Genomic DNA, 138,712 nt, shown 5'->3' on the forward strand with positions numbered 1-138,712 from the left:
TTGGTTTTAACCTAAGACAGCTTCCTGGCTATCAACATTGAACTTAAACTAGTTATTCAGCAGCAAAATCTATGATTTTTACATGGGACAACCCCTTAGGTCCACTAAAAGTTAACAATCATTGGGGCAGATGTATCAAACATTTACTTGCCTTCAATAAAAATAATGTCATCACGATTAGGACGCTACCCTAGCTTTTTATGGTTAACTTGTTTTGAAGAATATTGAACTCATTGGGGCACATTTATTTACCAGGTTCTGCGTAATCCCCGCTGTGCGTTGTCCGATGAGAATGAACTCTGCCGCGAGTCACAAAGATCATGTGCCCGATTTACTGCATCTGTCGCTTCCCCGCTCAGGTCAGCCAGAGTTCGCCATCTTCTTCCTGGTGTATGTAGGTGCATTGGTTGCGATGAGCGAGCACTAAAATGCTCGAGTGCTCGTTACTCGAGTCAAACTTTTGCCGATGCTCAAGTGCTCAATTTGAACCCCATTGAAGTCAATTGTAGACTCAATTGTAGCAAATTTCAACGGGACCAAGGCTCTGAACAGGAAAGCTTGGCCAAACACCTGGAAACCTCAGAAAATGATGGAAACACCATGAAAATGGACAGGAAACAGCAGGGGCAGCATGCATGGATGCCTCTGAGGCTGCTTAATCGCAACATTATAGGGCAACAGAATGGTGATGACAGAGTGACCGAGAGAGGCGAGATAGCATCTAAAACACCCAATAATTGACCCTGACACTATAGGGGATGGCATGCAGAGGCAGCGGCAGCAGCGGCAGGCTAGAGATTGGCATGGCAACATACCCCAAATAGACTCAGGATTCAAACCAATTAAAAAAATTCCTTTTGGCGAGGATAACGTGTAGCACTGTACGTATCAGTATTTGGCCTGGTTATGGCAGCAGAGAGGAACCAAAGGAGATGAGCAAGAAGCGCTGAAATGTGAACAAAAGGTTGCCAGTATATTTAGGCGATAACACAGCATGGCAGCGACAGAGTGACAAAGTTCCATAGCGTATCTGGCGAAACACCCGAAAAATGAGCCTGACACAGCTCGTTTGCTAAGGGGAGGACATGTGGAGGCAGCTATGGAGACAACTTTTGGAGGCAGCTATGGAGACGACGTCTGGAGGCTGCTATGGAGAGAACGTGTGGAGGCAGCTATGGAGAAGGCGTGTGGAGGCAGCTGTAGAGGCGGCATCTGGAGGCTGCTATGGAGACGACTTGTGGAGGCAATGGGGACGGTTATGGCACCCAAGGTGAACGTAAGGAGGTGAGAAAATAGGAGTGAAAAGATTTTAGAGGTAAAAGGTTATAGGTTGTGGGTTGAAGGTTGCTGCAGTTCAAACGATGTTAGTTGGATCTTGGGATGGAGCTGGCGGTCCGCTGCAAAGCTTTCGCCTGTCCAAACCCCTGCCTCTCGGCTCCTCTTCACCCAAAATGGGCCTGGGGGCCACAAGCGTTTACTTTGAAAAAATTATAATTTTCAAAGCAGGCGGGGTCGTTTGAATATTTCATCTAGGAATAGTGGAATAGCATAGCGGTTCTATTTTTTATTTTTTTTGGAAATGGTTCCATGATTAAGAGCGAAAGTATGAGGCATCCATATTGCGCTGCTATGATTGAAACTTCAGGTCTCCAACATGGCGGCGACAGATGGGCCGAGTTCAATTATGTATCTGGTGAAACACCCGAAAATGTAGCTTGACACAGCTCGTTGCTAAGGGGATGATGTGCTGCATTTTCCTCTTGCGCTCCAGCGTCTGGGATATAGACAATTGAATGCTGCGCATGGAGACAATGGTGGACACTGTGGAGGATCATGGAGGCAAAATGGACAGGAAACAGCAGGTGCAGCATGCATGGATGCCTCTGAGGCTGCCTAATCTTGGGATGGAGCTGGCGGTCCCAATATCGGTCAATGATAAAAGTTTGGTGGTATATTTTGTGGATAACACAGCAGGGCGGCGACAAAGTTAACAAGTTTGATGTGGAAGCCGTTCAAACAACCCAAAATTCTGCCTGACACAGCTTGTTTGATAAGGGGACGTTGTATGGAGGCAGTAAGGCAGTAGTAGATTAAAGGAGCAGCAGTTAAAACAATGTTAGTTGGATTTTGGGATGGAGCTGGCGGTCTGCTGCCAGGCGAACTTTCACCTGGCCAAGCCCCTGCCTCTCGGCTCCTCCCCACCCAAAATGGACCTGGGGGCCAGAAGCGTTTACTTTGAAAAAATTATAATTTCCAAAGCAGGCAGGGGTTGCAAACAGCACTTTTAAGAATCTTTTGTATAAGATAAAGTATAGTACTGTTCTTATAAGTATTTGGCCTGGTTATGGTGGGGGAGGGGGACGTAAACAGATGCGCAAGTAGCGCTGAAATAATATCGGTAAGTGATAAAAGTTTGGCGGTATATTTTGTGGATAACACAGCAGGGTGGCAACAAAGTTAACAAGTTTGATGTGGAAGCCGTTAAAACAACCCAAAATTCTGTCTGACACAGCTCATTTGCTAAGGGGACGATGTATGGAGGCAGCTATATAGACTACTTTTGTAGGCAGCTATGGAGATGACATGTGGAGGTAGCAATGGAGACAATGTGTGGAGGCTGCTATGGAGACAATTAAATTTGGATAGTGCCTGTATGTGGCAGTCCAAAAAAGTTTTCAAAAAAGAGGAGCGGGTAGGTGGCCCTCCAGAAAAATTAAATAGATTGAGTGCCTGTATGTAGCAGTCCAAAAAAGTTTTCAAACCAGAGGAGCGGGTAGGTGGCCCTCCAGAAAAATTAAATATATAGAGTGCTATAGCTAGAGCCAGTTGGCCCTGGCAAAAAATAGCCAGTTTCCTCTACTTTAGTGTACAAAGAGGAGGAGAAGGAGGAGAATGAGGAGGAGGAGTGCATACATTATTCAGGTTGAGCTGCTTTCACCTGGTGGAGAATGGAAATCATGAGAAATCCAGGCATTATTCATCTTGATAAGTGTCAGCCTGTCAGCGCTGTCAGTCAACAGGTATGTACGCTTATTGGTAATGATGCCACCAGCTACACTGAAAACCCGCTCTGACAACACGCTAGTGGCAGGGCAGGCAAGAACCTCCAAGGCGTACAGCGCCAGTTCGGGCCACATGTCCAGCTTTGAAACCCAGTAGTTGTAGGGAGCTGTGTGATCATTTAGGACGATGGTATGGTCAGCTATGTACTCCCTCACCATCTTTCTGTAAAGATCAGCCCTACGCTGCTGTGACTGGGGACAGGTGACAGTGTCTTGCTGGGGAGACATAAAACTGGCAAAGACCTTGTAAAGTGTACCCCTGCCAGTGCTAGACAAGCTGCCTGCTTGCCTACTCTCCCTCCTCCAAATCCTCTTCTTCTGCCCATACACACTGAACAGTTAAGGACTGAGCAATGCTCCCTTCTGTCTTGCCAACATTCTCCTCCCCTTCCTCATAATCCTCCTCTACCTCCTCTGATACGCGCTGAGAAACAGACCGGAGGGTGCTTTGGCTATCAACAAGGGAATCTTCTTCCCCCGTCTCTTGTGACAAGCGCAAAGCTTCCGACTTCAAGCTGATCAGAGAGTTTTTCAAGAGGCCAAGCAGCGGGATGGTGAGGCTGATGATGGCGGCATCGCCACTGACCATCTGTGTTGACTCCTCAAAGTTTCTCAGCACCTGACAGATATCAGACATCCACGTCCAATCCTCATTGTAGATGTGAGGAAGCTGACTGACCCGACTACCAGTTCTGGTGGAAGTTGACATCTGGCGGTCTACAACCGCTCTGCGCTGTTGGTAAACTGTAGATAACATGGTTAACGTTGAATTCCACCTCGTGGGCACGTCGCACAACAGTCGGTGAGCGGGCAGTTGGAGGCAGTGCTGCGCTGCCCTGAGAGTGGCAGCATCTGTGCTGGACTTTCTGAAATGCGCACAGATGCAACGCACCTTCGTGAGCAAATCAGATAGACTGGGGTTTGTCTTGAGGAACCGCTGAACTAGCAGATTTAACAAATGGGCCAGTCATGGCACATGTATCAGTCTGCCGAGTTGCAGAGCCGCCACCAGGTTACGGCCGTTGTCACACACAACCATGCCTGGCTTCAGGTTCAGTGGTGCCAGCCACAGATCGGTCTGCGCCATGATGCCCTGTAATAAATCTTGGGCGGTGTGCCTTTTATCGCCTAGGCTCAGCAGTTTGAGCAACGGCTGCTCTCGCTTAGCGACGGCACTGCTGCTGTGTCTAGAGCTACCGACTGATGGCGCCATGCCCACGGATGGTAATTCGGAGGAGGAGGTGGAGGAGGGGTGGGAGGAGGAGGAGGCGTAGTAGGCCTGAGACACCTAGACCGAGGTAGGCGCCGCAATCCTCGGCGTCGGCAGTATATGAGCGGCCCCAGGGTCAGACTTAGTCCCAGCCTCCACCAAGTTAACCCAATGTGCTGTCAGCTATATATAGTGGCCCTGCCCGGCAGCACTCATCCACGTGTCCGTGGTTAGGTGGACCTTGTCAGAAACGGCGTTGGTCAGGGCACGGATGATGTTGTCTGACACGTGCTGGTGCAGAGCTGGGACGGCACATCGGGAAAAGTAGTGGCGGCAGGGGACCGGATACCGAGGGGAGGCCGCCGCCATGAGGTTGCGAAAAGCCTCGGTCTCTACCAGCCTATAGGGCAGCATCTCCAGGCTGAGTAATTTGGAGATGTGGACGTTGAGGGCTTGGGCATGTGGGTGGGTGCAACTGTATTTCCTCTTGCACTCCAGCGTCTGGGGTATGGAGAGCTGGATGCATGGAGACATTGGTTGACACTGTGGAGGATCGTGGAGGCGAAGGTGTGGTTTTTGCCCGGGAGGTGTTTGTGCCGGGGTCCTGGGCAGGGGGCTGACTAGCAGAGGCAGCAAATGACACAGGGGAAGGAGCAGTGGTAGACTCGGCCGGAGGTGAACGGCCTTGGTTCCATTGAGTGGGGTGTTTAGCATTCATATGCCTGCGCATACTGGTGGTGGTTAAGCTAGCCCCTGCTGATCCTGGTGTGGCACAGGTTGCACACCACAGTCCGTCGGTCATCCGGTGTTTCTTTAAAGAGCCTCCAGACTTCAGAAAATTTAGCCCTTGACACGGGAGCTTCACTACGTGAAACATTTGGCGCTGATGCACCAGCTCTAGCCCTGCCTCTCCGTCTGGCCCCACCACTGCTTCTTCCAACATGTTTTCATATAGGACTCGCCTCCGTCTCACAAGCACTGTGTTCACCCGGCCTATCAACCCAGCTTGGGTCTGTCACCTCATCATTCTCCGATCCCTCAGTCTGCTCCCCCCTCAAACTTCCTGCCCTGACAACAACTTCACCACTGTCTGACAACCATGTCTTCTCATCGTCCGACACCTCTTTAAACACTTCTACCACTACGTCAAGCAGGTCATCATGACCCACAGACTACGACCGGTGGAAAACCTGGCTATCGGGAAAGAGCTCAGCAGCAACCGGACAAGTGGTTTGTGACTCTGGGAAGGGTCCAGAAAACAGTTCCTCAGAGTTTGCCGCCTCAAATGGCAAATTTTCCTGGGAGGGGGCAGACTGGAAGGAGGTTGAGGAGCTGGAGGAGTGCTCACTTGGGTAACATGGGTGGACTGCGTGGAAACTGACTGGTGGACAAATGGCTAGAAGCATTGTCTGCAATCCACGACATCACCTGTTCGCACTGTTCTGGCCTCAGCAGTGCTCTACCACGAGTCCCAGTACCTTGAGACATGAAGCTAGGTAGTATAGCTCTGCGACGTTCCCCTGCTCCCTCATCAGCAGGTGGAGTCTCACCCCCCCGGGACTACGGCCTCTGACGCCTGCAGTAATTGGACACCCAAGCCCACGCCCTCGTCCTCTACCCCTAACCCTCGGGTTCAACATTTTCAAAATTAAAGTCTATTATATAGACAAAACAGAAAAATAAACTGTAAATTTTTTTTGTGTGTTTTTTTTTTTGTTTTTTTAATTTTATTTTTTTTGTGTTTTTTTTTATAGAACAAAACGTGCAGAAGAAATCAGACAGAAATCCCAGAAGATGATTGCTATGGCTAGTTTCTAACCTACACTGACAGCACATAATTTTGTGCTGTGACTGAGTGTGTCACTTTAACTTTTGAAAAACGCTAATGTAGCCTTAGCAAGGGCTTTTGGGTTCTTGGAGAATCACTCCTGCCTAACAGTAAGGTTCTTGGAGAATCACTCCTGCCTAACAGTAAGGTTCTTGGAGAATCACTCCTGCCTAACAGTAATCTACTGGCACCCTAATGCTATCCCTGACCAGCAGCAGCTCTCTTTTCCTAACGGCATCCAGACAGAGAATGACAGCGCGGTCAGGGGCTAGTCTATTCCAGGGTCATCTGATCAGGCCAGCCAACCACTGCTATCGACATGTAAGTGCATCACGTGATGCTGGGTGTACTGTAGACTCTCCTGGCTTGTGATTGGCTCTGTTTCTGCCCGCCAAAAATCTAAACACCGCGAGATGACATTTTCTCGAGCGGGCGAAATACTCATCCGAGCACCAAGCAGTTGCGAGTACAAGCAGTTGCTTGAACAAGCATCAAGCTCGGACGAGTATGTTCACTCATCTCTAGTTGCGACACAATTTAAATATTAAAGGGAACCTTTCACCAGGGACCTCATTTTTCACTAAACACAGATTCTAAAAGCCCATGACACCTGCAGTGCAAACATGCCTCTCTGCCTTTTCTAAGCATTTGTATTACAATATAATTGTGTATTATAACTTACTCTTGCATGCTGACAAAATCCTGGGGTAGTCACAGGGGCTGGACTTTGGTTTGGATCCATTTCAAAAAACAACATGTGTTCTGTCTGAGCTGCAGGCTGTCTCCATGTTTGTGCACTTATACAGCTTGTCCCTCCCCCACTGATGTCAGACTGACCAGGCTGTGACCTCTGAGAAGAAGCAGGAGGAGGAGCTAGACAGGAGCACAAAGGTGGGGGCCAAGCTCTGAGGAGTGAGTAACACAGACAAGTCACATGTTGTTTTTTGAAATGCATCTAAACCAAAGTCCAGCCCCTGTGACTACCCCAGGATTTTGTCATGGAGCAAGAGTAAGTTACAACACACAATTATATTGTAATGCAAATGCATAGAAAAGGCAGAAAAGCAGATTTGCACTGCACATGTAATAAGCTTCTGCAACCTGTCTAGTGAAAAATGAGGTCCCTGGTGACAGGTTCCCTTTAAATCCTGTGCTCAGTCTGAATCAGTCAAATTGTCTGACGGCCCAACCCCCGATTTCTGTAGCATGCGACACAATTCCCAGTTAAATACCTGTCACAACGCTGCAAATCCCGAAAATTTCTAAAATCCGACGAAAATTTGCTTGTTTTTGTACCTCCATTTAACAATTTTGCTTACAGAGCTATTTTAGAGCTTATTTTATGCTGCACAAGCTGTACTTTTTCTTGGTATCTTGTCGGGGTAAATGTTACTTTATGAACACTTTTTATGAGCTTTGCATGAGGTCAAATGTGAAAATTTCATAATTCTTGTGAAGTTTTTTTGGTGTTTACAGCGTTCACCATACAGGTTCAGCGATAATTTTACTTGATTGTACAGGTTGTTACAGACGTAGTGATACCCAATATGTTGTGTTTTTTTTGGGTGATTTTCACTTTTTATGTCTTATTTGATTATTACATGGGATGGGACTTCAGGAGACTTTTATTCTTTTTTAATAATTTTTTTTATTGCACTTTTTTTAACTTCTTTTTTTACTGTTTTATTTTGTCCCAGGATGGGACATGAACAAGTGATCATTTGATCACTTATTCATTATAATATGCTGCAATACTGATGTAAATATAAATTACATAGTCAGCCAATGCATTCTGCGTGCGGGAAGGGGTTAATATTAAGCTGCTAAAAAAAAAAAATGAATCCATGAATTTGCTGTTTACCTACTGTAACTTTTTCATTCTCTTGTTTAGAGATGTGCAACTTCACATTAAGGGCATTTGACAAAGCAGCCAGTACGCCATAATGTGTTAAGGATGTATGAAGAAGGCTGAGCCCCCTTCATGCATGGTGGGTGTTGGCTGCATTATGCTTGCACTGATCAAGGGTGCATAGGCACTGCATCTTCGATTGGGTCCAATACTCTAGTATTAGGAATGATCAGACCCCTAAGGCCCCTTCTACACTAGCGAGTGTGATGCGATGAACTCGCATCACACTCGCAACGCAAGCTGCCGGGAACGCACGGCCCGAACGCTGCACCGCGGGAGTGAACTCAGCATGTCAGTTCACTCCCGCGGTGCAGCGTTCGGGCCGTGCGTTCCCGGCAGCTTGCGTTGCGAGTGTGATGCGAGTTCATCGCATCACACTCGCTAGTGTAGAAGGGGCCTAAGGGTTATAGTAGCAATGAGGGTTTTAAAAGTAGTAAAAAAAACAAGAAAAAAAGGATCAAAATAAAAAAAATCTAAATAAAAGTTCAAACTCCCCTCGTTCCCTATAACTGATATAAAAATAAATTTTAAAAAATCATAAACATGTTATATATCGCCAAATCCCAAAATGCCCAATCTATTAAAACATAAAAAGATTTAATCCAGGTGGTAAAGCCTGTAATAGAAAATAGAAAATAACTTTTTTGCCAATTTGCAACACATAAAAAAATTCTGAAAAAAGTGATCAAAAGGCCATACAGTCCCCAATGTAAACAAATTTAGCAATGTAAACAAAATTGCATCTAACAAAAATGAAACCTAATAAAGATCTGTGTGGTGAATTATGTAAAAGCTGTTAGCATCAGAATAATGCAAAATGAAGAAAAAAATATTGTACTGAAGGTTTTAATTATTTTAAACTCTATTGACCATCCCAAGGAATAAAGTAGATGTACAATTTGGAGAGCACAGTAAAAGACGTAAAACCTGTGTCCACAAGAAAGAGGCGCAAATTTCATCACATTTGGAATTTTTTTCCAGCTTCCCTGACAATGCAATATGAAATGCTGTAACTAGGAAGCGCGGTTTGTTGCAAAGAAAACAAGCCCTACTACAGCTCTGTAAACGGAAAAATAAAGTATAAGACATTTATTTCAATAGAGCATGCAGATTGTTGAGACTATCTTCAGTACCGGATAATATCATGTTACACATCACTGTATTTCATAGTTTCATAGTTTATACGGTTGAAAAAAGACACTTGTCCATCAAGTTCAACCAAGGAAGGGTAGGGATTGGATGAGGAAGGGATTTAGGGGAAACAATCCTATATAGCATAACATGTCATTTCATGTCAAACCAACTAAAGCATCAGAACCACAAACCAAATGCCCTTGCATGCAGGGCTTAATGAGATCACAATACAAGACAGGTAAAAATGTTTATAACCAATGCCTTGGGGACAAACAAGTACAAAACTACGTTAGATGATTGCTAATATTATCTGAATGGCTTTATAAAGTACAGTATGTATCTTTAATTGTTCACACTAAGTAAATATTCAACACTGTGGAATGAAGCAATTAAGTCACATGGTGACCACATCTGTATTAGAGAATCTTATTTTAAATAATCACATGAGGCGGCTCTGTTCCCTCAAGTTCTGCATTGCTGTTAGTAAGTTAAATGGGCCTGTGACAAAACCAGCCAGACACGGTCTGCTTGACAAAGGAGGACAAGGACAGTAAGGTGGCCTAGGGGTATAGAGCCTAGTTGGGCAGGAAGGGAGACAATCCTTAGATGAAGAGGAATTTCCCACAGTATAAGATAAATATTAATACAATGCATAGTTGTCAGCTGATAAGATCACTACCCAGCCCTCTAAAATTAAAGCTGCAACACAAGGAGTCACTAATTTTCCACCAAATATGTAGCATAAGTAACAGGGAAAACAAAGGGATCTCGACCCGAACCTCTGATTACAGGGAGGCACTCAGCCGGTCAGCTCATACCAGTATTCAGAGGTTCAGGTTGGGAGATCCTATCAACGCACTGAGCGATTTTTATTGACTGCACTCACTCATTGCCAAGAGGTCTCATACAAATGCTAGTAAAAAAAAAAGAACATTTTTAAGTTTTCTCAAACTCATGTGAAGCCATTAGTTAGATAACTTGACTATAAACCCAACCTAGCCAATAAAAGCTTCACTGAAGAGAACACGTTAGGTAGTAATTAAATCCAAAAAATGTAGGTTTATTTGATCTAAGGTTTTTAATAAGTAAATTGAGGCTGCAACTACAAAAAAAAATCTCTTTAAAGTGACTCTCAAAGAGTAAATTTCTGGGGGAATAGGAGAGATATATGTAAAAACAAAGGCCAATACATTCTATATCTTGTAACTACTACACTTGCTGAAGACAGTAATAAATGGCAGATGATTTTCCCAGAAGTGCAGCTGGAGGGTGGCTGGGTCAGTGTATGCAGCTATGTTAAGTTTAATTTTTTTGTGGGATGAGGTGACATTTTCAATAATACCTACCATGTTAACATTTTTACAACTGATTCATCACTTAAAAACTTTATGAGTGGACTATTCTCCATTTCTACTCCATCTTCCAGTTTTTTCAACCTTTGACTGTGCCAGGTTGCTTTGCATCCCCCAACCCGGGAGAAACTCAGCAATATATAACATTTTTAATCTTTATTTTTTATTTCATTATCTATGTGATGAGTTTGTGTCCTCTAATTTATTGGTAGTCCTCTAAGCTGGCATTTTGTATTGGCAGTCACTGTATTGCTTGCAAATGTAGAGTTAATGTGCTAACATAACACATAACACATGTAATCTGCAGTTACAATTATAAAATATACCAGTTCTGAATTACATAAAAATTCACTTAAAGGGAACCTGTCACAAGGAGACCCATTTTTAGCACTCCCCCCCCCCCACACAGAGCATAGTACATACACTGCCAAAGTGTTTTTGTATAATAAATAGGTTTTACAGAAAAAAAGATGTTATATTGTACCTTTCATTAGCATCTGCTGTGTGACTAGGCAGTTGCCAATTGGGAGGGGCTGGAAAGGAGCAGTTCCCCCCGTGACACGAAACTGGCGCAGACACTTTATAAATAAATGTGCAAGCAGTTTTAACATTCTTTTCAGTGCAAAGTCAGACAAATAAATGAAGACCGATATGTATAGTCTTGGGCAAATAGGAAAATATTGTGATGTTTTTCATAGAGCCCCTAGTACAGGGGAAAGAACCATCTGTGGTGGCAATATCTTGATCAGAGCCGGACTAGGTCTGATAAGACCCAGCAGCTCTGGGTAAGGCACTCAGATTCGGGAGCCATGTGACCGCTGGGCCTATAAAGGAAACACCACTGCAATATAGACTAAATAGCATTACCACAGTGATATGTAGTGAGAAAAGGAGAAGGCAGAAGTGGTAACCATCTTTCTTGGTTACAATAAGAATGATAAACAAATAAATGGTGATGATCCTGGTATTAAAACTTAACTTTTATTATATCTACATTATAAGCAGTACCAATGTAAAGTACACACATGAAAACAACAACCGCCGCTTGGCCAGGTCTATTCGTAACATTTCAGAAGGAAGGACCAGGCTTACACATAAGTAGGACACAGAACACTTTGAAGATGTATAGAAAATGGTTGGATCTCATTCCCCTTGATGATGCAGAATCCAGATTGGAGATGGAGTCTGAAGAAGGGCAGTACCAGACATTTTCCCTTCTGTGGCTAATCTGTCCAGCTCAATCCATAATTTCATGTCAACGCATTTCCAGAGTTGAATAAATCCACTAAAGTCATATGAATAAAGTGTGAGATGGAAGGTAAATTACGCTCACCCCGCCAGGTTCGTCCTGGGAAGACTTCCAGCAAGGCAGCTTGGATCCCACGTGACCAGCGTGTGCAACAGCAAACAATCCAAAGAAATGATCCAGCGCATGAGTTAGGAAGAAATTCTCCAGACTTTTTATTTGGCTTCCATAAAAAATATTGACATCACATAAACCCTAGCGCTGCATCCATGTAGTGGACTCCAATATCCAGCCTACGCGTTTCGAGCGCATACACACGCTCTTTGTCAAGGCACAAATAATCCACATCTTTAATCAGGGGAAAGCAGGGAAAGTCTGCAATTGACTAGCAGGAAATGGAGTGTTATCAACATTAATGGCATAGAGACACCATAACCGTGTGATATCTACAGTAAATACAAAAAGAATCATGTCTGCAGATATGGTTTAACACCTCAGTTTAGGAAACACTCTCCCTTTTTTCTATATATTTGCTGATCACTTGTCTCTTACCCCTCCTTAGTAGAGTAAACGCTTTTCTCTATAATCTCTCAATCTTTTTCTTACATCCTTAGTATTTGCATATATGAAACCATACATGAGGGCAATGAGCAAAATTAGATAGGTCTCGCCTATCTCGTCTAACTCTGGCTGACTGGGCTGTTTTTTGTGTATTCACTGACCTCTCCTTAGTTAAATCGAGAGATATGCCAGAACTCACAGTATTTGATAATATTGACTTAAACTGCAGAGCAGGTCAGATAACAAAATTGGATTATTTTACCAATCTCCTCCAGCTCTGTTTGTCTGTTTTGGACTGTTTTTTATGTATTCAATCTTTGAAGTAGTTTATAATCCTTACTTTATGCTGCACCTAAAACTCTAGCATATCGTATTTGCATATTTACCAGAATCAACCATTTAAGCGTCAATGGCTTTAAGTCTCCACACGTCTGCAAGGTGGCCTTAATTGGCAAAGTCTCCATAAGGAGGCAAAATCCCAGATATTCAATGTTCGACACTTCCCATTTTTCAATGGCAACTCCTCTGTCCTCACACAGCTACACAATTACTTCCATAGACCAGCGCTTGTCAGGTAAGATGGAGAGACCGGATGCATGCTATGTACGTCCAATCAAATGTGTGGATGAACTCTCAATGAACCTAAGATAAATTAGTAGGAGGTATCAACTTTGCCAATATTCTAAATTTTATAAAAAATTTAAATTAACATAAATTTGATTTGACATGCTATTTTACAATAAGCAGCCTTCGTCACAGCACACATATTCAACCTCATGCATATACAGTATTTATATAACTGTTGTATATGAGTTTTCTCTAGTACAGGGACATAATACAATTATAACCCTGTATGGTTTTTCTTTGCTAATACATATAGAATACAACAGAGAAAAAAATTGAATGCTGTATTAGGAGGCATTCTTTCCTATTAAGCATAATAAAGGAGATACTACCTATAATATGAAGTGATATGGTCTCCATGTTATGCAGTATTGACTGTCTATCTGTGATGTCCCTGATGTTAGTTTGCATAACAGAATTCCATTACATATGGTTGATCAGTTTAGTATACTTAATTGCTTTAGAGGCTTTTGTTTATAGCAGATGATGCAATACATATTGGGTGGTTGTAACAAAGGTATTACTTATCCTCATAACACCCTTCTAATCCTCCAATAATAACATGTCAACCACATGATTGTCACCACTATCAGATTTCGATCATGCAGGTGTAGATTACATCCTGTTGTTTCTGGCTCAAACTAGCCTCAGTTGTATTTTATTATTAGGGATGGTTTAGTAATTTGCTAATTATTCTATTAATATTTACCCAGCTTTTCTTATGTTGAGCTAACACCTCTATGTATGGTTGATATAAAGATTTGAAATTGGAAAACAACAATAGTTCTTCAGGAGACCATACAAGAGACCATGTAGTAAACATACATGCACACAAAAGAAGTTCTTAAAAAATAAAGGAACAACATGAAGTGCTTCATGCCTTCAACAATTTTGAAAATTGAATAAAAAAGGTGTAGAGCTCAAATAAGCTTTAAGATTTATACCAAATTAAAGAACAACAAATGAAGTTTAATTTTTGACAATGAATACAATTACAAATTATAACCATAAAAGATAGCAACAAGGATGAATATACAACTAACATAATTTATTTGGACAAAAAGCTAAAGTGCAAATCACATGACATGTGGCAGCTTAAGGAGTCTTTCACATTGGCATTGGTGCTCAGCTTCAGTTGCGCATCTGTTGTGTTTTGCCTCCGTTGTGTCTTAGTTTTTCTTCAGTTTTGCTTCCCTGATGCATCAGTTTTGTCTTTGTAAAAAAACTAAAGGTTAAACACTGCTTTGAAAGCATAACACGTGGTATTTATCAGTGAAAAAAATATGTTTCATAGGTTTTTTTTAGGGGACCCATAGACTTCTATTGCCTTCCTTGATCCGCATCAGTTAGAAAAAGTAGGACATGTTGTTTCATCTTTTTTCCACAGACAATGGATAAATGATAATACAAGCCAATGTGAACCAATTGAAATCAATGACTTTGTGCATCAAGTCAAACCATGAAGTGCAACATGGAACACACCTACAATCGTAATTTATGCCCCTTGTAGGTAAATCCCATGTTGCATTTTATGGTTTGACTTGTAGCACTTGCATTTTATTATTGGAGCATAGTATATATTAACCAGTTCGCGACCGCCCGCCGTGTATTCACGGGCTGAGCCCTCTCCATAGCCGGTAAGTCATTGCTGCATATTGCAGCAAAGGCTTACCAGTAACACCCACGATCGGTGCTAGCACCGATCACGGGTGTTTTCACAGCGATGTCTGCCGTCAAAGCTGACGACATCGGGGGGTGGCGATCCGTCCTAATGGTAGCCTCGGGTCTTCCGAAGACCTGAGGCTTTTTTGTTTTAACCCCTTCATTACAATGTGCTGATAGCACATTGTAATGAATGAGGAGGAAAATCCCCATATACTGCCATACTGTAGTATGGAAGTATATGATAGGATCGATCAGACAACCTAGGGTTAAAGTACCCTAGGGAGTCTGAAAAATAGTAAAAGTTTAATAAAAAAATTATAATAAAAAAACCTAAAATTTCAAATCACCCCCCTTTCCCTAGAACTGACATAAATATAAATAAACAGTAAAAATCATAAACACATTAGGTATCGACGCGTCCGCAAATGCCCGATCTATCAAAATATGATAACGGTTTTTCAATGCGTTTAACCCCGTAACGGAAAATAGCGCCCAAAGTCGAAAATGGCACTTTTTTGCCATTTTGAAAAATATATAAAAATCTAATTTCGCAAAAAAATATGACACCACCCACAGCTCCGTACACCAAAGTATAAAAAAGTTATTAGCGCCAGAAGTTAGCAAAATCAAAAAAATAATTTTTGTACAAGAGGTTTTAATTGTTGTAAATGTATGAAAACATTATAAAACCTATACAAATTTGGTATCCCCTTAATCGTACCGACCCAAAGAATAAAGTAGACTTGTCATTTGGGGCGCTCACGGAAAGACGTAATATCCAAGCCCACAAGAAAATAGCGCAAATGCGTTTTTTAAACCATTTTCACTGCATTTGGAATTTTTTTCCCCGCTTCCGAGTACACGGCATGAAATATTTAATACCATCACCATGAAGTGCAATTTGTTACGCAGAAAACAAGCTGTGACACAGCTCTTTACGTGTAAAAATAAAAAGGTTATAGATTTTTGAAGGTGGGGAGTGAAAAATGGACATGAAAAAACAGGAAAGGGCCCGGTCCTTAACCGGTTAAGCTGCCACATCTCATGTGTCAGCTTTCTGACAAAATGAATTTTGTTTTCTGCCCAGTACCATGTGCTGTGTATTTGTCTGTGTTGCTACATTTTATGGTTATCATGAATTTGTAATTTTATTCATTTTCAATAATAAAACTTCATTTTTAATGTGTAAATTGTCAATACTCCTGTTCTTTAATTCAGCATTGGCCATTTTTTTTGAGAGGCCACTAAGATTGTGTGTCACAGAGCCTTCCATTTCTATGTGGTGTAGCATATAGCACTATTATTTATTTTCACCTCTTTCTTTTTTTGGTTTACTTATAAACTTAAAAATATGACATGTGCATTAGTTTTGCTTTAAATATTTCTGTTAGTTAATATGTAACTTCATTTGTACCTAGTGTACCACTTTAAATATTTGCAATCAGTGCAGCTCCATACAATTGTGTAAGAAGGAACAATACAGAATCTCCCTCATTACATTTTAGCTTTAAGTGTTTCTTTGATGTGTTTGATCTCTTCTTTTCAAAAAATCTACACATAAAAGTCCACAGTGTTTATCTGCATTTTATATTGGCAGGTAAAAAGGCAGCGGGACAAACACAAAGCACTGGTACACAAATAACGACCTATAGTAAAAATCATGTCAGCAAGCGAAAAAGAAAAATTCTCATAGAGGTTTCTGGCCGTCTTGGGAAACAATCACAAAAAAAAAATTATAAAAGAAGTCGCAAAAAACATACCCAGTACCCACCAAGTGTAATAAAAAGAAGCTTAACTTCTCAAATACCAGATTCAACAAACAGCAAGTTAAGCAGAAACACAGGCCAGATCAGGGCCATATATAGGGGCCATATGAGGGCCATACATAGAAATTAAGGGGTCCCAAAGAAAACCCAGGTCAAAACATATATAAAATAAAACAAATAAAAACAGCTGCAACATAGATGCCAAAAAGGGATTCTTAATTAAACCCCTAGTGATGTTAACACAATAAATATCATTTTTAACTCTTTATTCACAATTTTACTCAGTTTTATTGCTGTTTTAGCTCCTATCACTCAGTGATGGTCAGTGCAAAACTCCAAGGTGTGGGCGGGGACTCTCTAAGCAGACACATTATGATCCATCTAGTTCTGTGTGGTGATAGTGTGGCTAGATTATCAGGGTACAGGTTTATATACCCTTTCATTAACCATCTTAACATTGTACTAGTATCTGACACATAGAAAGAGAGACAGATCAGATCCATTAGATGCCTATTGTACACAATGACAGTCAGTTCTCCTTCATCTCTGCTATTCCACAACACCAGATCTGCTGTGCCTTTCTGCTGTGCCTCCCCAGATAAATAACTTATCTGTCTGTAGCTTGTAGCTCTCCTCATGCTGCTACTGGCAAGAACTCAGTGTATGTGTCAGCGTGAGCTTCGTCCTGGAATGCAAGGGGCGGGGCTAGAGTGCAGGGAGCAGATAGAGAGAAACTCAGCTCCACGGCCATCACACAGAAATCCAAGATGGCTTCCCGGACCCTAAGTCCGAAGTTACAGGGTCGTGTCTTGTGGCAGCTGAAATTGCGTACACCAGGACTGATAGAGACAGGTTGGACTTATATCTGTGAAATGCTGCATTTTTGTTAATAATAGTGAATTAGAGAATGTGTTATTTTGTTATACTGAGTACATTTAAGAAACTTGTCTTCGTGGGAATGCTCTTGTGTAATTTTTTTTTTCTCCTGGTATGACTACCTAAAACCACCAAACTTCTTCAGTACAACGCTGCCATATCATAACCACTACTGTTACCCCTACTTAATGACTGCATACTCTCTCCACACTGTGGGGGTCATTTATATTATCTCTGTTATGGCTAGTTTTTTGCCATCTGCTTCCTTTCATATCTTTTTTTGAGACATTTGTTACAAATGTCGCACAAATGTCTCAAGTCACTTCTTTCCATTTTCTAAGTTTTCCTTAAGTATGCTTTTGTCTGGAGTTTATTGTGCCAAAAAAAATAGCAAATTTTAGATAATTTGAAATGATAAATGTCATTTGCGACATTTAGCACATCTGGAATAGAGGCTAAATGTGTCTTGCTGACAAAAAATAAATTTTCGGCGGACATTTCAAAATGTCCCCAAAAAGGTGCAAGAATTGCACTGCGCCAATAAATGTCTCAAAAAAGACAGAAAAAACAGGAAGCAACGACGTAGTTACTAAATAATACCACCATACTGTAATAATACCACCAAACAATATTCATACAAATTTTAAAAAATTGATAAAAAACAACCAATGTACAGAATTACGGAAGAATTATATTTGATTAATTACAGTTGAAGTTTTGCATCAATTTGTATAGTATTTTTTTTAAAACAAAGGCTATTATAGTATTTATAGTGCTGTCTGTAATGTGGCACCTCTTGAGGTATGGTGACAATTTTGCAACTCCTCCTCAGGAGTTTACATGCACTATTCATGTGTTTCTCACTATTTGACATGAAATCAGAATAAATCTTTCCCTTCTTAGGTTAATATTGATATCTGCCAAATGCCAGAGAGAGAACATTTTTGAGGCAATTTTATTACTTTCTGCAAAGTCAAAGGTTTACTTACATTTCATGATTGTTTGGTACAATACGACTTGGGTCAAGCGTTTTATATATTGTTCCACAAGCTTCTCACAGTTGTTGGAAGTTCCTGCTGATAGAACTGGTGTAACTGAGCCATGTTTGTAGCTGACCTGCTTGCACTGCCTTTTCAGTTTTGCCCATACATTTTCAATAGGATTGAGATCAGAGCTTTGTGATGGCCACTACAAAACATTGTTATCCTTGAGCGACATTATAACCATTTTGGCAGAATGGAAGATCCATTTGCATCCAAACTTTAACTTTATGGCTGATGTCTTAAGATTTTGCTTCAGTACCTCCACAACATAATACTGCCAAACCCATGTTTCATGTATGGACAAAGAGTTTAATTTTAGTTTTGTCAGACCATAGGACATGTCTCCAAAAATAAAGGTCTTTGTTCCATTGTGCAGTTGCAAACATCTTGTTTTACTGTGGATTTACCTTTACAAGGTGTTTTGCTTTATTACTTGGGTTGGTATGCACATTTCAGACCAAAGTATGTTCATTTCTGGGACACAGAACCAATCTACCCGAGCAACATCATGGTTGGAAATTGCCATCTTGTTTGTACCTGCATATAATTGATTGTATAGATGAACAAAACCTTCAGGTTTCTGGAAATTGCACCTAAGGATGAACCACAATTCAGATATTGAGATTTCTTTAGACTTTACCATAATGTGACACACAGAAGTTGTGTGTTTCTGATTTGCCTTAATATACGTCCACAAATGTGTCTCTAATTAACTCAAATGTTGCCAGTAAACCCAGAAGCTTCAAAAGATAAAAATCCCTAAAAAAATTCACTCTCTCATTATTCTGGCATCGCACTTTACACTAATTTATGTATATGAATATGAGCAACTTATTGTTATTCATGAATTGTATATTTGTGATGGAAATATGAATTATTACTGACACAATATCCTATGTATTTTTGAGATGATGTCACTTCCTTTGTATTCAATATAAAATGCTTCACATTTGTGTGTATACCTTGCGTGAGGAAGGTTCCAGGCCATAGGAGCAGAAACTTAGCTGTTTGGCACATGTTGGAATAAAAGAGTACCCTTTTTTTCACATATCTCTCGGAGTGCTGCCATTTTTTCCATTTTTATATTTTGGAGGGACCTACTGTCCGTGTTCTGGGACGTGCACCCGACCTTCCTCATTCATAGTCATAAGAGTGCTGCCACTATTCTTTGATACATATGCAACACCCTCGCCGATGCAATGGCGAAGGAGTGCTTGCGAATAAGCCCCATAGCATGTCACCACATCACACTGGGGACATTGCAGTGGTTAATCCTGCCTGGCAAGGCAGAAGTTAAATCTGTGTATGATGTAAAAGTCCAGTATCCAATGATCTGTGTTACATCCTGTCTCTGTGAACTGAGAGGTAATTGGAGGAGCAGCCACCACCTGACCAAGGGGAGATAATAAAACCCCCTGGCCAAGAATATTCTAGAGAAGAGAGCAGTTAGCTGAGCAGTAGCTCAGAGGCAGAGACTGGAGTCTCTCCAGTACAGACTCTTCGGAGTCTGTACAGCTAGCACACCAGACCAGAGCAGGAAGAGCCTAGCCCCTGCCTGAAGTGGAGATAGTAGCTAGGTAGTGAGGAAAGGGGTATCATCCTACCTTTAAGGGTGATACCTGAAGATATCCAGGATCAAGCTGAAGCCTCCTATTAGGACACAGCTGCCTCCCAGCCTGCCCTCTGCATCCAGGCTGGTGATCTACATCCTGTGGCTCCCTCCAAATACCTCTCCAGTACTCCACCATCTCGTTAAAGGCACGTTGCTGATGTTCCTGTCGGTTCCAATAAAGAACTGTAAGTGTTTCTGTTCAACCTCTGCCTCCGTCTGGTCCCTGCTACTGCAACTACCTTCATCACCGGCACCCTGTCCATCACCCAGAGACTCACACTCGGGACATTAAGGGGTTGCCCCAGGGAGATCCGCTATAGCAGCCTCTCCCTCATCATTTCTTGCCAACACCACCCTGCTGGAGACCTGCCAGGCTGTAGGACAGCCCTCCGGTTCCCCCGTACCAAGCACCGTGACAATAGCATGCTTAGGCCGCAACCGCCAGCCACTCCGGTACCGCGGGCCCCGGCTGTCTCCAGGCCTCACCTCAAGGGCTAGGCCCCGGTGGGGGGAGTTGCAAGTGGCGTCACGAACAGGATTGATACTTCTGTGCCTTATTACGGCATTAAAGACTTTCCTTTATTAAAAAGACTGTGCTGCCTAACCCTGCTGCCATCCGGGTTTAGGCCCAAGTATTTGTGTGCTTCTGGATTGAACTGTGTTAATGCTGCCACGTGCTGTCGAGCGCCGCTCCAGCACTCAAGAGGTTAATCCTTGCAAGAACTGTACCAGCTCTGCTACATCCGGCGCTGCCGCACCTGAAGATTTTACCTCAGAAACTGTGGCGCAGCAACTAATTCAAGCCCGCCAAAACCTTCACTGGCGGGAAACCCAGATGACTCACCAAACTCCGCCCACGCGCGAATGGCGCGAACCCCGCCTCCTGTGGCGCAGGAAAAATTAGAGCCCGCCACGGCTCTTGGCGGGAAGGACTTGGACTCCACCCACTGGCTCGAGGCGGACTTCCTGCCCCGCCTCAGAGAAACGCCAGAACTCGAGTGGATTTTGGACAGTGAGGACAGCATCATGTGGGGTCCTCCGCCCTTCCCTCCTGTGGAGCGTCCTGAGTTCTTTGAAGTGCTGGAGACCATGGTGGTGGTCTCTGCGCAGCCGGTCCGTAGGCCCTTTGCTGGGCACCGGCTGCACCGAGGACTGACCTGAGCATTCGTCACCCGGAGGTATGTCCAGACGGTGACGGAGTATCAAGTACCACCCGGGCGGTTCCTCGTACCTATCCCGGTTACCATACCGGTACCGCAGGCCCACGTGGAGGCGCCACGTGGGGAGGCCCCGACTCCTGTTGAGCCAGCGCCTGGGCCTACTGCTGCTGTGCCACCTGCTCCGAGGCCTACTGTCCCTGCTGTTCGGCCTGCTAGCCCTGCTGTGACGGTTCCTGATCCTCCCGCTGCTCCCGCTCCTGTTCCGGCACCTGCCCGACCATCACGGAGATCCGAGCCTGCACCGGAGCCACGAGCCCCAGCACCGGCACCTCCGCAGCCTCGAGGCCGAGGTGAGGCCGCCCGCCAGCGACTCCGGGACGCTGTCTCGGAGCAGCGACGCCGCGAGAAGGAGGCCCAATGCTACATGGCCGGCCGGTCTACAGCTGGAGCCTGGGTGGAAAAGAACCGCACCACCGGCATGGTCCGGTTCTTCGATAAGCAGCGTGGCTATGGCTTCGCCACCCAGGACTACACCGGACGGGAAGTATTTATACCCCGCCGGTCTGTCAAAAGGCCTGATCTGCCGGAGAGCCAGCACAACCTGAAGCCAGGCGAGTGCATTGAATTCTCCCTGCAGGAGGGGCCCCGAGGACCTTGGGCGGCTGGTGTGATCCGGATCCCCGACTCCGATGAGGACCGCTACCCACAGTATGACGACTGGTATGAGGACGACGAGTGGCCGGAATCCCCGAACACCTCTTCTTCCTCGGCTGCGAGTCCCCGGGCGGTGACCCACGTGAATGCCCCATCCACGGTAATCGTGAGTACGGGTCCCATTGCCATCCATGGGCCGGGCATGATCCAGGGCGCCACCCCCACCGTCTCCCCTGCCGGGAGCATTGCCAGGTCCCGCGGCTCTTCTGTGGGAGAAGACATCCCGGCTAGTGAGCCTTGTCCAGAGGTTCCGTCTAGGCCCACATCTCCCCTTGCTGGTTACCAATGGGGTGATGACCCGGCCCCGGAAGAATCGGAGCTGGAAGGAGCCGCGGCGCTGCCGCAGGTTCCTATTTATGTCTTTCTGGACCCCTCCGTGGTCCCTGGCTCAGTTGAGCCCCCGGCTGGAACAGCCGACACCCCGGGCGACAGCGCTCCTCCCCCTGAAGGTCCGGAGGATGTTGCTGCACCTGCAGTACCCGCTACTGCCACCGGGTGTCCCCAGCCGGCACCTACTCCCGCTGAGGATGCACAGGATTCCCTGCTGACTTTGGATCCTGTCCCTGCTGAACCCAGCGAAGATGCAGAGTAACCCCTGAAGGGCTGTAGCCCACTTCAGGTACTGTGTACATATTGTGTATTTATTTCTGTCCTTTCCCTAAAGAGCCAGAGACTTTCCTGAGACTCTCATCCCTATTTATCTCAGTCAAGAGACATACCTTGAACTGATTATTGTCCTGTGCTATGATAGCACCCCTTCCTCTGCCACAGCAGAGAATTTCTTCAAAGGACTCTGTCCCTCTACACTAGAGGAGACCCTTTGCTTCTTAGTGCACTTTTCCCCACATCAAGGGCTGTACCCAGAAGATGGACTTTGTCATTAAAGACCTTCTGTGAGACTTTTGCCGGATACTACCAAGGAAAAGTTGCCATGTAAATTATTATCATTTTGCACTTAATGCCTTCCTTTTTAGGTATGGACATTCTGCTTGCACTCTTTATGCCTTTTCTTTGCAGGAAAAGAGACATTTATTATCTTACTACCCTGAGTAGCCTATCTACCTCTGTAACGTTTGTAACATTCAAGATGTGTACCCATTGGGCTCCTAAGCCAATGTGAACTTACCAAATGTTTGCACACTGTCATTTATGTCAGCAGTTTGCACTAACCCTTTCATAGGCTTTTCAGGTTGTAGTGTGGCTGTGTCGGACCGTCTTTTTTGTAAAACACTGACCGCTACCTGATCCCTCAAACCGAGGTTTGCACATGGGGGTAGTCCGTAAACTGCGGGTCCTTAGGGGACCGGGGGTGTTACAGAGTTAGCACCTGGATGCCACCCATACTATGGGTGAGGATGTCAGTCAGGAGGTACTCGTGTCGCATATGCTAACGCAATATATTATATAATTGCCGCCAGGGAAGAAGCGTTGATATAACAAATATACAGGCCTTGGTGCAAGGAGTGGATTACAGGACATGACACCACACCTTTCCTACTGTACAGTTCGGTTTAATGGCGTCAGCGACCAACTGTCATACTTACACGTTTTCGTCTTTAGTCCGACACCAACCCAGGTGCCTGTCTCCAGGACCATGGGCGGTTTGTCCCTACACCTCACATAGCCTGCACTTCCTAGAAGTGCCCTTAGCCCCCTCTGTGCCCCAAAACATCTGTAGTCGAGCCGAGGGCGGCTCTTTCAATTGCCCCCGGGGTATGCAACACCCTCGCCGATGCAATGGCGAAGGAGTGCTTGCGAATAAGCCCCATAGCATGTCACCACATCACACAGGGGACATTGCAGTGGTTAATCCTGCCTGGCAAGGCAGAAGTTAAATCTGTGTATGATGTAAAAGTCCAGTATCCAATGATCTGTGTTACATCCTGTCTCTGTGAACTGAGAGGTAATTGGAGGAGCAGCCACCACCTGACCAAGGGGAGATAATAAAACCCCCTGGCCAAGAATATTCTAGAGAAGAGAGCAGTTAGCTGAGCAGTAGTTCAGAGGCAGAGACTGGAGTCTCTCCAGTACAGACTCTTCGGAGTCTGTACAGCTAGCACACCAGACCAGAGCAGGAAGAGCCTAGCCCCTGCCTGAAGTGGAGATAGTAGCTAGGTAGTGAGGAAAGGGGTATCATCCTACCTTTAAGGGTGATACCTGAAGATATCCAGGATCAAGCTGAAGCATCCTATTAGGACACAGCTGCCTCCCAGCCTGCCCTCTGCATCCAGGCTGGTGATCTACATCCTGTGGCTCCCTCCAAATACCTCTCCAGTACTCCACCATCTCGTTAAAGGCACGTTGCTGATGTTCCTGTCGGTTCCAATAAAGAACTGTAAGTGTTTCTGTTCAACCTCTGCCTCCGTCTGGTCCCTGCTACTGCAACTACCTTCATCACCGGCACCCTGTCCATCACCCAGAGACTCACACTCGGGACATTAAGGGGTTGCCCCAGGGAGATCCGCTATAGCAGCCTCTCCCTCATCATTTCTTGCCAACACCACCCTGCTGGAGACCTGCCAGGCTGTAGGACAGCCCTCCGGTTCCCCCGTACCAAGCACCGTGACAATAGCGTGCTTAGGCCGCAACCGCCAGCCACTCCGGTACCGCGGGCCCCGGCTGTCTCCAGGCCTCACCTCAAGGGCTAGGCCCCGGTGGGGGGAGTTGCACATATATGATACATATATAGCACAGCCCTATTCTATAGTATACCCTGGCAGCTGGAAGCGCAATGAAGAAATTACATGATGGGGTCTGCCTGTGTCAGTGAGAGAGCACAGACAGAGGTTTCTCTGGAAATCAATGGTTTTAAAGATGCAGATACCATTGCTTCTATATGGCAATACTTGTAGGTCTGCATAAAACAGGAAATCTTAATAAATATTGTAACTCCATGATAATACTGCCACAGAGAATAAAATACATGCTTCACTTGAAATGCACATTGAAAATCATAAAAACAAAGCCTGTAAGAGAATGATGCAAATGATGCATCCGCATTATATGCAATTTCCATAGCATTTAGAAATGTTCCCAGCTTCTTAGTACATTGTAGAGAAATACAATTTGGTCTCATATGGCTCTCATTGGAAAAATAAAAAGATATCACATTTGAAATGCGAGTAGTGAAAATAGGAACATAAAAATGGAAGAGGAACTGGAGTTACTTCTTCATTTTGCTAGCAGCAGCAGAATTGTCAAATGCATTTCCATTCCAGGATTGCAGCTGGACTTGCACCAGATTTATCAGAGCACCAGGGGAGTGTGCTCATACTTCTGTGGTCTTTAAACTGCATCACACTCCCTTTTCTCTGCTGTGATATCTAAACAGAAGTCTGATACTACTCTTACTCTACTGTACAATCAGGATGGCAACAATCCTGAAATACTGTGATATAAATGCTGCTGCTAAAAACATGCACACAAAGCAAAGCGATAATTAAACATATCACCAGTACTGCTGCAAAACACTGTCTGCAGTTTTGCATAATAAGAACTACTTAATTCATATGATAGCATTAAATACGCCCTACTTGACTTCTCTTCACTGTTTTTATGACTTTCATATGTAATTAAATTATAAGAGCATCATTACTTTTAGTCAATTGATCCCTAATCCATGATCTCTCAAAAGACGGATCATAGTAAATTGCCCTTTAATGACTCCTACTGCCAAACTTTGGGCTGTAAACAATGTAGTTGAATTCTGTTGAGAAAGAGTAAGAGCGACCCCTACTGATGAAATATGGCTACCTCTGGTTGATGGATACGTAACTGACCCAAGAAGTCTTCTTATATATATTTTTACTGTGATTCTAAACACTTTTGGACACAAAACGGTCTTTAATGGCAAATGCCACAATTTCAGCCATTCATTATTAATCACTATCTGTTTCATATCTTGCATTTGATCTCAAATCAGGTTGAATAATAATAAAATCTTGTATATTTTATCATTTAAAATTATAGATATAAATATTATGTTAACTAGGGCTGTTTTTGCTGTAAAAAGAAAGTTTTGCATACACTGTACAATGCCAATACAAATACAAAATACACAAATTGCTGTTTTTCTTCCCTTATTTCAATAGTGGAATAACACAATATAAAGTAGTGCTAATAAAAAAAGCCATCATGCACATCAGAGGCATTTCAAAAAATAAAAAATCATTCAAATCAATGTCCCGCCCCATTTTGATTTCTAAGTAACATACCAGAATCACACATAAGTATATATTTCATACTATCAGTATAAAGTGTGATGTAGAAAGTATAAAAGTACAACACCAAAGCTCACATGTTACTACAGTATCAGGAAAAAATAACTTACGGGTCACTGGTGACTTATATTATTATTAATTCCGTTACTGAAGATAAAACATCCATAAAAAGATCTACAGGCAGTCCCCGGGTTACATACAAGATAGGGTCTGGAGGTTTGTTCTTAAGTTGAGTTTGTATGTAAGTCGGGACTGTATATTTTATCATTGTAATCCCAGCCAGAACTTTTTTGGTCTCTGTGACAATTGGATTTTAAAAATGTTGGATTGTCATAATAATCAGAATCAGGATAATCATAATCAGAATAATCAGGATTAACAATACAGGTGATAACTGTTACAGCTGATCATAGTAGCCTAGGACTAATGCACAATAAATTACCAATATCCAGAGGTCCGTTTGTAACTAGGAGTCGTATGTAAGTCGAGTGTTCTTAAGTAGGGGACCACCTGTATTGTTACACCATCCAATGCCCTTATAGGGCAGTAATCCTAACAGGGAATCTAGTTATATGACTGTCGGCAATATGCATAAAGCCATGATACAATGTCATACAATATTATTGTAGTATAATTTATCAGTCATCTGATAAAAGGATAACAAAGTGAAGAGACTAGTAGTGGTTGTATTGCACAAATATATAAACAGGTACAATATATAGACAGGTGTATATATATATATATATCAGTAGGGAATAAATCGCACACCAGCATATGGCGCTAGTTGTAAATTACCACGCTTCTCTACTTGCAGCAAACACTGAAGTATCTACAATCAGAGCCTGCTTCCTTATCTCTCTGCAAACTCTGTCTGAAGAAGGTCAGCTTTTGACCGAAACGTCACTGAAAAGTTTTCTGTATTATTAACAATCAATCTAATTTAAAGTGTTACTCTTTACAGAGCATCTGCAATTACTAATAAAGACTGCACTGGAATTTCTACTCTAAGGCTGAAGAGAATATATATATATATAAATGATAAGCAAACTTTGTCTATGGAGAGATTTATCAGAAGTGTCTAAGAGCTGAACTGTTGTAGTTGCCCATGGCAACTAATTAGAGCTCAAGTTTCATTTTCCCACAGCTGTTTATAAAATTACAGCGGATCTCTGATTGGTTCCCATGGGCATCTAGAACAGTACTACCTGTTCTGATAAATCTCCCCTCTATCTCTCATTGCCTACAGTAAACAATCAAAGCTCAGACCTCATGATTGGTTGATGTGGAAAAATAGCAACCATTCACGGCTCAACTTCCAACTTCAACAGCAGCAGCAGACAATATGGTGGTTAATAAGTATATTTTGGAAAGTGCAGGGTTGAAATTCCTAAAAACCTAGTCCTTGACATTCCCTGAGTCACATAGAGCGGCTGTGCGACAGTACAGATTCCTTTAGCAGACATACGTACACACAGACTCTCTCTGTTTCTGACTGACTAACTCTTTGAGTCATTGTCACTGACCATCTCTTTGAGCGACTGTCTCTGACAGTCTCTTTCAGTAACTGTATATATGAAGGGGGGTTTTTGGGGAAGAGGGAAAAGTTGTGAGTGTATCACTTTAAAATGTAACTTTTATTTGTTCTTATAATAAAATAACCAAGACTCTTGTGCGTCTACATACACCATGAGGTTCTAGTGTGGCAATACAAACCACACTTAATCAATGTCACCGTGGCTATACACTGTAAGCCTGGGACAGTAATACAGGAGGAGGTCCTCTAAGTTTGATTAGTCCTCCTGTAATCCAATGTCACATCCTCTTAATAATTATTCTAAGAGGACAAGAGGAGACAGTGGTATATCGTTTGCATCATCCAGCGGCAGGTGCCAATATTCTGCACGCCGCCTGAGAGCACAATGCTCCTATGTGTGAATCAAGACACAGTGGCGCGCTGTGTCAGATTCCTTGCTTGTATCGATGCGCTGCACCGCATGTGTCTAGACACAGTGCGGCAGCAGCTTGCTGTAGCTAGTCTCCGCGCGCTCACACGTGGTATGAATTGTATCAGCGGCAGGAATCCAGGGCTGCACTGGCTCACTATTGGTATGTATGCTAGCACTGACCCTCAGTTAATTGTCCCTATTCTGTGAACATTGATTAGTGATGAGAGTCCCATACGTGTTTTGCCGGGTCACCCCGGCTTCTTCTAGGGGCTGGGACGGCCGGGTTCGGCCATCTTTTATGATGTCATTTTTGATTGATAGGTTAATTGTCCAATCGGAAGTCACCATTGATATGGTAATAGTAAACAATGTAACCCGAGTTTAAGGAGCTTTGTAAATGTTGGAATGTTGTTATATATGTCATGCGAGAGATTAATGATTTGCATCGAGCCTGCTGGCTGTTCTGGTTTTATTTCTTCCACCCTCGTGCATTCCAGTCCTTGATGCAAATTCTGATTGAAGACGAGACGCAAAAACTGACTAAACCTCTCTAAACTCTCCCTGATAGATGAGATTGAAAATAAGATCAAGGAGAAAAAGAGACAAAACCAAACGTAGTGAGGAGGAGATTTAGAAGATCACAAGGGGGAGCAAGGGATACCGGCTCAGATTTGAGCAACTTCTCCGCTTGTGACACTGAAACAGAAGTGGATTTGTCACAAACAAACGCAAATCAAGTCAATCCGAACACCATATAAGGGCCAACACCCAATAATCAGCCCAATTCTCTTTTTTTTTTACGGGACTGACAGAGATGGGGATACGGAACCAGTGGAGGAAAAACCCAACCTGGAATGCACGAGGGAGAAAGAAATAAAACCAGAACAGCCAGCAGGCTCGATGCAAATCATTAATCTCTTGCATCATGCATTGACAGGAGCCCAGACCTCAATTTTAAAAAAGGGCTTCAATTTATGTATCACTAAACCTGTGAGGAAATTTGAAATCATTAAGGATCTGCATCTTTTTGGGAGAAAACTGATATACAGAAAAATGTTTCTCAAAAAAGAAACAAATCCCAATAGAGAGGATATAGTGGGATCCACTGGAGGTACACAGGATGCAGAAGCCTTATGCATCCTTGAAGAACTAGAAGCCAAAAATCAAACAAACCCCACACGGGATCTGTCAGAAACCTCACTACCTGTTAATACCACTAACCGTAAATTAAGACCTAAGTCAAAAACCATGCCTTCTTTTGATTCCTGCACTCTAGTGAAGATTTTTATTGATTTGGTATCTCGTGATATTGAAAAATTAGAAAAGCAGTATCATCCAACCAACATAACGAAGGAGGAACAACATGCTTTAGAAGAACTTAAAAAATGGGAGGATGTAGTCTTTAAGCAATCTGAAAAAGGGAGGAATATTGTTATCTGGCCACAAGACGCATGTCAGGGAAGCCAAGAGACAGCTCTTTGACAAACAATGCTATAGACTATGGAATGATCCGACTGGAGAATTCCTGGCAGAATACCGACAGAGCCATTTCCTCTCAGGAAAGGGATTTTCTCTCGGTCAGGCATCCAAAAACCGCAACATCCTATATGTTGCCTAAGGTACACAAGGAACTGCTAAATCCACCAGGCAGGCCCATTGTGTCTGGTTTTGGATGCCTGACCGAGAAACTCAGCCAAACGATGGACAATGAACTCAGACGTTATGTCCTGGACCTGTCCTCATTCACGAGGGACACAATGCAAATCTTGAAGGATCTGGAGGGGATACACTCAGAACAGGACGAAATTTTAGTTACAGTCGATGTAGAAAGTCTCTATACCAGCATCGCACACCAAATAGGATGTAATGCAGTCAAATATTTTTTAGAACAGTATGGAGACAAAAGTGACATGAGACAAGAGTTCATATTGGAGGCGCTATTCTTTGTCCTCCGGTGCAATTATTTCATTTTTTATGCCCGCTTCTTCCTCCAGACCCAGGGAATGGCGATGGGCGTGGCTTGTGCGTCCATGTTCCCCAATCTTTTCCTTGGGTGGTGAGAGGAAGAGCGTGTTTTTTGTGACGAACTTGATGAGTATACACAATGCATCATGCTATGGAAAAGATACATAGATGATGTAGTTTGGTCATTTGGAAGGGTCCGGAAGAACTACTCACAGAATTAATTTCCCGTCTTAATACTAATGACTATAACATTAGACTTACTCTTACATATGGCAGGACATCAATTCCTTTCCTGGATATCAACATTGAGGTAGAGAAAGATGGTTCAGTCCAAACCAACATTTATCAGAAGGAAACGGCAACCGTTAGCCTTCTCCATGCCACCAGCGTGCATCTCTCACGTACTATTAATGGAATACCTAAGGGAGAGTTCCTAAGGTTGCAGAGGAACTGCTCCACTTTAGTAAGATTTAAGGAGGGAGCGATTCTACTTAACCGGTTCGCGACCGCCCGCCGTGTATTCACGGCGGCAGTCGCGTTGCGCTGCATGGAGAGGGCTCACGGGCTGAGCCCTCTCCATAGCCGGTAAGTCTTTGCTGCATATTGCAGCAAAGGCTTACCGGTAACATCCGCGATCGGTGTTAGCACCGATCGCGGGTGTTTTTGCAGCGTGGGCTACCGGCAAAGCTGCCGGCAGCCTCAAACAGATAGCGGCGCATGGGCGCCGCCATCTTACCTGGGATCGCCGCTCCCCGTGACGTCATCGGGGGGCGGCGATCCGTCTCCATGGTAGCCTCGGGTCTTCCGAAGACCCGAGGCTATTTCGTTTTAACCCCTTCATTACAATGTGCTGATAGCACATTGTAATGAATGAGGAAGAAAATCCCCATATACTGCCATACTGTAGTATGGCAGTATATGATAGGATCGATCAGACAACCTAGGGTTAAAGTACCCTAGGGAGTCTGAAAAATAGTATAAATAAAAATAAAAAAAAGTTAAAAAAAAAAAAATTATAATAAAAAAAACTAAAATTTCAAATCACCCCCCTTTCCCTAGAACTGACATAAATATAAATAAACAGTAAAAATCATAAACACATCAGGTATCAACGCGTCCGAAAATGCCCGATCTATCAAAATATGATAACGGTTTTTCAATGCGTTTAACCCCGTAACGGAAAATAGCGCCCAAAGTCGAAAATGGCACTTTTTTGCCATTTTTAAAAATATAAAAAAAATCTATAAAAAGTGATCAAAAGGTCGTACATTCCTAAAAATGATATCATTGAAAATATTATCAAATTTCGCAAAAAATGACACCACCCACAGCTCCATACACCAAAGTATAAAAAAGTTATTAGCGCCAGAAGTTGGCAAAATCAAAAAAATTATTTTTGTACAGGAGGTTTTAATTTTTGTAAATGTATGAAAACATTATAAAACCTATACAAATTTGGTATCCCCTTAATCGTACCGACCCAAAGAATAATGTAGACATGTCATTTGGGGCGCTCAGTAAAAGACGTAATATCCAAGCCCACAAGAAAATGGCGCAAATGCGTTTTTTCACCATTTTCATTGCATTTGGAATTTTTTTCCCGCTTCCGAGTACATGGCATGGAATATTTAATACCATCATTATGAAGTGCAATTTGTTACGCAGAAAACAAGCCATCACACAGCTCTTTACGTTTAAAAATAAAAAAGTTATAGATTTTTGAAGGTGGGGAATGAAAAATGGACATGAAAAAACAGGAAAGGGCCCGGTCCTTAACCGGTTAAAGAGCGTCTCCGCCAGAGACATTACTCAGGATGCTCAAAAAGAGCTTATAATGTCGCGCTCCATACTGATAGAACATCTCTTCTGCAGGTCAAAACGAAAACGTTGGATACTCAGATCAGATTCATCACAACCTTGCATGACAAATGGGAAGAGATGAACCGGATTTTGAACCACCATTGGGAGATTCTCTCCTTGGATCCAGATCTGGCTCAAATTGTGGGCAGTAGGGTCTCAAGCAGATATAGAAAGGGTCGCTCGATAGGCAATGCATTGGTAGTAAGCCACTTCACAAAGAGTAAGAGGAATATCCGTCACAAATTTGCAGGCTTCTACCCCTGCGGGGTATGTACAGCATGCCAAGTTCTTGTGAAAACCAAATCCTTTGAAGATAAGTATGGCCTCAAATATGAGATCAAGGAACACATTACCTGCTCTACGCCTGCAGTGGTCTATGGCCTTCAGTGGCCATGTGGCCTGAGATATGTAGGGAAAACCATTTGTGAGATGAGAATCAGAATAAGGGAACATCTTACTTCCATCAGAAATTATGATAAAACACAGGCAGAAGCCTTAAAGCAGAATAAATATTTTCAACCGACCCCGATCGCTGAGCACTTCAAGAAAGTCCATAACTGTAATCCCAGAGGTTTGAGAGGATGGGCCATCACCCATGTTACCCTAGGGATCAGAGGGGAGACCTGGACACTCAGCTCCTTCACAATGAGAGCCGTTATAGGATGGGGAGCCTTAAATCCAATGGCCTTAATGATAATTTTTGCTTTGGCTGTTTTTTGTAAAATGCCTCTCTTTATCCACTGATATTTGAACTGATCTACTTGTGGTACCCCACATTAAAAGTACCTTAAGTATCCAACTCAAGAATTATGGTCTGATTTTCCCTGGCTCTGTTCATGGGAATAATGCTTATAACAGGGCTACTACACTGTTAAATTCAGTACATTTGAACATGTCACTATAGTACACTAGAACAAGCCATGTGTGTTTTTTACTTTTAGCTTTTACATAATTGATGTGAGGATATATTACCTCGTATCCCGTATTTGTCACAATGTATGCATTTGTTACACAATCCACAACATAAATAACAACATTCCAACATTTACAAAGGTCCTTAAACTCTGGTTACATTGTTTACTATTACCATACCAATGGTGACTTCCGATTGGACAATCAACCTATCAATCAAAAATGACATCATAAAGGATGGCCGAACCCGGCCGTCCCAGCCCCTAGAAGGAGCCGGGGTGACCCAGCGAAACACGTGTCAGGACACTCATCACTAATCAATGTTCACAGAATAGGGACAATTAACTGAGGGACAGTGCTAGCATACATACCAATAGTGAGCCAGTGCAGCGCTGGGTTCCTGCGGCTGATACAATTCATACCGCGTGTGAGCGCGCGGAGACTAGCTACAGTAAGCTGCTTCCGCACTGTGTCTAGACACATGCGGCACAGCGCATCGATACCAGCAAGGAATCTGACATAGCGTGCCACTGTGTCTTGATTCACACATAGGAGCATTGTGCTCTCAGGCGGCGTGCAGAATATTGGCACCTGCCGCTGGATGATGCAAACAATATACCACTGTCTCCTCTTGTCCTCTTAGTAAAATTATTAAGAGGACGTGACATTGGATTACAGGAGGACTGATCAAACTTAGGGTACCTCCTCCTGTATTACTGTCCCAGGCTTACAGTATATAGCCATGGTGACATTGATTAAGTGTGGTTTGTATTGCCACAATAGAACCTCATGGTGTATGTAGATGCACACGAGTCTTGGTTATTTTATTATAATTTTATTATAAGAACAAAACCCCCCCTTCATATATACTTTAATCTTTTGATGGTGGACATTGTGGGTGTTTGCTCTGTATAGTGTGAACACGCTTCTACCCACTCTCTTTCAGTGACTGTCTCTGGCCGTCTCTTTCAGTGATTGTCTCTGAGTGCCTCTTTCAGTGACTGTCTCTGACTGTCTCGCTCTGTGACTTTCACTGACCATCTCTGTCTCTGATCTTCTCTGTTTCTTTGCATCTCTTTCAGTGACTGTCCCTGACTGTCTCTCTCAGTGACTTTCACGGACCATCTCTGACCTTCTCTGTCCCTAACTATGTTTTAGTGACTGTCTCTAAATGTCTCTCTCAGTGGCTTTTACTGACCATCTCTGTCTCTGACCTTCTCTGTCTCTAACTGTCTCTTTCAGTGACTGTCCCTGGCAGTCTCCTTCAGTGACTGTCTCTGACTGTTTCTTTCAGTGTCTGTCTGTCTCTGACTATGACTGTCTCTGTATTTGTCTCTGACTCTTACTTTGTCTATTAGGAAATTTATCAGAAGTGTCTGAGAGCAGAACTTCTCTACTTTTGCATGGCAACCCATTAGGGCTGAAGTCTCATTTTTGCACTGCTGTTTATAAAATTACAACTGATCTCTGATTAGTTTTCATGGGTAACTGGAAAAGTTTTACCTCAGGCACTTATCTCAACCAATCACGGCTCAGCTTCTAACTGCCACAGCAGCAGCAGACAATGGCTCTTAAATATGGTGGTTAATAAGTGTACTTTAGAAAGCCTGGGGTGAAAATTTCAGCTCAAAACCTAGTCTATGACTGTGACCTAGTCTAGTATAGACAATAACTGCAAGTCACAGCTCTGCCCAAACCCTACCAATCTCTGCATGGGATAATTGTCTGGCACCCAGTTTCAGGGTCAGGACATATAGGCGAGGGTAGGTCCTAACCTAGAGCTCCACCTTATTACCTAGCTTTGGGGTACCATTCCAGCTCTCAACAGTAAGCAACAGTATGTGTGCCTAAAAGGGGTTGTCCAGGTGTTTTAAAATATATATAGCTGGCCTGTGAGGGTTTGTAAAAAGCAATAAACTTACCTGTCTGTGCCAGGCTCTGACAATTTCAGCCTACCTGGTACGCCCACCCATCCTCTGTCCAAGCACCTGATACAACACTAGCTTCAATGTGCATCAGGCACGGTGGCAGGGCATGGGTGGGCGTGCCAGGAGGATGGAATTAGACGGAGCAGAGCCTGTTTGCCTCTGTAACTAAAGACAAGGATGTCACTTACAGGCAATGGCACCAGACAACGGGAGCATGGGAAAAGGTAATATTTATTATTACTATTATAAGGTAAGTATAAGTGCTGTTCTGCATTTATACTGGGTGTTGCTTTTCTACATTTTTAATGGGAGGTGCTGTTCTACATTTATACTGGGGGTTAGCGTTCCTTCTTTTATAATGGAAGGTGCTGTTCTACCTTTATACTGGGCAGTGCTGTGCCTTGTTGCTTGGTGCATGTGACTTGTTGCTTGCCGCCCACAGACATCAAAAAGCGGACCTGCGTGGGGCATCAGAAAGGTAAGTACAGAGTTAATTTTTTTATGTGCTGGGCAAACTGGGGGAAGGGGGCTGGCTATATACTGGGTGGCTTGGGCTGGCAGGCTATATACTGGTGGGCAGAGGGGCTGACTACTGCGGGCGTATGAGCTGGCTAGCTATATACTGGGGAGTATGGGCTGGCTATATACTAGGGGGCATGGGCTGCCTTTATACTGAGGGCCAGGGGGCTGACTATATACTTGGGACATGGGTGGGCTTCCTGGCTATATACTGGGGGTCATGGGCTGGCTATGTACTAGGGGCATGGGCTGGCTTGCTATATATTGGGGGACAGGGGGCTGACTAGCTATATATTGGGTGGAGAATGTGTCCATTGCTTTCCCACCCTAGGCTTATACAGGCGCTGCTTGATTCTGCACCTAAAAAGTCGCAAACTGTGAAAAGTTGCCCCAAAAAAAGTATGCACTGGAAGTGATACATATCCCCCGGTGAGTAAAAAAGTCTCCTTTATTTAGAATTAATAAATAGCTATGTAAAATGGGTAAAGCAATCCACATTGGAGTAAGTAAAAAACACCAAGGGCGAAATGTATCACTAGCAGCGGCTGACATCACACTTGTGAGTCGGCCGGGCTGTTCGCATGGAGCTGTCGCGGACATGGCACCGGCCTGAAGAAAGGAGAGGCGTTGCCCACTGAGCTGTTGCAGACCTGCTGTGCACTTGCAGATAGAAGAGGAGCTGCCCGGGCCGTTGGAATGGTGAGTACTCAGTTTATTTTTTTACAGGCAAGCTCTACGCTACTGGGGGCTGGCCGGCTATATACTTCAATGGGCTGTCAGGCTATATACTAGAGGGGCTGGCTATAACCTAGAGGGGCAGGCAGGCTACATACTTCAGGGAGCTGGCATGCTATATAATACAGGGGGCTGACTGGCTATATACTACAGGGGGCTGGCAGGCTATATACTACAGGGGCTGGCAGGCTATATACTACAGAGGCTGTCAGGCTATATACTATAGGGGACTGGCAGGCTATATACTACAGGGGGCTGGCTATATACTACAGGGGGCTGGCTGGTTGTATACTACAAGGGGCTGGCAGGCTATACACTACAGGGGGCTGGGGAGCTATATACTGGGAACGCTGTGACCAATGCATTTCCCACCCTCGGCTTATACTCGAGTCAGGTTTTCCTAGTTTGTGTTGCTAAAATTAGGTACCTCGGCTTATACTTGGGTCAGCTTTATACTCAAGTAAATATTTTTTGCCTGAGGTAGGTGAAAACTTGATGAAGACTTGAAAAGTGAGTTTTCTTCATTTTATTTTATTTATTTATTTTCATTTTCTGTGTATTGACTATTGAGAGCAACTGATTAGCCTAATTTGATAATGAAAAATTATTTCAAAAATTGGTGCTAATAATATTAGTCTTGGCCCCTTGTGATCATGACACCGTGCTGTATCTGCATGTTGTGTGTGTGCTTGTATGTATAGACTGTACTCTGGTACTTTGGTTTGAGAAAAGAAGCATTACCTATATACACTACACATTCATAAAGCTGATCCTCAGTTTCTCCAGTTCTGGAACTTTAGAGACTTTTAGGTAGATACCATCTACTCTCATCCATGGTCTAGTCTGGATACTTGTATAGCTATAATTGTTTGTAGTTTATATCTGTTTATTTCACATTTTGTTTTTATTTCCCAAAACACATAACATTGCAGAATCGTACTTTATCATCTTGTCTTTGAGATCCATATAGACTTTAATTTTATTCTCCCTATGTTTTCTAGTGTAAAGCATAGTTTAGGATATCCCAGAAATAATGATAAGTCATGAAAGTAAACTTAGTTTCTATATTAAACAGTTTTTAATGTTGGTCCATGTTACCATCTTCACAACAAGACAAAAGTATTAAACTATTAAAGCCTTTTTCACACGGCCGTGTGCTACCCTTGGGATCTGCGCCAGTCTGCACCATTACACGGGTGAAGAAGGGGGTCAGAGTGAGCGTTCCTCATCCCTCCCCTTTCCTTCAAAACCAAGCGGCCGGCTCAGTCACGGTGGGGGTAAAACACCATGTGCTCATCGTACCGTGGCAAGATCATGGCCACAATTACGGCCCTGTGAATTAAGGCCTAAGTTATATAACATTAAAATATACAATGGTTTACTATATTTACATCCATGCAACTACTCACAAAGATTCCAATGTTGAAAAATGTAGACACAAACTATCAGTATAAACTACTAAAGGAGTTTCCTTTGAAGAAGTACTAATACCATTTTAGCTATTCTTCTGCTAGTGATGAATTTATAATAAAAATGTCCTTCTTGGTTACTAAAATAGGATTTTCTTTTTGCACATCCACTCATTATTTTATTTCTAAACTTCATCATTTTGAAATGCAGGATTGGCATATTCTTTGCAATCTCCATTGGCAATCCCACTCTTTGCATAAACTGTGGTTTCAATGGGTGGCCACTGTGTGTCATCTTCTAGAATAATCCTCAATTTTTTATAGTTGCTGCCAGGTTTTAACTTGAGACATCTTTTCAAAGCCAACCAGAGAGGCCTGTTGTCCAGAATGAATTCCTAAAGATAACCCCCCAAAAATAAAGAAAAATAATTTACTATTTTATAGCAGTAGTCTATTTTAATGATTTAATATATAATTTATAATATTCAAGAAATTTGTCACAATTGTTTAGTGATATAGAATTTGGTAAATTAACATGAATATTCTGTTATTTGAATGTTATGTTATGTTATGATATTATTATTAATATTATCCCACACTAGAAATATTGTTGAACAAACGTTTCAACTGTACAGCTTGGATAATTCACATTACTTCCAACATACTAAAAAGTGAAAAAGCCTCACTACTTGTTTTCTTAGCCTATTTTTAAGGCTTTTTATTCTATCCATGTAGATTCACCAGTGTTGCTATAAGGGCAGTCATATTTGCAGCCAAGCCCATAGGTCGACGCAACCATATAAATAATTCCTATAACTCCTGAAACCATGAGACCATGAGCTGCCTTCAGTAGAAGGAGAATGAAGAGGAATCCGATTGAAGATGTATCAGCAGTAGCCCACAGTGGCCAAACTACATGTATAACAAAATCCTGAAGGTTACACTCAACTTATCTGCACTGTTTCATATGTGTTCAATGTCCTGAATGATTCATTGAATATGATGCCTTCCAAGCCATAATATGAGAAATGTCCATTTCTTTTCAATATATTTTAAATCATTTTATTACATCCTGGTTATTGTAACTGCATTATTAAAATAATTCGAATTGATAAATATTAATTTGAATCATACTGACCTCTATGAGAAATGAGACGACAAGGCAAATAATGAGCATTACTAACATATGAATCCTCCAGCTCTTAGGAGTGCAGACAAGCTATGAGACAAAACCACAGCAAAATTAATGTGCACATCGTGAAAATTCTTACAAATGGAAGCAATACGTTGTAGAGTTAAAAAATATAAGTTGTGTTGTTCTCAATGTGCTCACCTCCAAGACAACATACATCTGTTTGAAATCAGCGAAAATAAAGAACAAGGTCAATGTGAACTCTACCACAAGGGTGGCCACAAACAAATCTGAAACGAGATAGAGATTAACAGATGTAAATATTAAAGAAAGTTAATTCTCCTAATATTAATACTTGTATATCAACTCACAGTTTCTGTACAGAGGTTGTCGGAAGGGTTTTCCTTTGGAAAAGACAAAGGCCAGGATCACCAAATGTACAGCAGTTAGCAGCCAGAGGGTTGAGTTCTCAAAACTTTCATAGTTCTTCTTTGTCCTAAATTTGATGAGCTGCGTGGTAAGGTTCACATTTAAGCTTTCGTTTCCTGGATAACAGGCGCTGGTAACAGAAAAGTTATTACTTTACTACAGTGTTGTCTACTACAATACACATATCTAATATGCGTTTAGTTTTACAGCAGTAGACATCCAAATCTATTAGAACAAAAAACAGAAGGCCCCCATTGTTCATTTACTACATGTGCAGGCAAGGGGATTTTTTGTGCAATACTGGGAAACTTGGCTATGGCATGGGCTGGTGAAAAAGCAACAAAAAGGCACGAAAACAAGAGAAAAGGAGAAAGAATGTTCTAAATCCCTTCTTGTGTGTAGTAGAATGAGTCAGGCAGATGAATGAATATGCCTCTGTTTCTGTACCCCCTTAATCTGGTGAACGGGAAACTTTGGCTTTCATGTGTCCTTTTAATAGCCATTATAAGTGAGTACTCTGTAGTCAGTGGCGCTGGCCTGATTTTAACCCTTTAAAGACCTGGCCCTTTTTGTTTTATCATTTCCATTTCCATTTTTCACTCCCCACAATCAAAATTCTATAACTTTTTTTTTACACGTAAAGATCTCTGTGATGGTTTGTATTCTGCGTAACAAATTGCACTTCAATTTGATGGTATTTATTATTCCATGCCGTATACTGGGAAGCGGAAAAAAAATTCCAAATGCAGTGAAATTGGTGAAAAAACATATTTGCACCGTTTGTGCGCCAAAAATGACATGTCTACTTTATTCTTTAGGTTGGTATGATCATGGAGATACCCAATTGTATAGGTTTTATAATGTTTTCATACATCCACAAAAATCAAAACCTTGTGAGCCCTCTCCATGCACCCACAGCCGACCCGTGATGTGCTATTACATCACTGGTCGTTAAAGGGTTAAAGCAGACAGTAGTTTGTGTTTTACTGAATCTAGCTGAATTTGAGCTACAATATGTTTTTTTCTGGCTAAAAGATGCATTTTATAGTCCACAATCGTTAGAGCCTGTGCAGCGTCTATACGACTATGCACAGAACTCAAACAATGTCTCAACATTGTTCATGTTTTGACAAGTGTCATTATATTACTCTTAGAAGCAATCTTTCTGTAGGTGTGAAATATCATAAAGCTTGCAATAATATAGCGAGGGAATAAATGAAAGCACTCCTACTTTATAACAGCTAAGTAAAGAACCTTAACCCGTATAGATGAAAATGATTGGGCAATTCTTTCATAGTCACAATATTTCATTAAAGGGGCTTTTTAGCTTCTTGGTACTGATGTCTGCCCAACAAGCTGGTTTCCTTTATTCCTCTTTTAATGACAAGTTTCAAGTACAATACATAGGTTATCTAGGACAATCCTACTTAATTCCTAATATTTACCTGTAAATATCATCATCATGATACCATGGCTGCTGCTGGACTATGAGAAATCCATACGTCTGCATTGCTATTGTGAAGAGAACATTGTACACCACAGAAAAAAGCATAGATGGAGAAAGCAGCTGTCCCGGGGGTCTATATGGTGCTAGTTTATGATATGAAGGTGTGGAACTCACTGCAGAAAAAGTAATAGATGATGTAGAGGATGAATGTCTATTTATTAATACTCTTCTAAAATAGCTCATTGAATACAGTGATTAATCTATATTTTAGAAACCTAACAAACACCTAGCAGTAAAATATATTAATAATACACACCATTCTGCTAATTAATTAATTATACAAAAGCACAAAGGAAAGTTAAAGTCACAAAGCCGATTTGTTAAAGGTCATTGTCACTGACATGTGCTTGAAGAAATTGTATCAATCTAGAATTTCAATAGAATAAAAAATATACAAACATAGTCTACTTGGGGTTATTAACCTAGCACTAATTGCAGCCAATCTGAATGTACAGATCCTGTGCTATATTAAATGTGGTCGTTATGTCTCCAAGCTACGAAAAGGCATCTGGGTCAAGAATCCAACATTTTTATGCCTTCAGATATTTGAAAGGGTCGTCCAGGATTAAAAAAAATCCTCCTCTAGTGCTTTTGTTCACCTGCAGCACTTCCCTTCCCTGCCGAATCTCTGTCAGTATATAGAGGCCAGCAGTGATGGGCTGTGCGGCAGGTGAATGGGAGTGCAGACGAGGTGAGGATGAGAGGTTTACTATCTCCCTGGAAAGGCTATCGTACATGCCATTTATCACATATAGATAGTCCATATGGATTTTTACTTAGAAAATATACAAAACAGTACTGTACAATTCCTGTACACTTATATTATGAGATTTTCTAAATGTTAAATTAAAAGCTTTAAAAACAAATAAAAAGCACAAAAATATTTACTTACTTGTTAAAAAAATTACAAACATAATTGCAAAGTCATGAACAAGAAATTGATTATTTCCAAAGATGTTTCGTTGCTGGAAGAGATAAATGCACAGTATGTTGACTTTTTTTTAGTTATTTCTAATAATGGCCACCCCTCCTCAGTAGTCCCACCTCCTGTCTGAGGGGATGGGCAGTTTATTTTCATGGTCAGTGATGAATTTTTAGTATGTTACAGTATGTTACCACTGCAGTGTAATTATACTGTGATTGCACAGTTTAGAACCTCAAAAAGTATTTTTAGGAAGCAAAAAAGAATTTTAATGCAGTTTTTTTTTTAATTATTTGTTCCTCTGCCTGCAATGATACCAATAAAATTGCCTACATGAAAAATAGTTCTGATTAAAAAAAAAAAATCATTTTAATAATATATGTCGATGCAAAGACTAAAGAAGTATAAAAGTGGAACATCACCAAAAAAGTTGCTTTTGGGTCCGCTTGATTTAAAAAAATATGGTAATCATTGCCTACAATTTCAAGGTACCAATGATACCAATAAAAATGAATACTTGAAAACTATCACTTAAAGGACATCAGATTAAACTTACCTGCTCCTTCATTTTAAAAGTGTATGGCATAGTTTAGTAAAAAAGATTTTGGAAATGAGCCATAGGCCCCCCCAACCTAAACCACTGGAGTACCTCTTAGAAACACCATTAGATATATATGCACCTTGCCGCTCTTTGTATTTTAGTTTTGGCTCACCCGCCGATCCGCAGACAAATGGTGACATCACAATCGCCAAACGGGACCAGGCTAAAATACACAGAATGGGGGCATACATATAAAATCTAATAGTGGAGCAAAGAGATGTTCCTGTGGCTCATTTCCATATTTTACAAAGTATTTTTTGCAAAAATGGGGCTGCCCAATTACATAAGAAAAATGGTGCCATATATAACAAAGGAACATGGAAGTCTGGGCAGTCTACTATTAGTAAATCAATACAAAGACTAATAGAGTATATTAGTGGAACATAATTTTTTTTTTTTTAAACTTGGTATTGGGTCATCTTGATTAAAAAAATCATAATAGTATTTATGAATTTGCACATCTTACAAACAAAAAACCTTAACTTTGTGTATGGGAAAATGAAAGTTGTGGCTTTTAGAAGCTGGTGATAACAAAAGAAGTATCATCATAGTTGCACGCTGCAAACCAGCCAAATAAAGATATCTGGGTTATTTATCATTAGTTTTGCTGGGCTTTTTGGTGTTAAAACATTGGCAAAAAAGATCACATCTCAGTACTTGCAAAATTTCGAAATAAAATAGTTGCAAAGTGCAAAAAGCTGCAAGGGACTGTGGGACTGTAGTGTCAGTAAAGCAGAAGAACACAACAGACAGATTTATCAAAGGTCAAAACCACTTTAATAAATCTGAGAGCACCAAAGAGAATATATATATATGGTTATCATATATTGATGTTGTACTATAAATGACCCAAAATTTGAAATTGAAGAAACAATGCCAAATAGGTATCTAGCAAGAAACCACTGTTTAAACAGCTACATCTGAAGAAAATCTAAAAGCCTATATCCCTGAGGACACAGCAACTAAATAAAAGTACCTATTACTTGTTTATTTCTCACTTTTTGTAAAATATTTTTTTAAAAGATGTCTTTTTGAGACATTTTTTTATAAAGGTTGTAAAAAGTCATACAAATGTCTCAAGTCATTTTTTTTTTGAGTTTTCCTTAAAGGGGTTCTCCGGTGACAAAGATTGACCTCACTATACCTTATCTCCCCAAACTTATCACTTTACTAATTCAGTGTCATTAAATCTTCTGCCCCCTTTTCATGAAATCAAAGTCATTCCTGTGCACTGCCAGCTCCTGCTACACTTACAGTTTCCATAGAAATGACCTGTATACTGTCTCTGCTCTCCAGTCTGACATGTGCAGTCAGCTCCTTGTTCCCTGCTGGGGGGGGTGTGGCTGTGTCTCTGTATGAAGAAGCTGTGCTGACCAGGGGGATTGTGGGAGATGTAGTCTTTTAGGAGAATGGGGGCAGCCATCCAGCCATCTTAGAGTTATGCAGCTGCAGCAGTGAGCTGTGAAGTGACAAGTGAAGGAAAAGAAAGAATACAGCCCAGGGTGGTGAGGTAAGGGTGTGCAACTATAATATATGCAAAAGAACTGGTTAGTTAAAAAAAAAAGTGCATATAGTGACCGGAGAACCCCTTTAAGTATGGTTTCATTTGGAGTTTTTTGCACCAAAAAATGTTGCAAATTTTAGACAATTTGAAATGATAAATGTCATTTGCGACATTTATCACATCTGCCAAAAAACAAATGTCCCAAAAAAAGTGCAAAAATTGCAATGCGCCAACAAAAACGTCTCAAAAAAGACAGGAAAAACCCCATGGAATCATGGAACTAGGAATTGAGGATGTGTGTAGCCAAATGTTCTACAGCTGGCACACCAGTGAATGAGCTGCCTGTGCAAGACGCAAAAGATAAAGCAGCTCAGTCATGGGGCACTCATCTTCAATTGTCATCAGCACATGAGTGGCGCTCGTCCACTAATGACACACAAGATGTAAATATTCCACGGGACCGTCGCTTGTATCTTGTATAACTGCACATCCTGTATACATGTAGCAAACTTTTAGTCCTGGTCTTGATGAATCAGCTCCACTTTTTTATTACTGTTTCCATAAAGGACAAATAATTCTAGTTTTATGGTCTTCTCATATTTACGACATCCCCACATTAACACCAAATTCATTATTCTCTATATAATTTTTGGAAAACGTAAAAACTTGTATTGCATAATTAGTCATTACTTCATTAGTTATTAATTACCCAGTAAAGGAGTAGCGTGTTGATATATTCAATTAATCCAAACATCGACATGTATTTAAACATACAGAAAGATGTAACAAGAGCTCCACGACCTTCCCTGGAAGAGATGAAGCAAGAAAAAAATAAGGCTGGCTTCCCAACATGTTTTTTTTTGTGCTGTTGGAAGATTTGTAAAAGGTATTTTAAATAAAAGAAAAAACAATCTATGCATATGACGAAACAGAAAAAAGGAACCCACAACATTTAATGTCCAGTTCCATTTTGTTAAAAACAGCAACTTTCAATAGAATGTAAACCATGACATAAACATAGCCTAAAAAAGCGAATACAAGTGGTAACCGACTGAAGAACACCCAACTTACAGACGACCTCTAGTTACGAACAGATATCTGGATGTTTGTAATTGACTGCACTTTAATCCCAACCTACAATGAGGCAATTAGGATTTATTGATAATCCTGCTTCTTTTGACGATCCAACATTTTTAAAATCCAATTGTCACAGAGACCAAAAAATTTTGGCTGAGGTTACAATAATAAAATATACAGTTCCATTTAAAAAAACTAAACAGGCTACTCCATTTTACCAGATGTCTGCAATAACCCTTAGGTTACTAGAGACAAATACAGTGCTTTTACCATGCACCTTTCATCAGAAAGCGGATGTCAAAATTCCCTATTTATACTCTTTAAATTCGTATGAAAATGGGGCTCTTTCTACCTCAGATGAGTCATTTTAAAGGTTTCAGGGAGGGCGTCACTCCATGTATGTAGAACATCTGACATCTTTTCATTCTTAGATGCTTGCATTCTTTGTTTGCTTAACACGATATTCTGCTAAGTATAATATTCTGACAAGTATGCTGCTGCAGTTATACATTGAATGGATATGACATCAAACTCTCTTCTCTTCTACAGGTATATATCTCTGATTGCTGAATACATCTTTCACCCATCTACTCTGTCTTTGAATCCAGTCTCACTTTCTGCAATGGTATATTTTGCAATTGCAATTGCCTTTGTATTGCATGTAGGACTCAAAGCACGAGAAAGTTTTCGGAGTCTTGGATAAAAGGCGCTGCATACACATCATATGGATTAAAACGGATGTCTTTTATTGGTTGCAACGCGTTTTGTTCTTGTACAGAGATCTTCCTCGGGCATTAGAAAACATGCCTTTTTATGGTTTTTTTAATGGCTGAGGAAGATCTCTGCTGTTTCAGAGCAAAAACAGCGGAATCTGATCTTGCTCTAATATCGGAGCCAACGGCGAGCAGCATACCGAGATGTTGTTGTAAAAACCCAGAAGCCCTTCTCCTTTACAATGAGGTGAGCCTAATAATGTTGATATAATTCCCTTTATATCGAAGATACCTTTGAATCGGGTGCGGGTTTCTTTCTCTAACATTTGACCCTTTTCTGTCCTACCTGTTTTAATGTCCATCTATGTCCCTCAATGAGTTTGTTTTTCTCTGTTTAGAACTTGATCCACATGTATTAAGTGTCCTAGATTCATTAATTTCCAAGCTAAATGAGGGCATGTTCTCTTGTCTTTGCTGGGTATGAATTTAGTGGTTAGTATGGGATGCTTTCATTCTTTGTTTGCTTAGCATCATATTCTCTCCTTTGCACCGTATATTCAATCTCTTTCTTGCTCTTGCCACATGCATCTCAAAAACAACTCCAGAATCCGACCATTTCTGACAACTGAAACTACTAAAATGCTAATTGTTGCTCTCATTCACTCGCGACTAGACTACTGTAACTCACTTCTTATCAGTCTTCCACTCACTCCTCAATCCTCAAATCTCTCCTCTACAATCTATTTTTAATGTAGCAGCCAGGCTCATCTTCAGACCAAATGCTACACAGAAGTCTCCAGTCTGTGCCAGTCACTGCACTGGCTGCTTGTCTGCTTCCAAATTCAGTTTAACATAAGCACCCTCATTCACAAAGCTCGGCATAATGCTGCCCCTCCCTACCTCTCTTCTCTCATCTCTGTCTATTGCCTTACCTGTGCTGTTCGATCTGCCAGTAATATTAGACTAATCTCTACCTTATTTCGAACCTCACAGCCTTTGGCTAGTCTCTTGCATAATCATCCTACATGCTTAAGATATTAAAATCAATTTTGACGAAGGTAGTGATACTTTTTGCATGCTAACAATGAAAACACTATTTTACAGTTTATTACTTACTATGGCTAACTATACATGTAATTAGATTATTGCTTAAAATTGGGTTTACTTACTTTAGTAAATCTGGAACACACTTAATGTTGGTAACATGAGAGTTAAAAGGAGCCGCTACTGAGGCCTCTTGTACTGATAAAGAAATTCCAGCATTGGCCATTTTAAGAGCCTAAATATACAATTTGATGATTATTGTTCACATAAAGGACTACTTTTACTATTAAAAACATATTAAAAAAGAAAATAAGTAAAAGAGTTGTTCCTAAGGCAGGTTGTACAGTATCAGTAATGCATATCTTCACCGCATCATTATATAAAATTTCTCTGTAATATATGTCAATTTTCCTCTCCTTAACTTTGAATTGGCTGGTGTATAGTCAACCAAATATAGTAAATATTAGTAAAATATATAGCAATATAGTAAATATTTTTTTTCTTTAATTACATCACTATTCCTCTAATATACATGTTGAATATTGTGACCTGCTGGCTTTAATATGAAATTCAGTCCATCCAGCAGTTATAGTTTCACTTCTTGTATTATGACACTGTAAGGGATGTACCACATAATCTCTGTAGAGGAGGGGTTCAGACTATAATTACATTGGCTGATATTTAACATATAATCTCTTATTTAGAAGGATATAGTAAGAACAAAATGACAACCAATCCGCAATTTTCCAGCAGAGGTTAGACATTTGCTATTGAACACCTGGATTCTAAATTCATTATCAGAGGATGAACGTGGGATATATATTAACTCCCAGTCATTTGATATACAAAAACTAACAACAGTCTTAACAACAATCTCATTTCTAAGGGACATGACTATATTTGTGGGAAATTTGTAGGAAATTATCTTCACATTTTCTTTTCTAACATCCAATGGAACAAATGTAGGTATATGGCAGATTAGTTAAATTAAATGTGAATGTCCAGATGATAATAATATCCCTTTAAGCCTCACATGCAAACACCCTCAGAGTAAAATCCATGTAAATAAAGTTTTGATTGTTTTGAAAGGATATTTAATTACTTATCGAAATTCAAAAACACACATGAATTGTTTAACTTGGTGCATTTGAGCACTTACCGCACAGTCATTAGCTCCATCTCCACACATTCCCACATAGTAACTGAAAAACAAAGCAGATTGAAGGCTTTGTATTTTCTTTTCATAGTTGAATAATGTACAGATGAACGTAGACAAATAATAATATAATAATGGTGTCACAGTTTTGTCTTATCAAAGCGTTTTTTAATTAAAGGGGTTGTCCACTTTAAGCTCATTAAAGCAAATAATTAATATTATTTGTGTAAAGAAAAGGTATTACCGTATATTCCGGCGTATAAGACGACCTGGTGTATAAGACGACCCCCCTACTTTCCTGTTTAAAATATAGAGTTTAAGATATATTCGCCGTATAAGACTACCCCTTTTCCAACGCATACAAAACACCGGTAAAAATTTAAAAAAAAACAGATTTGAATTTAACAGGGTCCTTTTTTTAATGTAAATTCTTATGACATGCAGGTATATAGCAGGAAAACTGTCGCTCATAAACATAAGGCATACAACAACGACATTACCATTACAGCACAGCCCCCAGTAGTATACAGCACAGCCCCCAGTAGTATACAGCACTGCCCCCAGTAGTATACAGCACTGCCCCCAGTAGTATACAGCACAGCCCCCAGTAGTATACAGCACTGCCCCCAGTAGTATACAGCACTGCCCCCAGTAGTATACAGCACAGCCCCCAGTAGTATACAGCACAGCCCCCAGTAGTATACAGCACTGCCCCCAGTAATATCCAGCCAGCCCAGCATTAATAGAAAATAATAAACTTATATACTCACCCTCCGGTGGCCCCGACCTGCAGCGCTGCTCCCCCGATGTCCGTGTGGGTCCTCTTCTGCCTTCGGCGCCCGTCTTCACTAACTTCGTGCCGGGCGCCGCCATTGTTCTCCCCTGGACGGCGCCTAGTATGACGCGCCGCTGCTGACGTCATACTAGGCACCGCCCCGGGGAAAAGCATGGCGGCGCCCAGCAGAAGAGAGAAGACTGCGCGGAAGACGATCCGCGCGGACATCGGGGCCAACGGAGGGTGAGTATGCACCCGATGTCTTTTTGAGGCTGCCGGCAGCTTTTTGAGGCTGCCGGCAGCCATCGCTCTGCAAACACCCGCGATCGGTGCTAGCACCGATCGCGGGTGTTACTGGTAAGCCTTTGCTGCAATATGTAGCAAAGACTTACCGGGTATGGAGAGGGCTCAGCCCGTGAGCCCTCTCCATGCACCGGGACCCGCCGTATAAGATGATTACCGGCATATAAGACGACCCCAGAGAAGACAGAAGATTTTTCTGTCTTCAAAAGTCGTCTTATACGCCGGTATATACGGTACATTTTCCAATTTACTTTCTGTATCAGTTCTTGACAGTTTTCTAGATCTCAATTGTTGTAATTCAACAAGAAGCTTCGCTGTTTATTTCCTGTAAATAAACACTGGTCCATAGTTATATGATGTCACACAGGTGCACGGCTCGCTAGCAGCACACAGCTTGTGTTATAATGAGCCGTGTACTTGTGTGACATCACATGACCATAGACCGGTGTTTATCTATAGGAAGCAGCAAGCAGGAATGGGCTTAAAGTGGTCAATGCCTTTAACACATATAAACATAATCATAGGAATAATAATGCAACCTGTCTGTATTCTATTATTTTACTTTACAGGACATATTTAAAAAGAATACCTGGTTTTAAAGACTAAATACAAGGTCCTATGAATAATAACACACAACGGAGTCCACAGTAAGTAACTTACATTTTCTGCATGACTTTATCAGTGTCTCACATCTTTCTGAAGGAAACTTGCCCTACAATTCTAATGAAAGTTGAGGTTTGCGAGTAGTTTCTAATTGTCCTGCTGCAGCATTTCATTGGTTTGAGGTGTAGAATTTGACTGAGCCTTTGTAACTGATTGATTATTATTGTGCTTGTGATCATTGTCCTCCTGTAAGACCCATCATAGGCCAATGTTCAGCTGTTTGATAAATGCCTGAACATTTAAAGGGAACCTACCACCACGAATCTACCTATAAAGGTAGATCGGGTGGTAGGTGGATGTATGGGACGTGAGGATAGCCCTTTTTAGAGCTAATCCTCACGTCCCCGCTAGCGTAGCATAAACTTTATTGCCTTGATATGTAAATTTTATTAAGCTGCTACTGGGGCGTGGAGTAGCCGGACACGAGGCTACACGGCGCGGCTACTCCACGCCCCAGTAGCCGCTTTCCCCGCCTACCTTGTGATCTTCGGCGCGCAGCTCCTGGCAGCTGCGCGCCCTCGTCCGAGAAGCCGGAGTTCTGCGCATGCGCAGTAACTCCGGCCTCGTTCCCGAGATCGCGCATTCCCGAGGCCCGAGGATGCGCGATCTCGGGAACGAGGCCGGAGTTACTGCGCATGCGCAGAACTCCGGCTTCTCGGACGAGGGCGCGCAGCTGCCAGGAGCTGCGCGCCGAAGATCACAGGGTAGGCGGGGAAAGCGGCTACTGGGGCGTGGAGTAGCCGCGCCGTGTAGCCTCGTGTCCGGCTACTCCACGCCCCAGTAGCCGCTTAATAAAATTTACATATCAAGGCAATAAAGTTTATGCTACGCTAGCGGGGACGTGAGGATTAGCTCTAAAAAGGGCTATCCTCACGTCCCATACATCCACCTACCACCCGATCTACCTTTATAGGTAGATTCGTGGTGGTAGGTGCCCTTTAACTCTAATAAACTGAAGAGTTCAAGGTTGATTTAATAAATGAAAGATAATAGGTCCTATGGCTACAAAAGAAGCCCAATTGAAGACTTCTTCACCACCCTGCTTGACATGTTAGTATAACATGTTTATTTACATATGATATGTTTGATTATCACTAGAGATGAGCGAACATGCTCGTCCGAGCTTGATGCTCGGTCGAGCATTAGGGTACTCGAAACTGCTCGTTACTCGGACGAATACTTCGCCCGCTCGAGAAAATGGCAGCTCCCGCCGTTTTGCTTTTTGGCGGCCAGAAACAGAGCCAATCACAAGCCAGGAGACTCTGCACTCCACCCAGCATGACGTGGTACCCTTACACGTCGATAGCAGTGGTTGGCTGGCCAGATCAGGTGACCCTGGGATAGACTAGCCGCTGGCCGCGCTGCTCGGATCATTCTGTCTCTGGATGCCGCTAGGGAGAGAGCTGCTGCTGCTCAGGGAAAGCGTTAGGGTGTTCTATTAGCTTACTGTTAGGCAGGAGTGATTCTCAAAGAACCCAACAGCCCTTCTTAGGGCTACAATAACGTTCTACTTTTTTTATTTTAATTTGCATCTTTTACCATTTTGTGAGGAATTAGCAGGGGGACTTGCTACCGTTGTGTTTAGCTCTTAGTGGCACACATATCCATAGCAAAGACCGAAGTGGGAAAATTCAGTAGGGGTTGGATTTCTATTAGGCAATAACTCAGTGTCATCTCATCTGGCATAGTAGTGTGCTTCCTTTGATACTTGGCTAGAAAATAGCCATAGGAGAATACAAACAGCTTCTTGAAGCCTACAGTAGCGTTCTATATATTTGATTTCTGGTTGATCTGCTGGTGGCTGTAGTTTCTGCAGTGCATGTACTTGCCAATTCTGAGCAATTTGTAGTGAGACTTGCGACCGCTGTGTTCTGCGCTTAGTGGCGCACATATCCATAGCAAAGGCTGAAGTGGCAAAATTCAGTAGGGGTTGGATTTCTATTAGGCAATAACTCAGTGTCATCTCATCTGGCATAGTACTGTGCTTCCTTTGATACTTGGCTAGAAAATAGCCATAGGAGAATACAAACAGCTTCTTGAAGCCTACAGTAGCGTTCTATATATTTGATTTCTGGTTGATCTGCTGGTGGCTGTAGTTTCTGCAGTGCATGTACTTGCCAATTCTGAGCAATTTGTAGTGAGACTTGCGACCGCTGTGTTCTGCGCTTAGTGGCGCACATATCCATAGCAAAGGCTGAAGTGGCAAAATTAAGTAGGGGTTGGATTTCTATTAGGCAATAACTCAGTGTCATCTCATCTGGCATAGTACTGTGCTTCCTTTGATACTTGGCTAGAAAATAGCCATAGGAGAATACAAACAGCTTCTTGAAGCCTACAGTAGCGTTCTATATATTTGATTTCTGGTTGATCTGCTGGTGGCTGTAGTTTCTGCAGTGCATGTACTTGCCAATTCTGAGCAATTTGTAGTGAGACTTGCGACCGCTGTGTTCTGCGCTTAGTGGCGCACATATCCATAGCAAAGGCTGAAGTGGCAAAATTCAGTAGGGGTTGGATTTCTATTAGGCAATAACTCAGTGTCATCTCATCTGGCATAGTACTGTGCTTCCTTTGATACTTGGCTAGAAAATAGCCATAGGAGAATACAAACAGCTTCTTGAAGCCTACAGTAGCGTTCTATATATTTGATTTCTGGTTGATCTGCTGGTGGCTGTAGTTTCTGCAGTGCATGTACTTGCCAATTCTGAGCAATTTGTAGTGAGACTTGCGACCGCTGTGTTCTGCGCTTAGTGGCGCACATATCCATAGCAAAGGCCGAAGTGGCAAAATTCAGTAGGGGTTGGATTTCTATTAGGCAATAACTCAGTGTCATCTCATCTGGCATAGTACTGTGCTTCCTTTGATACTTGGCTAGAAAATAGCCATAGGAGAATACAAACAGCTTCTTGAAGCCTACAGTAGCGTTCTATATATTTGATTTCTGGTTGATCTGCTGGTGGCTGTAGTTTCTGCAGTGCATGTACTTGCCAATTCTGAGCAATTTGTAGTGGGACTTGCGACCGCTGTGTTCTGCGCTTAGTGGCGCACATATCCATAGCAAAGGCCGAAGTGGCAAAATTCAGTAGGGGTTGGATTTCTATTAGGCAATAACTCAGTGTCATCTCATCCGGCATAGTACTGTGCTTCCTTTGATACTTGGCTAGAAAATAGCCATAGGAGAATACAAACAGCTTCTTGATCTTGAAGCCTACAGTAGCGTTCTATATATTTGATTTCTGGTTGATCTGCTGGTGGCTGTAGTTTCTGCAGTGCATGTACTTGCCAATTCTGAGCAATTTGTAGTGGGACTTGCGACCGCTGTGTTCTGCGCTTAGTGGCGCACATATCCATAGCAAAGGCCGAAGTGGCAAAATTCAGTAGGGGTTGGATTTCTATTAGGCAATAACTCAGTGTCATCTCATCCGGCATAGTACTGTGCTTCCTTTGATACTTGGCTAGAAAATAGCCATAGGAGAATACAAACAGCTTCTTGATCTTGAAGCCTACAGTAGCGTTCTATATATTTGATTTCTGGTTGATCTGCTGGTGGCTGTAGTTTCTGCAGTGCATGTACTTGCCAATTCTGAGCAATTTGTAGTGAGACTTGCGACCGCTGTGTTCTGCGCTTAGTGGCGCACATATCCATAGCAAAGGCCGAAGTGGCAAAATTCAGTAGGGGTTGGATTTCTATTAGGCAATAACTCAGTGTCATCTCATCCGGCATAGTACTGTGCTTCCTTTGATACTTGGCTAGAAAATAGCCATAGGAGAATACAAACAGCTTCTTGATCTTGAAGCCTACAGTAGCGTTCTATATATTTGATTTCTGGTTGATCTGCTGGTGGCTGTAGTTTCTGCAGTGCATGTACTTGCCAATTCTGAGCAATTTGTAGTGGGACTTGCGACCGCTGTGTTCTGCGCTTAGTGGCGCACATATCCATAGCAAAGGCCGAAGTGGCAAAATTCAGTAGGGGTTGGATTTCTATTAGGCAATAACTCAGTGTCATCTCATCTGGCATAGTACTGTGCTTCCTTTGATACTTGGCTAGAAAATAGCCATAGCAATAGGATAGCATTGTTTGGTTTTAAAAACTCAAAAAAAAACAAAAAACACAAAAAAAAAAAAAAAAACACAAAAAAAAAAAAAAAAAGTAAAAAAAAAAATAAAGTTATAACTCTCATTTTAAAAATGTTTAACCCGAGGGCTAGGGGTAGAGGACGAGGGCGGGGACGTGGGCGTCCAACTACTGCAGGGGTCAGAGGCCGTGGTCCTGGGCGGGGTGAGACACCACCTGCTGATGAGGGAGCAGGGGAACGCCGCAGAGCTACACTCCCTAGGTTCATGTCTGAAGTTACTGGGACTCGTGGTAGAGCACTGTTGAGGCCAGAACAGTGCGAACAGGTGATGTCGTGGATTGCTGACAATGCTTCGAGCAATTTGTCCACCACCAGTCAGTCTTCCACGCAGTCCACCCATGTCACCGAAATCGCCACTCCTCCAGCTCCTGCACCTCAGCCTCCTCCCCCCCAGTCTGCCCCCTCCCAGGAAAATTTGGCATTTGAACCGGCATACTCTGAGGAACTGTTTTCTGGACCCTTCCCACAGTCACAAACCACTTGTCCGGTTGCTGCTGAGCAATTTTCCGATGCCCAGGTTTTCCACCAGTCACAGTCTGTGGGTGATGATGACCTTCTTGACGTAGTGGAAGTGTGTAAAGAGGTGTCCGACGATGAGGAGACACGGTTGTCAGACAGTGGGGAAGTTGTTGTCAGGGCAGGAAGTCCGAGGGGGGAGCAGACTGAGGGATCGGAGGATGATGAGGTGACAGACCCAAGCTGGGTTGAGAGGCCGGGTGAACACAGTGCTTCTGAGACGGAGGAGAGTCCTCGACCTGAACAGGTTGGAAGAGGCAGTGGTGGGGCCAGACGGAGAGGCAGGGCCAGAGCTGGTGCATCAGCGCCACTGTCAACTAGTGAAGCTCCCGTGGTGAGGGCTCTTGCGGCGAGGGCTAGATCTTCAGAAGTGTGGAGGTTCTTTAAGGAAACACCGGATGACCGACGGACTGTGGTGTGCAACATTTGCCAAACCAGGCTCAGCAGGGGTTCCACCACTACTAGCTTAACTACCACCAGTATGCGCAGGCATATGAATGCTAAGCACCCCACTCAGTGGCAACAAGCCCGTTCACCTCCGGCCGTGCACACCACTGCTCCTTCCCCTGTGTCAGCTGCTAGTCAGCCCCCTGCCCAGGACCCTGCCACAAAAACCCCATCGTCGCCTCCACGATCCTCCACAGCATCCACCAGCGTTCAGCTCTCCATACCCCAGACGCTGGAGCGGAAACGCAAATATAGTGCAACCCACCCGCACGCCCAAGCCCTTAATGTGCACATCTCCAGATTGCTTAGCCTGGAGATGCTGCCCTATAGGCTAGTAGAGACCGAGGCCTTTCGCAACCTCATGGCGGCGGCCGCCCCTCGGTATTCGGTCCCCAGCCGCCACTACTTTTCCCGATGTGCCGTCCCAGCCCTGCACCAGCACGTGTCAGACAACATCATCCGTGCCCTGACCAACGCCGTTTCTGACAAGGTCCACCTGACCACGGACACGTGGACGAGTGCTGCCGGGCAGGGCCACTATATATCGCTGACGGCACATTGGGTTAACTTGGTGGAGGCTGGGACCGAGTCTGACCCTGGGGCTGCTCATATACTGCCGACGCCGAGGATTGCGGGGCCTACCTCGGTCCAGGTGTTTCAGGCCTACTATGCCTCCTCCTCCTCCCACCCCTCCTCCACCTCCTCCTCCGAACTACCATCCGTGGGCACGGCGCCATCAGTCGGTAGCTCTAGGCACAGCAGCAGTGCCGTCGCTAAGCGACAGCAGGCGGTGCTCAAACTGCTGAGCCTAGGCGACAAAAGGCACACCGCCCAAGAGCTATTACAGGGCATCACGGCGCAGACTGATCTGTGGCTGGCACCGCTGAACCTCAAGCCGGGAATGGTTGTGTGTGACAACGGCCGTAACCTGGTGGCGGCTCTGCAACTCGGCAGACTGACACATGTGCCATGCCTGGCCCATGTGTTAAATCTGATAGTGCAGCGTTTCCTCAAGACATACCCCAATCTGTCTGATTTGCTCACGAAGGTGCGCCGCATCTGTGCGCATTTCAGGAAGTCCAGCCCAGATGCTGCCACTCTCAGGGCAGCGCAGCGCCGCCTCCAACTGCCCGCTCACCGACTGTTGTGCGACGTGCCCACGAGGTGGAATTCAACACTGACCATGTTATCCAGAGTTTACCAGCAGCGCAGAGCGATTGTAGACTGCCAGATGTCAACTTCCACCAGAACTGGTAGTCAGGTCAGTCAGCTTCCTCAAGTCTACAATGAGGAGTGGACGTGGATGTCTGATATCTGTCAGGTGCTGAGTAACTTTGAGGAGTCAACACAGATGGTCAGTGGCGATGCCGCCATCATCAGCCTCACCATCCCGCTGCTTGGCCTGTTGAAAAACTCTCTGGTCAGCATGAAGTCGGAAGCTTTGCGCTCGTCACAAGAGACGGGGGAAGAATATTCCCTTGTTGATAGCCAAAGCACCCTGAGGTCTGTTTCTCAGCGCATATCGGAGGAGGTGGAGGTGGAGGAGGATGAGGAGGAAGAGGAGGAGAATGTTGGCGAGACACAAGAGGGGACCATTGTTGAGTCCTTCACTGTTCAGCGTGTATGGGCAGAAGAAGAGGAGTTGGAGGAGGAGGAAATGGACAGTCAGGCCAGTGAGGGGAGTGAATTCTTACGCGTTGGTACTCTGGCGCATATGGCAGATTTCATGCTAGGCTGCCTATCCCGTGACCCTCGCGTTCAAAGAATTTATTCCAGCACCGATTACTGGGTGTTCACTCTCCTGGACCCACGGTACAAGCAAAATCTTCCCACTCTCATCCCTGGAGAGGAAAGGAGTGTGAGAATGCATGAATACCAGCAGGCCCTGGTGCACAAGCTGAAACAGTATTTCCCTTCTGACAGCGCTAGCGGCAGAGTGCGTAGTTCTGCGGGACAAGTAGCGAGGGAGAGTAGGCGAGCAGGCAGCTTGTCCAGCACTGGCAAGGGTACGCTTTACAAGGCTTTTGCCAGCTTTATGTCACCCCAGCAAGACACTGTCACCTGTCCCCAGTCTCGGCAGAGTAGGGCTGATCTTTACAGAAAGATGGTGAGGGAGTACGTAGCTGACCATACCATCGTCCTAAATGATCACACAGCTCCCTACAACTACTGGGTTTCAAAGCTGGACATGTGGCACGAACTGGCGCTGTACGCCTTGGAGGTTCTTGCCTGCCCTGCCGCTAGCGTCTTGTCCGAGCGGGTTTTCAGTGCAGCTGGTGGCATCATCACCGATAAGCGTACACGCCTGTCGACTGACAGCGCTGACAGGCTGACGCTTATTAAAATGAATAAAGGCTGGATTTCTCAGAATTTCCAATCTCCACCAGGTGAAGGAAGCTCAACCTGAATAATTGATCCACTCCTCCTCCTCCTCCTCATTTTCCTCCTTCTCCTCCTCTTTGTACAGTAAAGCAGAGGAAACTGGCTATTTTTTGACAGGGCCCACTGGCTCTTGCTATAGTACTTCATGCATTTAATTTTTCTGGAGGGCCACCTACCCGGTCCTCTGTTTGAAACAATTTTTGTGAGTGCCACATACAGGCACTCAATCTATTCCATTTTACTGCAGGGCCACCTACCTGCTCCTCTGGTTTGAACAATTTTTGGGACTGCCACATACAGGCACTCAATCTATTCCATTTTACTGGAGGGCCACCTACCTGCTCCTCTGGTTTGAAACATTTTTGGGACTGCCACATACAGGCACTCAATCTATTCCATTTTACTGCAGGGCCACCTACCTGCTCCTCTGGTTTGAACAATTTTTGGGACTGCCACATACAGGCACTCAATCTATTCCATTTTACTGCAGGGCCACCTACCTGCTCCTCTGGTTTGAAACATTTTTGGGACTGCCACATACAGGCACTCAATCTATTCCATTTTACTGCAGGGCCACCTACCTGCTCCTCTGGTTTGAACAATTTTTGGGACTGCCACATACAGGCACTCAATCTATTCCATTTTACTGCAGGGCCACCTACCTGCTCCTCTGGTTTGAACAATTTTTGGGACTGCCACATACAGGCACTCAATCTATTCCATTTTACTGGAGGGCCACCTACCTGCTCCTCTGGTTTGAACAATTTTTGGGACTGCCACATACAGGCACTCAATCTATTCCATTTTACTGGAGGGCCACCTACCTGCTCCTCTGGTTTGAAACATTTTTGGGACTGCCACATACAGGCACTCAATCTATTCCATTTTACTGCAGGGCCACCTACCTGCTCCTCTGGTTTGAACAATTTTTGGGACTGCCACATACAGGCACTCAATCTATTCCATTTTACTGCAGGGCCACCTACCTGCTCCTCTGGTTTGAACAATTTTTGGGACTGCCACATACAGGCACTCAATCTATTCCATTTTACTGGAGGGCCACCTACCTGCTCCTCTGGTTTGAACAATTTTTGGGACTGCCACATACAGGCACTCAATCTATTCCATTTTACTGGAGGGCCACCTACCTGCTCCTCTGGTTTGAAACATTTTTGGGACTGCCACATACAGGCACTCAATCTATTCCATTTTACTGCAGGGCCACCTACCTGCTCCTCTGGTTTGAACAATTTTTGGGACTGCCACATACAGGCACTCAATCTATTCCATTTTACTGCAGGGCCACCTACCTGCTCCTCTGGTTTGAACAATTTTTGGGACTGCCACATACAGGCACTCAATCTATTCCATTTTACTGGAGGGCCACCTACCTGCTCCTCTGGTTTGAAACATTTTTGGGACTGCCACATACAGGCACTCAATCTATCCCATTTTACTGGAGGGCCACCTACCTGCTCCTCTGGTTTGAAAAATGTTTGGGACTGCCACATACAGGCACTATCCAAATTAAATTGTCTCCATAGCAGCCTCCACACGTTGTCTCCATTGCTACCTCCAAAAGTCGTCCATATAGCTGCCTCCATACATCGTCCCTTTATCAAACGAGGTGTGTCAGGCAGAAATTTGGGTTGTTTTCATGGATTCCACATCAAAGTTGTTAACTTTGTCGCCACCCTGCTGTGTTATCCACAAAATATACTGGCAAACTTTTACCATTTAGGGATATTATTTCAGCGCTTCTTGCGCATCTGTTTACATTCCCCTCACCCGGCATATCCTAAACTTATAAGAACGCTACTACACTTGATCTTATACAAAAGGTTCTTAGAAGTGCTGTTTGGGGAGTAGCCTAGAGACAGGGGCTTGGATTGGCGAAAGCTCGCCTGGCAGCGGAACGCCAGCTCCATGCGCATCATGCGCTTCTTGCGCATCTGTTTACATTCCCCTCACCCGCCATATCCCAAACTTATGAGAACGCTACTACACTTAACTTGGTGCAGGCTGGGACCGAGTCTGACCCTGGGGCTGGTCATATACTGCCGACGCAGAGAATTGCGGGGCCTACCTCGGTCCAGGTCTCAAAGGCCTACTATACCTCCTCCCACCCCTCCTCCACCTCCTCCTCCTCCGAATTACCATCCGTGGGCATGGCGCCATCAGTCGGTAGCTCTAGGCACAGCAGCAGTGCCGTCGCTAAGCGACAGCAGGCGGTGCTGAAACTGCTGAGCCTAGGCGATAAAAGGCACACCGCCCAAGAGCTATTACAGGGCATTCCACATCAAAGTTGTTAACTTTGTCGCCACCCTGCTGTGTAATCCCCAAAATATACTTGCAAACTTTTACCATTTAGGGATATTATTTCAGCGCTTCTTGCGCATCTGTTTACATTCCCCTCACCCGGCATATCCTAAACTTATAAGAACGCTACTACACTTGATCTTATACAAAAGGTTCTTAGAAGTGCTGTTTGGGGAGTAGCCTAGAGACAGGGGCTTGGATTGGCGAAAGCTCGCCTGGCAGCGGAACGCCAGCTCCATGCGCATCATGCGCTTCTTGCGCATCTGTTTACATTCCCCTCACCCGCCATATCCCAAACTTATAAGAACGCTACTACACTTAACTTGGTGCAGGCTGGGACCGAGTCTGACCCTGGGGCTGGTCATATACTGCCGACGCAGAGAATTGCAGGGCCTACCTCGGTCCAGGTCTCAAAGGCCTACTATACCTCCTCCCACCCCTCCTCCACCTCCTCCTCCTCCGAATTACCATCCGTGGGCATGGCGCCATCAGTCGGTAGCTCTAGGCACAGCAGCAGTGCCGTCGCTAAGCGACAGCAGGCGGTGCTGAAACTGCTGAGCCTAGGCGATAAAAGGCACACCGCCCAAGAGCTATTACAGGGCATTCCACATCAAAGTTGTTAACTTTGTCGCCACCCTGCTGTGTAATCCCCAAAATATACTTGCAAACTTTTACCATTTAGGGATATTATTTCAGCGCTTCTTGCGCATCTGTTTACATTCCCCTCACCCGGCATATCCTAAACTTATAAGAACGCTACTACACTTGATCTTATACAAAAGGTTCTTAGAAGTGCTGTTTGGGGAGTAGCCTAGAGACAGGGGCTTGGATTGGCGAAAGCTCGCCTGGCAGCGGAGCGCCAGCTCCATGCCAAGATCCAACTAACATAGTTTTAACTGCAGCACCTTTAATCTACTACTAGTTCACTGCCTCCATACATGGTCCCCTTATCAAACGAGCTGTGTCAGGCAGAATTTTGGGTTGTTTTCATGGCTTCCATGTTAACTTTGTCGCCACCCTGCTGTGTAATCCACAAAATATACTGGCAAACTTTTATCATGTACCGATATTATTTGAGCGCTTCTTGCTCACCTCCTTTGGTTCCTCTCTGCCACCCATTGGTTTGAAGCCTGAGTCCATTTAGGGTATGTCGCCATGACACTCTCTAGCCTGCTGCCGCTGCCTCTGCATGCCGTCCCCTATAGTGTCAGGGTCAATTATTGGATGTTTTAGATGCTATCTAGCTTCATTCTGTCACTCTGTCATGGCCATGCTGTTGCCCATAATTTTGGCATAATGGTGCGATTATGCAGCCTCAGAGGCATCCATGCATGCTGCCCCTGCTGTTTCCTGTCCATTTCCGTGGTGTTTCCATCCTTTTCTGAGGTTCCCAGGTGTTTGGCCAAGCTTCCCTGTGCAGAGCCTTGGTCCCCTTGAAAAATGCTCGAGTCTCCCATTGACTTCAATGGGGTTCGTTATTCGAGACGAGCACTCGAGCATCGGGAAAAGTTCGTCTCGAATAACGAGTACCCGAGCATTTTAGTGTTCGCTCATCTCTAATTATCACCAAATGTGGCTAAACATTTCCACCTTGGACTTTCTTTGTCCAGAGGACATTGTTTCAGAGGTTCTGTGGTTTATTCAAATGCAAGTTTACAAACATAAGTCATGCTGTCATGTCAAAAGGCTTTCTCTTGGCAACAATTCCAAACAAGCAAAACCTGTTCACTCTTTTTCTAAGCATGCTGCCTTGAATTAAACATTTGGCATGATAAGACCTGTACGGTCTTACCTTAGGGTAGATTTTTTTTTTGCCAGCTGATTTCAATTTTTCACTCTTTATCACTTTAGAATAATGGATGACAATATTTATAAAGCACTTCCAAGATTGATAGGCAGCAATGATTCCTTGTCTAAATCTATTGCTGGATAACTTCCCTCCTTAGGTTATGTGGACAAGCAACTAAATGCTTCAAACCAGCTGACTGCCAAAACGTCTACTTTTAGCAATTAATCTAGGATTTTTGCTTGCCAAACTTGGCTGCTTCTTGGCTTCTTAATTCTTATGGAAGCAATAAGGGTTAACTTAAATTTTCAAACACAGTTTCTGTATTTTGACCTAATTATTAAAAAAACGATGACACTACAGATTTTGTTGACTGGTGATGTGCAGGTTTTAGTTACCAAATGAGAAACTTAAAGAAGTTCAAAGGAGCTACTATAAATTTAATTTTTTTTTAGTTTGGCCCAGCATAACACTTACTCAAGATTTCGAAAATCATCTATAATTGCTGCTTTTTGCCCAGGCGACATTCTTGCAAAAACTGAACCATTCATTAATATCTGTAAAAACAAAGCAATGACGGTTTTAACTCACAAGCATAATGACCATACATTACCAAACAACAAACGATTCTGATAAAGATTAAGTACATTCTCAAAACTCTAAGGGATCTTTTCTATCCTATATTGTTAGCATTTACAGTATATATTACTGCTGGAAACAATAAATAAACCTTAACATATAAGACATATTCATTTGATTCTGATTAGCGATAGAAACTAAATGTTTCCACATGCTTTGCCTTACCAAGTGATTCAGCTTTTTTTTAATTTTTTTTAATAATTCAGGGATTTCGAATTTGTGAGTAAATCACAAACATAGGTGGGGGGCTTGTGCTGGTATACTAGTGTTAAAGATATTACACTGGACTCAGACGCCATCTTACATACTGTCAGACATTTTAAAGACTCAGCATTCATTTCATATAACTTTGTGTAGTGATAACTAAGTTTGGGTGTTTCCCTAAGCACACAAAGACTTGGTGCTCACTAGCACCACCTAGAGGAAGGTATCCAGGCGAGCACCTGGGAAGTTTCAGTATTTGCATGTAGCCAATAGTATTAGACTCCTTTGTGTGCTTACATCCAATAGTGTTACATTTCCTGGGTGAGAACACCCAATTCTAGTTGCTGCTTTCCTAATTACACGCCTTATGTAAAGTGCCTTATGGTTTTCTATAAATGTCGGTCCCTCAATAAACTTATCAGTCTTGTTGCTAACTTCCTGCAAGGACAGGTCTTGTCTTTCCTTCAAGTTAGTCAAATTCCAGCGCTGGACACAGACTCATTTAATTTGAAAGTCACCTTACAATGATTAGGGGTTTGAGCCCCAGATATAAATCTATAAGACTAGCCATGATAGTCGCAAGGAGTGGGGAGTGCCGGTAGAGCGCCGAAAGACCAGCTATTGCCTGCACAGGTTATTTTTTTACCAAGTTCCTGGATTCAATATACAAATATAAAATGTCCCAGTACAGATGAAGCAAACAAAATCTTAATAATGTATGTGAAACAAAACTTCTGTTATTTACGATTATGCTACTTACCTTTGGTAACAAATCTGGGAAGTATTTCTGCAGATTTTCATAAGTCTTCCCACTCACGGAGAAATGATAATCATTGTTTCGTATTTTGCCATCTTCAAAATCAATGAACATTTCCTGGGGACATAGCGTGAAATATTAATTACCTAATAAAGATTTTTTTTTTTAAATCAAGGCAAGTGCGGTAACTTGATTAGGTCAAGTGTAGGAAGCTTTATAGTTAAATATATAGATTCTGTAGATACTTTTTGTCATGATAAAAAAATGTATATTATACTATTTTAGTTATTTTAGTCAGTCTTGTTATGTGTATTACTGTTCTTAAAGCATCCCTGTTATTAACAATGACTTGTATTCTGCATTTGTCAGTAGTGTACACTTCAGTGGGCTCCATCTTTAATTGCCTGTTTTCTCTAAGCAGGTTGAGACGTGCTATGTCTACTTCAACTCACAGCACACAGAAAGAATATGGTATTCTCCCATCCCTCTCTGTGGCAGAAGCTTAGAAGTGGCAGCATCATGAAGGATATTATACACCAATACTGAGCAGTTACTGAATGGTTCTGGGAAACTAGCAGTTGGAAGCTAAATAGATGTCATGTGTAGGTGCCTGCTGTTCTCTGTAGATGCTCCCTACTTTATTTTGAGTAGCATGTATTGTGAACCCACAGAGAAGCAGAAAATCTGTCTCTTTTTCATCTATATTTGAAATTTTTGTTTAATTAAAAACCTGTCATTTCAGATAATTTTGATATTTTGTTGCGGGAGTGTTGTGAAAAAAATGTAATTATTTATTTAATTTAATTCATTAAAAGGGTTATCAGAGAGTAATAAAAATAGCCGGGGAGGGTCTGCATAAAAAAGAGGTGGCCGGGGAGGGGCTGCATAAAAAAATAAACTTGTACTTACCTAACCCGCCACTTATGGTGTCCCGCCTGAGGTCCCTCCATGCCGTGCCTGTTTGTTTACAGGGGCAGGCTGTATCAGGCACTGCAACAGGGGTTGGGTAGTGCTGAGACACCGGGAACACTGGACAAGGTCAATACGAGTTTATTTTGTTTTGCAGCCCCTCTGCAGCCTCCTTGCTATTTTTTATTACTCTCTGAAAGCCCTTTTAAGATTAATTCTTAGAACAAATTCTTCTCAGTTTGTAAAGAAATAGGCAGCAACATTTACAATTTTCACAACTTACACATTCAAAACAATCCCTTTACATAAGATTAAAATATTTCAGAATTATTTAAAGATTGTAACAATAACATGGTTTTACCTGTAATTTATCATGTTTCTCGTTCTGTGGATACTTCAGAAGTTTCCAGGTGACTGAAGCTGGGGAACTGCCATTAGGACCTTGCGCATCAACCAATATGACTTTGCTGTGCTCAGAAATGACTGCACAATTCCTTGCAACCGTAGTTGCTGTTTGTATGTTATCGCCTACATAAAAATATAAACACATTATTAAATATATACTCATTCTTTCAGATGTTGTGGTATTAACAAATTCATTTTGCCCTGCAATTAAGTAGAAGATGAAACTTGAACATTCTTTATGTTTTTTCCTAAATTTAAATATGGTTTTCATATTCTAAATCATGTGTAATATGCCTCTCCATTTTCTGCTTTACAAATGTCCTCAATGGACATAAAGGTAGATGATCAAATGCATACTCCCAGGAGCTTTCAGAAATTCATGTTTATCCCAACAGAACAAATTTTTGTTGCAGAATTATATGCAATTGGTTCTTTGGAAGTAAATAACCACTGTTACTTATCAGTGACAAACGAAGAGCAGTTGTCCCGGCTCAATTGATAGGCGTGATGAAGGATTGTAAACCAAGCACACTGACATACTGGTGTGTGCCCCCTCTGGCAGAATCCACTTTTGTTTAAGCTTCCTATGCCCTTGTTTTTGCAAAAAAAAGCTTTAAAAATTATGCAAATGAGCCAGAGGGGTTCCAGGCTCCATTAACACCTATGGAATCCAGAGCCCTCAGGCTCATTTGCATGAATTTAAAAACCTTTTTTTTTTAAAAAAAAAGCAGGGCATAAGAAGCTTAAAGAAGAGCAGAACACCAGTATGTCAATGTGGTTGGTTTACAATACTTCATCCTGGTGGTAGATGTCCTGTAAGTAGTCTCCTAAATCCTGCCAGTGCCCGGGATTTTTTTTAATTGAAATCAGACAAACTATACAGGCAGTCCATGTGTTACATAGAAGCTAGGTTATTTAAGTTTGTACTTGAGTTCAATTTGTATCTAAGGCAGAGCTGGTATTTTATTTCTGTAATTCCATAAAAAATGTTCTCCCAGTGACAATTGGATTTGCAAAATTTTGTGCTATCATGGGAACAAGGATTATCAGAAAAGCTTGATGACAGACACCTTACAGCTGATCATCACGGACTAGGCCTAAAGTGAAGCATCCAGAGAGCCTCACCAGAGGTCACAGTGGGCAGAGAGGTCTGTTTGTAACTAGGGGCTATCTGTAAGTTTGGTGTCCTTAAGTAGGGGACTGCCTGTAAATTAATCTTGTTGTGCTTTATTTAAAGGGGCTATTCAAGTTTAGACAAATTAGACTTCTTTCCTCCCAAAACAGCACCATCTCTTTCCACAGGTTGTGTCGGGTATGGCAGCTCAGCAACTTGAAAATTAATGGGGAATTATTCCAATACAATATATAACCTTTAGACAGATGTTTCTTATCTTTAATATAATTACATTGAATAATTTGTTGGTCTTCATATAGATATGAAATGTATAATAAATAGTATCATAAAATAAATATAAGAATTTTTTTAAATAATCCGACCTGTAATCATAACAGTTCTAATGTTGGCAGCATTTAGTTCTTCTAGCACAGGTCTAGTTTCTGGTTTGAGACGATTTTCTAATATAAGCAAACCAAGGAAGTCCATGTTACTTTCAATTTCTTCCCTATACCAGAGAAAAAACAAAATGATTTATATTTGTATACATAAAGCATGAGTTAGTTTCATAGATGTATTAAAAAGCATCTTGCATTCTATAAAGAACCCTCTATTTATAAGGTTCAAATATACTGTGCAGCTATAACACGGCACAAATCAGCTTAAAACATACACCATAAAATTCGGAGGGTGCATAAAAAGGCAGACTGAACTCACATGCCATACTAGTGCACTTATTTAAGCATCTGATGCTAATAGACACTCAGGGGCATATTTATCAGGACCTCTGTGCCACAGAGAGGTGGAAGCGTATAATAAATATGCCCCTCAATGTTTTACACAGAAAAGTTTATCTTTTTTTTTTAACTCGTTTTTATTATATCTTGCAATGACATAGGGTATTCAATACAGTGTACAGTAAAATGGCACATTGGCAATGGCAATATGAACAGACGTAGCATAAGAGTCCAATCCTGAAAGAGATTGTGCATGAAAATCATGATATCTATAACACAACAACAACTAAACATAACAAAAGTTAGTCACTACTACAAGAAATCATCCCATCAGTGACTTTCATTTGTACGATAAGAGACCCAATGTCGTCAGGTGGGTGCCCTTCAGGTGACATTTAAAGCTAAAACTGGGGGGTCAGAGGGGTTGTGATATAATGTGATAAATACTCACTACAACATGTTGAGAGGTGAGTCGCACCACTGGTCGCAAATCTTATTAAATTTAAGGGGACACTTTCTATTTTTATAGATAACTCTCTCATATGGTATAATGGAGTTAACTAGACCCTTCCAAATTCCACAGGATGGAGCTCGAGGGTCCAAACATCTGAGTACAATTGCCTTCGTGGCAATAAACAGTGCTACTCTAAGGAATTTTCGCTCGTAATGGGACCAGCGCTCCTCATCCAAGAGATTAAATAAGCAAGCTCCAGGACCAAGAGGGACAGGCCTCTCCACCACCAAGGACAGGACAGAGATACATCAGCCTAATAGGCTTGTAGTACCGAGCACTCCCAAATCATGTGGTGAAAATTGGCAAGGGTTTGATAGTGGCATAGTGATAGTGCAGTGGCATTGCTGAGTAGGTAAGTTTGTGCAACCAAATGGGTGCTGAGTACCTTTGGTGAATAAAAGTTTTTCATGATTTATGGGCAACTGGACTTAGACAAGGGCTAGAGGAGCATTTGGGTGGAAATACTTGTTGCAAAAAGCCAGTTAGCATGCAGTTATGATATGGCAGACCACATCCAATTGAGGGTTTTTGCACATAAAGGTACATGAAACAGTCACTAAATAATAATCTTGAAATTAAAACCTAAAGGTCAATGAAGAGCAATCTTTAAGAGACAGAGTACTGTTTAGGACCAGCTGAACTGGAAGAATTGTGGGGCCCAGATCAGGAGCTCCTGTAAATCTAATGATTATCAGGCCATGTCCACAGCCCAGAATATGGCAGGTTTTGGAATTTTTTGGGACTGCAGGTGGAAGCTTTGAGTCTGTCTGGTGAACTCTGTGCAGAGGGCCCCAAATGCAACCTCTGGATTTTGGCCCCACTGCTATAGGTGATGGATGCTATTGCATAATATCTGCTAGGAGCATCTGTTTTATGTTAGCAGAGATGTAATAACTTTTGTATGTTTTTCTTACCTGTCAATACTCTCTAAATCATCACGATTTCCATTTGTAAGAGTTTTAAATGCCAGTCCAAGTACTCGTAACCCCTGAAATGTATAGACTTCCAGTACTTCCGCAAATTCCTTTGGAACTAAACAATTAAAATAGGATTAGAAGACCAAAAAGCAACCAAAAAATTATTTTATATTATTTAAATTGAGTTTATTAAAACTTGCTCTCAGCTTGAAGCTCCGTCTGTTAGGAGGCAAATTAACTGTTACTCTAATGGAAGTCCAACTAACCCCATTGTAATCAAGTGGAGCTTTGGGCTCCATTAAGCATCATTCTTTTCTTTTATTATTTTACTGTTCTGCCCCTATGACAGAGCTTAATAATGGAGGCTGTAGCAAAAATGTGAACATAGCCTAACTTATGCTGTTGTTTTGCTAAGCTCCCATAAAGATGAGAAATTTTACTTGAAGAACACAATTCAGAGGATTTTTCTTCAGCTGTGTTAACAGTATATTCTAGTGTGAAATATATTATTATACCTTGAGTTACCTTACAAACTGCAATTTAAATTCACCTGTTTCTGGTTTGCAAAAACTGGCCACCATCTCCGGAGCTCCCTTCATGTAGACAACCAACTCATCACCATTGATAACTTCAGTAATGACAGACATACGTTGTAAGGCTGAGGAGAAAGGGTACTGGAGCAAAACATTTATGCCTTTCACTGTATTCTGTGGAGAAAAAAATCAAACATTTTTCAATATTATAAAAATTGTAACCTCCATAATTTTGTCCTTTACCCAAAGCGGTCAGTAGTATAAACTCAATCCACAAAGTTGAAAGCAGAAAAGGCATTCACCAAAATTAAAAAATCTAATTTATTTTATGGTCTCTAAAAAGTTATCCCAGTGTGGAGAATGTCAGCACATTGTAATAAAAGGTAACTGTCTACCTGTACTTGTTTTTGTTGTTCTCCTGTAATGTTCTTCTTCTGCTCTGTGTAGTAGAAGAACCACTGCCACCTACATTTGTCTTCATGTGGACGGTCAGGAGAACATGTAAAACAGTGTTTGATTTGTTACAATATAAGAATACTTACTATCCATGCATTAGGCCCAGGATAGACAACCATGTTCTGTGAGGTACATTCTTCCTCAACTTCTTCATCTGTGGATTGTAAAACCTGAAAAAAGAGAAATCAAAAAAATATATTTATTATTTTTTCCCCAAAATTGTTTATAACTATGTAGTGTTGATTAGTTTATGGAACCATTACCCAGCCTGTTGCTTCGAACATTTTCAGATCCAACGGATCACCTTGATATTTCCCATCAACCGAGATCACAGAGTGGCAGCATGTCAAAGCAGCAAATAGCGGTCCCCATCTCACTTGATTCATTTGATCATGGTTAATCATTTCCTGAAAACTGAAAATAGCTATGGTAAATTTTCAATAAAATGATTCCATGTTTTGTTTCATTTTAAACTTTATTACTATAGGGGTAAATGTCTTAACTTTGGGATAAGCCCTTACTCTCCCACACAATTGCAAGGTATTTTATAGCCTTGCCTTTGTGTATAATTAAATATAAATTAAATGTGTCTAACTTCCATTTCTGTGCACATGGTAGCTATGTATGACTGGGTAGCATTTGTAAGTTACGGTTTAGAAGTGCAGTTTCCAAATCAGTGTATTTATGCATTTTCAAATACCTTTTTGATATTTATTAATTATATAATTATAACATATTTTTGTAAAATCATTGAATGGCACATATTTTGGCAACTTGCAACAATGGGTTTGAACATGCTCTAAGTTTAGTATTATTTCTGTGTTTAATTATGTAGGATTCTCCAAATTATAGAAATTCGACCCCCTGCCATCTATTTAAAAATTGCCCCTAACCATGAGCTAGGCGAGTGCTGTAAGCACTAGGCTTTCACTGTGCTGCACAACAAAGACCTGTTTTTTGTCGCAGATTATGGACTACTACCCACTTAAATGGAACCTCAGCATAAATGGCCTAATAAGCCATTAACAGCATGTTCACAAAACCAAAACAAGCATAAAGCGTGGGGTGTGGGCATAGAATTTCCTATCCCAGATAACCCCCCGCTATTTTCATACAATACAACCAAAGTTTTGAATACAATAAAGGAAATTATAAGTCAGGTAAGGGCCAGACAAATACTTTTTATTATATGAACAAGTAGACGGCAATACAAAAGTAGCAATAAAATTATAAAAACAGAGAGTGCCAAATGATCACAAAGTCATAAACCAGTTGGGGGAATCATACCTGGTACATAAGGTATGGTGTAAATCAGAGCCTAAGTGGAGATCCCATAAGTAGAGGGGAAGCATTATACCTCATATGGAGCTAGCACTGAAACATAATTACCTATACCAGTAAAACAGGCACACGCTGTACACCCCGACACGTGTTTCGCGAGTAGCTTTCTCAAGGGGAGTTGTTGTTAAGCAGTTTAATACTTTTCAGATCATATTTCATATTCACTTTCATGACCCAGTATAGAGTAATCATCCAGAACTTAGAACTGACATGTAAATTGGTTGCTGATAGTTTAGCACTGAAGTCTCTCTGCCTACTTCAGAAAACCTTCTGCTGAGACTGATGATCCTACATTCAGGGATATACCGTAAGGAACCAGCTCTCCAGAAGTCTGATGAATGATGTCACAGATGTTCTGATGGGGAAGGGTTGACTTTAGTGCTAAACTCTACACCCCCAGGACTTTATACAACCAATTTAAATCTCATTTCAAATCTGATTTTCTGCATCATGCCATGATACTGGGCAATAATAGAAACATGATCTGGAAGGTCTTACAACATACTGTCAATTTCTATTGACAAGTTCCCTTTAAATTAGGTGATCTAATTAGAACACAACATTTGTGTTTTCTTTCCACTTGCATTGAAAGTTTGGTGATCAAGGTTGCCTTTCCTATTTTCAGAAAATCTTGTAACAGCTCCCAGATTTTCTGATTGCCTCTATTTATTAAACATGATGAATGTATCTTGAAGCCCAAAAAGTTCATAAATCTAGATGCACAAAAATAAAACATTTGGTAAACCAGGGTCTGAAAAGGGCCAATCTAAAAAATACAATAACAATCATTTCATCTGGAAAATGCAGTAATGAAGAAAAAAATACAAAAAGGCTGAATTCCTTCTTTCACATTGTATTGTCAGCCATATAAACTGGAATAAACTGTCATCAAAAGGTTAAAAAAAACTACAGCTGTCTCTAAAAAACAGTTTGAATTAGTCAGTATGAAAAACTTTGAATGGAAAGGTTTGAATTATTTAAGGTATAAAAATGGAACAAAAACTATATCAATTTGAAAAGATTATGTAGATAAATAGTCCTTGTTGCGCACTTCTTAGATACTTTGGTGCCCTGGAAGACATTCTACTCCCTTATGCATACAGTACAAACTGGACATACTTTGTCAGTCACATTCTACATCTTATTTAATCTGATAACTTTAGACATAATTACCATACTCCTCCTGATGGTATTATTCCCATTAGGTCAAGACCATCTTCTGTTAAAGTGCCAGTCTGAAAAGAATAGAAAGAGAATACATTAAATAATTCACAACTACTACATAAGTAGCTAGTCTACACAGAGAATATAAAATATTATCTTCTTTGAATAGTGTTTAGTATTACGCAAAGTACATCTTTTTATTTTAAACCATAAATTTGAGGCCAAGATAACATGGACACATTGGTAATGTCCGTACTGAGCCTGCTTATTATGGAGTAGGGGTAGGCTGGTAGTGGGACTCCTACTCCACCCGGGCTTTGCTCCTGGGCTTTTGTATAGCCCACAGGTGCGGGTCACAGACCTCGTTAGAGCCAGATTTAATCTGCAGGCCAGAAGCAGTAGGAGAGGCACTACCTGGAGAGCTGAAGGCTAAGACTGAGTTCACACAGCAAAGGTAACTGAGTGCCTCCTGTACTACTGCTGGCCAAGAGCGTGTGCCAGGCAGCCTGGTACCCATATAGCTAGGACCTGATATTGTATTAGGCAGTGCCTAGCCAGGCAGGGTTTATTTTTGTGTTGCTTTATATGTGCCAAAACCAAGGCTGAATTTCTGTTGTTTTCTGAAGTGTGAATAAAACACTTTATTTGGACTTTAACCCTGCATGTGTCCCTGCTTCCTGCACTACTACTACCAGGCATCTACCTGAGCACTTCCCCACAACCCCTAAGTTAATCCAAACTGATCAGTGAGAGTCTGATGACTGGGACCACCATCAATCACTTGAACAGGACCCTCAGAAATCCAGTAGGTACTCATTATTTGGTGGAACAGCAGGACGAGTATGCAACCTGCTTCTTCACTTAATAGTAGGGTATTGTCAGAAATTGACTAACACATCAGTTGTGTTTCTATCTCTAGCACTCCATTAATGATCTAAACTGAATAACTATATGCTACATATGGCAGCATATTGTATATTGCAGCAAACACCCAGTGTTAACATCTACGGTTGGTGCTTGCACCTATCGTGGGTGTTAACCCTTTACATGCCAATGACATAACTACTGATAATTTAGCCCTGTATGTACCTGGGAAGGTAGGAGGGTTTTCTGTGACTTGAGGCCCCTTCTCCTCCTCCACAGTCCCCCTAAACCCCCCTAATTGCAGCCTTAATGATACACCAGCCAAGGTATTACATGTTTTTCTTCTCACTGTAATGTAATCAGATGACTGTAGGTGACACGTTCTCACATGACCTGCCCACATAACCAAATGGCTGTAAAATATACATATGTAAAATATACTGCTATAAAAAAATTTAATATATTATTAATGTAATGATGGCAAAATAAGTGGAAAAATTCTTGCAAATTACTTTGTCAAAACAGAAGAGATTAAGCTGACCGCACATGTTGATTCTGTCTGGACTTATACAAAAAATATTCTTTTTCTTCAGTCTGCTTTGACCATATAAAATTCCAACTGTTAAAGCAGCCGGGATGATTGGACAAATTGCGGATGTCAGGAGAACAAGTGCTTCAACAATAATTCGCCATGCTGAAACCTGTTAAATACAAATATACACAAAATTGCTGATAGATGTAAAAACTTAATCCATTACAATACCTCCTATATACATGCATATATATGTATATATATAGGTATATATGTATAAATATATATACCCCAAGTGATCAGTAGCATTCCGCTATATCGCACCCTTCTCTCTAAGATATATGTCCAGTCTTTTTATGCATTTAAAAAAAAAAAATTCTCATTGCTCATTACTATCCCCAGTGTCCGTGCTTACTAGATTATGACCAATATTACTGGGAAGAACCCACATATTTATTATATTATTCTCTAAGACTATTGTATTCAGATACAAGTTGTGTCAGAACTTGTGTTGTTTAACCCAATTTCACCCAGGCTTTTGATTTTGCTGTGGTCTGAGCAGATGATTCTTGTTACTCATCTTAGATCTGAGTTTTCTGTCAGATGTGTTTTGAGTGGTGTATAGCTGAACCAATCAGCTTCTGGGATGGCGTTCAGGAACTGCACATATACCTATCCTCAATTCACTCAGGTGTTGGTTATACTGGTATCCTGCCACTTGTTGTTCTACCTCCTCTATTGTGCTTTTGCTATCTAACTCTTGCTACATTTTTGAATACTCTTTGCCTCAGGATTCTGTACCCCACCACCATCTTGCTCTTGACACAGTTATTCTGACTTCACTTTTGCCTGTCTGCTTGTCATCTGAACACATACTCAGTGTAGGGACTGTTGTCCAGTTGTCACCTGCAGGTTAGTGCAGTGTGGACAAGTTTGAATAAACAAGGGTTTGGGTTAGCTCAGGGAACTTAAGGTTAGTCTGTCACATATGTTTCCAGAACCAAATAGCCACAAATTGAAGATGTTATTCTATTAAAAAGAAACTCAATAAAATTAATGGCCCTTTGCATAAATTTTATTTGCAATCAAATAAATCTATGAACTGTACTTTTAAGTACCTTTAGTACCTTTAATAAGTCTATGGTATAGCTCTGTCAATCAATAGAAACACCCCCTTCAACCAACATAAACAAAGATTATTAAATGCGTAATACCTTTCTTTGTACAAATATGATCACCGAATATAAAATGCCAACAATGGCTAAAAATCCTAAAAATATGAAGAACCATTTAACATCTCTGTGCAGCTTAAAGTTTAGGGGTTTGGGATACAATATGGACCGTACCATATCTCCCTTAGTTGTATTAAAACCTAAAAAAAAAACAAATAAAAAATGTTATTAAATTATTGGACAAAACATGCAAAGTACAAAATAATCATGATATAATCACCATCTGCATAAGGCACCATATCTGTAATGTATGTTAAATGGGTATTTTGACATTCAAAGTTTGATAAGCCACAATTGGTGACCAATATTAGATCGGCGGGCATGCAACACCCTGCACCACCTCCGATCAGCAGTTTGAAGTGGTTGCAGTGTTTTGCTGTTACTTTACATGTCTGTGACGTCACATACATTCATAATGTAGCCTGTTTGCAATAGTAACTAAACTGCAATATCAATTCTGATAGAAAAAACCTCTTCCAGAGTGCTCTGAACCTCAGACACCTCAGCACACAGCTAAAATAACAAAGTAGTGGCTTGAGAACAAATCTGCGATCATTCCTGACTGACTCAGCCAGAGCCCTCACCTAAACCCAACAGAGCATCTCTAAAGAGACATGAAAGTGACATCCACCAATGTTCACCATCCAACCAGAATGAACTAGATAGGATCTGCAAGGAAGAATGGCAGAGAATTCACAAATCCAGGTGTGAAAAACTTCTCATACATTCAAATTTATAATTTTACCTGGTATCCAAGGATGTCTATTGTGAGCTGAGGCAGCATATATGTCATGAAATCACAGCATAACATATCACATGAAGTCGCAGCAGCCTGCATGGAGAGGATTAGAAGTTCATACAGGCTGCTGTGATTTTTTATGTGGTCAGATATGTACATGGGGAACAGTTAGCTAATGTTAAGAGGCTAAAAGAACTGTGATGATGTCACCCTGGTCACATGACATTAGGCCACATCCCTTGACTCGCTCTATTGATCCCTAGATACCAGGCAAGTATATAACTCTGATTTTATGAGGATGTGAGGGAAACCATCTTTAGCTAAAAGAAGGGGGTCAGATTGTTACTAGGGCTCTATAGGAACCTGCCACTAGCTGTATTAGTGAAAAATGTGGTGACAAATTTACTTTAAAATGTAGAGTGTACATTTATGTGCAAAAAAAGAACTTTTCTGATCTTACTGATCTGATCTTGGCTGCAATGAAACATAGAGTGGAAAATTCAAAGTGGTCTGAATACTTTCTATACCCACTGTAAATTCAATGTGTTATTTGTATTGTAACTGTGTATGAAAATGCTACATGACTGCTAATGCACAGAAGGCCCAATCATCCCAGCTGTGTGTATAGGGACATACTGTATCTAAAGGAGGGAGGTGGTTTACTTATATATAGACTTACCAGTCCTTAAGACTACAGCTCTGGCTGGACCTTGTGCAGTGGACTCAGTCCTGATCACTTCTGTACCACAGAATAGGACATGACGCCTATAATCTTCTCCAGCATACTGTTTCCAGGACATTGTGTCATCAGCATGTGGTAGTTGCGTTTTTGTTACAGGTATACATTCACCTACATAAACCCAGAAAATGTGCATGAATACTGTCTGAAAAGCATGATTGTAGGCTTCTTACTAGTTTATGTTGGGATTCTGAGATCAAACCTACCTGTTAACATTCCCTCATTAACAATACAAGTTCCATTGATCAAAATGGCATCACATGACATAAAAAAATTTTTGCCTTTTAAAACAATTATGTCCCCTGGAACTAAATATTGACACTCCGTTTGAGTGCAGTCTGAAAGAAAAAATAGATTTCACATTAGTTTTAACTTATTATCAATAAAGCAACACACTCATGAGTCTCATTATTTATACCTACGGTAGTTTAAGACTAGTAATATATCTAAATATTGTACTATATTTCTGATTTACCCATATGTCCTGTATAGTCTTTTTTTTTTTTTTTTAACCACTTCATTACCAGAGTGTTTATGCAGTGTTTATTCCCTCTTTCATAACCGGCAGTTTTTCAGTATTAACAATGGTCCCATTTAGCAGCAAATAATTATTGCACCATTATTATTATATAACCTTTGCATTGCAGGGGTTGATTTCCACACCAACATCCACTATAATAAGTGACATGTCTTGTATTAGCTGAGGATGAATAATCAGTTGTGGAAAGCAATCTGTCATTAATCACATACACAACAATTCTACTGTCATAAGTTGTGGATTAACTCAACGGAAATGCATGTAAAGTTACCTTTGGGTAAACATATGTGTACATATAATTATAATTAAAACATTTATCTAGCTATAAATTTATTACAGTGATTCGACACAATTGTGTTGCAGCAGCATGAAGGAAAGTGCACCAAGAAAAAATGGTGCACTGGTGTCATATCCTGAAAACAGAGCAGATAAACTAAGAGCGTGCAACACTTAAATAATGTGGCGCAAACTGCACATTAGTGAGGCTAAATACAGCAGTTTTCATATATCTGGACCAATGGATGTTGTCTCCGGGTGAGCAGTGAGACTGCAGCTAGAGATTGTGATCACACTGCACTTTCAACTCCTCTTGTTAGTGCCGCCTACCACTACAATGTATAAAGTTGTAAAGCAGAAGGAAAGTGGTTAAAGGAGTTTTCCAGTTTCAACAAATAATTGATATTGTAAATGAAGGATATTGATAAGATTGGATGAAAAAGACTCTTAAAATCTTTACATTAACCTAATCATTTTAAAAATAAAACTTGCATGTAGCTTGCAAAATGAGTTTTGCATTAGATATTGGGGGAGATTTTTTATGCCTTTCTCAACAGTAGTCAGGCACATAAATGTCCACATTGCTGCCAGTTTGTAGGCCCACCACATTTATTGTACATTTAAATTTGTGTTGCAAGGAAGCCAGTGCAGCTGCACCAAAAAATGATCCCGTGCGACACAATCCCAGTGCAGACACCTGTTAAATACCTGTCCAAGCCGGCGCAAACCCTGAAAAAGGTTCAAAGTCCACTGGAGAGGTGAGCTATTTTGAAACAAAAGATGCCTCCTTACAATTTTAAAACTTTTTCAGTTATAACTTTTTTTAAAAAATAAATATACATTTACACAAATGTTTTTGTAAATTTAAAGTTGGTTATTTTAGAAATAATATTGCAGAAATTTAAATAGTAAAAGGGAACGTGTCATCAGGATGTAACATTTTGACCTAATGACTGGTTTCCATTCCCATATTATTGCATATGTTTCAGGCCAAAATGTGAAATCCTGATGGCAGGTTCCCTTTAAAGTTGAAAAAAAAGTACATTACAAAATACTCATACCTTCATTTCTCCGGGCCACAGTCACCTTCATGTCATTATGGGCTTTTACCAAATTATGAAGCTTTGTGGATTGCTATTAAGTGAAAAAAATCAAAATACAGTTTATGGTCTACTACAAGCACTCTTTACAGATGTAGATAATGTATTATTATTCATATGCTTATCATATACTGCAACATATCCCTCAGTGATATATATAGATGGACTACATCTGAGACTATGGACAATTATCTGCTTGAGGAGCACATACTGTACTGTCGACCAGAGCTTTGATGTTCCTCTCAACCAGGACTTATTAATTCAAATACAGGGAGTATATAAGAAATCAGAAGTTGCCCTACTTTAAAAGATCCAACATGGAATCTAGAATATAGTTGCTTATTTTTGTAGCTGAAACTAATTTCTTTTCTGATATGAAATTTTCAGTATACCTGTCTTAGTTCCATTAGAGATAAGGTAATTGTACAACAAGTCAAGAGGAGAATGGCAATAGCATAACCCAAGTAACCCTCAGCCAGCCACAGGACCACAGTAAAGAACTGGTATACATAGAATAGATTCAGCACCTGTATATGACAGAAATTACAATGTCAGTGTTGCCTATTCATTGTTGTCAATATTTTGCGTTTGAAGTACATTTGCCGCTTACATACTTTGTTAATAAATAATTTCCAGAGGGGTGCAACTTCAACTTCAATAGTGTTTTGTCCACAAACAAGTCTCCTATAACAAATAAAGAGCATTAATAGTGTTACTGATATGGAATCAAATATTTATGAGTCGAATATTCAGTCTTACTTTTTAAAAGTTTAAAGGGGTATTCCGGGAATATGAATGTCTGACACAAAAACCCATGATGACATAAATAAATGAATAAAATAAAACTTAATGTCATTAGTCAAAATGGAGCTTAAATAGTTTGCTTTTATGAGTTACAAAATTTATGGCCTCTCTAAAGTATGCAGAGTTATCACCAAGATGGCCGCCACTGGAAACTACAAGTCCCATGATCCTTTAGTTCTTAGAAATTCCTCCCCCTCTGCACCCAGTGATGATCTAACAGACTGTCCTGCTCTGTTACCACAGTAATGATGTGTTAGCTGCCATCACCTCACATTACCTCACTAAGATGACGTCTCACACCAACACTGGCCATACTGGATACACTTTAACCAATTGACTACAGCCAAACATAGTGATGATCACATGACCTGCCCAGGCAGGTGCAGGACATGTGATGTGGACATGTGACCAGAGGCCATCTTCTGTCCTGTGTCTGCTCCACGCGGAGGAAATCAACTGACTGATCAAGGGCCAGTAGCATTTTAATTCTCCATTACAGTATATGCCCACAGCATTTTTTGCTAAGCAGAGCAAAATTTTAAAAAACTAAATACATATTATCTTATATTTGAGGACCCAGTTGTATATGAATTATGCTTATTCCTGTATACCCCTTTAATTTTAAAAGAACTATACTCGTTTATACTCAAGTATAAGCCGAGTTTTTAGCACAAAAGATGTGCTGAAAAACCGTCTTCCATACATTGTGGCTCTGGCATTGGCTCCGTGTCCCTGTCCGTCAGAGGTTTTGTGACGTCAGCCACACGCTGACATTCTAATGTGTGCAGCGGCATCGGCACACACTATGATGTCAGTGTGCAACTGACGTCATGATGCCTGCGATAGACCATGACATAGAGCCAATGCCGGGGCCGCGTTCACCGCGTTCACCTTCCGTCCATCTATCCCCTCAGTGTCCTCTATCCACATCAGCTCTTCCATCCTTCCTTCACCAATGTACTCCTCTCAGGCACTCTGTACTCCTCTCAGTGCTTTATCTAACCCCTCTTTTCCATCTTGTTTTGATGTAAAGCTGAGAAAACCCTCTCAAACCCTCTCAAGTCTCTCAAACATCTCCTTTCTCTGTCTATTCTCCCCTACTAGTGGCAGGTGATATTTTTCCTAACCCTGGTCCTTCTTCTTATAGTCCTAAACAATCCACTATCATAGAATGCCTGCAAACCAAATCAATGTGCCCCCTGGAATACCTGCTATATGTTCAATAAATTTGAATCCATTAATGACCTGTTTCTTACTAAATCCTTTGACCTGCTGGCTATCACTGAAACATAGATCCAGCAGAATTACACTGCTTCATCTGTTGCTCTGTGCTTTAGTGGCTTGCAATTCTTTCACTCATCCAGACCTAACAATAGGCAGGGAGGAGAGTTAGGCATACTCTTCTCCCCATGGTTCATTTTCCAGGTCATTCCGTCATTCTGTCCTCATCTCCTCTCTTTCCTGTCCTAACCATGCTACTAACCATTATAAACACAACAAATCAAAAGTGCCCTGGATGAGGTGGCACCTCCCTCAATCCATACATTTAAACACAGATGTCAGCAACCTTGAAACTTGCCCCAAAACCATTTCCTTCGGTATTGCCCCAGGTGTGCTGAACATCATTGGGAAAAGCATGCACTTGAAATTTAACCTATAACACTGCACTCCATCTTCCCAAACAGGTCTATTTCACTAAATTAATATCCTCTATAGAACAATCATAAAAGGCTCTTCGATACTTTTCATTCCTTACTAGCCACTTGTTACAAGGCTTGGAGCTAAAAATTTGGCCACCTACTTTAAAGTTTAAATTGACGCTACTTCACCCTGTTAGCTCTCTTCCTTTGAGCACAGAGGATGAAGTGTCCTCTCCTCTGCTCGCCCCACTACCTGCATCAGTGAGCTCATCCCCTCACACCCCATTTAGTCCCTCTCCCCAGAGGTCACTTCCCACCTCAGTAAAATCCTTTGTCTCTCTTCTGGTGTCTATCCCCCTTCCTTAAAGGAAACCTACCACTTGAAGTGGTAGGTGTAAGATGGTTATACCAAGCACCAGCTCAGGGTGAGCAGGTGCCGATGCTTATTTTTATCGCGGTTTAAACATTTTTTATTCTTTACAGCCGAAGGAGCTTCGGCGCACCAAGCGTGTGCGCGCCTACATAGGAAGTGAAGGAGAGCCGGTGATGTTAAGCGCACACGGTCACGCGCTTTGTGTGCCGAAGCACCTTCAGCTGTAATAATACAAAGTGTTTAAACCGCGATACAGTAAGCACCGGCACCAGCTCACCCAGAGCTGGTGCTCGGTATATGCATCTTACATTTACCACTTCAAGTGGTAGGTTTCCTTTAAAGCATGCTGTTGTCACCCCATTACAAAAGAAAGCTTCCCTGGACTCATCCAGTGCTGCTAACTACTGAACAGTCTCTAATCTTCCTTTCATCTCCAAACTCCTGGAATGCCTGATCTATTCTCAACTAGCCCACTATCTCTCAGCTAACTCCCTCCTTGATCCCCTACAATCTGGTTTCTCCCTTATGCACACTACTGAAACTACTCTTACTAAAGTCTCTAATGATGTGTTAATTCCAAAGGGCACTATTCCTTCCTCGTTATTCTTCTGCAGGTCTCTAATAATGTGTTAACTCCAAAGGGTGCTCTGCTCTTTTCCCTCTACACTGCACTTATTGGACAAACATCAACAGATTTCGTTTTCACTATCAGCTTTATGCACATGATACCCAGCTATATTAGTCTGCATGTAACATCATGAACTCCCAACCCGTGCTCTTCATTCCATCAATGATCTAAATTATTCTTTTCCTTAATTCGAACCTCCCTCACACATTTCCAGGACTTTTCCTGAGCTGCACCAATTCTCTGGAATGCCCTACACCGGTCTATCAGATTAATACTTAACCTCCAAAGCTTCAAATGTGCTCTTAAAACACATTAATTTAACAACAAGACTGTTATAATTATTAAAAAGAAAAAGAGCAAAAATTCTGTTATTTGTGTGTTTGCAATGGGATCAAGATTTTACAATTTCTTCTACTGAAAAACTTCTAACAAAAAACTTGTTATAACTGGAAATCAGCTTGAATATCATTATTATAAATCATTATGTAATAAATAACTGAATGCAAACTGAAGCAAAATTCAGATTTTTTTTTTTACCAATCTGTTAAATTCCCCCTTTAAAAACACACAGAACAATGCCCATATTGTGCTGATTGCTCCTTTCTTTCCAGGGTTCTAGTGCTTTCTGTTCTGAAGCTACTTCAGCAGCAGTGAAGTGGATGGAGACTAAACTCCTCATGTGTCTGGTCTGAAGCTTAATCAAATTTAGAATGCCCAGAGTTCCCATAATGCCTTGTGTTTTCCCATTAAGTAATTTAGCAGTAAAGTCCATTGAGATCACTATAAGTAAGTCCACTTAACACTGCATATTTTAAATACAGGATCTACATAGTTACTAGTCTGGCAGCTTTCATGACACGATGGACCCTGGAGCATGGAATAATTAGTAGAAACCAGCAGTATAATAGTCTTTTGTGTGTGAGCACTAAGGGTTAACAGCTCTCTGCTGTGTTCAAAGTGTCTGGATAGTAGAAGATGGAAAAGGAGCCTGTTACACAGCATAAGACACAGAGAGAGACTTAGAAAATTCTGAAGAATCACAGACTGGGATGGAGGAACTGATAGGGAAAAGGGGAGTGTCACGGGTGGTCCCGCGCCCCTCGCTCCCCGGAGGCACAGCGCCAGCGCCTCTCACCTCGCGTGTGCATCCCCGTATCCTAGGGCGCGCCGGCCTAGGGAAATTTAAAGGGCCAGCGCACCATTAATTGGCGTTGGCCATTTTCCCATATGGCTATTTAAACTTGCCTCTCCCATCACACCCTGCCGGGAGCCTTAGAGAAAGCTGAGTTTGATGCCTTGTGCTATTTTTGTGATTTCCCGTTGTGACCCTGGTTCCGTTTCTGACTTTGTTCCTTTGCCGCCTGTCCTGACCTGTTGCTATGTATCCAACTTTGAACCTGTGCTGCCCATCCTGACCTCCTGCCTGTACCTCGATCTTGGCTGCCACTGCGGACAAGTCACGCCTGTGGAATGACCTGGTGGTTGCGTCTAGCTCTGGTGAAAACCGGGTGCCACTTAGACTTCAGTCCCAGATAGTGGCTTGTGTCATCTTCTGCAGTGGTTAATAGGATCCACAACCTCTGAGCCTGACAGGGGATCTTTTACCTCACTATTCTGTGTAGGAGACTTCTGTATCCACAGAGCAACACAAATTCAACTCTCCTGCTAGCTACACACAGAGATCACAACATGGCTTCCCCATTCTTCCTCAAGAGTGAGCAGGGAGCATCAGTCCCTCCCCTGAGGGGGATAGCAAAAAAACTGCTGCACAAAGGTAAGAAAAAGATAATAGGTAAAGTTGTTCTACATGACAAGAGCTATTGATTTGTGAAAAAAATATTGTAGTTGTAGTTTAAGACCTAAAGAGTTTCATACCTGAGGTCTTGCTCTTCTTTTTTCAAACCAGAACCATACTTTGAATGTATGCTATAGCAGGAATGTTCTTCCTCTAAAGTTCTGGAATTGCAAAAACAATTATACAAAACGAATTATAATCACTTAATATTGAATAATTACAATTGCACTAATTTCATGTCAATATCTATTAAACAATCTGCCTGCCTACAATGCTCAGAATTAATCAGCAATCCAATGTATTTTTGTTGCATTAATGTACTAGTCATGTCTGTAGAGCAAACTTTACAAAACATTGTAGTAAGTATGATTCTTTATATTAATAAACCAATCACTTTCCAATCATCTATTAAACCATACTACACTACTACATATCTTGGACATTGTCACACACCCAATTTTCTCATATTTCTTTTTTGAGTAATCCCAAACGAAACGGATTTTCTGTACCCGAATGAACTTTACCTGTAAAAAGAAAAGCATTCTTAAGAATAACATTAACATAATTATGCAGAAATGAAACTCTATCACATAAATTATTGAAGTATATTTTAAGAGCTTGCCTTTATTCACACAAAATACTTTTACAATCTGCTAGTAGGCAAAAAGCTCATCAGGTACTCAACAGTTTTTATTTTCTATTTCTTTTATACTTCAAAAAGCCACACACTGCTGAACATGTATGTTTTTAGCAATATGTTATCTTCTTTAAAAGGGTTGTCCGGGCTTTTAAAAAAGTGGCCTGGGGGGTTATAAAAACAATAAAAATCTTATACTGATCTCTTTTGGCATGCCATTAGTCCCACGGCACCAACGGTCACTGCCACATCTCTGTTCGATTAGAGCGGAAGATGGTCTCATCTGACCATTACAATGCATCTCATTGCTTTCTATGTTAATCAAGTGCAAAGCAGTGGTCAGATGGGAGAGCCCGTCTCTGTAAACAAAGAGGGGCATGGTAGTGAAGAGCAGCGTCATGGGACTACAGGAGCACTGGGTAAGGTAAGTATAAGATTTTGATTGTTTTTATAAATCGATTTGTAATAATATTTTTTAAAGCCCATACAACCACTGTAAATCAATTAATTTGTATTATTATAATTATTAGTAGTAGTTGTATTAGTAGCAGTAGTAATGGCATACTTAGGAATAAGTGTTTTTTCTTGACTTGGAAGTATAATGGAAGATATTCTAAATATATTCAGTACTAATAAATAATAGCTACAAATTAATTTATTCATTGCTCAGTTAATTGAAATCCACTAATCAAAACCAAGTATGATAAACCAGGGACGCGTACTCATGATGATCCAGGCATCATGAGTGTGGTAATCTTCTCATATTTTTATTCATGTCCTTCTAAAATTAACTTTTAAAATTATGCTAATTAGTCTGTGCCATGGGGGTGTTACCAGAGCCCCTCTGTGCTGTAGCTTCACAGACTTTTACAGTGTGCAAGGAGCAATTCCATCTCTAAGCTCTGTTGCAGTGAGATTATACCAGACAGACACTGCTGTTGTGGAGACATATATCCAGCTACAAGTTTGCAGCCAAATATACACTCCCATATTTGCTATGGCACCCTGCAACGATATACTTACCACACACATGTGGCACCTTACCATACTGGGCACAGGAAAAAGATAGAGCATGCCTGTGCTATGCTTACGCCTGTCTGAAAGCAGCCTAAACAGCCTGTAAAACCAGAGCACAGAGGGGCTCTGGTAACCACCCAAGATCCCTTCTGGTTCCTTAGCATGAATTTAAAAGTTGATTTTAGAAGGAAGAAGGCCATGGATAACAAATATAAGGTACAATCTCTGTATCTGGATTTATAAGTATCATATATACTCGAGTATAAGCCGACCCAAGTATAAGCCAAGACCCCTAATTTTAACACAAAAAACTGGAAAAACCTATTAACTCGAGTATAATCCAAGGGTGGGTAATTGGTCACAGCCTCCCCAGTATATAGCCAGCAAGCCCCCTGTAGTATATATCCTGCCATTCCCCTGTAGTATAAACCCTGTCAGCCCCCTGTAGTATATAGCCTTCCAGCCCCCTAGTATATAGCCTGCCATCCCCCTGTAGTATATAGTCTGTCAGGCCCTGTAGTATATAGCCTGCCAGCCCCCTGTAGTATATATACTTCCAGTCCCCTGTAGTATATAACCAGCCCCCAGTAGTATATAGCCAGCCAGTCCCTGTAGTATATAGCCTGCCAGCCCCCTGTAGTATATAGCCAGACCCCTGTAGTATATAGCCTGCCATGCCTGTAGTATATAGCCTTCAAGCCCCCTGTAGTATATTGCCTGCCAGCCCCCTGTAGTATATAGCCTGCCAGACCCCTATAGTATTTAGCCTGACAGCCCCCTGTAGTATATAGCCAGCCAGCCCCCTGAAGTGTATAGCCTGCCAGCCCCCTGTAGTGTATAGCCTGCCAGCCCCTGTAGTGTATAGCCTGCCAGCCCCTGTAGTATGTAGCCTGCCAGCCCCTGTAATATATAGACACCCACCCCCATGAAAATATAGCCTGCCAACCACCTAGTATATAGCCTGCAGCCCCTGTCCCCAATATAATGCCTGTAGGAAAAAAATGTTGACTCACCTTCCGACGCCACAGCAGGTCCTCTTCTATACAGCGATGCTCTGGCATCGGCTCCGTGTCCCTGCGCTATCCGTTGCAGGGATCGTGAAGTTAGCCGCTCACTGACGTTAGCCGCTCAAATTGTGTGGCAATGCCGGCGCACATACAGTAGTAGAATGTCAGTGAGTGGCTGATGTCACGATCCCTGCAACGTACAGTGCAGGGACGCGGAGCCGATGCTGGAGCATCGCTGTATAGAAGAGGACCTGCCGGGGGGCATCGAAAGGTTTGTTTTTGTTCTTGACTCGAGTATAAGCCAAGGTGAGGTTTTTCAGCACATATACTCGAGTACATATGGGGTGTCCCTGGTCAATCATGCTTAATTTTGAAAGTAGATTTCTTTTAAGAGTATTCATTTTCATAACCAATTTTTGTAGCTTCCTGAGAAAATGTATTATATAATGTATAGGTAATGGGCAGGGGAGAGGCAGGTTAAATATGTGAACAGTGGATTTCAGTTTTTATGAAGCATGGACTTAGATGACACATACCCTTATGGCACATTTCCTCTAATAGAATTTCTCAGAATTTACAGTATAATGCACTCATTCATTTACATTTGGCTAACCTGTCTAAGAATATCATGGGTTTGCTTGAGTTTTGCAATACTATTGTTCATGCCAAGTCAATGAGGACAGAGTGTCTGGCATCTCTGCAGCTTTCTCTTTCTCATGCCAAGTATCACCTTCAGCTCTCTGCACTTATTACTTCTATCTCTGTGTGATGCGTTAGATTATATAACATTTGTTAGCACTAATTTTTTTAGCTATTTTATTAGCAGAGAGTAATCACCTGCAGAGTGCAGAGTGATTTATGATTGTTAGTGTCTTACATACAGTTAGCATGTAAACAGACTAATTCACCTTTCATCTTAAAGATGAATCACACAGATGTAGAATCACAATGTATAAACATTTGACACAATTAGTAAAAGGTACACATTGTTATACACACAATCTGTACACTGGCTTCAATATTTCCAGGACACCCATAGACAAACTTGCAGAGCTAGCATTCTCTATGACTAATTAGCTTTCCACTTAATTAAAAAAAATTACATAATTAGACATAATCTACAAAATATGCCATGCATATATAATTAGTGGGAGGATAACGAGCAGAGCCCTCATTTTAGACCAGCTGATTCTGCTTTCCTACTCCTGGCAAAGAGGTGTCTGTATTTCAACGCCTGTGAATTATTGGATGGCAGGGCACAGCAGAGTGTTTGGTTTGCCAAAAAAAATTGTCTGACAGTAAAATACTTTAATTGCAGTATAGGCATATAGGATAAATTGCTTACTCTAAGATCTGGCCTCCTTATTGCTCGATTCACTATGGAGTTTTTATCAGACATGACAAAGCCTTGTGTGTCACATTGAAGGGAGTCTTTAAACTGATCCAAAGTAATCCAGCGCACCTTCTTCCTAGTGTATTTTTTCCTTGAATCCTGTACAAGGAACAAAGCAGAAAATTGCAAAAAGATGAATGCATTTACAGCTTCTGAATTATTTTAAATATGTATTTGAAGTCTAACAATCTGATAAGTATATATTAATACATGCATAGTGACACTTCAGAGAAGAACATCTACCACAAGGATAAGGGATTGGAAAACCAAGCCCACTGCCATAAAGGTGTGCGCCCCCTCTGGTAGGATCCGCTCTTCTTTTAGCTTTTTAACCCCTTAGCGCTCCGCGCCGTAGCTGTACTGCGCAGCTTCCGATGATTAGCGCTCAGCGCAGTACAGCTACTGCGCGAGCGCATAGGATTTTAGAATTGTCACCACGTCGCGAGACGTGGTGACATCGGGATGAGATTTGGGTGACAGAGGCAGGAGGAGTTCCTGTCTCTGTCACCCGACCAATCAAATTGGTCCCACCCGCCGATCGCCGTGATTGGCCAGTCAAACCTGACTGGCCAATTACAGCGATTTTAGGCTAAAAAACGTGCTTTTAGCACTTTCCTCTTCCTCCAGCGGCACCATTTTGGTTTGGTATCGCTGGAGAGAGGAAAGAGCATTACTGTGTGCACCAAAATACACTTTTACACTATAAATAGTGTTCTGATCCTTATCTGATCCCTATTGTTCCCTACAAATTCCCATCCCTATCTGTTTTTTCCTGTGTCCTGTGTGTTCCCTGTGTGATCGCCTTGTGTGATCCCACGTGTCTTCCGTTTTTCCCTGTCTGTCCCTTCTGAACCCAAACGCACTTTTCAGTGCGCTGTGTTAGCGTTGTTCTGCACTGGACGCACTTTTCAGTGCGCCGTGTGAATAGCGCTGCACAGAATCTTTAGCAGTCTTAGCGGTAGTTAGTTTGTCTTAGGGCAAGCTAGGTGCATTTGTAGCGCCTTTTTGCGCGGTGCACATAGGTTTTTTTAGTGCTATCTGTGCGGCTTGTCCGTGTAGTTTAGTGCGCATTATTTTTTTGTGTGCTATCTGTGCGGCTTGTCCGTGTAGTTTAGTGTGCATTATTTTTTTTGTGTGCTATCTGTGCGGCGTGTCCGTGTAGTTTAGTGCGCATTATTTTTTGTGTGTGCCATCTGTGCGGCTTGTCCGTGTGGTTTGGTGTGCATTCCCTTTTTGTTTGTGTGTGCTATCTGTGCGGCTTGTCCGTGTAGTTTAGTGCGCATTATTTTTTGTGTGCCATCTGTGCGGCTTATCATCATCCTCCTGCTCATCTTCCAGTGACCTGGAAGGACCCCCAAGAAGGCGCCGTAGGGTTCCAGGGACTTCTGCGATTGAAGTGCCTGGGACTTCTGCAGGAGAAGTGCCTGGGACTTCTGCAGGAGAAGTGCCTGGGACTTCTGCAGGAGAAGTTTCTGGGACTTCTGCAGGAGAGGCGTCTGGGACTTCTGCAGGAGAGGCGTCTGGGGCTTCCACTGACCCCACATGGGTAGCCCCAGATAATTATACCCCTCAGGTCCCTGACTTTTTGGGCCATCCTGGAATTAACTTTGACACGACAGGGCTCAGAGCTGTGGACTTTTTTAAGTTTTTTTTTGATGAGGAGCTGCTGAATATTATTATATTTCAGACAAATCTCTACGCTGCACAACATATTGCCCAAAACCCCACGTCCTTTTATGCACAACCCTACAGGTGGACCCCTGTCACTGCAGCAGAGATGCACAAGTATTGGGGCATAATACTCCTTATGGGAATAGTAAAAAAGCCTTCAATCAGGGACTACTGGAGCACAGATATACTGTACCACACCCCCATGTTCCGCATGGCAATGAGCAGGATGCGCTTTGAAGCCATCCATAAGTTTTTGCACTACACTGACAACACACAGTGCCCACCCAGAGGTGACCCCAGTTATGATCGGTTATTTAAGGTCAGGCCCATCTTAGATCATTTTAGTGCCAAGTTTGCCCAGGCATATACCCTCGCCAAACATGTGAGCATAGACGAGTCCCTGGTACAATTCAAAGGGAGACTTCACTTCCGCCAGTACCTGCCCAATAAGAGGGCAAGGTATGGTGTGAAGATGTATAAGCTGTGCGAAAGTTCATCAGGGTACACATACAAGTTCAGGGTATATGAAGGGAAGGACTCCACTATAGTGCCCCCAGAATGCCCCCCCTTCCTGGGTGTTACAGGGAAGATAGTGTGGGATTTAGAGCACCCACTGCTGGACCAGGGCTACCACCTCTACCTGGACAATTTCTACACCAGCACCACCCTGTTCAAGTGCCTCACTTCCAGAAATACTGCGGCATGCGGCACTGTACGCAGAAATCAGAGAGGTCTCCCTAAGTCGCTGCTTGGGCAAAAACTTAAAAGGCACGAAAGCAGGGCACTATGCAGCGACTCTGTATTGTGTGTTAAGTACAAGGACAAGAGAGAGGTCCTTGTATTAACCACAATACATGAGCACACCACCACCCCTGTCCCAGTACGAGGTGCCAGTACAGAAACCCCCAAGCCAGACTGTATTTTAGATTATAAAAAATACATGGGAGGGGTGGACTTGTCTGACCAGGTGCTTCAGCCGTACAATGCCATGCGGAAGTCGAGGGTGTGGTACAAGAAGCTGGCCGTGCACATGATGCAGATGGCATTGTATAATGCTTATGTGCTGCATCGATATGCCGGCCAGAGGGGAACTTTCCTGGAATTTCAAGAGGTGGTAATAAAGTATTTTCTTTTTGGAGACCAGGAAGGGGGGAGTGCTAGCACATCTGGAAGTGAGGCCACATCACGTATTGTACCAGGGCAGCACTTTCCAGGAGTAGTTCCCCAAACAGCCAGCAAGGGAAGGTCACAAAAGAGGTGCAGGGTGTGCTCCAAAAATGGCATTAGGAAGGACACCATTCATCACTGTGAGACATGCCCAGAAAAACCAGGGTTATGTATGAAAGATTGCTTCCGAATTTATCATACATCCCTGGATTTTTAGAGTACCCTGTTGTTACCCTGACGCACAGCTTATACATCATGCCGCATGCCGCACCTTCCCTTCTAAGCCCTGCCATGTGCCCAGCCTGTAGATTACTGCCCCGTATGCTTTACCCGGGAAAACATGCATCATGATTTTTAGGGTGTTTGTCCCCCATGGCAGCAGCTGGGCACAAAATGACATAATGGATATTTTTTACTATGCACTATCCATTATGCACTTTTTCAGGGGTCCACCTGTGGGGTTAAAATGCTAACTATACCCCTAGATTAATTCATGGAGGGGTGTAGTTTCCAACATAGGGTCAGTTCTTAGGGGTTTCTACTGTACTGGCCCCTATTGGCATCTACAAATCTTTCATGATGCCAAAAAGAAAAAAAAAATGTACAATGTCTGTGCTCCAACAAGTTATTCCCTTTTGAGCCCTGTCGTGTCTCCATCCTACAGATTATTGCCTCCTATGGGGTACTGCCCTAACCGGGGTAACCCGCAGAATGATTTTTGGGGTGTTTGTCTAAAGTGGCATGGGTTGGGCACAGTATATGAGGCACTAAAATGAAATTTTTGAGATAAAAACGCAATTTTTACTTTACTTTGCATTTAATTTTGACCAGCGTGTTGGGGGTTAAAATGCTCACCACAACCACCGATAAATTCTTTGAGGGGTCTAGTTTCCGTAATGGTATCATTTATTAGGGGTTTCTATTGCACTGGCACCTCACGGGCCCTGCCAACATGACATGGCACTCCAAATCCAAACATGTGAAAACGGAGCTGGAAAATCAAAATCTCACTCCTTCCGTTCTCATCCCTTCTGTGTGCCCAGTCTGTAAATTATTGGCACATGTGTGGTATTGCTGTACTCAGGACAACCCGCAGAATGATTTTTGGGGTGTTTGTCTAAAGTGGCACGGGTTGGGCACAGTATATGAGGCACTAAAATGACTTTTTTGAGATAAAAACGCAATTTTTACTCTGCACCATTTACTTTGCATTCAATTTTGACCAGCGTGTTGGGGGTTAAAATGCTCACCACAACCACCGATAAATTCTTTGAGGGGTCTAGTTTCCGTAATGGTATCATTTATTGGGGGTTTCTATTGCACTGGCATCTCACGGGCCCTGCCAACATGACATGGCACTCCAAATCCAAACATGTGAAAACGGAGCTGGAAAATCAAAATCTCACTCCTCCCGTTCTCATCCCTTCTGTGTGCCCAGTCTGTAAATTATTGGCACATGTGTGGTATTGCTGTACTCAGGACAACCCGCAGAATGATTTTTGGGGTGTTTGTCTAAAGTGGCATGGGTTGGGCACAGTATATGAGGCACTAAAATGACTTTTTTGAGATAAAAACGCAATTTTTACTCTGCACCATTTACTTTGCATTCAATTTTGATCAGCGTGTTGGGGGTTAAAATGCTCACCACAACCACCGATAAATTCTTTGAGGGGTCTAGTTTCCGTAATGGTATCATTTATTAGGGGTTTCTATTGCACTGGCACCTCACGGGCCCTGCCAACATGACATGGCACTCCAAATCCAAACATGTGAAAACGGAGCTGGAAAATCAAAATCTCACTCCTTCCGTTCTCATCCCTTCTGTGTGCCCAGTCTGTAAATTATTGGCACATGTGTGGTATTGCTGTACTCAGGACAACCCGCAGAATGATTTTTGGGGTGTTTGTCTAAAGTGGCACGGGTTGGGCACAGTATATGAGGCACTAAAATGACTTTTTTGAGATAAAAACGCAATTTTTACTCTGCACCATTTACTTTGCATTCAATTTTGACCAGCGTGTTGGGGGTTAAAATGCTCACCACAACCACCGATAAATTCTTTGAGGGGTCTAGTTTCCGTAATGGTATCATTTATTGGGGGTTTCTATTGCACTGGCATCTCACGGGCCCTGCCAACATGACATGGCACTCCAAATCCAAACATGTGAAAACGGAGCTGGAAAATCAAAATCTCACTCCTCCCGTTCTCATCCCTTCTGTGTGCCCAGTCTGTAAATTATTGGCACATGTGTGGTATTGCTGTACTCAGGACAACCCGCAGAATGATTTTTGGGGTGTTTGTCTAAAGTGGCATGGGTTGGGCACAGTATATGAGGCACTAAAATGACTTTTTTGAGATAAAAACGCAATTTTTACTCTGCACCATTTACTTTGCATTCAATTTTGATCAGCGTGTTGGGGGTTAAAATGCTCACCACAACCACCGATAAATTCTTTGAGGGGTCTAGTTTCCGAAATGGTGACATTTTGGGGGGTTTTCTATTGTACTTTTACTTCAGGGGATCTTCAATTACACTGTGGCACCACAAAATATTTGCAGCCAAATTGGCCTTCCAAATTCCCAGTATCGCTAACTCTGTTCTGGACATCGCTGTGCGGGGAAACAGCAGCTGACATCCACATGTCTGGTATTGCCGTACTCGGAAGAAGCAGGGCAAGAAATTAGGAATATATATTTACCTCAAATTCCTTCTGAATGTATCCATTTTAGGGCTAAATTGGAAAGATTGAAATCAAAAATTGAAATTTCAAAATTTCCACTCCATTTTCATATGCTTCCGGAAAAATAATTAAAGGGTTAACAGACTTCTTAAATGCTGATTTGAATAGGTTGAGATGTTAGGTTCATAAAATGGTGTTACTTGTGGGGGTATATAGTACATAAGTCTTTATAGGGGACTTCCAAACTGAATTGATCACCAAAAAGTTAGCATTTTTCAAATTTCAAGAAAATCTGAGAAGTTGCTACTAAAACTTCAAACCTTCTCACATCCATAAAAAAAATGGAAACTTGAAACAAATAATGGATATAAAAAGAAGACCAATGGCAAAAGGTTTCTATCAAAAAAAATTTGTGGTATCACTTTTTGTCTAAAAAGTATAACATTTGAAACTTTGAAAATAGTCATTTTTTTCAAATTTTTCCTAAATGTTTGAATTTTTACCCCCCAAAAAAGGAACGGATCACCAAAATGACACTACTAACATAAACTACAATGTCTCACGAGAAAACAATCTCAAAATCACAGAGATATCTTAAAGCGTTGAAAAGTTATTACCACAGGAAGAGACACTGGTCAAATTTAAAAAAAAAGTTGCGAGCCTTAACCTGCAAACAGGCTGCGTCCTTAAGGGGTTAATACCTTGTTTTTATGAAAAAAAGTTCTCAAAATTATACAAATGAACCTGAGGGGCTCCAAGTTCCATAGATGTCAATGGAGCCTGGAGCCCCTCAGGCTCATGTGCATAATTTTTAAATCCTTTGTTTCTTAAAAAAAGGGCATAAGAATCTACAACAAGAGCAGAAACTTCCAGAGGGGGCAAACACCAGCATGTATATGTGCTTGGTTTACAATCCTTCATTCTGGTGCTTGATGGATTTTGAAGGATTGTTTTTGCCCATCCATCCAGAATAACACACAAGGTCAGACGCTGGATTCCAGTTCATCCCGCAGCAGTGTAACCGGATTATGGGCAGGGCTCTGTGCTTTCATTCCAAATTCACTTATCCATAGATCTATGACCTTGCTGTGTACAACAATGAGGTAAAAAGTGCAGTGTTTCTGTCCAATTCAAGTGGACCTTTCTCAAGAATCAATGTGTAAAAATCACTGTACCATGTGTCAGGGTATGATGGAAGTTCAGAGGGCTCACAAAATACACTGGCAGCCTTCCCCTCAACAATGAACCGATATCAGTCATCTCATTGCAATAAATGGTGTATTGTAAAATGTAACACCATACATTGGGAAAGATTCATTATGCCTTCTCCGACAGTATTCCGGTGGAGAGGGCACGTAAATCTCCCCCGCCCTGCCAGTTTCCTGGGTTCTCCAACCTGCAAGCCACTTTCGGCGCCTCAGGGCTAAGAGTGGGCGGGTGTGCTGGTGTGCAGGGAGGGGTGTGATCACAACCAGATGGGGATGCAATACTGATTGAAAACTGTTTTTTTGTGGGGGTGTTAAATGGACACCCACCTTTTCAGAAGCTCTTAAAGGAAGAGGTAAATAACACTGAAGATAGAAGCTGGGATACTTTACATGATATATTATAATACGTGTCATATTTCAATAGAAAATACTCACTGTTGTTCTTAGTAGAACCACATTGGCTTTCTCCAAAGACGAAGGGACACAGTTTGCCCAGACACTCCATTCAGGCTTCCAGTAAAAGAGGAGCAGAAGAATCCCACCAGATAGAAAGTAGCCAATAACACACAAGATAATCCAAAGAATACTTATTCTATAGCCAAAGATTTCCTATTATTGGAATAAAAAATCTGTATCATTGAACTGTCTAAAATTTACTTATTTCCAATAATCATTTGTACAATTCTCAACAGCTTAACACACAAAAAACATACAATAAACCCTGAATAGAACCTTATAGGTGACACAAAAACAGTTTTATTCCCAATAATTGTTTTCTGCAATCCAGTCAGAGAGGCGGCAAAGCTCTTTTCATGAAGTCAGGCTCCCTCACCTCCTCACAGCTGTCCTAGCTGGTAAAATCCACCCCATATTCCGAGCATGCGCTGTATGCCTGACATTTTGGTCCCAGGCGGTTGTCACCCTCCAGCTCCAGTACATGGGTATTGTGCAGTGTCACATGTGAGAGAGGGCTAGGTGGCTGTGCTCAGATTTGCTTGATGCACAATATCCACGCATGCATGGTGTATCACTGGAGCCAAATGGGGACTAGCCTGGTGCCAAAATGTCAGGCGCACTCCGCAACCACAGGGTATTCAAACGAAGTTGTAGTGATGTGAAGCAGGGGACTGTGACAAGGGGCCATCAGGAGGTAGGGGGAGCTTGACTGGATCCAAGAGCTCTCCCGCCTCCTTGACTGGATCTCAAATGACAATGATAAGGAATTAGTTTTTTTGTGTTAAAGCACTAACACAGAAGATCCACACTTATACTATTACACCACAACTACAGTCACCTATAAGGTACTATTTGGGGTTTATTGTGGGGTTTTGTGGTGACAGCTTCCCTTTAATAATGATAGCCCTGGGAGTTCTAACATTGACCAGCATTGATATTTTCACCAAGTAATATTTCTTTAGGAGGGAAAGTCCATGGAGCAAGCATGACACAGTTTCTTATGAATGCAACTGAAAGAACTTCTGTGTTGGGAAACATTAGAAATACAGTATTTAAACAAAAGTAGTGCAAGAATAAAGCAACAGAAAGAGAAATTCATATGCTTGTACAGCCTCTGTATAATGACTGAAGATGTTGAGAGCTGCAGCTAACCCTTACTCAAGGTTACTGGGTTCCTTCTCTACTACTGTCATATATCTATAGGAGCAGAACTCCTTTCTATGAAAAGTTCCAACAAGTGCATATCAGGAAAAGGTGGTGTTATTTGTGCGGGATGTATTGTGGAAGGGTAAGGTAAATGAGACAGTCATGTGGACCAGAGCTAATGCCCTACAGTATTTGGCATTGACAGATAACTGACTAGTGAACCACATAAATTATCTTAATCCCTTAGAATAATAAGGAGTTAAATGAGGACATCTTTCACACATTGTATAATACTATAGACACTCCCATCTGCTAAACTCTTTTTCTAGGTATTGTCTTAACACAATCCGCCTCTAATTAAATGACACTGAGAACTCAGTGTGTAAGCGAGACAAATTATAGAAACATAGGTTGTTTTACCCTGTCTTACCTTAAGCAATCTCAATTATAATGTGCCATATAATACATACATGGGAACAGTTAAGTAACACTTCCCCTCCCCTTTAAGATATTTGTGTCCTGGTTCTTACAATGAAGTGTTGATCCATGTAGATATCCATATAAATGTGGTGCTAATATAAAGAAACTACTCAGAGCTGCTGAGCTGCAATAGTGCAAAAGTGTGTGAAACCCCTTTAAGCTTGAATGCCAATAGGCCATGTCTGCCAACTTGTTAATTTTCTTGACAAGCATGGCCATTGTCTTCTACTCCCCTGAAAAAAAGTCAGTGCGCCAATAGTAAATTTATCCCCAGCCAATCCCACCATACTCCTGATCTTAATTGTTCATAATGTAGGTGTTATGATCTGCATCTGCCTGATTTATTTGTTTGCTTTATGTGATCTTCAAATCCATAAGTAGAGTTTTTCAGGTGCGGGTTACCAATCGCATGCGTATCCATGGAAATGCATATGTGAACAAACCGAGTCCCACCCCCAGCATTTGCATCAATGAAAACTGACAGATTCAATTGGATAATACCCTTGGGAGAAGCCCAAAACCAAAGCAATTAGGTTGCATAGCTGGGCCACATCCTGCTGCTCATTATAATCTGCCCATTGTTTAAGTAACTATTTGTATGCGTATGTGTGCGGAATAGAGTCCTTATTTAATACTTAGCGGCATTGTTAGAGCTTTTGAACCCTCTCCATAGACTTGGCTTCTGTATAATACAGAACACACCTGCTGCCAACACCCATGATCATGAGTGTTAACCTGTTAATTGCCATGGTCATATACACAATGACATGCTCAATATTATTGATATCCCCTGTGAGACCACATTGGAGGCTGGTGATTGGTTTGTTTGACAGCCAAGAGTCTCTCCAAACTTTCCATAGCTGTCACAGAGCAATCTGTAATACACCCTAAACAAGGTAGGGTGTAATACAAAAGGAGCCTTTTTACTAAAATACCGATTAGATCCCCTAAAGTTCAAACATCAAGGGAGGGCCAAAACTGTAGAAAAACAAATAATAAAAACAAAAATGTAAAGAACCCAAATAACAATTGATCAATGGTTCAAACTGCTGCTTTTTAGCAATTGTGCCACTGCTAAAAATGGAAACAAAAAAAAAATAGATCAAAAGATTGCACTACTCATAAAATTATAGAAATCAAAATGTCAGCTGGTCATTAGGCCAAGATTTTTTTTAATATTTACTTTTTTGAAACGACTGTGTGATTTTGGTATCTCCCTGATAAGATTCTAAAACTAAGCCAGTGAGAAAAAGGCACAACTTTTTTGAGTCATTTTACGGCATTTGGGAATTGCTTTTAGCTACCAAGAACATGACATAGACTAGAACAGGTAGCACTTAGGACATACATCTCTGTAAATGGAATAATAAAAATGTCTGTCTTTTGTAAGGTGTGGAGAAAAACAGAAGAATTGCAAAAATAGAAAACATCTGCAGTTTTAAACCATAGCTGAGCTGTTAACAAAATATCATAAATCAATAGTGCAGATGATAATAGTAAACATTATAATAAACTTTATTAATCCCTTCCTGACCTGGAACATAACAGCAATGTATAGGTGGCAGTGACTTGTCGAATCATGTAGTATTATTACGTCATGCTTCTGTTACCGGCTCCCAAGTGGAGCCAGTGCCAAAAGCTGTTGGTGTCATCTGCATATTACAGCTGACACCATCCTATAAGATTCACCATCAAACATAACTCCAATCGTAGGTTTTAACCCCTTGCATGTCACTGTCAAGCATTACAGCATCTGCATCTTCTCCCCCAAGCCCATTACCTGGGAATCCTTCCCTTGGCAACCTTGAGCTCTGATGTGTAGCTCAGGACTACCTGATTCTCAGAGATGTCAGGCTGCATTACAGTACATTATAAGGCATACAATTTAATACATATAGTAATGCTGTGCAGTGATCTGGACTTGAACAAGCGATCAGAACATTCATTGTTCAAGTCCAAATTGAAAAAAATGCAAAAAGTAAATAAAATATGAGAAAAAAAATATTTTAGAATAAAAAATAAACATAGTTAAAGTTAACCTACCTTCCTCCCTTAGAAATACCTAAAAAAATATTTAAACCCCCACATTCATCTGTAGCAATCTGTACAGATATGAAACATAATTAGAAGCATGATAAAAGTCACCTACTTTTCACCAAATCCCTTCACAAAGTGATCAATAAAGGTAATGTGGACCAAAATGATACCATTTAAAAGAACAACTTTTCTTGCAAAATATAAGCCCTCAACCAGCTATGTCAACAGAATAATACAGACGTTATAGCTCTGAAAAAATGGCGATGCTGAAACAAATGAGATTTTGTCCATTTTTCATTGAGTAAAATGAGCAAATAAAAAATACTATATAAAAGAGTCAACACCATAATTGGAGTGAACCAGAGAATAAAGATAAAATATATATTTTTTAAACGGGGACTGGTCCGATGAAATCCTAAAAACAAGAATCAATGATTTTCTTCTACCCCTAAAGAGTTAATAACATCTGATCAATAAGATATAGACTCCTCAAAATTGAGTTTATGTAAAGTTCATCTCATCCCGTCAAAATAAACGCTCATATGTCCACACTGCCAAAAACTAAAAATGTTATAGCCTATAAAATCTGATAAAAGAAATTTTGCTTTGAATGTGTCATGAGAAAACAAGTCTCAAAATTACCTGGGTATGTGAAAAGGTTCCAAAGTTATAACCTTATTAAGTGACACATGTTAGATTTTAAAAAAAAGGGCGTTGGGAAGGTGCAAAATGCCCAAGCGGTTAAGAGGTTAAAGAAATGCTCCTGTGTCTGCTTTCTCCTGTGTCCTTGTGTGTCCTATGTAAATCAGCTTTATGTCCTGTATCCACTGACAACTGAGATATAAAGGAACATGATAAATGACACTCTAATGACACTCTTTACTCTTTTCAGACAGTCTAATCTTCAGAGAGATGAATCATCAAGGAAAATGTTCTCAAGATATGGAATATCATCTTTAGCCTCCTTTCCTTATCTCTGTGCTATGTACAGTACCCCAGATACACTACGTACTGTTCATTATTAGCACTTGCACTAGGTCCTCATAAAAAAATAGCTTCTAAGGTGTAGACACACTTTAATGGGTTAAAGTTATCTAGGTTCTTGTTCTTATCTATGAGCATGATAGTGTAATGCATATGTCAGGAGATTTTCATGATTTTATACAAAAGGTATACCAACTTACTTTAATCAATAATAACATTGAACTGGTTGAATTCTGTGTAGTCCAGTTATATCCAATCCACAATAAGTTCTACTGTATATTGAAGGCCCGGTTAACAAATAACAGTCTTATTATTGTATAACATTCAGTAAGCCAATAAACTCCTGCCAATTTACTTTTTCTAGTTATGCAACCAGACATACATATCCCACAAGCAAGAATAGAATTAAGAATGTCAAGCAAAAGCTTATCACCTTAAGGACACAGCCTGAAATGACCTTCAGGACATAGCACTTTTTTTGTTTGTTTTTCCCTGCTCAAATTCCAAAAGACAGAACTTTTTAATTTTTTTAAATCCAATATAGGAATATAAGGGCTTGTTTTTTTTGCGGTAAGATCTGCATTTTCCAATGGGTTAATTTTAATTTTTAAAAATAGCATAAAGATTCATATTTATTAACTGCAGAAGAACAGAAGCAAACAGCTGTAGGCCTCCTTTCCAACTGCCATGGAAAGGAGAAACTGCCCTGCAAGGAGAGATCTCCCTGCCAGACATTTGCAGCAGGGAGCAGGCAGTACGTACACTGGCACACTGGCAGTGCCAGCATGATTCAGATGACCATATAGATTGCCCAAATGCAGCAACTGGCTGCTAATTTGGACGATCGATTTTGTCCTATGTCCTCAACCATTTAAGGTCTGTTACTGTCCTAAACATGAATGATAAAGGTAACCAAGAAAAATCAGTGTTGGGACACTACAGTAAGTTAGACTGGCTGCTGCAAAGAACTGATCTGCTTCATCTTATGATGTAGCAATTATTTTTCCTGATGCACAAAATACAAATACTGAGTGAGAGAGTGATTTACTACTTGCTTCAGTGAAATGTCTTGAAAGAGCATCAAGCTGACTTGGACAATTTCGATTCCCTTTTTGGTACCACAAGTAGCTGCTCTACCTCCGGAGGACCCTTCTCATTCATTACTTTACAAAAGTCAGTAGATTATGCATCATTTTTCCTGCTCATTCAAAGTGAACAATGGTTTTCCTAGTAATAACATCCATCAATGGGTTGTGCACAATGTAAATAATTCAACCTATTGAACACACTGGGGTACATTTACTTACCCGGTCCCGCGGCGGAATGTCCGACGAGGATTTGGTTCCGGCATGATTCACCAAGCTCGTGCGCCCCTTTTTCTTGCATCCTTTTCTTCTGCCCCGAGGTCCGCCGGAGTTCATCTGCTTATTCCCGGTGCATGTAAGTGCGTGTCTTGCGACACAATTTTAAATGTTAAATCCAGGGTGTTGTCCGAATCCGTTGGGTTGTATGATGGCCCGCCCCCCGATTTCTGTCGCGTGCAAGCCGGCGCCGATGCGACACAATCTGATCGCGTGCGCCAAAATCCCGGGGCAATTCGGCCCAAAACGGAAATCGTCGTGAAACCCGACGAAAGTGCGGCATTCGGGCCCTTAGTAAATGAGCCCCACTACGATAAAATGTGCAATATGCTTATTAAAGCTGTAATGGGGCATAATTAGGAGAAGTTGGGCCCCATTGCAGAATTTTGGGGCCTTCTTCCCTCCTATTTGTACGCTCACACATGTTTATACAATCACACACATTTATGTACACACAGATTTATACACTGTTACACACATACATACATTTATACATTCATGCACACACATTATGCACTCATACATACATTTATACACTATACAGTATATACACTTTTTATAAACACATACAGTATATGCACATATTATATCACATACTCACAGTATTTACACATCAAATGCACAAGTATATAGTAAATATACATCATATTATTATACATATAGTCTATACACACACCATATATACACATCTATACAGTATAAACACATAAATACAGTATAAATGCACACAACACATACACTCATACAGCATATACAGTGAATATACACATTATAGAAACACACACGTACAGCATATAGATACATTTATACACACCATACACCATACATTGGATACACATCAATACACTCATATACACAAATGTATGCACTCATTGTCTGAAAGATTTCACACAATGTGCAGCATGACATGTATATAATGGTGCACATCCTCTATTTATCAGAGTAGCAAGTTGGATGGCTAGGCCCCCTGACACCGGGGGCTCCATAGTGGCTGCTGTGCAGTTACGCCCCTACTGTTTGTCTAGTCTTATTATACACTTAGTTTAACGATTGAAAATTTTCCACTGTGACACATAACTAAGAAGTGAAATCTGAATGAGGCCAAGTATTACAGATCTTATGTCAACACTCAGTTTATTGGTGCACTTCTCCAACTGAACAATGGCTTGTCTTTTTTATCCTTACAAAGGTCTATTTTTCCTTACCCGATGTTGTGTTTTGGCATTTATGTAAATAGTATTTATACAACCAGCTTCATGTCATAGTGGCTAACCCTTATGCACAAATGCTAATGTAAATTTACAAGATCATTCTACAAATATCATGTTGAAAATCATAAACAATGCAGATCATCATACCATGTTAAAAAGCAGAGACAATACTGTACTTGCTACAAGGGTTACATAAGAGGAACATGCACAAACAAAAGTTTGGCATGATGTAAAGCAATAAATTATCACTTTGTTTCATTAAGAAGAATGTATCCATTTATATAACAACATAGAAGTAATTGCATCTGGTTTTGTGTAAAGGGGAAACCCTCAGCCAATGACAATAAAACATTTCTCCAGCTGAAAATACATGTAAGATATTTGCTGATTCCACATTGATGTACAGTATACAAACAGCAGTTTAGTCATAGCTTTTATCCATCCGTATAGTCATAGTTACACAATTACATAATTGGAAGTGTATGTCTAGTAGGTCTATCAACTTTATCCAAGGGATAGGGAAAGGGAAGAAGGGGCTGTGCCTGTAGACTGAATTTTTATTCTTCTAAAGATGGAGAGAGTGGTCCTTTGAATCAAACAGCTTTGCCTCCATATTTTTTTATGCGCCACCTACATATTTATATACATGAATGATGTCCCTACTAAGTTGTATCTTCTCAGGTATCTTCTGATCTTTCCTCATAACTTGAGATCCTACAATAGTGTAATCCTATGAATAGTAATTTGTAATGACACCACTGTGATATATTACCTACCTCTACTAATTTAGGGAAACTTCCAATGTTAAGATTATAAATTATATTATATCTTATATTGAAAAAATAACAAATAAAAACATAACAATACCAGGAAGGGGTGTTCAGGGATAAATAACCCATATCCCATTCCATGTTACTTGTTTTTAATTGTCATTATTTAATATAAGCTATTTTTCAATCTTACCATTTTGCTATATTGTGCATTATTAATGGTTAGTTATAAATTGCAGCATTATCATTATATATTACTATTGTTATTATTTATTGCAGAATATCCTGAGTATGTGAAACATGCTTCATATATGGTCAGAATGGACATGTAAAAGAAAATTTAGAGCATTCCATGAACTTGTTCCCAGAACTGAACTGTATATTCTAGATGTGACTAAATTAATACTTAAGAAATTGCATATATATTGCAGGAAATACACAACTCACCATCTCATTCTCCTCTCCTTCATTAATTATATCTTGGTGATCTTGGACTTTAGACTTCATGTTTTATATTTAAAACTACTTCATATGCTTTGCCAAGCAAACACTATGCCCAGATGGAGATGGTGAATCCTATTTATACTAGATCCATCTCCTCTAGTGTAACATGAACATCCTCCCCATGATTTTAGCACACCTCCTTATTATTATTTTCTCAGGAGTAATTACTGATCTATCACACTGCAACCAAAATACTTCCTCAACAAAGGTGTTTATTTTGTAGAAGATGCCAAACCTGTAGCTATAAAGGCCACACATATTTTACATGCAAATGAATATAAGTAAAGTTTCCATGCAATGTTTTATATAATCTTATATAAGATTTTTTGGTACATTTGTAATGTTAAATAACAAAATACCTCTGATCTGCAGACTAGGGGCTCATTTCTAACCCCCTGAGTCTTTTGTCCGTGTTACTGGACTAAATAGATCATTGTAATTTCTGTTTAAGGAGTTTTACAATTGATACTATACAAGACTTTAGTGACTCACTATATCATGTATCTGACATTTTGAGTATTATAAATGTTAGCTGTGTTTGTGAGTTTATTATTATATAAATTACTTTAAAGTCATTAGTATAGTGTAACAAATTGTTATGGGACTATGTTGATTGGTCCTAGGGATCACATGGTGATTGTTCCTAAACCTACCCACAGAATACACTAGGCAGGGTGTTAATGAAGGGTGATGTCCCCTGAAACATTGCAGTCCTGTTTTACAAGTTTAGTCACCTCCTGGTAGAGTCTGGAATCTGTGAGGCTTTTGGGATATCAGGTGCAACAGATGGGTGAATATATAACTCATGTTATGCTGTATTTACTCTCTGGCCAATGTATAGATTATTGAAGGATACAAAAAGCACATTTGAAAGTTTTTGTGAAGTCTTGTGCATGTTTGTGATACTGGTTAGAAAGGTTTGTGATGGTGAAAGTGATGGTTTGGTCTGTAATGTGAGCAGTCCGGTTAACTTTGTTTTATAGAGGGTCTCATTGCTGCCTTAAAATAATATTGGCTCCTATTTTTTTATATATCATATGAAAGAAGCTAGATTCATTCCTACCTCACTTATCAGTGGATTGGCACACTGGTGAGAGTTTTGTGTTGGAAATTAGCTATTGTGTAGCCTGCTTCTAGCAATCCATTGTCAGCAGATTATCAGATGGAAGACCAAAAAGGAAAAAGAAACTCTGGCTAAATACTTTTGCAATCTAAATGCTATTTTTATAGTTGATGCCAAACCCACAACTATAAAAGCTTCATATATTATATATGCAAATGCCTGGATATGTGTAATAGCTCATTTCACGCTATGATATATATTCTAAGAAAAAATGTGAAAATATTTATCCATATATTGACTATATGGAGAAATGTATCAGGACACAAATGTTACCGCATATACTCGAGTATAAGTTGAGTTTTTCAGCACAATTTTTGTACCACTCGTCTTAAACTCGGGTACATAAAAAAAATTAATTCTGATGCCTCAACCAGCCCCCATCCCCCACGTGGGTCCTCCTCTTGATCCCTGACTGCCGGCAGCAGCAGGTCCGTGTGCACTAGTGGTGCACACAGACTATGAGGTCGGCAAGCAACTGAGTCTGTGCCACCAGTGCCCACTGACCTTTCACTGCCTGTTGGACTGGATCAAGAAGTGGAACTGGAGATGGGGGCATCGGAAAGGTGAGTACAGAGTTTATTAATTTTATGTGCTGGGCATGGGGCTGGCTATATATATACAGGGGATTGACTGGCTATATACTAGGGGGGCTGGTTGGCTATATACTGGGGCTGTCTATATACAGGGTACTCTCTGGCTATATACAGGGTCTGGTTGGCTATGTAGAGGGGCTGCCTGGCTATATACAGGGGACTGGCTGACTATATAGAGGAGCTGGCTGGCTATGGCTATATACAAGGGCTGACTGACTATATACAGGGGACTGGCTGGTTATGTAAAGGGGACTGGCTAGTTATATAAAGGGGACTGGTTGTTTATATAAAGGAGACTGTCTGGTTATATAAATGGGACTGGGTGGTTATATACAGGGGACTGGATGACTGTATACAGGGGACTGATTGGCTACATATTGGGGACAGAGTGCTGACTATATACTGGGGACAGGTGGCTGGATATATACTGGTGGGCAGGGGGCTATCTAGCATTTTGCATATTCTATGCATTTTCCTCCATAGGTTTATAATTGAGTCAATAGGTTTTCCCATTTTTTTGCGGTAAAATTAGGGTCCTTGGCTAATAATCAGGTCGGCTTATACTTGAGTATGTATGTTTTATTCAGTCTCATGGCCACACATATATACATTAATCGCCTAGCTTACATTTGTCAACATTTGTGAAAGAATGGGTATGTAGTGCAGGTTGGCATCTAGCATCCTATCTCTAAGGATGCTGTGCTTCAGTCCCTGTGAGAAGGAATGGCGGTCCTTTAAGATACTCTAAACTTTGTTGTCTGCTCTTGTCTAATCCTATGAAAGGACATTTTTTCTGCTGTGTCATTTGCTTGAACTTTGGTTAGTCATTTTCCGAATCTGCTCTTCCTGTCCTGACCCCAACCTTCACTTTCCCCTAAGATTGTTCCTGCTCCATTGGTGCCATACACCCGTGTTTCTTAATTCTGCCAGGGTCAATGGTCACAAGGGATGGCTCCAAAGGATAGCAATCTGGTGGTTGCCTCTAGTGCTATCCTGATTCCTCTAATGGGTTTAAAAGGTAAATACCTAGGGACCTCTTTAACAACACCCTTAAGAGTAGCCTAAACTAACACTGGTTTGGTGACATAGTTAGGTCCACACCCACTCAGTTTTACAGGGATGTTTTACAGTACTCCCTGAATTTAAGTACGATAATTTAATAGGATGTCACTATTCGTAGACAGAAGTCAGACAGAAAAAAATTAATTAAGCACCATGGTATTGGTTTTCATTGCCAGGAAGGTGTATTCAAGCCTTACATTACTAAGGGCAATGCCTAGGATTGTAGGGAGTGGTGACAAACATGCTACCAAATTGAGCTTTGAAGTGCCACCAAATTGAGCTTTGAGAGGTCACAAATCATGATCCGCTTTGTGGAAGTCTAATGGATAAGTTTGAGTTTGGCAAATGTTAGTAGAATGTTTCTTGCCAGACTGCATAATGTCATCTGTAAAGTTTAATGAGTGGTTGGCCTGGACCCCTTAGTTCTAATAAAGATTTATCTTAAAACTGCAACATATAAAGACAACACCAACTGTATGCACCCAGCTTCTTTGGAACACAATGGGGCAGCTTCTTTTCTGTCCAAGCTATGTCCACATAGGCATGGCCGGGTAGGTTTGGAACAATTTGAATGGCTCACACAACCTGACCTGAGCTCTGAATCTTAGGCCTATGAAGTTTGAATGGGATGTCAGAAAAGCCCCTGCAAGAGGGTTTACCTAGCATTCATTGTCAACATAATCACAGATGTAAAACTGTAACCCTATTCTTACAATTTTACATTTTCTGGAACAGATTGATGTTTATGGTTTTTACTTGCTAAGTTCAATGGCAAGTCAAAATCTTCTGCAGCAACCTGTTGAAAGCATCTTAAGTCACTCACTCACTGTCCTGTTAGATTTCATTAAAAACAGAACATTGCTAGCAAACCAATGGAAACCGCCAGGTACTAGTCCTATTTGATATATGACACGTGAAGTAAAGTAAATTTTGCTTTCTATAATGCATATTGCCTTACCCTTGAAAAGCCCCGCATCTCGTGGATACACATCTGAAATTATTATATTGTTGTTGTTATTATAAATAGATTACAGGTTATACAAGTTATTCGTCTGCAATAGATGGAAAAGAAAAGAAAATAGAGAGTGTTCTTACAGGTGGTAGATGTTCACAGTGAAGCTCAGTAATTGATAATATAGCTATGACAGCAGGAAGGTATGCAATTATGATGAAATGAACGGCGTCATTAACTTGGACAATGTGAAATATAAGAACACTGCAGTTATGACATGAGAATGCTAGGCATTGATTTAATTATTGCAAAAAAAGGCCACACCTTCTGCTTATTTATAGCACACACAATAATAAAATTCATGAATTATTTCCTGCACATATCCTGCACCCACTTTACCACTACACACTGCACAGCCCTGTGTTCTAAAACTAGGAGTATAGTACAGGAAAATAATGATTATGGAAGTCTTACTGGGGAGTAATAGGCAGACTGTATCTCTACTGTTAGTACAAAGAGCAGGACAGTATGAACCATCACAACAACCTGCAGCAGAAAGTTTCACAGTCTCACTGCTGTTACAGTAAAGAATCCCTGTCTATGGCAATTGTTGACCACCTGTCCCATTGTTTTGGCCACAGGCCTAGGTATAAAAAGATTTTTGGAACAATTCCTGCACTGTCCATTTATATTTGTCTCCCTACCTGTCTGGTTTTTTTTAGCTGAATAAACCCCAAGTTTAATAATCGGTCAACCTATTCTAGTCCACCCCAGTCCCTCCAAGAGCTTGGCTCCTCTCTTTTGCAACCATTCCTGTTCTACTTACTGTACACAATATTCCATGTGTGCTCTGAAGTTTTACCAAATAATTCACCATTAGAAACATAACAGTCATTTTTGGGCATAGTTCTCCGTCATGAAGGACCTTCTGAGATTTTTACACTGCCCATGATTTAGACAGCAGGAATCTGATGACAGGATCTTTTTGGTAATGGAAGGCATCATACTAATTTTACAGTACTAGGAACACATGGCCTTCTCCCAGGCCTAAGTGTCACAAATGTCCAATAGTTTGGCTGGGGCAAACCTGTACAATCCATGAATCAGATGGTCACTTACTTTTCAACAAATGTTGCACAAATCTAATAAAAAATAAAGTACAAGTAAATATAAGAAGCTTTATAATATAATTTGTTAGCAGAAAGTGTCGTTTTATCAACTTTCAAGCTCTTTTCATGTCCTTTAAGTGCTAAATCGATTGTAACTCTGAAATCATTGCTGAATTCTGTATTGCTGGGAATATATAAATAAGGTCTCATTGGTGTAAAATTCCACAAAATCCTATTTAAAGGGGATAATGGTAAAGATAGTAGAAGCTTAATGAGAGTTTGTGAAGAACTGAAACAATAGATAAAGGCTGCCGGGGAAAAGCATGAAAGTATATAAGTGCAAGTTATATAATAACCAGAAATAGTATTATAACATCCTTCAATTGACTTTTCAAGGTTTATTGAAATGTTTGCTCTGTCCTTAAAGGACATTTACAACCAGGATAAAAGATTGTAAACCAAGTACACTGACATGCTGATTTATGTCCCCTCTGGTAGAATCCACTCTTTTTTAGCATCTTATGTCCTTGTTTTTAAGAACTAAAGACTTTAAAACTTATGCAATTGAGCCTAAGGGGCTCCAGGCTCCATTAGAACCCAATGCCCCCAACCAAGGAATAAGAAGCTAAGAAAAGGGCAGATCCTGCCAGAGGGGGAACATACCAGTATGTAAGAGTGCTTGGTTTACATTGCTTCATCCTGGTGGTAGATGTCCTTTAATTTCTAAAGGGTTGCCTTATCATTTCTTTTAGGTAAGGGGATCAATCTTTTAAAATAATTTGCAGTGTCAATAGGTGTATAGCCACCATGATTCTTCACAGACTGCAGATTAGATAATGACTCTTGGTTCATTTAAATTGTAAATTAGCAAAGTATTTCCTGCTATTCCACATAACAATGTATTAGTCAAAGAATGTGCAGTATTAACTTAAAATGTAATTAATTTGCATCCTGTATTTCGGAGTATCCAGAGGGTAGAGGATCGAACAGAAAGAATTCTCAGAATTGTGTTAAATTTGTATTTTATAGTTTTCGACTAACATCTGTAGATGCTTTACTGAAGCTTTTGGACAATTTGCTCATCTGAACTCATACATATAGTACCAGAGTGGATGCTCTGTCAAAGATATCGGCTACCATTGTGGCTGGTACCATAAAGGGTCTTCTACACCAAACTCTTAAGCATCAGTGATCTATTTTTACAGAACTATTTGTGGAAAAACAGATGTATTTAAATGAAAAGCACATGGCTACACTAAATGCAATAGTCCAGTGGTGGCGAACCTATGGCACGGGTGGCACTCAGAGCTCTTTCTGTGGGCACTCAGGCCATCTCCTCAGCACACCAGACAGGATTCAAAGAATCTTCCTGCAGTTCCAAGCAACTTATAAATGCTGCTTTCAGTGATATTTAGATACTTACTTTGCTATTTGGGACTGTAGGAAGAGGGAGAATGAGTAGACAGGGCCGAATTATCTTTGGAGGACCTCCTGCTGGCCTCACTATTTTCTCTGTGTACAGAGGTACACTGGAAGAAGGTAAAATGATGAAAATTTTCCACCTTTCTACTGTGTTGCTGTCCTCAGGAGACCAATATGATTGAAAGTTGTTGAAAAGTTACTGCTATAAGTTACTTCACTAATTGTTACTATAAGTTACTGCTTTAATTTTTGTTTGGGACCTCACAATAAATAAGGGGGGTTTTGGGTTGCAGTTTGGGCACTCGGCCGCTAGAAGGTCCGCCATCACTGCAATAGTCTATGCAGACACTTATTGTTCAGTGCAAACATGATTGACACCGAGTGACACCAAACGACAGAGTTTTTTAAATTTTTATCCGACATGGGCATATTAGGGCTTGTTTTTTGCTGTAAAATTTGCATTTTCCAATCTGTTAATTTTTGGGGTGAAAATAGCAAAATGATTAAAATTTATTATCTCTGTCCTGCAGTAGAACAGAATAAACAGCTGTTTAGCCACTTGTTTTTTAATGAAAAATTTTACATAGTTCACCATACAGTATAATAAACACAATAAAATATTCTGTAGGTTAGTACAATTAAGGATACACCAAACATTTACAGGTTTACATGTTTTACTACTTTAGCAAATATGACTAGCAAGAAAGAATACATTACTTATGGACTTATGGACAGAATTGATTATTCTGCCTTCAGGCACAACCCGGGGATTACATCATCCGCTCCTGCAGTGAACAATTCATGTGCTTGGAGAAATGCTGAACCAGCCATCGAAGTGACAGAGCTTCATTATCATAATGTAACATCTGTTTTATCAGAAAAACCACTCATCACAGGGATTAACCAAGATATGATCCTGCATCAGTGTAGCTATGGCAGTCTCAAGGTATGTTTGCTTCATAATGCATCAAATCAAATGGTACGTTTCCTTTAAAAACATTAGACACCCAGGCCAATTGGCATAACATAGCCACTTCATTACATTAAAACCAGTCACCTCGCCTTCCCCCTCTCCGGGTTTGGTACTGTGACAATCCCCATATATCTCATAACATTTGCATTGGCATCATGGTATCCTCCAGGTGATCACTAATTCTCCTCAATAACTCTTTTTTTGTCTTGCCTACCTATTCTATATATTATTGATGTCCTCTCGTGACTCCCCGCCCCTAGTGTATGCGTCATCAAGATGCTCTACCACATGGTGAGTGGCAGAAACACGATTGGCACTAGGGTGTGTTTGGGAAATAATGGGAGTGGCTATACAACTTAAAAGTTTGGCACGCTGGCATCCACTAGGGATAGTGACCATACTATCTGTTAGTTACTGAGTGAACCGAAAGTGGTCAGCACGTATCTCTGTTACACCCCACTTTGCAAGATCCTTCTGTTATATTGTTTTTTATGCATCCTGCTCTATATGACCCTTTGAAGAATCCAACCAAAGGAGGAAACGCGTCAGGGCGGCCAGATGTGGGATGATAGCTAGAGATCAGTATAAGGGCGGGAGTCAATCAAGAGGGTGATAGGGGGATTTGCTTTATTTGCTTTTTACTAGAATATGAATGTGGAGTGAGCATACGATAGTTTATAAACATATGATAAGGTTTTACACCATGACAAGTCTAAACTTAAAAGTAATGAATAAATATATAGCTTAATAGAAAAAAAATGTAAAGGTAATGAACATTGAAAGCATTTTAAAATAATGAACTAGAAAAAAAAATTAAAAATCAATGCTATATTCAGCTGTTTGCCCAAGACCATACATATTGGGGTACATTTACTTACCAGGCCACTGGAGTTCCCGAGTTCCCTAGTGTCCGAAAATCATGCACTCTGGCGCGATTCACAAAGATTTTGCACCCTGCATGTGTTGCTTCCCCACTCAGGTCCGCCGGAGTTCACCTTCTAGTTCCCAGTGCATGTAAGTTCTTGGATTGCGACACAATTTTTAAGTTAAATCCCATGGTTTGTCCAAATCATCATCATCCAACGGCCTGCCCCCCGATTTGTGACGCATGAAAGCCGGCGCCAAAATCTGATCGCGTGCAACACAATGCCCTTCTAAATCTCTGTCCCCACGGCACGCGCGATCCCTGTGGGACCCTTAGTAAATAAGCACCAATATATAGAAAAATAAATGCCACATAATAGGGAATTAATTAATTTATAACTTAGTTTAGATTAATTAAAATTTTATTTTTTTTTAACTTTAATCCAAATAAAACAAAATAGTGTTGTGGACCTTAAAGGAAACCTACCACTTCGGATAGGGCTTCTAAGCAGCACATGCCGTGCACCAGCTCAGGGTGAGCTGGTGCCAGCATTTATCTTCGTTATGTTTTAAAACGTATTTTAAAGAGTTTTAACACTTTATTAATCTTTATATCTGAACTAGCTTGCCCGCACCGTGGTCTGCGCTCGGCGCACCACGCGGGCGACCACTTCCTATTCAGGTCTACCTATTAGATTAAACTTGTCTACCCCTTTAAGTTCTCTGGCTCTAGAAATTCTAACTTATAAATCTAGTAGGACTAACTTTCCCTAAGTTTAAAAAAAAATATTAGTTGTTTCATCCAGATACTGTGTAACCAAATCACTGAAATCATCATTATGTGGGATGCTAGTCAAACTAGTTCCTTTGTTCCATAACAGACTACATGGAATTGATACTGGTTTAGCTATTATCTTGCTATTATCATGTCATTAAGCTTTCTGAAAAAGTCATTCTTAATCTTAAACAAGATAGATAAGAGGCCATATTTCTCATATCCCATACTAGAAAACAGATTTGCTTATTTCCTAGAAACCCTCAGAAGCAGCTTTATTCTCATTCCACAGATACATTCAACCATATTCTGTTTGCTTGTTCTTTATTCTACCTGACTCATCCATCTTTAATATTGTAACTCTATACATATCAGATTACCCTCCATATATGACATTATTTACCATAAGGACTAAGCCTTAATGGGAGGAAGCACTGTAGTAAGTATTTAATCCCTCTGCCTAGAAGGAATATTCAATAATCAGTATTCTGTGTAGGATAGAGCTATATCATCTGCGAAAAGGAGTGGGCAGTTATTGTACAGTCTTTAGGACAGGTTGACAACTGACCAATAGAAGGGTATCAGTGCCATCAAAGCGTCATTGGATAGCATGCTTTTCACTTTAATGTAGCTGACAATCAAGTCTGCTGCAGATACTTTAAACAGGATTCAGGAGCAACAGCAAGGACTTGACATGCTGATCTGCTGACAAGAAACAATCATTTTTAAATTAATAATTGTATACTCTTTCCAGAAAATTACCAAGTTCCTAAACTTATGGTGCACCTACCTAATTAAACATAGCATTTATGCAGTGAAAAGCTTATGTTAGTTTACATTTCAGGGTGTTGTTAAACATTTTATCAGAAATATAGAGTCATTATTCCCCTTATGTTGACACAAAGGATGTTGCTGTGTGCTTTCCGGATTGAGATAGTCTTCAGTGAGATGCACTCCATTGTTTGCTGTCTTGGGCTGATATTTGCACTGTCGGTGATGCTATGAACTCCTTGATTCCTTAGTAGCTTAGAGGTCTGTGACCCAAATTATATGTTAGATGTTGAATCATTTTAACTAGAAGGTATCTGACTAAATTTGAATTATAGGGTATCCTAATCAGTAGCACCAACTAATATATCTAGCACTTCTAAATTTTTCCAGCACTCGCTAATATAGTCGTCATTCTCTAAAATATCCATCACCCCTAATTAATATAGCCAGAATCCTCCTAATACATCTAGCACCTACTAATATATCCAGCACCCCCTAATAAAGATAACCTGCACCTACTTATTCATATAGACAGAGCCCCCTTAATTAATATTGCCTGCACCCCTTAATATACTGCCAGCACCCTCAACTATAGCAAGCATCCCCTTACAAATATAGCCATAATCCCCAAATTAATAAAGCAAACAATATAGCCAAAAGGACACATAATATATCCAGCACCAACAATCCTAATATAACCAGCACCCCCTAATATATTAAGCACTCACTAACAAAGTAAGCATCCCATAATATAACCAGCACCCCATAATTAATACAAACACATGTCATTGCATAGCCCAATGTATTAAGTCTTGGTCGAGCTGCTTATGGTCTGGTATCACATGTCAGCATCTTCGCATAGAATGTTCCCTGAAATCTGCTGAAGATATGGATCAGTAGAAGGAACACTTCCACATATATTATATTTGTCTTGTTCTCTGATTTGGCTATGGTGAGAGACTTACTCAACTCTGCTTTGTTATAGAAGTACTACTTCTTCCCTAAATTATTCCTTCTCAAGGCCCCACATTTACTGCCATATGCCATGTGTTAACATTTTGGATGGCAATTTTTCCGCTGGGGGAATTAGATTACATAGCTCCAATAGGAGATTTTAGGAGGATCGCACCTTACAGCTCTCTTAAGTAATAAATTGGATGCCTTTCCTCTCATATAGAAGACCTAGGGCACTCACTGGTAACCTAAACAGTTAATCTAAACAGATTAACCCCTTCAGGATGTAGCCTGTGGTAATAACTTTTCAACAATTTATGTAGGAGAAATTTAAAAAGATACACATTTTCAAATGTTCTACTTTTTAGACAAAAAGTCATACCACATTTTTTTTTTTTTTGTAGAAACCTTTTGCCATTCGGCTTCTTTAAATTTCCATAACAGTAGAAACCCTAAGAACTGACACTATTTTGGAAACTACATCCCCTCTATGAATTAATCCAGAGGTATAGTTAGCATTTTAAACCCCCCGGTGGACCCCAAATAAAATGCATAATGGATAGTGCATAGTAAAAAATATCTGTTATGCCATACTGTGCACAGCTCCTGCCACGGGAGACAAACGACCCGAAAATCATGATGCATGTTCTATGTATGACAATAATATGGGGCAATAATCTACAGGCTGGGTACATGGCAGGGCTTAGAAGGGAAGGTGCCACATGTGTCATGATGTATAAGCTTTGCATAGTACATCAGGGTAAAATCTACATCTAAAGTTCCAGGGATGTGTAATAAATACAGAAGCAATCTTTCATGTATAGTCCTGTTTTTTCTGGGCATGTTTCACAATGGTAAATCGTGTCCTTCTGAATGCCTTTTTGGAGCACACCCTGAACCTTTATTGTGTCCTTCCCTTCTTGGCAGTTTGGGGAACTTCTCCTGGAAAGTGCTGCCTACAATACGTGATGTAGCCCCATTTTCAGAAGTGCTGGTCACTCCCCCCTTCCTGGTCTCCAAAAAGAAAATGCTTAATAACCACCTCTTGAAATTCCAGGAAAGTTCCCTTCTGGCTTGCACATCAATATAACACATAAAAATTATATAGTACTATCTGAGTGATGTGCACGGCCAGCTTCTTGTACCTCACTTTCGACTTCCGTATGGCGTTGTATGGCTGAAGCACCTGGTCCGACAAATCCATCCCTCCCATGTACTTGTACTTGGCACTAAAATTATCTAATATGGGCCTGATCTTAAACAAACAATCATAACTGGGGTCATCTCTGAGCGGCCACTGTGTGTTGTCGGTGTAATGCAAAAACTTATGAATGGCTTCAAAGCACATCCTGGTCATTGCCATGCGGGGCATCAGGGTGTGGTACAGAATGTCTGTGCGCCAGTAGTCCCTGATTGATGGTTTCTTTATAAGCCCCATAAGAAGTATCATGCCCCAATACTGCTGCAGTGACAGGCATCCACCTGTGGGGTTGTGCATAAAATGAAGTGGGGTTTTGGGCAATATGTTGTGCAGCATAGGGATTTGCCTGGCCTACAATTGAATTAAATAGCTCCTCATCAAAAAAATACTTTAAAAAGTCCACAGCTCTGAGCCTTGACGCGTCAAATTTAATTCCAGGTTCTTGCCTAGAAGTCCTAGGTAGTTCTCCCGCAGAAGTCCCATGCACTTCTCCAACAGAAACCTTACAACGCTTTCTTGCAGGTCTCTGGAAGATAAGGGAGAGGAGAGGTAGAAGGGGACATCATCTCCACTAGCTGACTCTGTGACAGTGGCCGGCATGTTGTATACCTCCAACACGGTGTACATCTTCTGAGACATTTTACACAGAAAAATAAGATAATGTACACCAGAAAATTTAGATAACGTACACTAGAAAAATTAAATAACTTCACGGACAAACCACCTAGCAGGCACACAGAAAAATCAGGTAAGAGCACTAAAAAAACGCAAGGTGATCAGACAGGGAATATACATGAGGGAACAGATAATAGTGATTTGGTATAATAGTAAAACTCTCTCCAGTGATACTAAACCAAAATGGTAAACTGGAGGGAGGAGGGAGGAGATAAAACCTTGGTTTTTAGCCCCAAAATGCTGCAATTGGCCAGTCAGACTTGATGTCACAGAGATTAAATGTGCTCTGGGTGTTCAGACCCAGAAATTTACAGACCAGATTAAAAGAGCAATGTAAAAACCACAGACCCTTCCTCTCACTGGGTATTCAGACCCAGTTATTCTCTCTGCAGGAAAAGAAGCAATGCAAAAATCACACAGATTTCCTCTCACTGTGCTTAAAGGTGCTCTGGGTGTTCAGACACAGTTACTCTCTGCAGTAAAAGAAGCAATGGGAAAACCACAAGCCCTTCCTCTCACCACAAGGCTAACTGGGTCACAGGTGACCTTGGGACTTGGGATACAGTGAAACAGGCGGGACCAACTGAAGCAGCAAGGATAGCTTTAGATGTTTACACTTCAGCTCATGTTTAATCTGCAGGTACTTGCTCATACATGAGGTGCTCAGATTGTAAAGGCTTCGGTTATGCTTTATGAACTGGTTGCCCAGCGTGCTAATGACACGTGTTCTGCATTCTATGAGAAAAAAAATGCCACTCAGCAGACACCCTGTGGGATGACCTTTGTTTTCTAGGTCCCTGGATGCAGACAGTTCCAGTCGACAACATGGCTATAGGCCGGCCCCTGCACCTTGGATTCCTGGCCATAACTTCTTTGTCCAAAGCATCAATGCCTTGCAACCATGTGAGGTCTAGGACCTCATCATTACCCCTCGTTTCTTCCACCACGAGCCCTCACTGCTGCCCTCCTTCTCTGTCTGCAAATGACAGAAAGACATAGTTGTTGGTAGTCGTGTTACATCATCATCATATCCCTTTTCTAATGGTCCATTAACCACACCCTCATCCTCAATTAAAGGTTCTAGAGAGAATCTATGGCCATGGAATCCCAGCTAGGAGAGTCATCGTCCAAGCATGACTGACCTACTTTGAAGGAGTTGAGGTGAAGGGCTCTGCACTTCCAACTTAAGTAAAAATAATCTCTCAGAAGATTATTCAATTTCTGCCATGTAATTGGCCAATGTCTCAACTTTGTGTGGCCTATTGACCAGTACATTCTGCACACCCTGACGTTTACTTGCAGCAGAGGAACTAGGAGCTGGTAGAGGTGGAACAAATCCTCTCCTGGCAGCACCAGCTCCATAACCAGCAGCAGCACCATTGCCACAACGGAGCTGCTTAATTCCTATATTCTTCATTTTAAAAGACCTAAAATTCAAACTATAATGTTATAGCACCTTTACATTCAAGGTATTTTTGGACAACAGAAGTTTTATGATCTACGTATTAGTGTGCACTATTCACTGACAACAGCACCTTTACTGTTAAGGAATCAAGGTATGAGTGTGCACTTATCACAGATATCAGCACTTTTACAATCAAGGAATTAAGGTTTTAGTGTATGCCAGTCACTTACAATAGCACTTTTATTATAAATCAAGGTATTAGTGTGTGCTATTTACAGACAACAGCACTATAATAACCAAGGAATCAAGGTATTAGAGGGCACTATTCACATACAACAGCACTTTGATGATCTCCATATTAGTGTGTGCTACTCATGGGCTAGAGCACTTTTATGATCTACATATTAGTGCACATTATTTACGGATAAACAGCACCTTTATAATCAAGGAATCTAGGCAATAGTGTGTGCTATTTACTGACAACAGCACTTTTATGATCTATGTATGAGTGAGCACTAGTGAGTGCTATTCATGAACAAGAGCCCTTTTATGATCTACTTATCAGTGTCTACTATTCAAGGACAACAGCACTTTAATAATTACATATCAGGGTGCACTATTCACTGACAAAAGCTCTTTTACAATCAAGGAATTAAGGTAATAATAATTTTCTCTACCTTAACTTCCAATTTGCCTTGAATAACCACAGGAGCTGGCTGTTTGGAACTGGGCAAAAGAGGAGTAAAATATTTAACAGAAATTAATGGAAGACATTATCAATACAAATGGTGCAGGGTACTTTGCACCAGGGTACTTTGGACTTGGCACACACCTTGCATGCTGTCACAAAATCCTGGACATCAAAAGACCATGATGGCCACCAAAAGGACCTAGACAACAGAAAATTGGTTCCATTAATACCGGGGTGTCCTGCTAGTACAGAGCAGTTTATTTCTCAAAGTACACAGGGGCAGAGATTGGGGGAAACAAACATTTTACACAGGAGCGTTACTAGGAGCTAGATTACCAATATTAGTGGCTAGGTCATAATCCATGAAGGCAATCACAACACCAGGATACAAGATTTTTTCCACATTCTTAACACCAGACTGATATGTAATGATGAAATTCAAACCATTGGAGAATAATGCCTGGCGAGACTGCTTGGGAGAAAGTCTCTTAGCACTATTTGAATACAATAGATATTTTTTGATTGACTATAGTTGTAACTTGGTGTTTGACCCCCTCAATGAAGTGTCTTCATTCCTCAAACACTGATTTAATGGCCAATAGTTAACCCACATTACCCACATCATAATTGTGTTCGAAGGGGGAGAACTTCTATGAGAAGAAGGCAACTGGAGATTAAGAAACCTGAAACAAAACAGCCCCCAACCCTACCTCTGAAGCACCAACCTCCACAATTAAAGGTTGATTAAAATCTGTTTGAATCAAGACAGGAACATTCATAAAGCTTTTCTTTAGCTGTATGAATGCTATTTCAGCACCCAAAGTCCAATTGGTTACATCAGTATCTATCCTTGTTGGATCTGTCAACCGCTTAGCCAGATCTCCATGGGGCCTACAGATTGGTTGGACGTTCCCAGTTTTCAGTAGTCATGACCAGTGTTGTTGCTAGGTCAAAAGATCTTTTTTCCTAAGCACTGGATATCTCTGAGCAGGGACACACAGCCCAAGCAGAAATGAACATTTTCCTGTACACAGTCGCTGCCCCCAGTCCGTCTGTAGACTTCTGGTTCAAACTTATATAAGGGGAAGGGAGAAGGCCCTGCCATCCTCACAGTACAGTTACCTTCTCAAGCTTCTTATACTCCCAACAGGCTGACATTTTTGCTCTTCAGGTGCAGCCCTTACCCCCAGCTGCTCCTCACACATCCTAAAGCATTGTGTGATCCAGTTTCAATGCGGGAGGTTTAGGGAGGATGCCTACAGTCATTACCTCAGCCCTTCCTGACAGCCTACAGCAACAAATAGGATTTACCGGTTCACATTATCCTTTATAAAAAATAGTAAGTGTTTTATAGGAAGATTTTTATACTGTAGTTCATGTATTTACTGTGCGCATATGTGTGCAGATAGTATATACATGGTTTAGTATTCAGATATTTCTGTACATTTACGGGTGAATCTGCATCTATGTGTATGCACACAACCGTGCTATGGTCATGTGAGATAGATGTTTTTATTGCAGCTAAGTCATGGCACCATTACTTTCTATGGGATCATTTTCAATGCTGGTAGATGCACCGTGCATGACAATGCCGGCCCACAATGCAAAGATAGAGTAGGTCCCATTCCAGCCTGTCTTTACATCTTGGGAAGTTTATTTATATCAGTGGCAGACAGCGGTTGCTTACGGCACGTAAACTACACATGTGTGTATGTATTTAAAGAAAATCTACCAGCCAAATTTATAAGCCAAATTAAAATGAAAATATTCACTTCCTAATCATTCACACCTCTTGCAGCTCCCTCTCCCATGACGGGAGAGGAAGGTAATGTCACCTGAGAGGCATGAATTCATATGTCCTGTGTGATAGATGCCTCCCACCATGTTTGAGAGAGAGGTGACATCACGCAGGAGGCGTGATTAATTAACAGCCCAGAGAACTGGACATCATGTCCTCCCACTCCTGGCTGCTTTTTTTATTTCAGGGGATCCCAGCGTGTCAAGATTAAAGAAGACAAGCGCCGGGATGAAAATGAAAAGGGTAAAGGCGAGTATTTTCTTATTTGGCTTATTGTTACTAGAAGATTTCATTTAAAAATATATATTTTTAAAGCAATGAATCCTTACATAAAATTCCTTTAGCTTTATAATGTTATATAAGGTGCAATTACATTTGTTTGCTGTGCATTAGAGAGGGTGCATAAATAAAAAAATATATATATTAAAGTTATATTTATCTTCCCCTCCTCTTACATTTGATACAGCTGAGCCACAAGTCCACGCTTTAAGCTACATAGTATGCCGTGAATAAGGTAATCCCTCTGTGTCCACCAAAATACTACCATCTAATTGTTAAACAGATAAGTTCAGCACTTTATCATCTTTTCCTTTAGGAATTATTCCAACCAGATCTGTTACAAAATACTACTTATTTTCTAATTTGTTTATTTCACCAAAATGACTAACATGTCCAATTAAGATTTACCAATTGTATTTATGTATCTTACTACTATACACCATGTTAATATGAACTTTATCTTTCTATTTAATTATTTCGTTAAATATTCATTGATCTGTTCCGATGCATTAATTTAAATTTCATTTATTACCATCTATTATATTAATATGAGTCTTATAATTTATTCATACATTTTATCTATTAAGAATTATTGTATGAACCATCCACTATGGTAATATAAGTTTTACAATCCATCCAAGCAATTATCTGTGATGAATTAATATTTTTATCTATTCATCTTTGCAGTCGGTTTTGATTAATGAATATTTATTTGTAAATGGATAATCGTAATATCCAGGTTACATATATATTTTTTAGCATCTACTGCTATACGCTACTGTTTTTTAGTCATTTTATATGTACACTCTTTTTTGACTATTCACTCTATACATTCATTTTTTTCAGTCTTTATTTACTTGGAAAAGGAACCATTGAGTCATGAAAAGCATTGTATCTAGAGACAATCAAATAAAATTAACCTTTTAAGATGACTCGATGATATGAGGTGTGCACCATTCTCTTTTTACTTACTTCCTTATGAAGTGCATCATAGGAGACCCAGAATGACAAAGTACATAAAAGTCTGTCACCTCTGTGATTAGAGCCAATGTGCTTGGCTATAAAGGGAGATCTAAAACAAATTTTACCCCCCTTTTAAGGGGGTAGCATCTCCTCCAGTTACCAGAAGTTTGACCAAATCCGAGCCCAAAGGTGAACAAAATTGTTGACAGACCCAGAATCTATAAAGGCCTGTCCAGACACAGACTTTTTTTTTACCATTAAAAGAGACTGGCAATAGAATCTTAGTAGCAGACACAGAGGATACCTGGACATCTATGTGGCCTCCCTGACAACCACTTTTCTGTGTGATGATTTGGATCTTGGTGGAACGTTCTGCAGGAAATGACAGGACTTGACATAGCAGATATAAAAGCGCTTTCTTCAATCAATGTTCACTGTCACGGGTGGTCCTGCGACCCATATTGTGGGTCGCGGGCTCGCCGGTGCTCCCCGGGGCTCGCAGGCGCGGCGCCAGCACAGCTCACCTCTCCCCCTTCCTGATTTTCTACCGAGCTCCGTGCATGCGCATCCCCATCTCCTAGGGCGTGCAGCACCTTCAGGAAATTTAAAGGGCCAGCGCATCGATAATTGGTACTGGCTGATCACTGCCCCTTTAAAAGTCCAGCACCTTCCTTACTACCTTGCTGGATCTTTGTGCCTCACAGCCTGAGAGAGAGCTCTACTGCGATTTACCTGCTTTCCAGTGTCTCCTGTGTCTCCTGCATTCCTGTGTCTCCTGCGTTCCTGTGTCTCCTGCGTTCCTGAGTCCCTCCGTGTTCCTGTGTTACCTGAGCTCCTCCGTGTTCCTGTGTACAAGTGTTTCTCCGTGCTGCTGTCCTGTGTACTAGTGTTCCCATACCCATCTGCTTGGTCCTCCTGTTGCTGACCCCTGCTGAACTCTGACGTTGCATCTCTGCCTCCTGCCCTGACCCTGTGCCTGGACTTTGACCACAAGATTGTCTGCTCTCTCTGTACCTCGACCTTGGCCGCCACTGCAGACAAGTCATACCTGCCGCAGCTAGTCCAACCCGCATTGTGGAAGGCTCTGGTGAAGGTAGTGGCTTGTGTCATCATCTCCAGTGGTCCAGAGGACAACCCTCAAGCCTGACATTTCCTTCTGGCTTTAGCGTCAATAGACCCCAGTATCATTGGTTCAGAAGTTGCAGAAGGAGAAATAGAGGATTTTTTTTTTAAAAGTGGCCATCAGTAGCTTCAAATAAAAAAAGAATTATCGTTATTACTTACTTTTCTATGTCTAAATAACTTACCTTAGTCCTGTTTCACTATTGGTGTGTATACACCAGTCATGGTGCCAGGATCTATGAATAAGTGTCCTCGGTTTATCATGCTTGATTTTAATGGTAGTTTTCCTGTAAATAAAAAAATTATCAAATAAAAATCCCCCTTTCTGTATAAAACAACTAATGTATGATGCCATAGACTCATATTCAAATGGTTTTGACGGCAGAGAAAAATGTTGATTCACATTAAAAATTTTCACCGAATTGTGACTCACTAAAATGCAATAAAAATAAAAATAGTATAGGCAGAGGGCACAGCATTATATGCCATTCCCATTGACTGTATATAAATAACATTTAGAGATATAAAAATAAAACTTAAGTCTCATCAGTTGAATAAAAAGAAATATTTGACAAACTCATAGCAATACTACAGGCATATAATTATCAGCCCATAATTTATTCAGCCATGTGCCATAGTTACTGCGTGTACTTTTCCTACAGCCAGCTGGCAACTGCAAGAACTCAGTGACCTATTTATATACTCCAGTATTGTAATAAATGCACTGTACGGTAGCACCCATTTTCATTTAGGTTTGGTCTATCCTATCTGTCTACATCCTCCTTTTCCTACAGCTAATGACTAAGTTGAAAACATTTGTGGTAGATTTAAGTATTAACCCAACTGCTCACAATGTGTCTTTGCTGCAGAATGTCTTCAGTGTTCTGCTGAAAACTTTGTGGGGCTACCTGCACCCATGCTCTTCCTTTTGCATCTTGGGCAGTCGGCTCATCCACAGAGCCGTGGAATCCACATCCTTGAGCCCCTAGAAGTGAATGGGGACATGGGCTAGCTGTAGAAAATACAGCCTAATTTCCATGTCATGTACAGGTAGCCTTGAGCCATGTTTTTGCTGCGTTGGGGAGAGCATTGCAGAAGCTAATATCCACAAGCAGTAGTAATTGACCTGCCTCAGACTCTAAATCCCCTGTGGAAATCAGGGTCAGTTGCAGTTTTTTTCTGCAGAATTAGGATGAGTTTATGTTGTATGCTGCAAATCTTCCAAGTTAAAACCTACACATAAAATTTGTGTGTGATACAAATTGAGGCCAATGGAACATTGCGCGTTCTACCCAACAATAACAATGGCTGGACAGGGAATCTCCACCCTGACAAACCTTCTTCCCTGCCACACAGCACCTACATTTTTACAAAGTTACAATTTCATTAGCATATTTTAGGTAATGCAATTTTTTAGGATTGTATGCCTAAAATCTGGATCACCTTGTATAAGAAAAGCTTGGATGCTAGATTTATTTATAAAGCATCTGTGAATCTTTTTCTAATACATGAGGATTCAGTAAGATGTAAAGGGCCCATAGTTTTACTAAGCAAGATGATGTCCCCCAACAGGATTTCTAATAACATGTAGGGAAACAACAACTTGGCTGTTTTTACGTTAATGATGAGAGTCATAAATTAGGATAAACCAAACGTTTTAGCTGATTTCCCAAAAGTGTTGTAACATTTAGCATTTTTCTACTTCTCACTTTAATTGCCAGTAGGTCAATGGTGATACAGTAGCAGCCTGTCAAGCCAAACTATACCAGCAAAAACAACTTTTTAGGAAATAAATAATAATCATTGTGACAATTTAACTCCAAAAGGATGGATGGGTACAAAGTAGAATAACATTTCAAGACAGTTTTATTCAATATTGTCAACCATTTGATAAATTTAGTGCATATACGGATAACACAAAATTTACGTTTAAAAAATTATTCTACTGGCTAAATAATCTGACATAAGCTGCAGAAATTATAATATTTGTAAGAGGTGCTTATATTAATTCCCCCTTCCCCCATTTTATAATGTAGTACATTGACTAACATGGCAGAAGTTGTCCCAGGGCAATTTACCCCAATCAGTGTTATGAGATTTTTTACAACCTACTGCTATTATGGTGTAGGCTGCAAATTATTTGATTCACACCTCTAGAAAGCCATTTAAAAGCCTCTTACACATACACCTTGGTATGTAAATGTAAGATTCTAATGTACAATTAAAAGTAAATGTTAAATACAATTGATTAAAATCAATTATTGGAGGATCTAACCCCCATTCTTTTTATTATCAGATACATTTTTTTTAAATACTGTATCCCTTTAATTATGTAGCATTCCTTATTTTTAACATTTTGGCACTCTATACCACACTATTATAATGAACATCTATGGTCAAGAAAGCTAACATTACAACTGCACTACATATTTACCTACTAAAAGAGATAAATATCCATCCTAGTCTCAGGTGTTTACCAGGTGGCTTGTGGCAAATTTCTCTTTGAGTAATGGCATTCTTCTCGCCACTCTTCCATAAAGGCCAGATTTGTGCAGTGTACGACTGATTGTTGTCCTATGGACAGACTCTCCCCCCTCAGCTGTAGATCTCTGAAGTTCATCCAGGGTGATCATGGGCCTCTTGACTGCATCTCTTTAAACTTTTATCTCAAACAAGGACAGCCGGGTCTTGGTAGAGTTGCAGTGGTCTGATACTCCTTCCATTTCAATATGATCTCCTGCACAGGGCACCTTGGGATGTTTAAAGTTTGTGAAACCTTTTTGTATCCAAATTTGGCTTTAAATGTCTCCACAACAGTATCATGGACCTGACTGGTGTGCTCATTGGTCTTCATGATGCTCTCTGTGGTTCAACCCCTTAGTGACCAAGCTCATTTGCGCTTTGATGAACAAGGCCTATTTTTCAAAACTAGCACGTGACACTTAATCTGGTTAAAGCTTTAACTTACCCAAGTGTTTGTTTTTCCATTACATTTTGTACTTCAAAATATTGGGAATTTTTGGTTGATATATTTAACATTTATGAAAAAAAGGTGTTTTTCAAACTGATAGTCTTACTACTGAAATTAGTTAATAACTAACATTTACCATATCTCAGCTTTCTGCTGCCATCATTTTAGAAGTGTCCTTTTGTTTTATTACGACACTAGAGAGATCACAAATCAAACAGCATTCTCTCAATTTATTAAGAAAATTATTTTAGGGATAATTTCATTTCTATAGGGGTTTTGGAAGTTCTGTTAATAGAAAACCCTATTGACTCAAATATAAGCCAAGGTTGGCCCGGCTCCAGATTCCTTGCGCAGCTCCTGGCGGCTCCTCTTCTTTCTTCTCTGTGCTTTAACACCCGGCAGAGACTATGACGTTGCATCATAGTGTACCCCCTGAGGACGCCACTCGCTGGCGAAACATGTTGGGGGGGAGGCTGTGTTAGTTTTTAATCCGCAGCAATAGGTAGAGAGTGGTTGGTAACATTAATATGGGCTAGTCATTGGCATTTTCTAATCAAATACTTAATACTAAATACAAGTTGCTCTAGAACTAGATAGATAGGAACAGGAGACAGGGGGTAACGGGGCTGTATAGGACCACTCTCTACCTATTGCTGCGGATTAAAAAGTAACACAGCCCCCCCAGACAGAACTAGATAGATAGGAATGGGAGACTAGACAGAAAACAAATGTGTGTGATTTGTATGGAAAATGTTTGTGTGTGAACAATCAGATATAGAGAAGTGGCAACTGAAGTGGCTGAGCCCTCTCCATAGCCGGTAAGTCTTTGCTGCATATTGCAGCAAAGACTTACCGGTAACACCCGCGATCAGTGGTAGCATCACAGGGATGTTATCACAGCAATGGCTGCCGGCAAAGCTGCCAGCAGCCTCAAAAAGATAGTGGCGCATGGGCGCCGCCATCTTACCTAGGATCGCCGCTCCCCATGACGTCATCGAAAATCCCCATATACTGCCATACTGTAGTATGGCAGTATATGATAGGATCGATCAGACAACCTAGGGTTAAAGTACCCTAGGGAGTCTGAAAAATAGCAAAAATAAAAATAAAAAAAGTTTAAAAAGTTTAAAATTATAATAAAAAGCCAAAAAATTCAAATCACCCCCCTTTTCTAGAACTGACATAAATATAAATAAACAGTAAAAATCATAAACACATTAGGTATTGAAACGTCAAAAATGCCCGATCTATCAAAATATATTAACGGTTTTCAATGCGTTTAACTCCGTAGCGGAAAATAGCGTCCAAAGTCGAAAATGGCACTTTTTTGCCATTTTTAAAAATATAAAAAAATGCATAAAAAGTGATCAAAAGGTCATACAGTCCTAAAAATGATATCATTGAAAATATTTTCAAATGTCGCAAAAAATGACACCACCCACAGCTCCGTACACCAAAGTATAAAAAAGTTATTAGCGCCAGAAGATGGCAAAATCAAAAAAATTATTTTTGTATAGCAGGTTTTAATTTTTGTAAATGTATGAAAACATTATAAAACCTATACAAATTTGGTATCCCCTTATTCGTACCAACCCAACGAATAAAGTAGACATGTCATTTGGGATGCTCAGTGAAAGACGTAATATCCAAGCACACAAGAAAATGGCGCAAATGCGTTTTTTCACCATTTTCACTGCATTTGGAATTTTTTTCCCGCTTCCTAGTACATGGCATGGAATATTTAATACCATCACTATGAAGTGCAATTTGTTACGCAGAAAACAAGCTGTCACATAGCTCTTTACGTGTAAAAATTAAAAAAGGTCTAGATTTTTGAAGGTGGGATGTGAAAAATAGACATACAAAAACAGGAAAGGGCCCGGTCCTCAACCGGTTAATTAACATCCCAATCTGTTAAACCTCACACAATTCAAACTGGTGATACATTCCTCTGTGAAGCTAACAGAGCTTCGTTTATCACAACATCTAAATAGTCTCTCTCTTACAGGTTCCGAGATCAACACACTGATAAGTTAAAAAAACACTCACTCCTGCTGTGTTTTTAAACACGTAGGATCAATTACACATTGTTGCAAGCTGGTAATGTGCCAGCTACAGTTTTAATCAATGATAGAAATGGAAATAAGGTTATCCTTTTAATTGTTTCTTTATTCCTGACTAGAGATGAGCGAGTATACTCGTCCGAGCTTGATGCTTGTTCGAGTATTAAGGTACTCGAAACGGCTCGTTGCTCGGACGAGTATTTCTCCTGCTCGAGATCGAGCATTTAATTAAAAAAACACAGTGAAGAACAATGAAGAATAGAATAAAAACATTGAACACAGTGAACACAGGATCATTTAAGTGAAAAACACAGTGAAAAACAGAGTGAAGAATAGATTACAGATGTGCGGCAGATCTGCTTACTTGTCGGGAGATACGCGCGGAACGCTGCGAACAAAATAGCATGTGAAGAACAATATATATGTGTGAAGAACACATTGAAGAACACGGTGAGCAGCACAGAGACATAGGGGAGCAGCAGAACGGAGACATCGGGGAGCAGCAGAACGGAGACATCGGGGAGCAGCAGAACGGAGACATCGGGGAGCAGCAGAACGGAGACATCGGGGAGCAGCAGAACGGAGACATCGGGGAGCAGCAGAACGGAGACATAGGGGAGCAGCAGAATGGAGACATCGGGGAGCAGCAGAACGGAGACATGGGGCGGCAGCACGGAGACATCGGGGAGCAGCAGAACGGAGACATAGGGGAGCAGCAGAACGGAGACATCGGGGAGCAGCAGAACGGAGACATGGGGCGGCAGAACGGAGACATAGGGGAGCAGCAGAACGGAGACAAAGGGGAGCAGCAGAACGGAGACATCGGGGAGCAGCAGAACGGAGACATAGGGGAGCAGCAGAACGGAGACATAGGGGAGCAGCAGAACGGAGACATAGGGGAGCAGCAGAACGGAGACATGGGGCGGCAGCACGGAGACATCGGGGAGCAGCAGAACGGAGACATAGGGGAGCAGCAGAACGGAGACATAGGGGAGCAGCAGAACGGAGACATGGGGCGGCAGCACGGAGACATGGGGCGGCAGCAGAACGGAGACATAGGGGAGCAGCAGAACGGAGACATGGGGCGGCAGCACGGAGACATCGGGGAGCAGCAGAATGGAGACATAGGGGAGCAGCAGAACGGAGACATGGGGCGGCAGAACGGAGACATGGGGCGGCAGCACGGAGACATGGGGCGGCAGCAGAACGGAGACATAGGGGAGCAGCAGAACGGAGACATGGGGCGGCAGCACGGAGACATCGGGGAGCAGCAGAACGGAGACATAGGGGAGCAGCAGAACGGAGACATAGGGGAGCAGCAGAACGGAGACATGGGGCGGCAGAACGGAGACATGGGGCGGCAGCACGGAGACATGGGGCAGCACGGAGACATGGGGCAGCACGGAGACATGGGGCAGCACGGAGACATGGGGCGGCAGAACGGAGACATGGTGCAGCACGTAGACATGGGACAGCAGGGAGACATCGGGTAGCAGGGAGACATGGGGCAGCATGAAGACATGGGGCAGCACGGAGACATGGGGCAGCACGGAGAGATCGGGGAGACTTCAGTGAAAGAAGAGCAGCGGATCCCGGGACATCGTATCTCCCGATAAGTAAGCAGATGTGCCGAACATCTGCAATCTATTCTTCACTGTGTTTTTCACTTAAATGATCCTGTGGTCACTGTTTTTATTCTATTCTTCACTGTTCTTCACATCTGCTAACTTGTCAGGAGATAATATACGCGCAGAACAGTGAAGAATAGATTGCAGATGTTTGTATACATCTGATAACTTATCAGAAGACATTCTCTTTCAATTAATTAACACATTTTATTCCCGAACCATGGTCCCTTTGAAAAATGCTCGAGTCTCCCATTGACTTCAATGGGGCTCGTTATTCGAGACGAGCACTCGAGCATCTGGAAAAGTTCGTCTCGAATAACGAGCACTCGAGCATTTTAGTGCTCGCTCATCTCTATTCCTGACCAATGGGTTAAGTATGCTTTTTTAAGGCATGTGTTTGAGTTTAATGCTAATAACCCAGTCAGACATTTTGGCAAGGTGGGACATTTCTTTCCCTTTAATTTAATAGGCCTACAGAGAAACTCATCGGCCTAGCCTAAGGCCCCATTGTGACCGACGTAAAAACCCATATTGGCGGTCACTAAGGGGTTCATTCAGAAGTCCTCACTGAACTGCAGTGAGTTTGCAGTACTAAAAGTAAAGGGGCCGAATAATATTGCAGTTTATTTATTTTAAAATTATTATTTTTAAAATGTTGTTGTTGATTGTTCACCAAAAATTACAATTTGATATCTTTATGTTTGAAGCCTGAAATGTGGTAAATGGTAGAAAAGGGCTGAATACTTTCGCTAGGCACCGTATGTTACATCTTAAAAAGGGAATTTCTGGCTTGCTAATACTGTAGTACTGCAACTGACTCAAGAAAGACCCTTTCTTCTTAACTTTGTAAGAGAGGGTCATGGAAGTTTCCAAATAGGAATTTTAAAAAATCTACAATAAACATCAAGCATGATAAACCAGGGACACTCATAGATCCAGGAACTCTGACAGTGGTAATATTCTTATATTTATCATGGATGGTTTCCTTCCTTTTAAAGTAAACTTGTACAATTATGCTAATGAGTCTGAAGGGCTCTGGGAGACATTACCTATGCCCCTCCATGCTGCAGCTTCACAGGCTGTTATTCTGTGCTGGATTACTTCCCTCGTACTACAATCTTAGAGCCATTTTGGATAATTAGCATACTTTTAATAATTGACTTTTAGAAAGAAGGATAAATATAAAAAGATTACCATAGTCCTATGGATCTCTTAGTAAGTGTCTCTGGTTTATCATGATGGATTTTAATGGTAGGTTTTCTTTGGCAGGCTTGTAGACCTAGTGACCTGGGCCAGGGTGCATTTTCACTGTATTTTTTACATCGAGGGAAAGGTTACACAGCATGTGTGATGCTGCAATGAGTATGACCAGTTATCTGTGGGTGTGAGAATTAGACAATAGAATCACCTCCACCTTGGGAGATAGTGGGGGTAGAGACAATGATACATGTGACACGTGTTACCTTAGTTATCTATCTCATCCTCTTCCAACTCATTTAAATTATGTTTATTTATAATGAAATCCTGGGACTGCTCCCTAACAGCCTAAAACATGGCATATGACATAGGAGCACACATATTGCCATATAAGATTTTTGCTTAACTGATCATAGAGCTAGAATAGGTAACTAAGAGGAGGAAGTGTTTTGCTAAGAGTCCAAGCTAAAGCTGACATACACAGAGTTGTACAATTTTTTTTCTTAGGGAAAGGTCAATGACCTAGCACAGAGGCATGTCAATAAATGTGTTCAAATAAGTTTATTACAATTCTGAACTAATTTACATTCACATGTGTAAGGATCATTTTTCACTATAAAGTTTGTCCACACTGGAGTAAAGGCATTAAGTTACACTAAGGCCAATCATTATCTACATTTAATAATTGTAAGTAGTAAGAAAGTAAGAAGATTAAAGTAAAGGATATCAGGGCCGGCGCTATGGGTAGGTAAAGGTGGCAATTGCCCAGGGCCCCCTGAAAGGGAAGAATCTCTTCTTTCAAATGAATCTTGAATTTTGTTTCTAGGTGCCATGGATCCAGAGATATTCAGGTTTAAAATGAGAATATCGGGTGCCATTTTATATATAAAAATCACTCCTGGCCGCCGTTTAACAGTTAATATCTCCGTTTTCCTAAAACTTAGAAACACATATTTAGATTCATATAAAAGAGGAGACTCACTTCTTCATAGAAAAAAAGAAGTGAGGTTCTATGTGTCACAGATCCAGAGATACAGCCCCCTGAAGCGTATCCCCCCCCTCCAGATTCTTAGCCATCAGGCTACAGGGAGAATTTGCTGCACACAGGAGCTGCTGCACCTCACAGGTAATGGAAATATTCACTTTATATGTTACTACATTCTGAGAAGGAATAATATCAACTAATATTCATGTTATTAGACCTTCTCTATGCAGAACTATCTAAGAACACACTTTCTCTCTTATTCCCCTTTATTTTGTGATAGTTTTTTTTTTGTTGGGATAATTGACTGATACGATGAACATTCGCCTAATGTGACTACACCGCGACCAGAACATGTCCATAAAGTTATATGTAACACCAAATATACACATGTTCTGGAATAAAGTTTTTATTTCCCACCATCCTCCATTACTTACACCTATGTTATGACATTCTCACTCTCATTCTTATGAAGCGCGGAGGGTTCTGTAATTGTGCGGTTAATACAATGGCGCAGATCTAAACGTGACTTTTATTATCTCATTAGAGAGGTTTATTGATATATAGTTATTTATTTGGGTGACAATTGTGTAAGGAACATACAATGATAGATCTGTGTGAATTTTCTGCAGTTCCCTTTGCTGCATATTTTGGTGAATATATTGGTGTGGGGTCTGTATGATCTCCTCACATCTTACTGTTTTAGGAAAGTATATTTTCTTTTTATAAGTATCTGGATTTGTACATATTTTAGAGGAAATTTTGAATGTTAATTGCCAAATGCATTGCCTGGTTGTCTGCTTTCAAAATTATATAGGTTTTATGGCGCCTTTACTTTTTATTCTGTTTTATTGCTATATTTTGCAGGTTGTGACTGTCTAAAAATTTCTAGCTGAAAAGCAGATATTTAGTTATTACAGTGTTAATGATATTATGTGAATTTATTTATGTGAGCATATCATTATGGGACATTTGTGAACTCTACACATGTCCATCTATTACATTTAGGAGATGTAAAGGTAAATATTTTATGTTTGGATCAAATTTTTTGCCATCAGTCAAATTTTAAGTATTTTTTATAAAATGTTTCAGTTTGAATCAAAATTGCGCCTATGTCTATAAGCTCTTTGATGCAAAAAATGGGGCAAGTGTCTGCTTTCAGAAAATATCGGTCCCTCTCCCCAATGGGCCTCACAGTTTAATCAACCTACCAGTCATTTTTTGGAGTAACCGGAGGACCCGGAGTAAACCCACGCAGACACAGAGAGAACATACAAAATCTTTGCAGATGTTGACCAGCGTTGCAAGGCTGTAGTGCTAACCACTGAGCCACCATGCTGCCCATCAATCTTCCTATGATCTATCTCCTGTAGAGATAGTTTTATTTTGGGGCCCCACTTTTAGTTTTGCCCAGGGCCCCACTTTGTCTAGAACCGGCCCTGAAGGATATCTGGTAGTTGTGGCACCACTCTGCTTCACTGTAAGAAAGGCTGTTAGCAAGCTCCAATAATTATCTCCCCTCTGTTTTGCAGCAGAGACAATTATTGTGTCCAGTAGGTGGCAGCATTGCAGAGGGGTGATAATTCCTGCTTAGACTAGGGTCCTAACCTGGCAGCGGTGCTTTGCAACACCCTTCACTGGTAAGAGCTGGCATACCTTTCTAGATAGCCCTCAAAGATACTATCATCCTCCTTTTCATAGGAGCCTTTCTGCATCTATTTCATACATGTATTTCATGGAGCTATCACATATCTAATACACTCCATTGTCCAGCTCCCTATTCACCTGCTCTAGCACACTATAACCTCTCTCCCCTGCCCAGGCTTATCTGCTTTTCATCTGTGCCAAACCACTGTGTTTTTATTGTACATCACATTATTTGTATATATCACCAGCAGCAACTATGCTGGTATCTTTGTGTGTTCTTTTGTATCAATAAAGATTTAACAATTTTTAATAATATGTTTTACCGTGTTTTTGTCCATTTCCCCGCCAAGAGAGGGGTACCCGTTGTTGTTACCTGCAGCAGACGACTGGAAGGAGCCCAATGCAGAGAAGGAGGAGAAAAAGATTCAGACCTCCCTCACCTGTCTGGAAGCAATGAAGGACTGCTCTGCAGTCCTTAACAAGTCAGTGACTGTGAGGTGTGTTGGGAGGGGTTCATAGAGTTCTAGCAGCTGCCTGACTGCACACCGCCTACAAAGATACCTGGATTGGATTCGGTGGGACAGTCCCAGTTTTTGGGCGCTGTTGCGCCATCATGGAGAGTTGGGAGAATGTCCCAGTTTGTCCCGCCTCCTCCTGGTCCTGTACATTACAACTGCAGAGCAGCCAAAGCATCAGAGACAGGAGGAGGAGTTATCAGCCTCTGCTACCTCCTCACATGATGTTGGAAGGAGGAAATACAAAATACCAAATACAAGATACAAGATTGGCGCAGAGAGAAAGAACTAGAGAGTTAAATAATCAGAGATTGTTTGAGTTTCCTTTAATGTGCATATGATGTTAAAAGGGAAGAGAGCAAGATTCAATGACTATACATGATTATTTCATGGGGGCTAGTGTTTGAGATGAGAACCTCATTTTGCGCAGTAAATCATCTATAGTTAAAGGTGGAGTGGTAGTTAGATATGGTTCATTATGGTTCCCATCTGCCATATATCTCCTACTATTGTTGCTATTAAAAAATTGGTACCAGGGCGACCAGATCTTGAGTTATTTTAGAGTGTGCTTTTCTTTTATAGAAAGAAATTTCCTCTATTCTGGTGAGTTTAGCAACTTTTGTGATCCAATGTCCTATTGTTAGTGGATTACTGTTTGCCAATGTAATGGGATTAGTGCTTTGCCACACAGTAGCAAAAGGCCCATAATCTTTTATTAAGCATTTGGAGTGCCTTGGGGTCTTGAAAATAGGTTAAGAAATAATATATTATGGTTAAGGATTGGAGACCTTAGGCAGATGGTTTAAAGACATTTACCTATCTGGGACCAATAGGGTTGTATCTTGTCACTGGTCCACCATATACATAGATAGGAAACAACAGCTTCATCACAACTTCAACATGTAGAATGTATGGAGTTTTCTACCATCTTGATATATTGTATATATTGTTCGTCCCAGAGAATCACAGTAAACCTACTATCTCCATACATAGAGATTTTCTATTAATAATACCACCTTCCCTTTGATTTACCACATCACATGTCTTGGCATCCAGCCGCCAAATTAGGTTACTGTCTGTCCATCTTACCCCTTATTCCCATATTATCACATGCCATTCCTCTATTCCACAGAGCTATGGGCATAAGGAGGCCCTGTGACTATTGGCCACAGTGGGACCAATGTTACTATATTGGCTACTTTGGAGAGGGGATTTGACTATGTTGTTACTGTGGGGTCACCGTTACTATATATTGGTTACTGTGGGGTCAATATAGTGACCTGTAGGGAAGTAAAACAACAGTATTGAGTTTGGGATAAGAAGGTGCTGGAGATGATGATGAAGGGGGAACCTACGTTTTTGTGTTGCTAAGTCTGCAGAGAGGAGTGATAGATAGAAGCTAATTTAGTGAGCAGGTAGAAGAAGAAAATGAAAGGAAAATTCTCTTATCAAAGATGTCATCTGTTTGTCACCAGATTTAAAGTAAGTTCTAGAATTACACATGAGCTCTCAATTCTGCAGTTTCTCCTCTGAGGGCGACCTAAATGGAGACAGTCTTATACTACATCACATTTCTCAACCAACATCAGACAATGGGGGATATTCATCAGGGCCTCTGCGCCAGGTCTGTGGCGAAGAAGCCCTGAATTAATCGCAAGTGCTAGCGTGAAGGTGCGTGAACGGGATATATACGGCCAGCCAAGTAGAGGGCGCAGCATGCTGGCCGCATATCCCAGGTGTTGCTGTCCCCAGGCAGGGCCTGACGTATAGGTAAACCCTGCTCAGGACCCCGCTGCATACATCAAGAGGCACGGGCGCCGGCATTGATAAATGACCCCCATTGTGTCCATAGACTTATTTTGGCAGATTTTTTGCTTCCGTCTGCTCAGTATATATCACATCCAGCATAATTTCTTGTGGTTAATAGGTTTGTTGTAGAACAGTTAAGCTAGGTGCTATGGATCCAGTTCCCCACAAGATATCCAGAATAAAATTAATCCAAGCACCCATTGCAAAAGTGACAATGAAAAGGCAGCGCAATAGCAGTAGGCAGGAGAGGAGCTGAGTGGTGGATACAGAACAGCTGACATGTCCTCACCACTCAGGTTCCCGCTTGCCCCGGGCACTGCACTGCCCTGGGTCCTAACACCGGCAATTACAGCCAGCATCAGAAGCCAGGGCAAAGAAGCAGACACTGTGAGCGCTGCCATCAGTGATGGCGCTGCTCATTGGTCTCTCGAGCAACAACATGTGGGTTGTGCAACATTGCTCTAGACCATTGGGGAGGCCACAATCTCTTCACAGCACAAGGCCCATTATTGTCGTATAGTCATGTTGTGATGTGATTAGAAAGAATAAGAGAAAACTGGTAGCGAATGAGTTATCCGTGACCTACTTCAAACCATGACAGGAACATATTGCTCATAATAACTAAGATACAGCTAATGTTGCAACCTATTTGTTTTTTCTTCCTTCTTTATTCAAGGAATTAATGTGTTTATTATGTACATAAGTAAAGAAGGGAAGGATTATAGGGGGCCCCACCTCCGCTATCCCCCGCCATACTCCCATACACATAATCTATCAACTCATATATATCAGTGTCGTCAAGGTGTCGATATAGATGAGGTGTACAGTAGAGCGGCAGCAGCTGGAAAGCAATAGTAGTAGAGAGAGAGAGAGGGAGTAGAAACCCACAGACCCTGGTAAGGCAACAGCAAACATTGTTATATGTGATTGTCCAATGATGTTCTTGCAATACAAGCTGGAAGGTGATTGGAGTGGTGCTACCACCTGACCAGGGGAGTATATAAAACCTTGCTGGGTGGAAGCACATGGTCAGAGTGAGAGACTCCATCTTTGAGTCTGTCTGCCCTAGCTCTCTGTTCAGAGCTCAAGTCTGCAGACAATACCAGACATCATTGTCTTTCTGCCACAGCCACTGTCCTAATTCCAGGCAAGTCTGGAGACTTAAGCCCAGGACAAGCTCACACAGACACACACTCACTTCCTGTTGGCCGGCTGGTGAAGAAAGTAAAGCTACAGACACATGAGATCTTTATCTGGGGGAGAGGGAGACACAGCAGATCTGAGAGTCTGTATTATAGGCAAGATGATATAGTAGACCTTAGTATGCTATGCATGTGATAGTATGTATAATATGCATCTCATGGATATCGTCATCTCTGATCTCTCTTTCTATGTGTCAGATACTAGTACAATGTGCAGAAGGTAAATGAAAGTGTATATAAACCTTGTGCCCTGATAATCTAACCACACTGTCAGTTCACAGAACTAGATGGATCATTATGTGTCTGCTTAGAGAGTCCCCACCCACACTCTGGGATTTTACACTGACCATCACTGAGTGACAGGGGCTAAAAAAGCAATAAAACTGAGTAAAATTGTAAAGTAAGAGGGTTAAAATTATCTTTATTGTGTGAACATCACTAGGGGGATATAATTTGAGAATTTTCTTTTATGGGCAAACCCCTTTTAGGCTACTTTAACTACAATAACTACTGTAGCACATAGTCTATGAAGGCTATTACTAGCCACACCGCAGTTATTTATCCATCACAGACAACCTATGTAAACTATGCAAACTGAGGTCTGTATTATGAGGTTTTACAGAAGTTGAGTCGTGTACTGTGATGTTCTGAAATAATTGAGTCAGTACAATTTACGTTCTGCGGCGGCTAAGCTGTGTACTGTGATGTTCTACAGCGAGTACTGCGAGGTACTGATAATACAATGTATTATTATGTTCTTTTAGGCCTATTAACAAAGAGTTTGCCTCAACAAGTAAATTTTTCACCCATGGGCCTCCACCAACCTTAATCCAGCCCTGGGGGTGCAGTATAATGTATGTAAAGTAATTGTAGGGAAGGAGTACTGTATAATATATGAGGTAGAAAAGCAGGAGAATCCAGCATATATTTTAATAATTCAGTTTGTTGATAATTAACTACATATATATGACAATAAGCATATAAATCGTTTGCAGTGATTGCAGCCCTTTCATGCATTACATCACCTCATCAAGTTGTTTAGTATATGCAACATTCCCCACCGGGGCCTAGCCTTTCTTCATGGCTGTAGACAGCCGGGGCCCAGAATACCGGAGTGGTTGGCTTATGTGGCCATGGGCATGTTATGGTCACAGTGCCTGGTATACGGGAATGGGGGGCCTTGTCCGGAGCCTGGCAGGTCTCCAGCAGGTGGTGAGTTCAAGAAAATGGCGGGAGAACCTGATAGAAGAGGTTTCTCCCTGGAACAACCCTATTGTGTAAATAGAGATAATGTAGTATGGGGAGCCTGTATTGCTAAACAGCCAAATCCAGTAATCACTCGGAGGCACATTGGTGAAAATGAACTCCCAGTTCTTTATTGGCTTCAGGCTGGGCTAGTAGAGACTTCTGCAGCACAGGCATATACTGCACACTGGAATGACTCCTCAGAGTGACAGTCTAAGAGTGGACCATGTGCTCCCACCCACAAGGGGTTTTAACAACTCCCCCTTATGAGGCGGCAGGCAAATGTCCAACCAGAGTGTATGTGAGGGCTGTCTGTAGTGTATGGCTAAGGTTTTTCGTTGCAGTTTTGTAGGTTTAGTATTTGCAGTCACACTTTCTGACATTTGCAGTCACTCCTCTGAGCATTTTTGAGGAGTATTTTTAGTGGATGATGAGTCAAATGTAAAGCTAATGTATAACATTTAAGCATATAAGTTACCAGGTTGCTATATTATGCAGGGTAACCACTATCTTCTATGCAAAACGGCCATATTCATGAAATTGTACACTTAAAAACCTGTTGAGTACCTTAGCATTGTGCATCTGCAGCAATTAAGGGGATTTTCCTGTGAAGCCTATTTGTGACATATCATGTGGACCTACTTCTGGGATCGGCAGCTATCTTGGGAATGATGCCCTGATGAGTGTGCAATACGTGTGTTTCCATAAGTAACCTTGCTAGCCCCACAGCCTCTAGCATTTATGTCCCTGATGTAACTACTCACCCATTCCCCTAAGAAGCTGCCCTCAGCTTCCAGAGGTCTATAGGGCCACAGCTGTCAGGAGAAGCCACTCAGCGACAACCCCAGCCTCTCACATGCATAATCCCTGATTTTATGGCTCAACTCAGCCCCAGCTTCCAGGCATTTTAAAGGAGTCCAGAGGAGGGCAGTATGGTGGCTTAGTGGTTAGCATATAGCTCATATACTACGAGTTGTAGAGCGTCCTGGATGCGCCTGCTGCTGCTAAAACCACCTACCTTACTGCTTATTTATGAGCAGCATCGCTGTACAGCTGCACACACGATAAGCACAGGGGAAAAGAAGTTAAAAAAAGGCTTAAGGCGCCCATATCTGTCGTACATCAATCTGTATTACAGTCTATCAGAGACAATATACTGCGATATAATTGTGTAATTGAAGTGCATAATGATTGAACAACAGTGCGTAAACAGGGCTGGCAATACATTCTATGGAAATAGTGTAATGCCCTTAGCAAGAAGCTAAGAGAACTGCTAGCGGAAAACTAGCTGTGACCTACTACATGCTGTGGCAGGAACATCTTACCTATAATAACTAGTATACAGCTAATGTCGCTGCTGCTGTGTGCTATGGAATACAAGTAGGGGATGGAGAGCAGTGTAATGTATGCAAAGTAAATGTAGGGAAGGAATACTATTGTGTACTTTAATAATCCTGTTTAGTAGTAATTAATGTAAAATCAGCAGAACGCATGAACACAAAGCATTCTGATGCGTTCTAGTTATTGATACCCCTTATGTTGGCACATACGGGCATAATACCCCCCTCCCCATTGTTACAAAACCCCTTAAGGACAGAGCCAATTTGTGACTCTTAAGGCTCAGCCCCATCTTTTGTAATCTGTCTAATGCTATATATGGTTATAACTTTTTAACACTTTACCAAAGTGATGGGTTTTTTTTAGATTTTTCTAGTTTTTTTCACTTTAGTTGTAAACTTTGGTTGATATGATTTGCATTAATTAAAAAAAATACTGGGCACATTTTTGAGAAATTTACCGTTTTCTAAATTCTTATTACCCAAATTAGTTACTAACTAACATTTCCATATGTCTGCTGTTTTTTTTCATCATTTTTTAAAAATGTCTTTATGATTTATTATGACATTAGATGTAGAGATGAGCGAGCACTAAAATGCTCGAGTGCTCGTTATTCGAGACGAACTTTTCCAGATGCTCGAGTGCTCGTCTCGAATAACGAGCCCCATTGAAGTCAATGGGAGACTCGAGCATTTTTCAAAGGGACCATGGTTCGGGAATAAAATGTGTTAATTAATTGAAAAAGAATGTCTTCTGATAAGTTAGCAGATGTATGCAAACATCTGCAATCTATTCTTCACTGTTCCGCGCGTATATTATCTCCCGACAAGTTAACAGATGTGAAGAACAGTGAAGAATAGAATAAAAACAGTGACCACAGGATCATTTAAGTGAAAAACACAGTGAAGAATAGATTGCAGATGTTCTGCACATCTGCTTACTTGTCGGGAGATACGCTGTCCCGGGATCCGCTGCTCTTCTTCCACTGAAGTCTCCCCGATGTCTCCGTGCCCCTCGATGTCTCCGTGCCCCTCGATGTCTCCGTGCCCCTCGATGTCTCCGTGCCCCTCGATGTCTCCGTGCCCCTCGATGTCTCCGTGCCCCTCGATGTCTCCCCGTGCCCCTCGATGTCTCCCCGTGCCCCTCGATGTCTCCGTGCCCCTCGATGTCTCCGTGCCCCTCGATGTCTCCGTGCCCCTCGATATCTCCGTGCCCCTCGATGTCTCCCCGTGCCCCTCGATGTCTCCCCGTGCCCCTCGATGTCTCCGTGCCCCTCGATGTCTCCGTGCCCCTCGATGTCTCCGTGCCCCTCGATGTCTCCGTGCCCCTCGATGTCTCCGTGCCCCTCGATGTCTCCCCGTGCCCCTCGATGTCTCCCCGTGCCCCTCGATGTCTCCGTGCCCCTCGATGTCTCCGTGCCCCTCGATGTCTCCGTGCCCCTCGATGTCTCCGTGCCCCTCGATGTCTCCGTGCCCCTCGATGTCTCCCCGTGCCCCTCGATGTCTCCCCGTGCCCCTCGATGTCTCCGTGCCCCTCGATGTCTCCGTGCCCCTCGATGTCTCCGTGCCCCTCGATGTCTCCGTGCCCCTCGATGTCTCCGTGCCCCTCGATGTCTCCGTGCCCCTCGATGTCTCCGTGCCCCTCGATGTCTCCGTGCCCCTCGATGTCTCCCCGTGCCCCTCGATGTCTCCGTGCCCCTCGATGTCTCCGTGTCCCTCGATGTCTCCGTGCCCCTCGATGTCTCCGTGCCCCTCGATGTCTCCGTGCCCCTCGATGTCTCCGTGCCCCTCGATGTCTCCGTGCCCCTCGATGTCTCCGTGCCCCTCGATGTCTCCCCGTGCCCCTCGATGTCTCCGTGCTGCCGCTGCCCCATGTCTCTGTGCTGCTCACCGTGTTCTTCACACATATATATTGTTCTTCACATACTATTTTGTTCGCACCGTTCCGCGCGTATCTTCCGACAAGTAAGCAGATGTGCCGAACATCTGTAATCTATTCTTCACTGTGTTCTTCACTGTGTTTTTCACTTAAATGAT

General features: G+C 41.4%; 1 protein-coding gene across 1 annotated transcript; it reads right to left on the bottom strand.

The window, feature by feature from the left end:
- Window positions 1-36,902: 36,902 nt before the first annotated feature.
- Window positions 36,903-101,429, bottom strand: LOC140122129 (probable cation-transporting ATPase 13A4). Its single transcript, XM_072142623.1, has 30 exons — window positions 101,291-101,429; window positions 92,834-93,007; window positions 85,623-85,769; window positions 82,070-82,140; window positions 81,697-81,777; window positions 76,991-77,060; window positions 76,769-76,903; window positions 76,338-76,410; window positions 74,669-74,800; window positions 74,403-74,573; window positions 72,967-73,124; window positions 71,733-71,921; window positions 70,366-70,427; window positions 68,115-68,265; window positions 67,938-68,021; window positions 67,413-67,569; window positions 66,860-66,977; window positions 65,078-65,202; window positions 63,537-63,703; window positions 62,270-62,383; window positions 61,144-61,223; window positions 47,345-47,387; window positions 46,311-46,420; window positions 44,061-44,157; window positions 41,217-41,289; window positions 40,263-40,437; window positions 38,760-38,947; window positions 38,590-38,678; window positions 38,395-38,475; window positions 36,903-37,651 (listed from the first exon to the last, which is right to left on the bottom strand). The coding sequence occupies exons 1-30, from the start codon at window positions 101,348-101,350 to the stop codon at window positions 37,442-37,444; spliced, it is 3,585 nt and encodes a 1,194-aa protein (XP_071998724.1). The 5' UTR covers window positions 101,351-101,429; the 3' UTR covers window positions 36,903-37,441.
- Window positions 101,430-138,712: the final 37,283 nt, after the last annotated feature.

This window comes from Engystomops pustulosus, chromosome 3 (genome assembly GCF_040894005.1).
Source record: "Engystomops pustulosus chromosome 3, aEngPut4.maternal, whole genome shotgun sequence".
Lineage (NCBI taxonomy): Eukaryota > Metazoa > Chordata > Amphibia > Anura > Leptodactylidae > Engystomops > Engystomops pustulosus.

Excerpts from the sequence above, each read along its gene's own strand:
- LOC140122129 (XM_072142623.1), bottom strand. The coding sequence starts at position 101,350 with ATGAAGTCTAAAGTCCAAGATCACCAAGATATAATTAATGAAGGAGAG. Across the intron at positions 85,770-92,833 it reads TGGTTCTACTAAGAACAACA|GATTCAAGGAAAAAATACAC; the intron begins GTGAGTATTTTC and ends TTCCTTGTACAG. Across the intron at positions 47,388-61,143 it reads GATGATTTTCGAAATCTTGA|TTACTATGTGGGAATGTGTG; the intron begins GTAAGTGTTATG and ends TTTGTTTTTCAG.